Source organism: Podarcis pityusensis (genome assembly GCF_964106645.2).
Source record: "Podarcis pityusensis genome assembly, chromosome: 2".
Taxonomy (NCBI): domain Eukaryota; kingdom Metazoa; phylum Chordata; class Lepidosauria; order Squamata; family Lacertidae; genus Podarcis; species Podarcis pityusensis.
This window is the reverse complement of record NC_138029.1, coordinates 89,216,492-89,360,670: the sequence shown is the minus strand read 5'-3', so window position 1 is coordinate 89,360,670 and position 144,179 is coordinate 89,216,492. Positions and strand designations below refer to the sequence as shown.

The 144,179-nt window shown below is 42.9% G+C and overlaps 2 protein-coding genes and 2 long non-coding RNA genes across 18 annotated transcripts; 1 reads left to right on the top strand and 3 right to left on the bottom strand.

The window, feature by feature from the left end:
* Positions 1-38,465: 38,465 nt before the first annotated feature.
* LOC308470753 lies at positions 38,466-41,479 on the bottom strand. The gene is made up of 3 exons (XR_013982628.1): positions 41,353-41,479; positions 40,959-41,076; positions 38,466-38,568 (listed from the first exon to the last, which is right to left on the bottom strand). It is a non-coding gene; the product is annotated as an uncharacterized lncRNA (long non-coding RNA).
* An 8,162-nt stretch (positions 41,480-49,641) lies between these two features.
* LOC308472234 (uncharacterized protein C3orf20 homolog) lies at positions 49,642-104,155 on the bottom strand. 11 transcript variants are annotated; one of them, XM_080996905.1, is made up of 17 exons: positions 103,814-104,115; positions 101,869-101,966; positions 99,758-100,344; positions 98,866-98,976; positions 97,011-97,139; positions 96,324-96,396; positions 94,781-94,972; positions 92,248-92,400; positions 89,628-89,748; positions 88,584-88,715; positions 80,848-80,971; positions 79,038-79,239; positions 75,567-75,759; positions 73,465-73,572; positions 67,468-67,610; positions 53,223-53,270; positions 49,642-49,757 (listed from the first exon to the last, which is right to left on the bottom strand). In XM_080996905.1, the coding sequence occupies exons 3-17, from the start codon at positions 100,296-100,298 to the stop codon at positions 49,661-49,663; spliced, it is 2,367 nt and encodes a 788-aa protein (XP_080853031.1). In that variant the 5' UTR covers positions 100,299-100,344; positions 101,869-101,966; positions 103,814-104,115; the 3' UTR covers positions 49,642-49,660. The 11 variants fall into 11 exon arrangements, with proteins under 11 accessions (XP_080853031.1, XP_080853033.1, XP_080853035.1 ...); XM_080996907.1 differs by having other exon boundaries at positions 75,567-75,888; positions 103,810-104,113; XM_080996909.1 differs by lacking the exon at positions 101,869-101,966 and adding an exon at positions 100,449-100,610 and having other exon boundaries at positions 75,567-75,888; positions 103,810-104,113.
* LOC308472261 lies at positions 77,374-113,522 on the top strand. 4 transcript variants are annotated; one of them, XR_013983374.1, is made up of 9 exons: positions 77,374-77,491; positions 78,643-78,838; positions 80,919-80,976; positions 93,153-93,332; positions 98,878-99,009; positions 106,820-106,902; positions 109,900-109,999; positions 110,202-110,345; positions 112,679-113,522. It is a non-coding gene; the product is annotated as an uncharacterized lncRNA (long non-coding RNA). The 4 variants fall into 4 exon arrangements; XR_013983376.1 differs by lacking the exons at positions 78,643-78,838; positions 93,153-93,332; positions 106,820-106,902 and having other exon boundaries at positions 77,381-77,491; XR_013983377.1 differs by lacking the exons at positions 78,643-78,838; positions 93,153-93,332; positions 109,900-109,999 and having other exon boundaries at positions 77,381-77,491.
* Positions 105,126-118,384, bottom strand: CCDC174 (coiled-coil domain containing 174). Of its 2 annotated transcripts, none has more exons than XM_080996939.1 (11): positions 118,218-118,384; positions 116,029-116,133; positions 115,155-115,255; positions 113,923-113,981; positions 113,533-113,713; positions 111,872-111,967; positions 110,360-110,496; positions 109,436-109,530; positions 108,648-108,771; positions 106,947-107,099; positions 105,126-106,368 (listed from the first exon to the last, which is right to left on the bottom strand). In XM_080996939.1, exons 1-11 carry the CDS (start codon positions 118,257-118,259, stop codon positions 106,043-106,045), a joined length of 1,419 nt encoding a protein of 472 aa, XP_080853065.1. In that variant the 5' UTR covers positions 118,260-118,384; the 3' UTR covers positions 105,126-106,042. The 2 variants fall into 2 exon arrangements, with proteins under 2 accessions (XP_080853065.1, XP_080853066.1); XM_080996940.1 differs by having other exon boundaries at positions 106,947-107,096.
* Positions 118,385-144,179: the final 25,795 nt, after the last annotated feature.

Here is a 144,179-nt window from a genome sequence, read left to right as displayed (position 1 = left end):
CAAGAAAAAGAACAACCAGAAGTTTTCCCCCCCAGAGGGGAACTGTGAAATTGTAACTAATTCCTGGGAACTTGCAGCTGTCACTGATTACAACTGTGGGAAAGGATTTGTGACCTTGTAAGACAATGTCTTCAGAAGCACTGTTGGGTGCTTTCTGTAAAATAAATGCCCTATTGGATCAGTTAAGTCAGAAGACGGATTTCATGACTAATGCAGCCAGAACCTTTGAACAGGTAGTGGGAAACTATATGGAGCCTACCCAGGAATCAAAACAGGAGCGTGCCATGACAGAACAACTAAAAGAAGAGGACCTTGCTGAATCTTGGGCGCCAGAGACGGAGGGAGCTGCGGCCCAGCAGGAATATAAACTTTTGGATTTGATAAATGAACTTGGAAAAAACCAGACTTGGAAAGATAAAATCTGGTTTGGTTTGGAAATGGGGGGTTGGATAGACCCCTCTTTATAGGGAGATTTGGACTTTTCAAGTCTGGAAAGGGGCCGTCAGATGTTTGGAGCTGTGGGGGCTCTCAATTTTGAAGGGAATCTGGAGCATGCTTGTAAATACTACATCGAGCTTATCCTGGACTATGGAAAAGGGACTGTCTTGCTGAAATGGGTCAAAAACACTACCAAGCTGGAGTTCCCACGACTAAAAGGGAAATATAAAGAAGAGTTACGGAAGGGACATGGAAGAGACTAGAGGGCCTCGGATATAAGATTGCCAGGTTAATGTGCTAGATTAATAGGATAAAAAGAACTGACAAAACCCGGGACCAGGAGGAAGGGACATTGGATGAAGACTGGATTGCTTTTTTCTTTTATTTTTATCATTAGGACTGTCTTACAAAATTGATGAATGTTAGGAAAATGTTGAAATGAAACTATTTGGCTCTTATAAAAATGTCTAAAGAATTAGGTAAGAATGTTATGGTTTAGGAGAAGTTGGTAAAAATTAAGATTTAAGTTTTAAACTTTAAGGTTTCCTATAAGATAAGATGAAAATAGATCAAGGTAATGTGATGACAGAATACTATGAATTATGGAAAGGATTTGCTGTGATTATTATAAAATAGGATACAGGAAAAGGGAGGAGGAGGAGGTCAAGGAAAGAAGGTATTGAAAGTGGAGAATTGGAGAATGATGGTTTTATTTTTTTATTTTTTTATTTTTCTGTCTTGTTTTTTCTTTTGTGTAATTTTTAAAAAAACAAAACTCTTTTTTCAATAAATATCATTTAAAAAAAATAAAAAATAAAATAGTACTTCCCTACCTGAAGCACTGGATCCAGTTCTGGGCACCACAGTTTATTGATAAGCTTGAACAAGAAGTTAAAGGATCTGGAAACCAAGCCTTATGAGGAATGTTTGAGGGAGCTGAATATGTTTAGCCTGGAGAAGAGAAGACTGAGAAGTACCTCAACTATCTAAAGGGCTGTCGCATGGAAGATGGAGAAAGCTTGTTTTCTGCTCTAGAAGGTAGGACCCAAACCAATGGATTCAAGTTACAAGAAAGGCGAATCCGACTAAACATTAGGAAGAACTTTCTGGCTATAAGAGCTGTTAGACAGTGGAATGGACTCCCTCAGGAGGTGGTGGAGGTTTCTAAACAGAGTTTGGATAGCCATCTGTAAGGGATTCCTTAGTTGTGCTTCCTGCATTGCCAGGGATTGGTGTAGATGGCTCTTGGGGCACGTTTGAATTTTACAATTCTATGATTCCATTATTCTAATAGACAGGAATAGCAGGAAAAGCTGTAATCAGGAACTTCAGCTGGCTATACCACATTTATCATTAGCCATAGAAGTGTAAGCATTAAACATGAAATCTGATTGCCTTCACGCTACGTGGGCTCAGTAAGTGCTGGGATTCCTGGTCTGGTATTCCACAGTGATCCAGAAATCACAGCAAGGGTTGCACTAACCATTTCATTGAGCCCTATTAGCCCTGTCTTCCCTTTGTGTTGCTAATGTTCCCTCTGCTAGATAGCAGGTTCCTTGCAGTCAGGCAGAAGGAAAGCCAGAGATGGAGACACGAAGGGGAGTTTTATTATCCAAGTGCTGCCCTCCCAAGGCGTTCTGCTAGAATTGTTGGTTGAAGGGGAATAAGGATTGTAACATCATGAAGCTTAAAAAAAACCCCCACAACCCAACACCCTTTTTGTCTGCCTTTGGTCAGTAATATTGATGGAGAAGCCTTTGTGGGGCAGGGATTGGGTACAAATCACTAATTCTTTAGAGCAGAGATTGAGAATCTGTGCCCTTCCAGATGTTGTTGGACTAAAACTTCCATCAAAGCAAAGTCAGTTATTATAGATGATGGAAGTTGGACTACACCAACATCGGAAGGGTCCTAGATTCCCCATCCCTGTTTCTGAATACCAGTTGCTGGAAACCACAGGAGGAGATAATGCTCTTGCACTTAGTAAATATTTCTGAATTATTTGTAAAGAAACACAAAGATGGCTTGCTTAAGCGACATGGTCTAAGCTTGGAGCATCCAGCTGAGACCTCCTTTAGTGGTCGAGTTCACATGGTAGAAGGAGAGAGAAAACAAAGAGTTTGGTACCCCTTGTTCCCAATGTGAGGGTGTGTGACCTAGCTAAGCATGACAGGACAGCTTACTCTATGGTCTTAACCCCTCCCTGCATTAATTAGAATTAAGCATGTTGGTTATATGAGGCTAATTTACCCCACACAGGGTGAGTAAATGCAGCAAGGAAGCTGGCAGGTCTACTCTCCAAATTATGACATTAATTCTTACATACCACCCTCCTCAACCTGGTAGCATCAGACTGTCCAACTAAGAAGCAAACCACCTTCCTGAATTTTGTCAAAATCTTCCTTAGAGAATGAAGTAATAATCTGAAAAGCCATTATTATTATTATTATTATTATTATTATTATTATCCATCATTATTTTAGCCATTGGTTATATTTTAGTTCAGTTCTGCATTTTATATAATTTTAGCAAAATTCATCTTTGAAAAAGTGTGCATCTACAGATGAAAAACATGGAATCCTTGAATATTTCATCCTGGTGTTCTCTGATAATTTCCCCTTATTTGACATACATACCATTCTGAGTTTGTCTTCCTCTGCAGGTGTGAACTGTTATCACTATACATGAGCAAGAGGAAGGTCAGAAGAATGTGAGGGCTCTCTAACGAAGGTAGTAGCTTTGGCAATCAGAGCAAGTAGCAATTTGTTGCATCGGTGCTGACTTCAGTTTTCATAACGCTTGCTTTGATATATGGATGTGTTTATGCTGTGGAGATATAGCTGAATGCCATGAAGGACAGCAGTCAGGGCTTCAGGCATTTGGCCATGAGCCTTGAAATAAGACAAAGAAGCTTTAATGAAAGTACAAGCAAACTTGGGGGGGGGGATGGAAATCACCAGTCCACTCTCTAGGCCATTGGCTTGAATCCAGTGGCGCACTAAATACATTGGCTCTTTGGGGAAGGAGGGAGAGATAAAAATAAGTAAGTAAGTAAGTAAGTAAAGCAGCCATCCCATCAGTGCAAGGATTTTCATTTGTGCAACAGAATTTTGTCTCCCTGTCCTCTCCATATGCACCCTTTAAATCTGTTCTGGGTTTTCCTCAACCCCCTAGAGCAGATTTGGGAAGTGTGTGGGGTATATGCTGAAGGGCAGGGGATGTTGTGTTGTGCAAATGGAAATCCACACACTGACAGAATGGTTGCTTAGCATAGCAGTGTTTAAAAGCTATCGTTATCATTATTTAGTTCACATATAAGGTCCTCTAACTGCTTCAAGAAACTGATTATTTAATTGTTGTTATTTCATTTGGATTTAGGATGCCACACTGTACCTAACCTTTGTAGGTTAGTCTTACCAAAGCCCATCCAGTGAGACGAGCAGGGATTCACATGTTCTTGACCAAATCCAACATTTTGGATTTGGTTTTCCAGTTCTCAGCCTTTCTCCCATCACCTTCAGTTGCTGCTCCTTAACATAATCCAAAGATCGGCTGCACCAGTACTGAATTATTTAACATGGGATACACGAACAGCTCCACCTATGCAGTAGCATGAAACCTGATCATATGCTGGCACTAGAGGCAAATATGCCAGCAAAAATGTTTAGGGTTGAAAATGGAAATTTGTTCTCTGGAGTGTCTCTGGAGAGGCTAAAAACTTTTTAACAAAACCTCTGAGCTATTCTTCTTCCAGCCTCAACATCTTCCAAAAGGATCATTTCATAAAGATGCTTTGCACAGGAGCATCTGTTATGCAGGGTTGCTTCAATAAACTCTGCCATAATTCAGACTGCAAATGTTTTTCATTTACTGGGTAGGCTACTAGTGCACCAGACAGTAGCATAAATCCTGCTATCATTTTGCATAGTGGAGTAAATGAATTCCTCTTGCTTTGCAAATTAGCTTAAAGATGGGAGGTATCAGTAATTGATATTTATTGATACTTATTTATCAAGCCCTCCCAGAATGTTGACTGCATATCACTATGCAAATCTCGCACTTAGGAACAGCAATTATATTTCATAATTATTCTTTTACCTCCTACGTATTCAGAGAAACCTTATCGGATAGAATCCCCCTCCCTTCTTCTAACACAGAGGAAAAACTCACATGGTATTACACCTTACATCTCAATCCCACTGCTCTGCATTATTACATATGAAACTCTGAGAGGAAGAAGAAGTGGTGATTATTGTCCTTCCAGAAATAGAACTCCTTGTGAAGAGTTGTCACAATAGGGGGACAATTAATATTATTTTTGATAGTGAAATGTCAGCGATTTTTTAAACCTCATTAGGAAAATGAGCAAATATCCTAAATTAACCAGGGAGTCTTTCTTGAGACATGAGGCATAGACATCTGGTAATCATCAAGCCCATGGTTCTTTCAAAGCCTTGGAAACGAAATTGATCCTTAGTCTGAAGAGATCCTAATTGTTCTGGAGCTCCCAAAGCTAGATTAAGGGACCCATAGCTTGGTGCACAATTGCCTTTTTAGGTGAGCCCTCAGAATTATAGGTTGGGATATCTGCCTAATTGGCAAAGGGTTCCCTGGTCTTGAAGTGTCTCCACCCACCTAGGCTGGCCATTGGTTCACCTCAACAGGAAAGGCTATAAAAACTTCCTGCCATGGCTTGGACATTGGGCGTCTTTACTGACTCTGGCTTGTTCCAGCCTTTTGCTTGGTCTCTGGCTCTGACCGTTCCTGACTCCACCCCCGGCTCCTGCCATAATTCCTATGGTTCCGTTCTGACACATGAAGAGACAAGCAGCAATGTAAAGGATTGGAAATGTTATTCCAGAATTCTAAGTTGAGGGATGAAGTATTTTACTTGTATCACAAACCTGCCAGTTCCTGTCCACTTGGAGTATTGACAGATCCACTGTTTCTAGTGAAAGCTGTGATTGTACAGAAGGTCTTTATTATGTAGTAAGCATAGGGTTTAAAACCAGAATAGGTACTGTTGCCAGCCGTATCTGCAGAAATAGTAGCTTTATGGTCATGATTTATGCTTTTGCAGAGCTCCTGCTCATTTTAATAGGGCTTGCTCGGGAAAGCATCCTGCTGGATTGTACCCTTAGGTTGTAAACAGCCCACTTTGCTCACTATATAGCTAGTAAACACAGTGCCTATTTTTATTTCTGCTGGAAATTGTACCCATACAATGTTCAGTATCCAAATACAACCTTGTTCAAATACAGCCTTGAAGGAATTTGAGTGCTCTGTTAAAGAGTTATACAGAAATAGATGATTGCTGGAATGGGAAATGCAGTTTCTTAGAAGAATGCTGAAGAAAACTTAAGCATTTATATCCCAGCTTGTCACTGGGATATAAGGAGCCAGCCAACCTCAGCTAAAAGCCAGGCATTTGGAGTCACCTGCCCCATGCAGTGTGCAATGCTCTTCCAGCAGAGATTCAGCAGGTGTTCTTGCTTTTGACTTTCATCACCATAGTCTATTTCCACAACATTGCAGTGCTCATGGAAGGACAATTGCATTGCTACACTATTCAAGAACTATCCCATAAGTATCCAGGTTGGGAGTGGTTTCTTAAGGGATTGCTTTGAGAGATGTACTAAAGTGCAGATACCCATGCATAAAAAGCATATGCTGCCCATCTACTATGTATTTATGAATTTAGGATACACTCCCCTTTAAATACTATTGTTATGGGATGGTGTAACACAATTGAGGCATTATAAAAACATTCATTACTCCCAAAGTAATGCTTTTTGAAAAAGAAGAAGCCTTTGGCATACTTGATGAAATCGATGAGACTTAAGTGCACACTTAAGTTCTTCAGATTTTATCGATTTCTATGGAACCTTGGCAAACCTTTTATCTTCTGGATTATTGTGCTCAAGCTTTGGGTTACATTAAAAGTTTAAGTCCTATTGGGCTTACTGAACTTCTAATCAGTATTTAAAAATGACAGTACTTTGAACAGCAATTTGATCCTACCTTTCTCCGCTCTGGGTTTAAGGTGGCTAACAATACTAAAGTTAAGGGCATCTTCTTCACACAGGTTGACCACCAGCCTTTAAAAGTTCACCAAGGGTACCCTGTCAGGTTCCCCAAAGCCACAGGGAATTCTAGCCCCCACCTGCCTCAGAGTGCAAAGTCTATTATTGACTTTCTTCCATGTGAAATCTGACACTGATGACAAAAGCTCCAGTAGAGCGTTTACAGTTGATCTTTCACACATCACTAAAGCCATTTCCCAGCAACCTTACTTCTTTGCCTAGGTGGATTTATGACATGCTGCAAGCTATGTTTGCCTGCATCATAAGTGCTACATTTGGATGATGAAAAGCTAAAGCGGGTGGAGTGTCATTAATTGGTCTGAGCAAGTTGTTTACATGGATATGGAACCATGTCCATAATCATCTCGGACAGACAGCATTCAATTCATTGTTAAATATTGACCCAGGGATGTATCCTTGCAGATAAAGGGTGAGTGGGGAAGGGATGCTGAGTACTATCAAAGGGGGGGGGGGGGAGGTCGTACCTTGGTGGCCACAATTCTCAGGCAGGAAAGGCTAAGGCAGGGGTGAAGAACCTAGGTCATTCTAGATCAGGGCTGGGGAACCTTCAGCCCTCCAGATGTTGTGGAACCGCAACTTGTGGAATATTCAAAGGGCAGTCAAACCAACATTCCATGTTTGCTAGATTGGCACATGATAGAAGCTGAAGCTTCACACAGGTTGACCACCAGCCTTTAAAAGTTCACCAAGGGTACCCTGTCAGGTTCCCCAAAGCCACAGGGAATTCCAGCCCCTACCAAGATTCCTAGAGAGCCACTCCCACTGTGCCCTGACAGAGGGAGGGTGTAGCCACATATAATCTCCTCACCTGTCTGGGCACTTCCTCTCTGCTCTCTGCTCTTTTGCCTCTTCATCTCATCACGAAGACAGAAATATGAAGAACAATCTGTTCCATCTGAGCTCCAGTGCTCAGACTCTATCTTAAGCTAGCATGTCTTTGTAACTGAATTATGATTTTAAGCCCGCCTGAACAAAGCTGCTGTATCTGATATTCTGCAACAGAAATGCTGAGTGAGTAAATGTTATTTTTACCTTTTACAAGACTGTGTGTGATTGTTGATTTAAGGGGAAGAATCGGGGAAAATACCAGGAGAATCCAGTCTGCCTTCAAGAATTCTAAATTAATTAAACTAAAAAGGTTAAAACTAGCATATCTAAGCTTCCATTTACGGTAAGCTGCAAAAGGATGCCCTCTGCTGAACTCACAAACACAAGGAAGAAAGGATAATATCTAACAAATATATCCTTTCTTAGCATCTATACACATCCCTACACAACTCTCATTAGTCCCAGCCAGGGCAGCCAATGATGGGAGTTGTGGCTCAGAAATATCTGGAGGGCCAACATTTCCCCAGCCCTGATCTAGAGGTTGCTGGGCCACAGCTTCCATCTTCCCTGACCATTGGCCATGTTGACTGGGGCTGATGGAAGGTGGAAGTCTAACATCATCTGGGAGGGACACAGATTCCCCTTGTTAAGTCAAGATGGAGGAATCCAATGAATGTGGGATGATGTTTCCAGCTTTTTCTTATAATTCTCTTCCACACGGGCTGTGTCACAAAGCATAAAAAATTCAAAGGCTGAATAGTAAATTCCCTTCTGAGCTGTCCCTAGAAAGGTCATTCGTTGCATAAATGCTTACCACTCCAGATCTGCCAGTCCGTCACCAGTCCCCCCATCCCCCCATCCCCGCATCTAACTCACATTGACCAGATGCTGTTTCCAGCCAAAGCACATAAAGCCTCCTATGAAATTTTAATGAGCATGGATCACTGAGGAGAAGACGACGAGGAGGAAGAAAAAGGAATAAACTTGATGAATGTGTCCCTTTCCAGCTGATGCAGTTTAAAGTGGAAAAGGTTTGTATGTTTTCATGCTGGAGTGCTACTGGAGATCTCCTCCACACCTCGGTGTTCATCATAGCAAGCACAGGCAGAGGCAAGGCAAACACAGCTACTGTGAATGAGCCCTCGGGCACAGGGAGATTGCTTGTCCCTTGCTTGTAGCCAGCAAATGACCTCAGATGGAGCAGCTATTGGAAAGTTCTCCTGTGTGTGTTTTGTCACTGAATCTGATGTGAAAACCTCAGGCATTCTAAGAGCAGACGTGAGGACCTCATCAAAGAGGTACTGGCCATTGTGCTGCAGAGAGGGATAGGGGTGAAATTCAATTCACATTCAGTTCACACTTACGGGCAAACCTACGTGATTTCTGAAACAATATGGGAACCACGCAGATGTTGCACTTCTCCAAATGTCTGCGATGCAGTTTCTCCAGCCAAGAAACGGGTACCCATGTGTAATGAGTATGAGTTACTCGTGCGTAAACTGGTGCCTCTCTAGGCTGATTTGCCTTGTTAAACCTTTCTGACTGCACAGCCCCTTCTGATCATGACTGTCTCAGTCACTAGCAGAATCCGTCAGTGGGCGTTTCTTGAATCTCTTCCAACATAAGAGTTGTTTGACACCCAATCTTCTCCGCCTCTCACTGCGCGGGAGCCTTCTGCGCAGGGTGGGCGTGGGTAGCGGGGGACCTGTCCCCTCCTCACTGAGTTCCAGTGAAGAGTCCGTGAGCCCTCTCTCCGATTTTCCCATCTGCTCACTTTTGTTCCTGGTGTTGCGCTTAAATGCTTCCCCCTCCACTGAGTCGCCTCTCCCCCTGCTGCTGGGTCCTTCTCCAGCATCATCCAGGAGCCTCCCCTTCGCCTCCCGCTCTGATGTCAGTTCCCTGACATCCACCTCCCCCCCAGAATCCCCTCCACCCCTGGGCCGACCTGTGGGACCAACTTCGTCCCCTTCGTCGGCCGAGGAGGCGGGGAAACCCCGGAAGGAACTGTCACCATCTTCCGTGGGTTCGAAACCCGCTTCCCAATCGCTCTTCCACCTACCAACGGGGTGGTCTTCCCCGTCTGATGCTTCTTCCTCCGAAACCTCTCCTCCCTCCTCGGAGTCAGAAAATCCCTCAAAAACCTCTTCCTCATCTGTGGTTCCAAATTGCTCCTCCCAGAATCTCTCCAGGGGTTTGGGTTTGTCCGGGAACCGGTGGTGGAATACCTCCACCAGATACCTGTCCTCGACGGCTTCCGTGGGGACCCACGTGTTTTCGGACCTGGGTTCCCCTTCCCACGCTACCAAATACTCCACCTGGCGCCCTTGCCACCTTGAGTCCAGTATTTCCGTGGCCCTGTGGTGGTGTTCCCTTTCTTCTACCTGCGGGTGTGTGGTGACTTCTCCCTCTTGCCCCTGGAATTCCCTCCCTTCCCTATGCGGTGAAAGCAGGGAGCTATGGAAAACCGGGTGTATTTTCATGCTATCAGGCAACCTGAGCTTAAATGCCACGGGATTAACTTGCTGTGTTACCTCAAAAGGTCCCAGCCATCTGGGCTGCAACTTCTTGCACCCCCCTTTGAAAGGTAGCCCTTGGGTGGACAACCACACCCGGTCCCCCACCCGTATGGTCTCCCCTTCCCTGCGGTGCTTGTCTGCCTGCCTCTTGTGAGTTTCCTTGGCCCGCTCCAAGTTCATCTTAAGTTGCTGGTGTAGGGCCTCCATTTCTTCCACAAACTGCTCTGCGGCGGGTACGCTCCAGCTTTCCTCCCCACTCCTCGGGAAGGCCCTGGGATGACACCCATGGTTGGCCATGAATGGGCTCATTCCCGTGGACACGTGTTCCGCGTTGTTGTACGCGAATTCAGCCAGCGCTAGTTTTTCTACCCAATCGTTCTGCCTCTCGCTGACATAGCAGCGTAGGTATTGCTGGAGTATACTGTTCGCTCTTTCTGCTTGCCCGTTGGTCTCTGGGTGTCTCGCCATCGAGAAACCCACCTCCACCTGCAGTAAGCTCATGAGTTTCCTCCAGAACCGGGAAGTAAATTGTTTTCCGCGGTCGGAGATAACCCTCAAGGGGGCGCCATGCAGCCGGAATATGTGCTCCACAAACAACCGGGCTGTTTCCTCTGCCGTTACAGCATGTGAGCAAGCTATAAAATGGCACATTTTTGTCAGTAGGTCGACCACTACCATGACTGCTGTCTTTCCCCGGGACTTGGGCAAATCTGTCATAAAATCAATGGATACCACCTCCCAGGGTTTCCCCGGCGTGGGTAAGGGTTCCAGCAATCCTGTGGGGGGCAGCCCGCTCCCCCTTTGCCCTTTGGCAGCGGTCGCACCCCCGTACATATTCCCGTACATCCTCCCTCACCCTGGGCCACCAGAACTGCCTGGTCACAAGCATCATGGTTTTGTGCTGTCCAAAGTGCCCTGCTGTGGGGTTGTCGTGGAGTTGTTTGAGTACCTTTCCCCTCAGGGTCTCCCCCGGTACGTACAGCGCTCCCCTATAGTACAGTACCCCTTCCTTCTCCTCAAACCCTTCTTGGGTCCCTCTTCCGTCTCGTAGTTCCCGGATTTTAGTTTGCGCGAACACGTCGTTTCTGGTTAGCCCGGCTAGTTCTCGTTTCCCCACCAAAGTTCCCCCACACACCCATCGGTCCTCGGGGATCACGTGTCGTTTCTCCGGCGGCCCCTCTCCTTCCAGGTACTCCGGTTTACGCGAGAGAGCGCCTGCTCTTACGTTTTCTTCTCCGGGCACGTAGCGGATTTCAAAGAAAAACTTGGAGAACTCCTGTGCCCATCGAATCTGTCTCTGGTTGAGTACTCGTGCGGTTCTCCAGTACTCCAAGTTCTTGTGATCTGTGCAAACCTGGATCTGTTGTTGCGCCCCTATCAGTAGATGACGCCAACGACGAAAGGCCGCGTAGATTGCCAGCAGTTCGCGGTCATACACTGTATAGTTTTGCTCCGACTTGCTCAGTTTTCTGGGGAAAAAGGCACACGGTTTCCATTCCTGCTTTCCCTTCCCTGGCTGCAAAAGGACCGCCCCCACGGCTCTGTCGGACGCGTCGGTCTCTAGCCTCAGGGGTTTCTCCAGATCTACGTGCAGGAGTTGCTCTTCCGATGCGAACGCCTTCTTCAGTTTTTCGAAGGATTGCTGGGCCTCTTCTGTCCACACAAACTTCTTTTTGCTACTGAGACAATCCGTGATTGGCGCTGTCAAGTGGGCGAAGTTCTTGATGAACTTCCTGTAGAAGTTGCTGAACCCTAGGAACCTCTGTACGTCCTTCCGTGTTTTGGGAGCCTTCCACTCCAGCACTGCCTGCACCTTGCTTGGGTCCATCGCTAAGCCTTTGTCAGACAACTTGTACCCCAGAAACTCGACTTCTCTGGCGTGAAACTGACATTTTTCCAGCTTGACCCACAACTGGTGCTTCTGCAGTCGTTGTAACACTTCCCTGACGTCTCTAACATGTTGTTCCTCATTGTCCGAATAAATTAAGACGTCGTCCAAGAAGGCTACGCAGTTCTTGTACAGCAGAGACCCCAACACGTGGTGCATGAAAGCTTGAAAACAGGCGGAGCCCGACTGTAATCCAAATGGCATAACTAAGTACTCAAAGGCACCTAGGGGTGTGAACATTGTGGTCTTCCATTCGTCCCCCTCCCTCATCCTGATCAAATTGTATGCGCCCCTGAGGTCCAGCTTGGTAAAAATTTTGCCTTTCCTCACTCGCGTTAAAATGTCGTCAATCCTGGGCATTGGGAAGGTCACGGGTTCTGACACCAAATTGACAGCTCTATAGTCCACTACGAGCCTGGGTTTATTTGTGTCCTTTTTGTCCACAAAGAACACCGGACTGCCCCCTACTGCCTTTGATTCTCTTATGAAGCCTCTTTTCAGGTTCTTGTCGATAAATTCTCGCAACTCCTTCATCTCCCTGTCTGACATGGCGTACAGCTTACCCACTGGCAGCTGAGCCCCCGGAAGCAAGTTGATCTGGCAGTCAAAGGGCCTATGGGGTGGCAGTCTATCTGCCTCCTTTTCGCTGAAGACCTCCCGCAGATCTGCGTATTGTGGCGGCACCTCCCCTTTCCGCTCCACCGCCATCCCAGCCACCCTGGCCACGTTCATTCTTGGGGCTTCCCCCCCTAGACAGTGTTCCAGGCAGTAAGCTGACCCAAAGGTGACTGTCCTCTGATGCCACGCCACCACTGGATCATGTTGTGCTAGCCAGCTCATCCCTAATATTATTGGGGGTCCTGCTAGCGAGGCGACGTGAAAGGCGATGGTTTCCGAGTGCCTGGACACCCTCATTCTCATTGGCGGGGTTTGGTGTGTCACTTCCCCTCCTAGAAGCTCCCTGCCATCAATGGTGGTCACTTGCAAGGGAAAATCCAAAGGCAGTAAGTGGAGCTGGTGCTCTAATGCAAAGTCCTTGCTGAAGAAATTACATGAGCTGCCTGAATCCAGCATGCCTTTCACCTTGACTGGGTGCCCGTTCGGGAGTTCTAGCACCACTTCGATGGCTATTGCTGCCTTGGGGGGGGTCTGGTTGGGGCACTTTTACTGGTGGTTGGCTTGGCTGTTGTGCCCCTTGATTGGCAGCCAAGCGTTCTCGTTTCCCTGTTCCTGTTCCTTTACCACCTCCTCCTCACCCCCTGCGGTTCCCACCATTCCTTGCCAAGCCTTTCTTTGAGGGCAGGCTCTGGCAAAATGGCCTGGCCACTGGCAAAGGTAACACCTTTTGGAGGTTTTCCAATCCTTTCCCTCCTTCTTGCGCCCTTCGCTGGTGCTTGAAACTTCCCGCGCGCGCGCCCCATCTATTTCCATTGGCTCTGCTGGCGGGGAGGGCTGCCTTGGTATTTCAGGAATGCGGTAGTCATGGCAACGTTGCTCTCTCCCTTCCCGCCTCTCCTGGGCCCGCGCTTCCTGGCGCACGCCAATCGCAAGCACAGCCTTGGTCAGCTGATCCATCCCCTGTGAGCGGGGTGCGCGGGAAAGTTCATCCTTAACCGTTGGGACAACCCCTCCTCGAATAACATCTGTATGGGTTCAGAGCCCAGTTCCCACCCGAGGCGATGAACTATCATGGCAAAGCGCGACCAGTAGTCCCTGACTGACTGGCTCCCCTGTTTACAGTTCATCAATTCCTGCTTAGTCACACTTTTTTGAACATCAGTGGAAAACATCGCGTCCATCGCTTGGAAGAATTTCCTCAGGTCCTGCATGGCGGAATTCTGCGTCGCCATAAGGGGTCTGACCCATTCTCTGGCCCCGTCCTGCAGGTGACCCACAACATATGCCACCCACGCCGCGTCGTCTTCAAAATCGTTATGCTACAATTCCAATGCGTACTCTATTTCCGTTCTAAACGCACTGTATTCTTGCGGCTTCCCCCCAAACTTGTGCACCAGTCCCGGTACCTTCCTTGCTATGGGGGTGGGTCTGACCTGTGCATCTTGAGACCGCCTTTCGTCCAGCCGTGCCGTCAGAATGGCCACATGCTGCTCCAAATCTCGGTTCCTCTCCTCCAGCGTTTGCCCTCCAGCTGCTCCCCCTTGGGTGCCTGCTTCTCCGGGCTTGCTCATGATGCTGCCTGCCTGCTGCTGCGCACGAGCAACTTTTCAGGGACTGACGGATTGCTGTAATGAGTATGAGTTACTCGTGCGTAAACTGGTGCCTCTCTAGGCTGATTTGCCTTGTTAAACCTTTCTGACTGCACAGCCCCTTCTGATCATGACTGTCTCAGTCACTAGCAGAATCCGTCAGTGGGCGTTTCTTGAATCTCTTCCAACATAAGAGTTGTTTGACACCCAATCTTCTCCGCCTCTCACTGCGCGGGAGCCTTCTGCGCAGGGTGGGCGTGGGTAGCGGGGGACCTGTCCCCTCCTCACTGAGTTCCAGTGAAGAGTCCGTGAGCCCTCTCTCCGATTTTCCCATCTGCTCACTTTTGTTCCTGGTGTTGCGCTTAAATGCTTCCCCCTCCACTGAGTCGCCTCTCCCCCTGCTGCTGGGTCCTTCTCCAGCATCATCCAGGAGCCTCCCCTTCGCCTCCCGCTCTGATGTCAGTTCCCTGACACCATGTTTATATAGTAGGGCAAAGTGTGTGTAAAAATGCACATTGGTGGAAATAACATACAACAATGCCTTCAAGGAAATGGCTTTGCAAAAATGTGGAAAAGTTGGGCAAAATCACATAGAAAAATGCTTATATTAGGAGAACTCTGCCCTGAAGTGCTGATGGATTCTCATGAGGCAAATTAAACAGAACGGCAAACTGATGCGGAAATGTGGAGAATGGAAGTGCTCAGATCCTGCTTGCGGTTTCCCCACAGGCATATGGTTGGCCATACTGAGAACAGGATGCTGGACTAAATGGGCCATTGGCCTGATCCAGCAGGCTCTTCTTATGTTCTGAAGACAAACTACATTTGACAGATTTGCCCAGAGCTGTGGTTCATCCTGTATTACTCAACCCCCACACCGCACTGCTTCTCAAACTTCTGATATCGAAGATCACACATTCCCCTGAATTAAAACTGGAGGTCCTATCACATGGCAAAAATTTTGCTTTTGGAGTCCAAAAGACAGGTGGTGGTATCTCCTTCCTTGGAGGGTTTTAAGCAAAGGTTGGGTGGCCATCTGTCAGGCATGATTTAGTTGAATCTTCTGCATTGCAGGGGGTTGGCCCTAGACAACTCTCAGGGTCCCTTCCAACTCTACCATTCTATGATACTATAGGAAGTTGTTTTATACCCAATATGACCACTTGACCCATCTTCCACGGTATTGTCTACACTAGCAGTAGCACTCCAAGATTTCAGATGGTGGACATCCCCAGCCCTACCTGGAGATGCCAAAGATTGAACCCAGGACCTAATGCATGCAAAGCTCCACCACTGAGCTATGGTCCTTCCTTCTAAAAGAGGTCCCATCTCCTCTCTCTGCATAGGTCTCTGATCTGGGCATACTTTTCCATTTTAATTTAGGGAGGCAATCTCCACTGATTGTTAGGGGCCTCAGGAAGTGACAGAGGTGGGGGAGCCCCAGGTCTTTTGCACCATTTTCTGGATCTCCTGCCCCTCTCGCTCTCTTTTTAAAAACTTAACAAAAATATATGTTTTTTAATTCTTTGCTTACAGGGCAGCTGGGCATACTGCAGAAGCACATCTTTATCTGCCCAGAGGCATATCTCTCTATCATCCATCTATCTATCTATCTATCTATCTATCTATCTATCTATCATCTATCCAGCTATCTATCTATCTATCATCTATTATCTATCATCTATCTATCTATCTATCTATCTATCTATCTATCTATCATCTATCTATCTATCTATCTATCTATCTATCATCATCTATCTATCTATCTATCTATCTATCTATCTATCTTCTAATATAGCATATGAATACTGCATGCACATTTGCATCATGGCCCTGTGGTTAGGTACACGATATCATCATCATCATCATCATCATCATCATCATCATCATCTATTTTCACCTGTTGTTTTGATGACCAAAGTTGTGGGCCAGCAGCTGCAAAAAGCTGCAAGCTATAGAAAATCACAAAGAGCAGGAAGGGCAAAACGACCAGTAAGAAAAAGTGAAGGGGCAGAACTGACTTTGAAACATCAAAGAACTCATGAACAACTTGACCCAGCACTTTTCTGCTGCTAAATATGCTTGGCGCTGCTCATACACTCCGTGCAGAATCCTATTCCTCGTCAACACTGGCCTCCCAAGTGAGATGAAGACAGTTGCCCTTTGGGGGCCTGGCATTATAATGCACTTGTAATTAAAACATGAGTCGAATGATAATGTGGCTAACGTGGCCCACTGATCGAAAAATTGTGGGGTTTTTTGGAGTAATATGCCAAAAGTGCATTTTCCTTGCCCTCTTCACCCTGGTTCAACCTATTTCTAGGCAATTGCCATTTGTATTTCAGAGAGAAGGAAGAGAGATCTCAGATCAATAGGTCTGCAATCTCTGCCAAATTATGGATGATGAATATGGAAAAATGCAAAACGAAACACCCCAAGCTGTTGATGCATAAGGTAGTGTGTTTATTGAGCTGCTACTGTGAGTGATACTAGCAGTTCTTTAGGGTTTCCAGAGGGGTGGCTGCGTCAGTCCATTTCACTGCAAAAACATCGAAGGGTTGTATCCAACTAAATTCTGCTCAGAGCACACCCACTGAAATTGATGGAGGTAAGCTGGTTATGCCCCTTATTTTCAATACAACCCAAAGAGTCTCAGAGTATCCTAAAAACTTCTACATTTGTTATAGTATAAGATTTTGTGGACCCTATGCATCACAAGCCTAATTTTACATTAAGTGCCATATAAATTAATAAACACTAAACTATGGCTTTGGAGGTTGGGGGGCAGAGAATATTGGGAGGACTATGCCCTACTTTGCCCAACAGAAAAGCAGGTAACCCGGGCCAGGGCAATGAAATCTCCATTTGCTCCCTGGCTGTTCCTGCAGTTGCAAGGGAGCCTTCATTCATTCTCAATGAGACTACATTCACACCATACATTTAAAGCACTATGATATGACTTTAAAGAGTCATGCCTTCCCCCAAAGAATTCTGGGAGCTGTAGTTTGTTAACTGAGAGCTGCTAGGAGGCCATGTTCCCTTCACAGAGCTACAATTTACAGAATGGTTTAACAGCCAATCCCTCTTCCCAGGGAACTCCATACCTTCTAACATGACATGGCCCCAATCCACGATGCCATCATCTGGGTCCACACTCCTAAGCGAGCCACATGACTCATGTGAGATCGTGCCCCCCCCAAAAAAAACCTTTTATGGGCATAGTGCTCCAAAACACATGTTTTGGGGCACCATGCCCTAAAGAAGTGAGAGCTGAAATCGTGCAATATCATGGCAGCCATTTTGGCTCTTGTCCTCTTGTGAGAAAAAACCCGGTATCCCCTTTTTCCCCAGGGAAGTTGATGGGTATGAAACTCTGGGAACCATGGTTCTTTGAGGGGAATAAGGGCTCTCAGAATTATTTGGGGGAAACCATGACTCTTTAAAGCAGCATCCTAGTACTTTAAATGTGTGGTGTGAATATGGCCTGAGGCAATCAGCCTGCTGCCTCTCATTTCACCACATGGCAATGTGCTGCTTGTCTCCTTCATGCTCTTGACTATTGGGCCTGATTGTGCCTCTTCTTGCTCCACGGTCATGCACACTGTCTTTCTTTCATCATGGCTCTCCTACCCACCCCACATTTCTGCCTCTTGCCACCCCTCTTGCCACCCCCAGGCTGACAGATGTGCTCTTTGTGGTGAGGCTTCACTGCCACAGGCGCAGTACGATAGCAGAGTTTCAACTCGTTCACTTGATTTGTCATAGATCATCAAGCACGCCCGTTTCAGGATTTTGTTCATTTCCTCACAATGAGGGAAATGGAAGAGATCTGTCCACGCATGCTATCAAACTCTTGTTGCCTGAAAAGCAATTTGAGAGACCTGGATGGGAAAAGACAGTATATAAACAAGCTTCTTTTATGTTGGCATTAAAATAAACAAACCTGGCGAAAAGGCCTATGCTGGGCTTGAGCAGCATTTAAGAAAGGTGAGTGACTAGGTTAGCATATTGCATAACTTTAAGTGAAACAAGCATTTGCCGCTTCAGCCTCTCAAAACACATCCTAGCTCACTCCCATGGCATTCAGGGACACACACACAAAGCATTGAGAAGCACACGCAGTGGCTCGAGGTAAAGGAATATTCAGCCACAGAGACAACCTTAGCTGAGTGTAGTGCCTTAAATATTTCACTGCTCACTTGGTATTATGCATTCAGCTCACATTGCAGAAGAGGGCAGGATCGGTTGCAGCCAGCAACTTCTGGCTCGTTTTCTGGTGCCTTTCTTTTCTGATTTCATATTCATGAGCGGGCTAATGCGATGCAATGGGCTCACCTAGAGAAGGTGAATTGTGCTGAGAATGTATAAAGGTGCTTGCGGGGCAAGCGGGGGCATTGAGCATGGGAAAACCCGGGGCCTGGTGTTTGTGTGTTTTAAACATGTGATTTAAAATTCAACTGGGAAAAGGGAGGAAGAGACCTTTAACTAGGAACGAGAAAATCTGTTAATTTTGGTCTCTTCCAGTTTCACAATTTTCCAGACTTAAATTCAGTTCTGTACATTTCTGCAGCAATTTGCATTATTATTATTATTATTATTATTATTATTATTATTACTACAGTGGTACCTCCGGTTGTGAAAGGGATCTGTTCCAGAGGTCTGGCTGCATCCTGAGGAATTCACAACCGGAGGACCGTTTCTGTGCATGTGCGTGGTGTGATTTAGCACTTCTGTGCATGCGCATGGCACATAGAGCATTTCTGCGGATGTGCACGCAACGAAACCCGGAAAAATACTTCTGGCTTTGCCGCGTTTACATCCCAAAGTTTACGTATCCAGAGGGATACGTAAGCAGAGGTACGATTGTATTATTATTATTATTATTATTCCTCGCCATAGCTGTCAAGTGTCCCTTATTTGAAGGGACAGTCCCCTATTCCAGCGCTGCTGTCCCTTATTGATGGATGTCCCTTAAATGTCCCTTAAATGATGTCCCTTAAATTTCAAAGGAAGCAGCTCCTCTCCCTCCCTCCTTGCCGGCCAGGGAGGAGGGAGGCACCAACTGTGTTGCTTGGCTGCGTTGCTCACCCAATAAGAAGTCTAAGAACGACTGGGGGGTGGAGCTTGCATGCCTTGTGCTGATCAAATCGGCTGTGTTCCCTGGGGACTCACCTTTGCTAAGCGCTTCCCAGCGGAGAGGTGACGGTGGTTTTCCTTGAGGCTTCGTTTGGCTGCTGGCTGGGCTTTCTGCCTTTGGTTCAGAGGGGCTCAGAAGTTGAACATACCTGTGCTGAGTGCTCGGATCGGAATCGGATGGATACGTCATCGAAGGCTCACTCACCCTTGCCGGTGAAAAGGTCTGTCTGGAGCGGGGGCACATGGTGGGGGGAAAGGAAAGGAGATCTCGTGGGAGGGGGGGAGGCTGTGTGTGTGTGTGGCTAGTTAATGCAAGCTGAGGGGGATTTTGAATGCTGGACGCCATTTTGTTGCACGTGCTGCTGCAAACTTTGCAGTGCAAAGCCAGGCCGGGGAGCCATCTTAAGTTGAGGCTGCATAGGCCTTGTGGTGCATGTGATTCAGATTCTATTCAGTTGAACCTCTGGTTACAAAGTTGGTTGGACAGTGTTCTTGAAGCTACCAGCATCAGTTTGACCAGACTGCAGGACGACAGGAAGACTGGAGTGCCTGGAAAAAGTGAGGCTGCAGGTCCCTTATTTTGGCTGCTGGTCCCTTATTTTCAAGGCTGCTGGTCCCTTATTTTCAAATCTGTAACTTGACAGCTATGTTCCTCGCAGTTTCAACAAATACATACATTTTTCAAAGCAGTTTCCCCAACTATGTGCACTTTCTGCACGTTAGTTTCTCTAATGTTTTTGTCCACGTTGTTTGGCAAAGTCCATCGCAAAATTCGGAGAAGAGTTAATTTCAGAGCATACCTGGGTTTCCATTTGCCTACTTCTGTTTCCCATAGGTGTCTGGGTGGCCACTATGAGAACAGGATGCTGGACTAGATGGGTCATGGGCCTGATCCAGCAGACTCGTGTAATGTTCTTGCTGGTTTGAGAAGTGCAAATTAGGTAATTTCTCATTAAAATGCAAACAAAATTGAATTTTCCCCTCATCCCTAGCCTTCCATACATGGGTGTCATTTCAGATTTTAAAGGGGCAGAGGAGCTGCATTTTAGCAGAGAGGCAAGAGTTAGCAAGGTCTTGTGATCTGCTATATTTAAGGCTAGATTGGAGAAGCCATGTATTTTAAAAGAATTTGTTATCGCTTTCTTTGACATAGTTCATGATAACTCTAGAGCAATGAACAACATGGGACAATAACCCTTAGTTTATATGCAGAAGTATTTCTGAGTTTGATAATCATACCTAAAACCTAGCACCATCTATAGCACAGTGCTGTTCATGTCTATGCAGAAGTAAGTCCCAGTGAGTTCAGTGGAGCTTAAAAGGTAAAGGGTAAAGGGTGCCCTGACCATTAGGTCCAGTCGTGACTGACTCTGGGGTTGCAGCACTCATCTTGCTTTATTGGCCAAGGGAGCCGGCATACAGCTTCCAGGTCATGTGGCCAACATGACTAAGCCGCTTCTGGCGAACCAGAGCAGTGCACGGAAATGCCGTTTACCTTCCTGCTGGAACGGTACCTACTTGCACTTTGACGTGCTTTCGAAGTGGTAGGTGGGCAGGAGCTGGGACTGAGCAACGGGAGCTCACCCCGTCGCGGGGATTTGAACCGCCGACCTTTTGATTGGCAAGTCCTAGGCTCTGTGGTTTTAACCCACAGCGCCACCCACGTCCCTTCAGTGGAGCTTACTCCCAGGTCATTGTGCATATTATTATTATTAGTAGTAGTAGTAGTAGTAATACCTCTCTTCATCCATAGATCTCAGGGTGGTACACAGCCAAGAACTTAAGGATACATATTTGTGCAGATCGAACTATGCTAGCCATTGTGAAACCAAATCCATGGTATTATATGATACAGTTAATCATGATTATGAAAATGATCTATTGGAATTTAGTAAGTATCCAATTAGGAGAGCATTGGCACTTCTTTCCACAGATGCTGTCTGCTGCTTTAGATAGACATTCAGCCTGAGACATTGTATGACTGGCGAAGGTGTAATGGATGATAGTCTTTCATTTTCATTTCATTTCATTTTTGTTGTTGTAATGATTAGTCTACAAGGAGATTAGACACAAATCTACTAACTATTGTTTTTGTTTGTTTGATTTAGTACTGAATCATGGTCTATGCAGCAGAAAATATAGAGCTTTTTCTAAGGAATATTACCCCAAAGGTTGCTTTTTATGTTTTGTGTCATTGAAATTTTTATACTATGGATGGAGTAGATTGCTTCAGTGATAAGTATTTGCATATTTTATGACACATATTTTATGTGCTCTTATACCGTAAGCAGCCCTGTGATCCTTGGATGATGATGATGATATAATAATAATAATAATAATAATAATAATAATTTTATGGTTCATGGCAGGTACCTAAAGTGGTGTTATAGCTTAACAGGCTCAACAGATAAAGGTATTCATTTATTTGTTCAAGGAGTGCAGGGGTTATTTCCCCCCAGTTTTTAAATTCAAGAACACATGTGATTTTTTTCCAGCATGGTGTCTTATTTTAAAAAGGGGGAGAGAAGAAACATAGCCATTGTAGAACGAAAGAATGACGGGTTAGAAGTCATTAAAATTCACAGACACCTCACATCCAATTTCAGAAGGCTTCTGTCATTATTATATATACCCACATATACTGCTGTTGTTGGGACTGTTTCATTTCCTACTGCTTTGATCTACTGGGAGATGCAGTGATTATCCACAGATACAGGAACATGCTGACACCTTGCTTGTTTTAAATGCTGTTGTGTGCAGCCCAGACTGAGAATTTTAACCCTTATGGAGGCAGGAGCACTTGGCATAAAAATGTGGCTATGGGCGAAAATGCAGTAAAGTGTGATGGTGGTATTGGGGTGACTAAAAGATCAAATTGGGTGTTACATCATAATTTCACTAATTTGATCTTTTAGTCACCCCAATACCCATCACACTTTACTGCATTTTCGCCCATAGCCACAGCTTATCCACAGCAATACCTGGCAGAGAGATGCCAATATGGTTCAGTGCAAGCAATTTGTGCCACATCCTATAGAAGAGAACGCTGACCAGTGTCTACAGAGGGCAGATTTCCTGTAACGATTTTGTAGAAGAGAGAACTTTAGCAGATTCATCTTATATTACAGGGATAATAAAATCTTCCCCTCCTAAAATATCCTCTTCTATGCACAGCTTTTAAAAGATACAGGAACTCCATCTTCCTTTGTATCTGATCACTCTGGCAATATGATATAGGAAAAGGCCCTCCCCTACTCTAAATTGCGTCCGTCTTGTTTGTTAGTCCATCACTTGACTTCATCTATTTCCATTTTTCCAGTCCTTTTCCATAATAACTCCTTAGTTTGCACCTCCTCTGTCTACATTTGCATTTGCATTCTAACATTCTTCATATCTTTGCATATGCAAATAGAAGTGAGGGGAGATGGAAAGCTTTTAAAATGCAACCACCACATCACAGACATTGAATTCCTTGTGGGCAAAGGAGCTCTGACTGGCAGAGTGAATTTCCCTAAACTCAAGGGGTTTCTCCTTTATACACGAAGAGATGCATATTAGCCATGCCCCTCCACTGAAGTAAATAAGAAGGAGGCATGTTATGTGCATTCGTGGAGCTCTGAACTGGCTGTGAAATAGCTAGTTGCCTTAAAAGCTTTTGCAGATGACCTGGTTTTGACCTTGCAGGAGCCAGAGTCTAGTACGAAAAGAGTATTACAACTGATTAATGATTTTGGTCGGGTGGCTGGATTTAAATTGAATAAACAGAAAACTAAAGTTTTGGGGAAAAACTTAACAGATACAGAGTCAGAACGGTTTCAGAAAGAGACAGAACTTAATGTGGTTAAAAAAGTAAAATACCTAGGGGTAAACATAACATCAAAAAATCTAAGTCTATTTAAGGATAACTATGAAAAATGCTGGGCAGAAATTAAGAGAGACTTAGATAGTTGGTCAAAATTGAAACTTTCTTTGTTAGGCCGAATTGCTGCTATTAAGATGAATGTATTGCCAAAGATGTTGTTTTTGTTTCAAACACTTCAGGTTTTGGACAAGACGGAGTGCTTTCAGAAGTGGCAAAGAGATATTTCTAAGTTTGTCTGGCAGGGCAAAAAGCCCAGAATTAAGTTTAAGATATTAACCGATGCGAAAGAAAGAGGGGGCTTTGCCCTGCCAGATCTAAAGTTGTATTATGAGGCCGCAGCGTTCTGCTGGCTAAAAGACTGGCTACTTCTTGAAGACACTGACGTGTTGGATTTGGAAGGGTTTAACAATGCTTTTGGATGGCATGCATACTTATGGTATGACAAGGTTAAAGCAAATAAGGCCTTTAAGAACCATATTGTCAGAAAATCACTGTTTAATGTCTGGACAAAATATAAAGACTTGCTGGAAAATAAAACTCCAAGGTGGCTTTCACCTTTGGAAGCTAAGGCCCGAAAAAGACCCAATATGGAGGCTAATTGGCCTAAATATTGGGAAATATTAGAAAAAGATGGAGACAATTGGAAATTGCAGAGTTTGGAGAAAATGAAGGATAAAGTGCGAGACTGGTTACACTACGCTCAGATTAAAGAAGTTTTTAAAAACGACAAGAAACTAGGGTTCCAGGTGGAGAAATCGAAACTAGAAACAGAATTGTTAGAACCAAAGACTAAGGTACTTTCAAGGATGTATAACTTGCTGTTAAAATGGAATACACAAGATGAAATGGTCAAATCGGCTATGATAAGGTGGGCACAGGACATTGGGTATAATATTATGTTTGAGGACTGGGAAAGGTTGTGGAGTACTGGATTGAAATTTACTGCATGTAATGCTTTGAAAGAAAATGTAATGAAAATGATATATAGATGGTACATGACCCCAGTCAAACTTGCAAAAATTTATCACCTGTCTGATAATAAGTGTTGGAAATGTAAAGAGACCGAAGGAACATTCTTCCACCTCTGGTGGACTTGCCCTAAAGTGAAGGCGTTCTGGGAAATGATTTATAATGAACTGAAAAAGGTATTTAAGTATACCTTCACTAAGAAACCAGAGGCCTTTCTTTTGGGTATTGTCGGCCAAGGGGTGGCAAAGAAGGATTGGACATTTTTTATGTATGCAACAACAGCGGCAAGGATACTTCTCGCAAAGTACTGGAAAACTCAAGATCTACCCACACTGGAAGAATGGCAGATGCAACTGATAGACTATATGGAACTAGCTGAGATGACTGGCAGAATCCGTGACCTGGGAGAAGAGAGGATGGAGGAGGATTGGAAGAAATTTAAGAACTATTTACAAAAACATTGTAACTTGAGTGAATGCTAAGCAGGATGCTAGATCATAAATAAATTGAGCACCACTAACTTAGATGATTTAAGAAAATAAGAGAGATTAAGAAAATATAACTCTTTTTTTTTGAGAACTAGAAGACTATGAAATATAGAAGGGATATAAGAATGCAAATAAGATAACAAATTGCTGCTAAAAAGTTATAATGATGAAAGTGGGAGCGGGAGATGTGAGGAAGTCCAAAAAAAATGTGAAACTATGTTAAGACATTTGCTATATTGTCTGTTACATGTATTCTTATTGTAAACTCCAATAAATATTATATATATAAAAAAAGAAATAGCTAGTTGCCTTGTGTGTATACAAGCAGATTGGCTGCAGTTGCCCATGCAGCCTCAGCTCTACCCCATGGCTAAGTGGAATAGTCAGAGCACACAGCTCTCTGGTGGACTCTCCTTCCTTGGAAGTTTTTAAGCAGAAGTTGGATAGCCATCTTTGATGGATTGTTTTGCTGTGATTCCTGCACTGTGTGGAATATGACTATGATTAGATGACCCTTGGGGTCCCTTCCAACTTTACAAGTCTATGATTCCATGAAAGTGATGAGAACTTCCAGTGACAGTCCTATCTGGGTTTGGTTTCCTTTCAAAGGGAGGTCACAGGAGGCTCATGGCTTCTGTAACAGTTCGTTGCTCTTGTTTGCAAATACAGTGGTACCTCGGGTTAAGAACTTAATTCGTTCTAGAAGTCTGCTCTTAACCTGAAACTGTTCTTAACCTGAGGTACCACTTTAGCTAATGGGGCCTCCCACTGCCGCCACGGCACAATTTCTGTTCTCATCCTGAAGCAAAGTTCTTAACCCGAGATACTATTTCTGGGTTAGCGGAGTCTGTAACCTGAAGCATCTGTAACCTGAAGCGTCTGTAACCTGAGGTACCACTGTATACCACTAACAAAAATTGGAGGCAAGCAGCATTCACACTCCTGTCAAATCCACATCATATCCCTGGAGAGAGGTATTAGCCCACCAAGTGCCTTCAGGTCACAACTCAGAATTTGCCTTTTCCTCTTTCTGTGTTTTGTAGACTGCTTCATAGTGTTGGAAGGTACTATAGATGCCATCTAGTCCAACCTCTCACCAACACAGGAAATCTACTGCTAGAGCATCCAGCTTTTGCTGAAAAGGATCAGCAATAGAAAGTCCATCACCTCCCAAGGCAATCAGAAATCCAAGGCACTCTGCTCTATTGTCTCCACATGTGCACCACCATAACCATCACGCAATCATGGGGGCTATCCCCTTCTCAAGTGGATTACTTTCTCTTTTCAGTGAGATTTCTGCAGTAGGAAACCATGCTCTAACAATCTGTTCCCATTCAGAGATATTCCCCTCATCATTCGCTGTCACTGTGAAAGCAACAACCACCCATCCCTAGCCATTCATTTCCTTTGTCCCAGCTAGTGATTCAGCATTGCTTCGGGGCAAACCCAAGTGATAATTCCACTCAAAGGGGAGAAGGGACTCAACTCTACCTGCCCCACCTTCCTGCTACAGAAGGGAAGAAGAACTCTGTGTTAACTATGCAGTTGTTGTTTGCATCTGTCTGTCTTGAGAGACAATGCACCTCCAGGGGTGAATCATAGATTCGTAGAGTTGGAAGGAACCCCAAGGCTAATCTAGTCCAACCCCCTGAAATGCAGGAATCTCAGCTAAAGCATCTATGACAGATTACAGATGGCGAAGTCAAACCGCTGGAGAATCCAGCATGAGAACTGAATTTCAGACTTTTTCCTTTTTAAGCAGACTAACTGTTCCATCTTACCACTAAACTTCACTTGGCTTTAACTCTGCGGTGATTGCAAAAGGTCACTGTGGAGTGAGAAAATTTGTTTTCTGAATCCACCTATCAGAAACACCATGGAGCATCAGTCTGTGATTAATAGGTCACGCGTACATCTTAAAAAACAACAACACGTTGCACCACATTGAATATCTAATGAAGAACTTTATCCTCCCTTGTTGGCAGTTGAGAACAGTTACTATGATCTAGGAGGCCTTTTTGATCTCTGATATCTCTTATCTGGCAATTTTCTTGGAAAGGGTTGGATGGCTTCTGAGTAGAAGCCATTACATGCTGCCTATGAGGCCAGCAATAACCAGGAGTTTATTCATGACAGAGCAGGGGAAATCACCAAAGTAATAGCTGTGACTTTGAAGTATGCCAGATGATGCTCTGTATGGAAGCATCAGGTAGGAACAAACTGCAGGGTTTGAATTTGCCTTGAATTCCAATGCAATTTTCATTATTAACATTATAAACAAGTTCATGAAAAACCCAGAGAAACACCTTTCCCACAAGCATGATAGGTTTTGATGTCTGTTGTTGTTGTTCTTTAGTCGTTTAGTCGTGTCCGACTCTTAGTGCCCCCATGGACCAGAGCACACCAGGCACTCCTGTCTTCCACTGCCTCCTGCAGTTTGGTCAAACTCATGCTGGTAGCTTTGAGAACACTATCCAACCATCTCGTCCTCTGTCATTCCCTTCTTCTTGTGCCCTCAATCTTTCCCAACATCAGGGTCTTTTCCAGAGAGTCTTCTCTTCTCATGAGGTGGCCAAAGTATTGGAGCCTCAGCTTCACAATCTGTCCTTCCACCCCCAATTCCATTTCCAGTGGAGCATGATCAGAAAGTGATAATAACATGGGAATAAAAGGTGACAGCAAGCGATCAAACCAACAGCAATTATGTACAAAAGGCTAGATGCTTTGCTTCTTCACTGTGGTTTGATCTCACAACAACCCTACGTAGCAGGGCATGCTCTCATCCCCATTGTACAGATGGAGATCTGAGGCAGGGCTACCTTATAAGGCAGAAAATAGGCTCTGTTTGGCAACCAAGGGACATGGTTCAGGGAGAAGTGCTACAGCATGATCCAAAAGCCCATTTAAATGGGGTGTGCTACAGATTGTGTTTATAACTGCAGCCTTAGTTAAGAGTTGTCATGAGCCCTTTTTTTACAGAGCACAGTTCTCTATTTGACGGTGTCCTCTGTTTGAAAGCACCATACGAAGGGAGAGCAGAGACCTTGAAGTTGCAACTCAACCATAGCTGTCAACTTTTCCCTTTTCTTGCAAGGAATCCTATTCAGAATAAGGGAATTTCCCTTAAAAAAGGGGGAAACGTTGACAGCTATGAACTCAACTGTTGCCCATCAGTTTTTAGCGCATGATCTACACATTGCTGTAACCAGTGCCCAATGATTCTGTCTGCATCAGCTCGCCCTGCAATTCTCTGCAACCAAGATCCTCCATACACCTGATGGTGCATGAAAGTTTGCATGGAAAGAGTTGCAGAAAACCAAGAGGCTTTCCTCGAATGCATTATACTGACCTCAAACAGAAGCGAGGTCATTGAGAAGATAATTTTTCACCATCATCCTACAAGCCATTTCCTCCCATATAAATTAGGCAGCTTGTTGGCAGCCTGACTCCTGGCTATTGTCCAACACATCAAATTAGAATGCAGTGATTTGTAAAACAGAATGCTTTCTAGTCATACAAATGGAAAGCCACACTAGCCTGTGGTGTTCACTCTGCGTGGGCCGGGTGCCTTGCTTATTGACAGGGCAGAGGGCAAGCAAATAAATATACTTTATTGCTCTGGATGGATGCAACATGCATCATTAACTCAGGACTTGCCAACTTAATTAGCAAGCGGTAATGACCGCACAAGGACAGATATCTGCCACGTCCATGGAAAATGCCCTTCATATTTCCTTGAAGCATCCCAAGTTTCACACAAAGAAATACTTGCAAACTAGTTTATTATTATGGTTATGGTCATAGCTGTCAAGTGTCCCTTATTTGAAGGGACAGTCCCCTATTCCAGCGCCATGTCCCGCTGCTGTCCCTTATTGATGGATGTCCCTTAAATGATGTCCCTTAAATTTCAAAGGAAGCAGCTCCTCTCCCTCCCTCCTTGCCGGCCAGGGAGGAGGGAGGCACCAACTGTTTTGCTTGGCTGCGTTGCTCACCCAATAAGAAGTCTAAGAACGACTGGGGGGTGGAGCTTGCATGCCTTGTGCTGATCAAATCGGCTGCGTTCCCTGGGGACTTGCCTTTGCTAAGCGCTTCCCAGCGGAGAGGTGACGGTGGTTTTCCTTGAGGCTTCGTTTGGCTGCTGGCTGGGCTTTCTGCCTTTGGCTCGGAGGGGCTCAGAAGTTGAACATACCTGTGCTGAGTGCTCGGATCGGAATTGGATGGATACGTCATCAAAGGCCCACTCACCCTTGCCGGTGAAAAGGTCTGTCTGGAGCGGGGGCACATGGTGGGGGGAAAGGAAAGGAGATCTCGTGGGAGGGGGGGAGGCTGTGTGCGTGTGGCTAGTTAATGCAAACTGTGGGGTTTTTTGAATGCTGGACGCCATTTTGTTGCACGTGCTGCTGCAAACTTTGCAGTGCAAAGCCAGGCCGGGGAGCCATCTTAAGTTGAGGCTGCATAGGCCTTGTGGTGCATGTGATTCAGATTCTATTCAGTTGAACCTCTGGTTACAAAGTTGGTTGGACAGTGTTCTCGAAGCTACCAGCATGAGTTTGACCAGACTGCAGGACGACAGGAAGACTGGAGTGCCTGGAACAGGTGAGGCTGCAGGTCCCTTATTTTGGCTGCTGGTCCCTTATTTTCAAGGCTGCTGGTCCCTTATTTTCAAATCTGTAACTCGACAGCTATGGTTATGGTTGTTATTATTAGGAATCCACAAGATAGATTTATTGTGGGCTTGGTGCTGCTCATGCCAGCAGGTTTGGCACAGGGGCCACACAATGTCATCCTCATCAGAACACCGACCAATATTATTATTTTTGCCATTCAACCCTTTCCGTGGAAAAATCCGAGGAGTGAAAAAGAAAACGTGGGGAAATTGGAAGGTGGTGGAGATATCGGATGGGAATTTGATGATGATGTCTCATGTGGATGCTGCAATTTTTTTTTAAAAAATATGCATTTTAACCTGTTGTAACTGTTATGTATACCAGTGACTGCTATGTTTCTGTGCAATGTTTTTGGACCTCTTGAGCTCCAGTAGTTTGCATACCAAAGAGCTCCAGGGTACAGTTTCATTTCCAGTCTTGTTTTGTAGCAGCAGGAGGACTGTTGTGTTTGAGAGGCCTGCTTCCTCCTGATAGGTTTTCCTTCTATCCCAAGACAACCATAAACCATTCTGGGACCTTAGGGCAGGTAACAAATCGAAAGAATAAGAATAAGAATAATAAGCACCAAATCCACGGAAAACTGGAAGAGCACACCCAGTCCAAACTGAAGCAATATTAAAACTTATGGTTGCACATGACCACCTTTTTCAGCAGTGTTGCTTTATGGCAAAACATTTCAATTCACTTAGAGGAGTATATTCGAGTTTTGCATGAGAAAGTTGCTGCATAATTTCCTAAAGGATACATGAGCCCAAGAGGTAGAAGACAAATTGAGGAAAAACAGACAAAAATACACTTTGTGTTTATTGTACAAGTGTAAAAAATTTCCTGGCTCCTTCTAGAAAGTTTTTGTAAGTATAGCTGCAATCCTACACACAATTTCTTGGTAGTATTAGCACAATAGAATGCAATGAGACTTAGGCCCTGTCTGCACTACACATTTAAATCTGCATCATACCATATTCCCCTAACAATTTAACAGTCAATCGCTGTTCCCGAGGAACTCTCTGAATTGTAGTTCTGTGAGGGCAATAGGGTTCTCCGAACAACACTTAACAAGCAACAGTTCCCAGGATCCTCTGGGGGAAGCCATGACTGTTTAAAGTGGTATGCTACTGTTTTAAATGTACAGTGCAGACGGGGCCTTTGTGTAGAGTGAACATGCATAGGGTTGTACTGCAAATGAATTGTTCAGGATTAAGCATAAGCAACTATTCTACACCTGGGATGGCATCACTGAGGACGCTGAGTAGCTTGAAACCACCCACCTCACTTCATTTGTAGCAGGGCCTCTGAAGAGGATCTCAGCTGGATGATTTTCCAGTTTACTATTGAAAGAATACTGCCTGCATGTGAACATATTCAAAGGAATGATGGGAGGTGGAGAGGGCCAAAAAATCTGATTGTCAGGGGAAGGATGGGAGGGAGAACCATATCCTGTAGACTGCTGTAATGAGAAGATGCTGTGGGTTAAAATTTTGAGAAGAGTTAGAATGAACAGATTCTGCTCTTTGCTCATTGGCTATGTAGCAATCTGGCCAACCAGAGTTTTGCCTCTGCAGAGGACAGCATCTTGAGGGAAAGATATTCATCGTGAGAGAAAAAAAAAGGAAGAGGGAGCGGAGAAACAGGAGCAAGAGATGATATCAGTCTTTATTCTCTTATATGAAGATGAGCTCCAAGCTTCTTTCCCTTCAGAAAGACACCATCAAAACATTGGGGGGGGGGGAGGGGAGAAGGGGGGGGGAGAGATGCTCCAATTTCAGATCAAAAGATTTAAGTGAGGAAATTATTTCCTGCAGAGCAATCAGATATCGAGCCTTTTACCCAGATGGTTATGAATATTAACCACTGCTTTTGTCACATTTGAGCTATGCGAGCTTAGCTTCACATTCCCTGTACAACCTAAGGAATCGCAGCAAGTCATAAACCAATGGCACATGCCGCTGATTAATTCCCCTCCTTACAGTTCACACTGCCTGCATTCTTTTCTTTCTTTACATTTGCTGTAAGATGTCACCAAGAATAAAACATGTCTGACACTCAAGAAGATCCCATGTCCTTCATTGTGGCACCTGTGAGAGAAGGAGGGGGGGATGGCAGCTTTGATGTGATTATCGTTATGGAGGCAGAGCAATTAATTGTTTCATCTGTCAGCTCTGCCTCAAAATTAAATAACCTGACCATCTTTGTGACAGATTTTCTGATGGATTTTAGTGTGTGTTGTTCATAATGGTGCAATCATAGTAAATATTATACATATTAATAAGATCAGCAGCACTGGCGTACCCATAATGTTTTTTTCATTACTATAGGCAGCATTCAAATTGCATTACCGGGGAGCGGGGGACTCCACTTGGCTTTCTGGTCTTTGTTGCCCATAGAAATCAAGCCACGTTTTGTATCTAATTTATATCTTGCATCTGGAAATATAATCAGCCAGAAAGAGTTCTGCCAGTATATCTTGTTAAAGCATTATTGTGAATGGGCCGATCACTATGATTTTTTTTAAAAAAATGATCTGTACCTTGATTGTAGACAAAAGATTTTTAAACAGTCCTTAATGCTGGAAGTCTCTTTCTAGCCTTTGAAGTGTCAGATTCTTTAGCTATTTGGAGAAGCAGAGAAACAATTTCATTCCACTTTAAATTTTAGTGGAGAATGAGTCAGACAGTGAGCATGGAGTTTAGCTCAAGTTAGCTAAACCTGAAGCAGCTTTGTAGCTAATGCTTTTGTTCTTTAAGAATCAAATACAGTGGTACCTTGGGTTACATACGCTTCAGGTTACATACACTTCAGTTTACAGACTCTGCTAACCCAGAAATAGTGCTTCAGGTTAAGAACTTTGCTTCAGTATGAGAACAGAAATCGTGGTCTGGTGGTGCAGCAGCAGCAGGAGGCCCCATTAGCTAAAGTGGTGCTTCAGGTTAAGAACAATTTCAGGTTAAGTACGGACCTCCGGAACGAATTAAGTACTTAACCTGAGGTACCACTGTACTCAATAAGCAGTTATTCTGCCTGATTAAGGAGTTTGCAAACTTCCAATTTGCTTTGCCTGAATATTTGTGAATATAAACAGATATTATTCATTATTCCATATTATCGTGTTATTTTAGGGGTGAAGCTTAATTTATGCAAATTTCTTCAGGGAAGGGTATTAAAGATATGTTTCTGGGTATGAGGAATTCCAGTCTGTTGTTGTTTTTGTGATTGGACAGCATTTAGCTTGGTGAATGTACGTTTGATGAAGAAGTACATAAACAGATTTTGGAAAAGCAAATAATTTTAATTTTACGTTCAGGTAATGCCAAATAATAATAAATAAAAATAATGTTGCTATATAATATAACTCAAGGTACTTGGCAATCATTTTTAATGATTTCTGTGCAGTTTTACACACATTTAACTTAGCAAGCAAAACTAAATTATATTAATTTAACTAAAATTAATTGGCTCCAAGTACGTTTCCGAGCACAATTCAAAGTGTTGGTGTTGACCTTTAAAGCCCTAAACGGCCTTGGCCCAGTATACCTGAAGGAGCACCCCCATCGTTCTGCCTGGACGCTGAGGTCCAGCGCCGAGGGCCTTCTGGCGATTCCCTCAACGCGAGAAGCAAAGCTACAAGGAACCAGGCAGAGGGCCTTCTCGGTAGTGGCACCCGCCCTGTGGAACGCCCTCCCATTAGATGTCAAAGAGATAAACAACTACCTGACATTCAGAAGACATCTTAAAGCAGCCCTGTTCAGGGAAGTTTTTAATGTGTGACATCTTAGTGTATTTTTGGTCTGTGTGGAAGCCGCCCAGAGTGGCTGGGGAAACCCAGCCAGATGGGCGGGGTACAAATAAATTATTATTATTATTATTATTATTATTATTATTATTATTATTAAAATACCTTTTGAATTCCCAGGTCTTGTTGCAACTTTTTAGCACCCCTCATTTTTGAAATTTGAAAAATTCAACATGTCCTATTAAGTATTCTGTGTGGTCTCCCATTACTAGAAAAAAGATCCTGTATAGAGTGCATTTCAGAACATCCTTCTTGATGAAATGGAGTGAGCCTATGCATAACAATATACATTTCTAGTTTTGATGAAGTAGGATAGCATCTGTGGAGGTTCATGCCTCAGTTAATCAGTCTAGTCTCTGAGGTGCTACACCACTTTTTGTCTCATTTATTTTACTGCAGTCCTAATTGCCATAAAAAAACAACATATAATAAATTGCGATTTTAATGTATGTGATTATTTCTGCTGCTATCTTCAAACTGTAGAACATATAAAGTATTCCCTGCAAGATTCCTTGGAGCCTGGAAGAGAATGTCCAACTGTCATTCACTAGAAATAACAGACTTGCCTGTTGTAAGATTCTTATATAAATTAGCTGGTTTTGATCTAAAGAAGAGATTATCTGTCAGGGGCCCCATGCCAACTCTGGGCAGAACAGATCTTTCTGCCGTGCATCTCTCTCTCTCTCTCTCTCTCTCTCCCTCTGTGCTAGAAGAGAGACAAATTGTTGTTGCCCGAGATCTAAACTGATCACTATCAGAAGGCTTCAGAATTGGGCAAAGGGCTGCAAGATTGCAGTTGGAAGTGCGGAACTGGGGTGGATTTCTGGTTCTAGTGCATAGGTATGTGGAACATAAAGGAAGACAGACCCAAACAATTAGACTCTAATAATCAGAATCTAATATAAGTGTGGGGAATCTTCATATCTCCAAATTGGCCATGCTTGTTGGGGCTGATGGGAGTTGTAGTTCAGCAATATCTGGACCAAAGGTTCCCCACACCTCATCTAATGTAGCAGAAATCATGTTCAGAAACATGACCCATTGCATGGAGCAATGCATATCCCAGTATCTATTTGTCTCTCACTAGCACACCCTTGCATGTTGTCGAACATACACAAATTCCATACAGATGACCAATAAGAGGTCTTATCCCAGGCCATCTTGGTCACCTTCTAGCAAACATATTACGGCACTCTGCACCATCCTACCTAGTGGCAAGGAGAACCTTATCACAAATCAGGTGCTGATGTGCACTCCATGTGTGGCAGAACAGCAGTCTTCATAGACTCATGCACAATTTGGTTTCTGCAACTAACCTACACAGGTTAATTATCCTCAAATCACATGGGAAGTTCAATTGGCTCTAAAAATAAAATGCAAGGGAATGTGTTTAAGGTTCCCTTACTGTTGCTTGTACAGAGTGCGGCACGATAGTGCATTGTAATGTGGAATGCATTGATTTGCTGTTAAAAAGACTTACAAGAAACTTTTGAATGAAGTGTAAGCTTAATGAACTGAAGCTGGTTTAATGGTGGACACAGAACCGTGAGCAGACTGCATTCAGAAAGAGTATTGCAAGTTTCGTGTTCACAGGATCAATAGATCATAATGGGGAATGGGGGAATGGGGAGAAAGTTCCACAGAGTATTAATATAGTTAATTAAAGATGGCTGTCAAACCTAAACATTTATGTAATGAGGAACCATCTCCAGTACAGATACGAAAAGTTTTAAATTGTATTTATATATAGTTAATACTTCAGGTTCTGTCTTATGAATGGTGAACCATATATATTTTCAGTGGATATAGAGGTGTCGTTTAATGAGGATGGTACCATCTTTGCCTCTGAATGAGGGAGAAAATTCATTCAGTTCATATTTTGAAGTGAATGTTCCTCATTCACAATTTTCAAAGTGATATGAAACATGAGCATCCTTCAAAATTTTTCACCCATCCCAATTTTGCAATGCCATGTGCTACTCCTGCTAAGTAATGTGTAGAAAAAGCATATGCTACTTAAAATATAGGGATGCGGGTGGCGCTGTGGGTTAAACCACTGTGCCGCTTGGGCTTGCCGATCGAAAGGTCCGCGGTTCGACTCCCCATGACATGGTGAACTCCCATTGTTCGGTCCCAGCTCCTGCCAACCTAGCAGTTCGAAAGCATGCCAGTGCAAGTAGATAAATAGGTACCGCTCCAGCGGGAAGGTAAACGGCGTTTCCGTGCGCTGCTCTGGTTCTCCAGAAGCAGCTTAGTCATGCAGGTCCCTTTACCTTACTTAAAATATGCATAAAATGCATATGTTGTTGTTGTTTAGTCGTTTAGTCGTGTCTGACTCTTCGTGACCCCATAGACCAGAGCACGCCAGGCACTCCTGTCTTCCACTGCCTCCCGCAGTTTGGTCAGACTCATGTTGGTAGCTTCGAGAACACTCTCCAACCATCTCGTCCTCTGTCATCCCCTTCTCCTTGTGCCCTCAATCTTTCCCAACATCGGGGTCTTTTCCAGGGAGTCTTCTCTTCTCATGAGGTGGCCAAAGTATTGGAGTCTCAGCTTCACGATCTGTCCTTCCAGTGAGCACTCAGGGCTGATTTCCTTAAGAATGCATATATTAGTAAAAATAAATACACAAAATAATATATAAAAATGTAATATATTCAGGGAAATTGAATATTAGGCAAAAAGTGTATTAAAATGTGTATCTTGGGTGATATTTGTACTAAAATGCAAATGAGGAATTTTTTTGAAAAATCACAAACTGATTTGGATGTAATTTGCCAAATTAGCTCACACTGGGTTTAGGGGGAAACTTCAGGCCTTAAGTGGGATTATGAGAGCAAAGGAAAGGAAGTTTGGGGATTTAGTAGTTTATAGTCAGGTTTTGGAAGTCACTGAGTTGAAATCTGAGCCATCCCTAGTTATAAATAGTTTCAAATGAAGCAGCATGGGAGGGCGAGTGAAATTGTCCATTTGGGTCTCTTTCAGGTTCCATACCTCCCCCTCCCATCTTAAATTCAGTTCTCATTAGTTTGCAATGTTCAGCTTACCAACCCCACACCCCAGCCTCAATTTACTTCAGGCAGCGTTTCCCTTCCTGGGACAACATTGTCACCCCTCTTCCTGCCTCAGTTTACCCCCAGGACCACAACTTCTCCCTGCCTCAGTTTCTCTCTCTCAGAGTTTCCTTCTCCAGGACTGCAATACCTTCTGTCTCCATGCCTTAGTTCCCCTTCCCAAAACTATGATGCATTTATTCCTCAGCTTTCCCACCCCCATGTTAACCCTCTTTCCTACCCACAGCTTCTCCCTCAAAGAGCAACAATATCTCCTCCTGTCACCACTCTACTTCTTTCTTTCTTTCTTTCTTTCTTTCTTTCTTTCTTTCTTTCTTTCTTTCTTTCTTTCTTTCCTTCCTTCCTTCCTTCCTTCCTTCCTTCCTTCCTTCCTTCCTTCCTTCCTTCCTTCCTTCCTTTCTCTCTATCTCTATCACCCACAGACAGACACACCCATGCCACAGTGCCTTCATTGTGAGTGTGGGGACATGGTCACAGAGCGAGCAAAGTGTGTATAGACCGGCCAGCCACAGTTTGGATTCTCTCTCCCCTTAGCTGCTGTGGCAGCCAGAAAAACAACAACAAAGCACCCTGCATCACAAAACCCTTTGCCTGACCAACATCAGGTAGTTGGAATTACAGAGGTGGCTTTTTCCTTTTTTGCAAAGTAGGCAGAGACGATACACAGATGCAACCATTCCTCCTTGCTTTGTTGCTGCTACTGTTGTTGTTGTTGTTCAAGTTATCTTTGCTTGCTGGTACAAATATTGATAAGGGGAAAAGAACGGAAAGCCTGCTGAATCTGCTAAGCAGCTCCCTGAATCCTGCAGACCTCAACACCTTGCAAGCACTTAATCTCACCCCATCAACAACAGCAAAGAAAAAACCACCTTCAGCAGAGGATTCATTGCTGCAATTTCCCAGCAACTTGGATAAAGGGGACTCAGCTTTCTTATCAAGGTGACACAAACTGACCACAGTGGAATAGTTAGATGTGCTCCCTGCCCATCACGCCTTTACAATGCGCATAAGCTGCCATCTGCCAGGTTGAGCCCTTAGCGGCAGATTGCATAGCAGGGAATGCGCTGTGCTTGCCTCCCCCTGCTCACCTCCTACTGAGACATTATTTCTGATGGTCTCCCCTTTCCCCCACCCTCACCACCTCTGCGAATGTCACTGAGGTTGGGATTGTGCATAGGAAACGGCGCAGCTCAAGGAGCAGTAAATAACCACGGGGATATTTGCCTAACTGGAGCAGAAACATGTTGTGGCAACAGGGGCGGCAGGAATCATGAGAGAAGCAATGACCGGCTTCACTCCCCCCCCCCATCATGATTGTTTATGTAGCGCACTCACACGTGGCGATTTGCGATTTATTGCCATGTTGAATATTATGAAACGGTTACCATGATGTGGACTTCAAACCAATTTCAGATGATGTACAGTGGTACCTCTGGATGCGAACGGGATCTGTTCTGGAGCCCCGTTCACATCCTGAAGCGAACGCAATCCATGCCTGCGCATGCACGGGTTGTGATTCACCACTTCTGCGCATGCGCATGACATCATTTTGAGCGTCTGTGCATGCGCAAGCGGCAAAACCCGGAAGTAACGTGTTCCGTGGAGCATAACCTGAAAACGCTCAAACTGAAACATATTTAACCCGAGGTATGACTGTATTAGGGACGCGGGTGGCGCTGTGGGTTAAACCACTGAGCCTCTTGGGCTTGCCAATCAGAAGGTCGGTGGTTCGAATCCCGGTGATGGAGTGAGCTCCCGTTGCTCGGTCCCTGCTCCTGCCAACCTAGCAGTTCGAAAGCACGTCAAAGTGCAAGTAGACAAATAGGTACAGCTCCTGCGGGAAGGTAAACGGCGTTTCCGTGCGCTGCTCTGGTTTGCCAGAAGTGGCTTAGTCATGCTGGCCACATGACCCGGAAGCTGTACGCCAGCTCCCTCAGCCAATAAAGCGAGATGAGCAAAGCAACCCCAGAGTCGGTCACAACTGGACCTAATGGTCGGGGTCCCTTTACCTTTACCTTATGACTGTATTGATACATCGCTCAGACCTAGTGCCATGGTAAGAGCATATGAAAAACCTGCTAGGTCAAGGCCCCTCTAGTCCAGCATCCTGTTCTCACAATGGCCAACCAGATGCCTGTGGGAAAGCAGAATCTGAACACAAGAGCACTCTCCCGCCCTGTGGTTTCCAGCACCTGATATTCAGAAGTATTAATGCCTCCATCTGTGGAAATGGAGCTTAGTCTTCATGGCTAGTAGCCATCAATAGCCCTCTCCTCATTTAACGAACAGTGGTTGAGAATGCCTGAAGACAGCTGACATTTGTCCATTATTTCCAGCAACTCCCCAGCTATGTAGCACCCCATAAAAGAGCCACGATGTCTCCTAAGTGTCCCTTTTTCATTGAAAAGTTTGATCCGGCAGTTCTGTCTGGGGCTGTTAGGTTTTGTGGCTATTAGTAATAGAACATATAACCAATTGACTCCACTTTTGTGATGCCAGCCGCACAAATCCTGGGCTCCTCCCCAGAGCTGCCACGGTGTTTGCGTGGAACATTCCTCTCGTTTTTTCTCTCCCCTCATATGTGTGCAGATGAAGTGAGCCCTATAATAAAAATAAAGATTTATTAGCCTTTCCCCTGTGTCCCCAAGGCTCAAGAGAGAGGAGATTATTGGAGCTACCACATCAGACAGTCAATGTTCTTGCAACAGTCATAAAACTTCCATTAGATGCTGAGAGGAGGAGGGAGGATGGGGAAAGATATTTACTCCTGCAACCGCTGCAAAAGCCCGGAGTCAAATCCAGAGATATTGGCTCACTTCACAGTGCTTTGATTCGACAGTGTATGAAATAAATAATGTAGAATTAAAGTGAATCCCAATAAAAAAACACACGATGCCCAGGATATTGACGATCCTATTTCTCAAATGGCAGGTTATTGAACGTACAGGGTCTGCTACACACACAAAGAAGAACTCGCTGTCGACGTTTTCCCCCTCCTTTTTAATTTGGTCTATTTGCACAGAGCGGATGTTTTCAGGCGGAGATGAATTTAATATGTTATTTATATGGTTTATTATCTAAACAGCTGGGTCTTTTGCAATGATGCTCATCTTTGTAATCATCTCATGCACTTACTAAACGCCCCATCTGACTCCCCACCCGGCGAGGGCTACGTTGCTGATTTAAAAGATGCAGGATCAGTTCTTTAATCAGAATCAGGGCTCATATTCAGAATTGTTGGAAGTGAAGGTTGAAGAACATAGAAGTACGCAAAGCGATTAGCATGAATATGAACAAATCCACCTGTTGTGTCCTATTATGGCAAGAGAACAGCAAAAATCATGTAGAGTGGTAAGGATTTTCTTTGCCTTATACTTTGTGTAACCATATATTACAGACTTCGTTTTTTAAAAAGTGGAATAGGCATTCACTAGAGAGCCCCAGACTTTTTCACCAAGCAACAAAGATTTATGTAACGCCCCCATCCAGCACTCACTCTTATGCACTATACCAGCCCTACCCAACATGGTGTCCTCTAGATGTTTTGGACTACAATTCCTATCAGCGTGGCCAATGGTCAGGAATTATGGGAACTGTAGTGTAATTTATCTGGTGGGCACCACAATGGTTAAGACTGTGCTATATCACCAAACAAGTGTCTTCTCATTTTGGGGAGACACTGTTTTGGGGCCACTGAAGCAGGCATCCCAGGCACACTTAAGGGGCCATTAAACACTGTAGGCATTACTTTGCATTAAACATGCATAGGACTGGGCTGTATTGATCGATACTCAGCCATTCAATAGGAGCAGAAGGTGACAGTGGCTTATGCACTTGCAATTGGGACCATATCGGCCTTCTCAATCTCTCCACCAACCACTGGCTCCCTGAAGGGCGGATTCGGACAGCAGGACTAAGCCAGGCTGACCAGAAAGGAAACTTCCTGATGATCTGCACCTGCTATATTTCAGTGCTGGCTCTATTGGGCTACGCAGTTGCCTTCCTCCAAAGAAACATCCAACATCTATTTTGCTTCAAACCTCCATACTCAATCCGATTAATCTGATCATCATCCCCCATGGGGATGGCTGAATTGGGGATGGCTGAATTGGTAGAAGCACACCAGACCAAGAAAGCTGGTCAAGACAGAAGAACAGAGTCATTAAAAATGGTTATACTGTGCGATTCAGGGGCAGATTCATTATAGGTTGACGACTGTTTTGTGCTCTTCCCGGGATGCGGCACAGTCATAAACCAGGGTTAACATGCCAATTAAACTGGGATTTCTGATGCTTTACTTTGTCAGCATCACCAGTAGAATGATGTGATGGGGCTCTAGAGTAGAATATGACATGTACCACATAGCCTTAGTGCCGGCTCAAAATGCATTCAATTTCATTAATGAAAGTTGTTGACACTGTGATTAGATATATGGGAGTCTGTTTCTGCTGGACTAGAAGCAAATGCATGCAGTTCATTGAGAGAGAGGGGGAGTCGTTTCTCAGTAGCAATGTTAGCATTTAGAAACCTAATTCCCAATTGATTTTTCAATAGAAATTCGTCACCCTATAGCCAGATTACATTTCATCTGCAGAAGAAGGTCTGTAAGGCATTTTTTTTAAAGGTTACATCAGAACTGGGCAGGTGGTTTTTGCCTCTGGGTAGACTGTTACAAAGGGCTATACAATATGCTGCCCTTCAGATGTTGCTGGATACTAGCTCCCATCAGCCCCTGTCAGGATGACCAAATGCCAAGGACGATGGGAGTTGTAGTCCAACAATATCTGGAAGGACACAGGTTAGCTGCCCCTGCTGCAATCAGTTCTGGGATTGCTGAGGCAAACAAGAAGAGCATATTCTTGAATGTGATGGTGGTTGCTCAGAACTGTAATCCACTTTGAAGACCTCTGGGTGGAAAGGCAACGTATAAATGTTTTTAAAATAAATAAATAAGTTGAACCTGAATGTTTGAGGAATCCTAACGTTCTCACCTTAGGGATGTGGGTGGCGCTGTGGTCTAAACCACTGAGCCTCTTGGGCTTGCCGATCAGAAGGTCGGTGGTTCAAATCCCCGTGACGGGGTGAGCTCCTGTTGCTCGGTCCCAGCTCCTGCCAAAAACACGCCCAAAAGTGCAAGTAGATAAATAGGTACCGCTGCGGCAGGAAGGTAAATGGCATTTCCGGGCACTGCTCTGTTTTGGTGTTCCCTTGCGCCAGAAGTGGCTTAATTATGCTGACCACATGACCCGGAAAAACTGTCTGCGGACAAACACCGGCTCCCTTGGCCTGTAAAGCGAGATGAGCGCCGCAACCCCAGAGTTGTTCACAACTGGAAGTAACTGTCAGGGGTCCTTTACCTTTTTTTAACCTTTTTAACGTTCTCACCTTACATATCCAAAATTCAAACTCCATCAGAGCTGCAACTGAGAAGCAGATAGGAGCAGAAAAATGGTGGTGGATAAGCATCTCTCCATATTTGGTTCCAACTCAGGCACCTAGTATGAATGCATCCTCAATTGATTCAGTTGTCACAGACTGGGAACTCCCCATTATAGGCATGTTGGAAGAACAAACGGAAATGTTTTTTTTCCTCTTGAGAAAGAAAAACAATAGGATTTTGATGTGACAATTATTCTGGTAACACTTTACCCGATATATATATATATATATATATATATATATATATATATAGCTGTTCATTACTGCTGCTGAACACCTTTCATAATTATTGACCTGACCTGAATTAACCTATTGGATTTCCACCACAGATCTGAATTTATTATGTGCATCATTATCATAAACATTAATGGCTGGTTGGAGTGGCTGGGAGAGCAGCCTGCAAAATGGCACCAGCAACCTCCATGCATCTATCATTAAAGGGACAGACCTCTCAGCCATGCACATTTATTCCTGTTTAGAACGCATGACACATGTGTGCTAGACTACCAATGCAGACAGTTAATTCAACACAAAGCTTCATAGGCAATGGTCAGTGACACGGAGAGTTGCCATCCGAAACATGTGGAGAGCAGTAGGTTAGGGAAGGCGGCATTAACACGCAAGCTTTCATTATGAAAACTTACGCATGTGCACTAGTGGAAAAACAAGAAGTGGTAGCCCAGGAAGGAAAGAGAGTAATACTTCCTTGAGCTTTGTTTCCAGTGGAGAAGAAGACTCGAGAATCAAGAAGGTAATATTTCACAAGTCAGCAAAGTCGCAAGTCAGTTGGTCGCAGACCTTGTTGCATTTGCCATAAATGGGACCATGGGAACTGGCCCTAAATGACAAATGAGACAAATAGGCTGTGGGATCCCTGCCTACAATGTCTGCGTAGGCCAGCCATGCCCTGAGCCTTTGTGATCAGTCTGGCTCCTGGCTGAGACATCGAGGAGCAGCGATACACTGGCAGAGGCAGCAGCTGTGACTCGGCTGCCTTTCGGGATGACATTCTAATCTATAAATCCAAATAGATAGCTTCCTCCACAGCTGCTACAGGAACCATGTGTTTGTGATTAATGAATCTTTTTTTAACTGTCCACTATTAATTTTTCCCAGCCTTATTATAGCTAGTAAATCTGTATGGCGTTTTTGTATTCCCCCCTCCCCCACCCCGGTCTCAGTCCAATCTTATTGCATTCAGTAAATCTTTTTACTTTTTTCCTTACCTTGTGGCTGCACAATTCTGCATACACAGATGAGGAGTCATTGTTCACCACATCTTTTTCTATTGGGTTAATGTCTCCAGCTTCACATGGATCATCCATCACTTGGGCATTATTGCCCTTGAACCACAGCGCTTGCTTTCCCTTTCCTTTTTAACATGCACAAATAAAAAGCTTTGGCCTGGTGTCTCCAAGGCACAAGTTCACAACAGATGCCCCAAAGCGCAAAGCCCTCTTGTCCTGCTAGACCCGTCATGTTTTGATTGGGTTTGGGGCTTTGCATTGCAGATGTGTTCCAGATGTACTGCAGCATTGGGGAAAAAAACACAAGATACATACATTCAAAACTCATGGAGAGATTCTGAGACTGAAATACATTTGATATGTAACACCTGAATTTGCCTGCTTCAAAATTCTGCCTGAGGGGGCAGGAATAAGAGGGGGAGGAGATTTTAATTCCAACGGTGAAACTTCACATTTCCATGGTTTACATCAGGCATGGGAACTTTTGGGCCTCCAGATGTTTCTGAACTACACATCCCATCATCCCTGACCATTGACCATGTTTGAAGGAGCAGATGGGAGTCGTAGTTCAGTAATAGCTGGAAGGCCAAAAGGTTCCTCACCCCTGATTTGCACAGATTCACATCAAGTATCTCTGCTGTGGTCTGTGTATGGTGTTTTCCACTGAGAACTCCATAAAGAATGATTTGGATGTGTGCTTCTGTACACACACAGGGATACAGGCTGGAGACAAGATGGGGAGCCACAGTTATCCACAAGCTCACAACATGTTCAGTGATATGCACCATCCCTGCAAACATTTGTTTCCTCTTCACACTTTATGTTGCCTGTTTATTCATCTACTATTTTATTTATTTACTGCACCTGTGTCCCACCTTTTGTGAAGGTGGCATAGGTGCTTGTCCCATCTGTGTTTTATCCTTCCAATAACCCTGTAGGCTAAGAGATGGTGGCTGGCTAAGGGTCACCCACTGAATGTTATGGCTGAGTTTTTGAACCCAGGTTTTCCAGGTCCTACTACCCTACACTTCTTCAGGAGACACTGGTTATACATGCAGCCAATTCACCTATTTCCTGAACTATGAGTTTGTTCTTTGTTAGATGTCAGATAATTGTGAGTTTAAATACAATATGCAGTTTAAAGTCAGTAGATCTGGGGAATGGTTGTCTTCAAGTGACGGCAGAATGCCAATACTGGTGTGGCCTCTCATATTTCAGCAGGGAATGTATTCCACCACTCTGGTTCCACCAGTAAAAAAAAGCCTGCTCCTGCATTGCCACAAGCTGATGATAATCACCAGGCAGTGGCAAAACTAACTGGATTCCGTGTATCTGAAGAAGTGTGCATGCACACGAAAGCTTATACCAAGAACTAACTTAGTTGGTCTTTAAGGTGCTACAGGAAGGAATTTTTTTATTTCGACTATGGCAGACCAACACGGCTACCCATCTGTAACTGGATTCCATTTGTTGATCTTAATGCTCCTACAGACAATGGAGGGGAAAACAACATTTCAGGTAAACTAGTCCAGAGTTGTTCAGTGCTGCATATGTAAGTAGCAGGACCTTAAAAATGGTTTGTTAGTTAATAGGCAGCCAGCTAGTTATAATCAATATACAATCAATAACTAAATTATAGCTCTGAGTAGGCTTGCTGAAATACTGTAGGGCAGTGAATAAACAAATGCAGGAGGAGGAGGATATGAAACATCTGCCTAAATCATGCCCGTGTCTTTTGCAAAATGCTTGGGTTCATGTTTGACTGAATAAACCCTCACTTCCACACTGTCCTTTATATGAATAGGGAACTGATTCCTTGAGAATGTGCATCCTTATGTAGACAAGGCAGCACAATCCACACCCAAAAATGAGGTATCAGCACCAATTCCAATGTGTGCAGAAGTACAAAAAATATTTTTTGGGGAGGGAAACACTAGGGAGGTGGAGCCCACCACAACAGTTTACTGAGGGTTTATTCAGTCAAACATGGACCCAAGCATTTTGCAAAAGACATACCCGTATTTTCCGCTCTATAAGACGCACCAGACCACAAGACGCACCTAGTTTTTGGAGGAGGAAAACAAGAAAAAAAATATTCTGAATCTCAGAAGCCAGAACAGCAAGAGGGATCACTGCGCAGTGAAAGCAGCAATCCCTCTTGCTGTTCTGGCTTCTGCGATAGCTGCGCAGCCTGCATTCGTTCCATAAGACGCACACACATTTCCCCTTACTTTTTAGGAGGGAAAAAGTGAGTCTTATAGAGCAAAAAATACGGTACTTAGTGGGTATGGAATGCTGATTACTTGGACAGCACAGGGATAGAATGGAGTCTCTTGGAGGAAGGCATGGCTGGCTGGCACTTTCAGCCAATGGCCTCCACAACACAACATTTCTGTTGCAGGTCTCATGTACAGAGACTTAGTAAGCACATTTGAGATTCTGGCCCTGTTATGGTAAGTGGCAGGTAAAATTAGTTATACACCAAAGATTTCTCAAGATAAATTAATCTTCTCTTTGTAGAGAACATATGGCCAGGACGGGAACCAGATGGGTTTGAGCTGCTGAGGCGGTAAGTTACATTCTCCCTGCCGGAATTAGGTCCCGTTTACAAGGAGGAGATTACCAGGTAGCACAGATTGCAGGTGTCCCTGTTTGGGAGAGGTGATGTAGCATGCCATGGTCATGGCTGATGTGTTTTCCCACCAGCGCATTGGCACGTGGACATTTTTAATGGTTCCCTCTTGATTCCTCCTTCCAGAGCTCTTTCTGTTCAATTTCAGCTGTTTTAAAGGAAGTTTTTTAATTTTTTTAAATCAGGGATTTTGATTGCTTTTCTTAGCCAGGGCAGTTCAACCAGACAGTCAGGTGAGGCATTACCTAGGGCCACACAGTTCAAGGGGTGACAGATAGCCAGAAGCATCAAAAGACTTTTACCCTTTCACGTGCATACGTTCTACCATGGACAGCTCCCCATTCCATTTTTGCAATATTGTTTGTGCAAGAGAGATTGAGGCACATTGCCTGGTCACTTTCCAGCCCAGCAAAGGTGGTAAATCATCAACATCCTAATAATAGATAACCAATACAAGCCATTCATACTGATCTGGAAAACAAGCAACTTGCAAGGAGAACAAATGTACACATACAAAGGTCTATTTGATGTGAACATAGCGAAGATTGATGGGACCTGTCTGTTCCTGAGTTATGTAATGCACAGGTCAGGCACTCATATTTCCCAGCCAGAGCCATTTCCACAGCAAAGCTTCCCTGGAGCATCCAGATGGCCAGTTATAGGCAGAGAGCCGGTCTAGACTGACGCTTGGTCTAATCCAGCAGGACAGTTCTTAGGCTGGAACCAAGTGTGTCTTTATAGTTTGCTGCATAAAATGTTTTGGATTCAATAGTGACAGGCTCTTAAGAGAAAGGAAACGAGAGCAAAAGAACAACACTTATTCCCATATGACCCAATAAAACCATCACCATCTAGTCTTCTTGCTAATGTTCTTCTTGTACAGAATTCATATGACATGATTTATGTCAAATTCATGCAGTGTCTTCTAGATAATGGGAATGAGTCTGCACGGGAAAGACAGGCAGCAAGCCTAATAAAATGTCACTTTGACTATGGCAATTTTCAAACCCATATTAATTTATTGCAGCCTCTGGGGGACACTTTGTTACAAAGCTATTACATCCAACACTTGCCCACTTTATTGAAAGGTGATGAACCAAAAACAAAAAATCTACAAAGTACACACAAATTTCCAGCCTGGTTAGAGGGATATTAGAACTTTGTTTCACCATCTCAGTAAATTATCCTATACATATCACAAAAATGTATACATAAAGCAGTATATTATAACTATGGTAGAGATGTAATTTTGCTGCATGATAATTTTGCAGACATTGTGATTGTGAGAACCATCATCTTGATTGTAAAACCTGCTTACGGTTAAAAAAAATGCACATAAAAGTACGAAATCCTATATACTTTTAGTCAAATGTAAGTCCCATAGAGTTGAGTGGTGTTTGCGCCAAGGTAACTAAGTTTAGGACTGCAGCTTGGCATATGATGTGGGCTTGTCCAGTATGAAGTTGTTATCTGCAAAAATTTTGTATTGGTGAAATTGATATTTACACGTTTATGCACTTTTAAATTATATTCCTGTAGTATGGGGATTAACAGCAGGACAACTCTTTGGCCACTGTGACAATAGGATGCTGGACTAGACGGGTCATTGGCCTCATCCAGCAGGCTCGTCTTATGTTCTTAGGTACAGTGGCACCTCGGGTTACATATGCTTCAGGTTACATACGCTTCAGGTTACAGACTCCACTAACCCAGAAATAGTACCTCAGGTTAAGAACTTTGCTTCGGGATGAGAACAGTGCGGCGGCAAGCAGGAGGCCCCATTCACTAAAGTGGTGCTTCAGGTTAAGAACAGTTTAAGGTTAAGAACGGACCTCCGGAACGAATTAAGCACTTAACCCGAGGTACCACTGTACTTACAACCAAAGTGAACTTTGATCCTTTGGTTGGATAAAGAGACTTTATTGTTGCTAAAAGCAGTGCTTTTTTCTGGGGATACAGAGGGGTACACGTACCCCTAAACATTTTGTGAATCTTTGTACTTTAGTCCATTTACTGTATTTAATTTTCCCGATTTGAACTATAAAATAGTGATTTTCTTGAGTTAAAATGAGAGTAATTTTATAATTTTTATAAAATAAAAACATGAGCACTCTTCTCTCCCATAGTTTCCAGCAACTAGTATTTGGAAGCATCGTTGCCTCCAACTTTGAAGTCATCATAGCTAGTAGCCTGCCAGGCCTCAGGGAAACCAACCCCCACAGCGGGGTGCCAGGAACGGTTAAGACAAGGAAAAGTCCTTACCATCTGCTTTTATTAAATATTTACAGAGAGAGGCTTGGAAATGCAGCCTCTTGGAATAATGGCGTAAATCTCCAACTTTTTTTCCCCACTTCCTCATTCGCCATCTATTCTACAGGTGGCACTGAGGGCCTTTTGCTTCTGAGCCCTTTTCTCTCCTACTTTTAAGGCTCGCCAGGTTCTGGGGGGGGGGTCTGGAATGCTTTCTAGTGTCAGCCAGCTGTTCCATGGGAAGGCGGTCTCCACCATTCCTCCTCTGTCCAGTCCCTGACATAGCCTTTGATAGCCCTCTCCTCCATAAATTTGTCTAATCCTCTTTTAAAGCCCTCGACGTTGGTGGCCATCACTGCCTCCTGGGAGAACGAGTTCCATAGTCTGACTATGCACTGTGTGAAGAAGGTTTTTAAGTGTCATACATCTTCAAACATTCAGCATCATTGGATATCCATGAGTTCTAGTGTTATGAGGGAGAAAACCTTTCTCTATCCACATTCTTCACACCATGCATAATTTAATAAACTTCTGTTGTGTCACCTCTTACCTTTTCTCTAAACTAAAAAGTCTCAGCCACTGCAACCTTTCTTCATAGGTAATCAGAACTGTACACAGTACTATTTTCAGTTCCTTTCCTAAAGACCCCTAGCCTGTAATGTGACTTTTTCATGGCAGCCACAAGCGACATCAGCATCTTCATTGATCGATCTACCATGACCTCCTGGTCTGTTCCCTCTACTGCAGACCCCATGAATGTGATGTGAAATTAAGATTTTTGATCCAACATGCATCACTTTACACTTGTTTTCATTGAATTGCATTTGCCATTTTACTGCTCATTCACTCAGTCTGGAGAACTGCTACCAGTTATTGGAGGTCTGGTGTAGCCAATACGATTCCAAGATTAGGAAGAGCTTTCTGGTGGTAGGAGTTGTTTGACAGTGGAACAGACTGCATCAGAAGGTGGTGGTCGCTCCTTCATTGGAGGTTTTTAAACAGAGGCTGGATGGCCATCTTTCAGGGATTCTTCAGGTGTGATTAATGCATTTCTGGGGCTGGACTAGATGGACTAGATTTTGGGTCCCTTCCAACTCTACAATTCTATGATTCTATGGTTGCAGCTCCAGGCTGAAAGGCACCTGACCTAGTCTCACTCATGACTCTCAAGGGTTTTCTGAAGCTCTGGCCTCCCAATGATGCTTCCACCCACTTGATAAACATGTTACTTTTAATATAATGCAGGAAAGAGGTTATAGGCAACTAAGAAGTTTACAGACATATGACAATTCTACTCTATGCTGTTGTGTTTCCACAGGAATCCTTCTGTAGTTTCTCGAATGAAGCAGTGTTGGCTCACCTGAGCTTGGTCTAATGTGAAACTGGCACATTTGCCATCCAAGAGCCACATGCATGTGGAATATTCAGAGGAGAATTGAGTGATAATATTTCCCCCTAAATTGTAACATTTTAGGCTGTGACAGGGAAGGTGGTGGAGGGGAGCTCATGTCTGAATGCTTTTGGGGGGGAGGAGAGGGACCCTCATGGCACACCGAAGAATAGCATGTGGGGGAGGATACTAACACTGATATCTTCTTGTGAAAATGAATACCAGACCCTAAATTTCAGCTGGGCCAAGTCCACGCTATTGTAGTTCCTTCTTCCTCACATGTAAATGGAAAACTAAGCAGGTAAATTCACTTCTAGCTAACATTAAAACTGATATCTCATTTTCCTGGTTTTGGCTCATCTTCTCCATTCCCTTGTCATCCTGAGGAACCTGCCCTCCTGTCTTACATATTCCACATTTGGATGATACCACTCTGACTTTGCTTCCATTTCAAAATGTTAGGACTTTGGTACACCGGGAAACCAGACATTTGATGCAAATGATTACTACAAGAACTCTCACTGCATGTTTGGAGAAGTGATTTCCATATGTTTTAGAAAAACAACCTTCTGTATGGAATGAAAGAAACCAAGGCTGTCCATTGTGGGCTCTTTCTTCATAATGAATAAAATATAGTTAGTTGCATCTATATGGGTACATTAAGTGTGTGTGATACTATATATATCTATATACACAATGTCAACAACAACAAAAAATCTTTCCAGTCTCAGTATGCTATTTCTTTGATTTTTTCTTTCCACGTTTTGACTTCTCTGTCTCTTTCTGCTGCTCGCAAACAGGCTCTTCCAGAGGCAAAGGCTCACTATAAAAACTATATATAGGGGAAAAGAAAGGGAGAAGTTTGCAGTGTGAGTTGTATCATAAGGTCAACTGAAAACCACACACAATGGGAATCCTAATCATCTTGCAGGTGGTGTTAGGTGTTAAGCGTCATGTTGCAACATTCCTGATAAGCTTGTGAACTCTGGTTTCTGTTTCAAGGCAATATAATATATCAATCTGGCAGCATGTTCTGAATGCCACTATGGTGAATTCACATGTGCCTCACTGTGTGATCATCCCATCACTGTGCAAAGGTTTTGTCCTAATGCAGCTGTGTTAATGGTAAGAAACTGATAAAAGAGCATTAATACAGCAGACCCAGTGTTTTTTTAGTCAAAAGCTTGTCGCAGCAGCATAACAAACCAGAATCCTGCATATTTATCATGTCTGCCAACACTTCATTCAGGTATGGAATATAGCACATAATTTGGCATCTTGAGAATATCGGGTGGTATGCAATACTAGTCCTACTCAAGAGTAGACACATTGAAGTCTATGGGCACGACTAAGGTCACATTCACACCATACAGCTGAAGCATTATAGGTTCAAAAATTTCAGTGGGTCTACTCTGAGTTGGACTAGCTGACTACAACCAATCAAACTGATCTTTTTAAAAGTAAGTTCCTGGCAGAGAAATAACAGAAAAGTGCAAGCAATGATTGGTGAAGGTTAAAACAATGGAACCTTCGTGGGTTGGATTTCTGTTAACAAGCAAGTAAAATAATAATGCCCTGAAGCCCATAGCTGCACTATTCTGCGGTCGTCGTCCCCCTGCTCTACTCTATAGTCTTCATATTATTCTTTCTTGTTTGCACTCTGACAGCCATCTTGTAAAGAAAAAAGGAAACCTGTCTTGAAAGCAGAATACATTATGCAAAGTATATACAGTATATGTAAATTTAATTTGCATAATTTATTAAGGATGCATAATACGGTTTTTGCTAGGCTGTGGTATATAAGTCTTTAAATAATTCTAGTAAGACATCCAATTCAGAAGAGAGTCTGCAGATTTAGGCTCAGTCCCATAGGTTAACCTGTGACTCCTATGCTCTTATTCCAGAACATCTCACATCCTAACCATGTCTACTCTGAAGTAAGTCCCATTGCAATCAATGGGACTTACTCCCAAGTAAATGTGTGGGGATTGCCGCCTTGGCAGATGTAAGAGAATGTAATGAGCTAACCTATGCTGAATCAAACTCTGTTTATTTAAACCACCAACATCAATTCTGGTGGCAAGTATCACAGGCAGCGTTTCTCAGGCTGAGATCTTTTAACTGGAAATTTCAGGGACTGAATGTGAGCCTGCATATATACAGAGAACGTGCTCTGATATTAAGCTTTCTTCCTCCAAAGGAAGCACAGGAAACCTGCCTCCAGATATTTTTGACCAAAGATCCCTTCAGGCCTGACTGTTGGCAGTATTAGTTGTGGCTGAAGGGAGCTGGAATCCAACAGCTTTTGGGAGGCTGCAAGGTTCCCATTTCTGGTTTAGAGCATCATAATTGCTTTGCATATTAAGCCAAACCCAGCATCCTCTAGTTTTTGAACGTGGCCAGATGGGTACATTCAGCACCAAACACATGTCCTAGTAATGGGAAGTGGCCTTTTAGACTCTCTGCATCAATTTTATTTATGTCAGAGGCAGATTTAGAGGGGTGCCCCGTGCGCCCCAGGGGCACTGCTGGGGACGCCACAGCTATACTTTAGAATAGAGCACGAGAGGGAGAAGGATGCTGAACTTTGGTGTTGAACACGGCACTGCTGAAATTTGAGACCCCAAGATCTGCCACTGTTTATGTGCTACATTTTAATTTCGGTTTCCTCCAATGAGCCCAGGGTGACACATAATGTTCTAACCACCCGAGTTTTAACTAGGAAAAAAAATGCAAAGCAGATTATACTAAGATGGGGCAGGCAGAGCTTTAGATTCTGGGTTTTGTTTTGTTTTTAAAGGTAGATTCCAAAGCCTGTAGAGAGACAGTGACAGGCCCAACTAAACTTCATGCCTGATCGGGGACTTGAATGTGGGTGTCCCCGGTCTAAATGCAACATGGCAGCTGCCACACTATGTGGTCTCTCATTTAATCCTTTTGTACCTTCAAAGGATGCTTTAATTACCTCTAGTGGTTTACAGACATGCCCCAGCGTAAAACGGTTACTGCATCACAGGAAAAAGACACGGGAAAGACTCCATACTCTCACTCCCATTCTGTCATTGAGGATTACTCTTCTGCAGAATCTCAACCAGCCTCACCCTTTACCAGGTAAAGTGAAATGGCTATAGGGGTGGAATTAGCATAGCCTAAACGAAATTAGCATGCTCCTGACAAGATGAGAATTTAAGATGTGTCCTAACGATAAACTGTAAAGCTGTCAAAGCAGCCAGGTACAGTTTAGTCGAGGAAATGAGCCCATTAACTTGGCATCCTTGTTAGCAGTTTGCTTATAAGCATATCCTGGGTTGGTATAACTGTCCCCCCCCCCCCCCAAAAAAAACCCCAGCCAATAATAATCATATAGAGCTATGAGAATCTACAAGCTTAGAAATCTCTCTGACAGTGAGCAATTAACAAGGGATTAGCTCACAAATTATGACATCCACATAGTAATAGTTTCCCACTTCCTGATTCAGGAAGCCATCATGGATTATTGCCCCCTATCATATCAGCCTATCACTCAACAACAGGAACTCTGAGCAAGTTAGCCATTGGCTAAATTGCTCAAAATGTGAATTCACCATAAGTTGGACAAAAACTGGGCACTGAGATATGATGGCAGGAAATCAGTTAGTCAGATGATCACCCTGGGTGCTTCCAAAACAGTGACAAAAGTAACATTGGGGGGGGTTAATGGTATGCTAACACTAGCTTTGTTCTGTGGTTATTGCAGCTTTATCTTGTTTCCATGTGAGAAAGCAGCAAAGAAAGGACCAAAAAGGAAAATGGAAGCTGTCAGATAAGTTATTTGAGCAAAAGTTGTGATTTTACTGGATACTAGGGATGACCAGTAACAGGAAGAGGCTGCTGTAGCCTCCCAGTCTTTCTCTTAGTACCAGGTTTTTAAAAACAAGAAAAGGTGTGCCAGTCTTGAAAGTGGGTGCTTTGTGGGAGGCAGCTGTGTTGGCACAACTTGCTTTTAGGTGCCAGGTGCAGCATGAAGTGGCCACCATCTTCTTTCCCCAAAATGCCTCTGGCTCCCTGTATAGCTTCACAGCCAGCGTAGCTTTGCTGGGACCCAGTGGCACCGAGGGTGGCGGATGGCAGTCATTGCAGCTGTGCCAGGCCTGCCCTTCTCATCTGAGTGCTGAACCCTTGCAACTTGAGAAAACGATTAACAATAAAATAATCCTAGCATCAATCACCCCAGCATTTGCCCCACCATGCCAGGTGCTGATGTTGGGCTTGGTTTTTATTATCATAGCCCCAAATCCCAGCATTTAAAAACACAAACCTTTCCAAGGCAGGGACAGAGACCTTCTTTGGATCTTCAAAAGTGGGACTGGCAGGAGAAATGAAAGAAGTTTGTGTCAATAAACATATGTAGGTACTGTATTCTGCACCACTTCTTATGCACATTTTTAATAGAAAGTTTTAATTTCTTCTCTTTTTTTATCTTAAGCCAATGTTGCAAATGTCTACTCATCTGGTGTCAGTTGTGAATTCCTCCTGGTTAACCAATTACTCACTCCATTGCTTTGAGGCCCTTATATACACACATGTCCGGAGGAGGAAAGTTAAGTTTCTGAGGGCTAATGCATGGTTTATTTACCAAAAAACCCACAAAAAACAGGATTAAGCTATTTTAGACTGTGTATGTATAATACATGCCAAAACCATTTTATGAAATAAATTGGATTTAATGACTCATGATTACTTCTTCATGACAAGTTCCATTTCCCTATTACTTGTTGCAATTATTATTTACTACATTTTTAGTTTTGTTTATTAAATTTATATACTGCCCTTCAGCCAAGATGGTTTACAGTATTAAAAAAAATGCTGCCTTTTGTGTATAACAAACAAACCAACAAACCAATCCCCCCCCCCCCCCGTTTAAAAAGTCATAGATTGTTTACTTAATCAAAGGCCTTGGAGAATAAGACTGTTTTCACTTGGCGTCTGAAGATATGTAATGAAGACACCAGGCAAGCATGTCTGGGGAGAGCATTCCACAAATAGGGAGCCCCTGCAGAAGAGGCCCTGTTTATCCCACCCTTCCCCCATGGAAATCAGGGTGGCATACATTTCCCTGCTTTTTCATCTCAGAAACCCTATATGGTAGCTTAGGCTGAGAGTAGGTGACTAACACAACTTTACTCAATGAGTTTCATGGAGATTTGAATTCTGAGAGTCTAACACTCTCACCACAAAATGACATTGACTCTCTTTTTAAATGGCAGGCATATGCAACTTGCAGACCTATCATGCGTGTCTTAATCAACTCGTTTGGCACCACACCTGGGACTACACAAACTATGGAAGTTGTTAAGCACCTGCAAGACACAAAAGGGAAAGCTGGTGTGTTGTGTTTAGCTTGCTGGGTCTCCAGTTTTACAGGCCTGATTTAATGCTTGCTGCTCTCAGTTGACAAAGTCATTGTCAGGGATATCAAGACATGAGATCAATTTCATCACCTGACCCACCCAGAACTACCCAAGTGTCACAAGTAAAGGGAGAAAGATCAGAAGATCTTCCACTCAAAAGGAAGTGTTGCATAAATCTCATGAATGCAGATGAGTAATAATCTTAAGAGGTTTCTCGTGTTTGGGGGCACAGGAATCCTGTAACTGATTCAGCAAATGTGAGTCAAGTTGATTCCACCAATATTGCAATCCATGCTTCAGACTGGTTTAAGGCACCATTTACAAAGGTAAGAGATACAAAAAGCTAGCCTACAATGAGATACATGTACCTCTGCAAACATCGCCTATTAACTGCCAAGGTCCCTGGAGAAATGGAAGAGCTTTAGAACATGCAAGCTACGGCTTGTTCACTTAATTATTCACTTGTTCACTTAATTATTATTTCTTAATTTGAGAATTCAATCAACACAAGAAGCAGGAAACAGATGCACATACTGTACTGATTAGTTGGTGATGATGGATGGGGAAAAGTCATAGCTATTCCTCCCCCTGGGAGGAGTCAGAAGCTTGTACCTCCCGTTATACATCTTGAGCTTTTCTAAACAGGCCTGCCCAACACTCTGAAACCCCCTGCCCCTAAAATTAGCACTCTGCTACAGTCTGAACCACCATGATAGTGTACATACACCAGCTGCTATTAGACTTGGACCTTCCAAGTTCTTAAGCAGTGTACTGCTTGGCAAAAGTAGTTTCTTTCTAAAGTACAGTACCATATTTTTTCGTGTATAACATGGTCCCATGTATAAGATGCCCCCTATTTTGGGGGACTCCAAATTAAGGAAATGGGGGGAGATTGCCCAGAGTTGCTGAGCTTTGTTTGGGAAGGATTGCCCATGGTTATTGAGCTTTTTTTTAGGGGGGATTGCCGGAAATAGCTCACCCGCCTGACCTACGCTCCTGTTCCCTCACCGGCAGAAGCCACCAATCGCCCAATTGCCGCAGCGACAGGCGATCATCACCAGCCCTTGCCACAGCCACCAATAACATGCTCAATGGCCAGTGATAATCTCTGGCTCATGGCAGCAACCAATCCCATGTCCCCCCCATGCACTATCCATGTATAAGACGACCCACAATTTTTAACATAATTTTTAAATTTAAAAAACCCTTGTCATATACAGAGAAAAGTACGATAGGTTTTATCTTAAACAATTGTAAACACAGTAAAAAAAGAGTTCACTTGTAATATGATATATTACATCAGTGTTTCAGTGCTCATTTCTTCTCCTTCCAAAATAGATTTTATCTTGAACAATTGCAAACACAGTAATAAAGAGTCCACTTGTGATATACCCATGGTACAGTGCTCGGACGTCATTCCGGTAATCAGACATTTTGTCACTAAAGAGCTTAGTCATTGAGCTTTGTGGTAAATAATATACAAGAAAAGACAATATTTAAATGACTTAAAGCAGGGGTTATATCTGTCCGCATCTGCATGTTTCCATCAGGAGGAGCATAGAAAGAGGACAATGTTAAACCTCCTAGGAGGTTTAAGAAACTGAAGGACATCATTTATAGGCTGCCCAGAAGCTTCTGGTTGGCCACTGTGGAAAATGGAATGCTGGTCTAGTTGGACTTTTGGACCAGGCCTATCCCGGAAAAGTAGTGGGTAGGTTCAGTCTATCTGGGGTCATCCTGAAAGGAAGAGACCATAGCTTTGCAGGCAGAATATCATAGGTTCAATCCTCAACATTTCCAGGTAGTCTGGAATAGACTCTCTGGAGCTCTCTAAAGCTCTCTGGAGAAAAGTGACTAGTGGGGTGCCACAGGGTTCTGTCTTGGGCCCAGTCTTATTCAACATCTTATCAATGACTTGGATGGTGGACTCAAGGGCATCCTGATCAAATTTGCAGATGACACCAAACTGGGGGTGGGGTGGGGTGGCTAACACCCCAGAGGACAGGATCACACTTCAGAACGACCTTGACAGATTAGAGAACTGGGCAAAAACAAACAAGATGAATTTTAACAGGGAGAAATGTAAAGTATTGCACTTGGGCAAAAAAAATGAGAGGCACAAATACAAGATGGGTGACACCTGGCTTGAGAGCAGTACATGTGAAAAGGATCTAGGAGTCTTGGTTGACCACAAACTTGACATGAGCCAACAGTGTGACGCGGCAGCTAAAAAAGCCAATGCAATTCTGGGCTGCATCAATAGGAGTATAGCATCTAGATCAAGGGAAGTAATAGTGCCACTGTATTCTGCTCTGGTCAGACCTCACCTGGAGTACTGTGTCCAGTTCTGGGCACCACAGTGCAAGAAGGACACTGACAAACTGGAATGTATCCAGAGGAGGGCAACCAAAATGGTCAAAGGCCTGGAAACGATGCCTTATGAGGAACGGCTAAGGGAGCTGGGCATGTTTAGCCTGGAGAAGAGGAGGTTAAGGGGTGATATGATAGCCATGTTCAAATATATAAAAGGATGTCACATAGAGGAGGGAGAAAGGTTGTTTTCTGCTGCTCCAGAGAAGCGGACACGGAGCAATGGATCCAAACTACAAGAAAGAAGATTCCACCTAAACATTAGGAAGAACTTCCTGACAGTAAGAGCTGTTCGACAGTGGAATTTGCTGCCAAGGAGTGTGGTGGAGTCTCCTTCTTTGGAGGTCTTTAAACAGAGGCTTGACAACCATATGTCAGGAGTGCTCTGATGGTGTTTCCTGCTGGGCAGGGGGTTGGACTCGATGGCCCTTGTGGTCTCTTCCAACTCTATGATTCTATTATTCTAGTAGGCAGTAAGCAGCTAGATGGACCATTGGGCAGCCTCAGTATAAAGCAGCTTCCTGTGTTCCTAATCTCTGCCAAAGCTAAACTGGAAGCAGTAATGGACAGAGATTGCCAGATTCAAAAGGTGACGCCTCTCCTGTATAGCTAAGGAGCCTACACAATGCAAATTTTATTCGGCGCCAGCTACTTCCATCACAGAGCAGTAATGATGGCAGAAGGCATGCTGGTTGACATCCTTCCTTGTATGCAGTTGTGAAGATGGTATTGCCTGCATTTCATCCAGTTAATTTGTATTTAATCTTCCACTGATTCATGGAAGATCTTGAAGCCTCTCATAACTACCTGCACTCTAGGAAAGCTCCTCTTAGACTTTGGTCCTCACAGCTAAAGTCACATACCCAACAGAATCCACACCTTTTAAAGAGAGAAAGATTACAGCAATGACTCTTGTTTTCTTTCGAACTTGTGCTCCTTTGCTTGCAAGTTGTCTACCAAATAAAGGCAAGGGATTGCATCTTGATCGAAAGGGACACCATTAATTTCTTTTTTCTTATCCCTGCACAAAGTCTAAGAAAGATTCCGTTTACAATTGGGTTAGATAAGAACCAGCAGAAATCCCTGGAGGGTCAGCAAAGTAATTCACTCCTGTGACCCATCCTTCTCTGAAGCCTGGGGCCTTGGTGTACAAAAGAAAATGTCTATTGCAAAAGGCTAGTTCTACCGATGTTTAGTTTAAGTGGGGTTATGGGTACAGAGGCAATAATTTATGGCGCTAAAGAGATAGGTCTTTTAATTTTGAGAGAGAAGGTGACACAGAAATATATTTTGGCAAAGATTCATCTTTATGTTACTCTAATATGTTAACTTAGCTCATCACCTTAACAACAGGGCCAGTCTGAAGACCAGTGATAGAGGGACAAAGAAAGCTATTAGCACCAAAATGAATTGGATATTCCAAATTTACCCATTTATTTATTTGTATTGTGACCTGGATCTGTAAGAAGGTAGGGATGCTATAGTTCAATGCTTGCCAGGACGCCACATCTCTAATCTGTTTAATTTAATATATGTCACCACCTTTGTTTTACATTTTTTTCTGGCTTTTCACAAGTTTGTCTTTTATTACAGGGCACCAAATGTGCATCATACACATCTGGATGCCGCACACAGTAGTGAACAACATCTGTTCAAAAATGCAACGTCAGATTTGGCAAGCACCATGGGATGGATTGGTTTGCTAGTGTGACTGGTTGTGAGTGTTAGCAGCTAGATTTTCAGTCACTAAACACCTGTCACAGACTTTGAAGGTGTTTGAACTCAGGATGAAAGGGAGAAATGTGCTAAGAGGAAGGCATGCTTGGCAAACCCTCACCATGATCAACTCCTGCTCGGAAACCTATGTGGAAGGACGTGTGGATCCAGAATTGGCCTCCACAGTCATCTATGGACACACCGTTAAGACCGTGTTCATGGAAGACAAATGAATGATCACCAAAGAAGAAGAAGAAGATCGACTCTTCCATCCAGCATTACTTGTAAGATTTCCCTAGCAATTCTTCTATAATCAGGGACATTCGTTTTCTCCAAGTCACCAATAAAAATTCTCCAACCAATTTTTTAATGCTTGATATGAACAGAATGAATGACACTACTGGTTTGGGATCATCTGATTTAAACAGGAGCCCCATGCTTAATCTAACCTGGTGGATTTGCTCAATATCCCACTGGGAACAAGGTTCCACGATTCATAGTATAAAAGCAGTGGTGACTAAAGTTCCTGGATTCTGAATTTCTGTTGTACTTGTTATAGCTGTACTGGGAAGGAAGTTCCTCCATAGGACAGTATTAGTTGAAAGGTACATTAAAGGGGCAGTGGAAATAAAGCTTATAAAAATAGGACTGCTGGAACAAGTGAGTCAGCCCAGTACCCATGAACCTTAGCAATTTCCCTAACTTCTTTTACAGCTCTTACTTTCTCTTTACACTGCTTCTCACCTCAAGATAAGGCAGTGTGGCTTTACAAGAAAATTAATTTTGAAACGGCAAAAGCAATAGGGGAAAATTCTTTATAGCAAACTGGGGTGATGGCTCTACATAACGAAGTGCTCAGCAGAGCCCATTAAAAGGCCCACCTGCACACAGATCTCTTGCTAAGTCTGAAAGTTGGCTCACAATTCTCTTATATTAGCTCCATCATTTTTCATTCTCAAATATTTTTGGTGGAGAGATACATTTAAACCATAAACCTGACTGCTTGCTCAAGCCCAGCAGATTACAGCTGTAAGGCAGCTACTAGAAAACAGCTAACAGGGATCATATATATCCAAAGTACATCACTGAATAGAGTGATATAGTTGTATTGGCAGCAGAACAGGCTCATATAAATGTGCATCAACCGGTAGCAATTTAATGAGCGAGGGTCCAATCCCAGTTGAGTTGGGTGAAATCTTTGAGGTCTGGAAAGCTGCACGTACACTGCACACACACACACACACACACACACACACACACCACATACACACACTGCTTCTCCATCCCAAATCCACCTCTTGAAGCTGCCTCTTGGACTTTTGTTAGATGTATATTCACACAGTGTGTTCTTCCACCCTGAGATATGATTCTGAAATTGAATTTTGGTATTTCTATAGCTCTCTCTCTTTCTTAAAAAAGAATAAAATCTGATTTTAGTGCAATTGATTTCCCAAGCCCTTGGGAAAAAGTGAGCTAGAAAATCCAGCTAAGTAAATACCATTGCTTGAAAGGTTTAGTGATGGAGTGATAAAGTGTGGCTAAGAAATGAGTGCCATAATGAAAAGATTAACCCTCTCTGGTTTTTTCAAAGGATATTTGAAAAGCCTAGGACCACAGTCCTTTCAGCTTGTTTCAGTGGCAGAAATAATGATGGGCTGCTGATCCTATACTCGGAACCTCTCCTCTGGACCAACTGTGTCACATATACTGCACTGAAAGGACAGGAATAGTCCAGCTCCTCTCCCCACCTACACTAGAGATGCATTCTGACTGCATCATATGTGGGCTGAGACGGGAGCATCAGTGCAACAGCACCAGAGGAAGTCAATACCTGAGGTTGCGGGCTTGAGTCTTAGCACTGGCGCAGGAGGAATAATAAATTGTGCCTTCACAGTGCTGCCAAGATCTTTGTGCAGAATCTTCCACTAGCAACTCAGAGTACAGGTCTCAAGTGCTGCTCTTTATTTCAAAGGGATGGAGGGGGTTCATGCTGGGGAACTCCACAAAAGCAATATATGTCAAGGGCTGTTTGTAAAAACTTCCAAACAGGCAGCAGCAAAGGTTCAAACGCCTTGGGATCTGGACATGATTTACAGGCCATTTCCTTGTTTCTTCCATTACTTGATTTAATTCAAAAATCATTTTAACTATTAGCAAAGTTCCAGTGTGTGTCACCATGCTCAATTATTCACAGCAATGGACAGAGACATTGACCAACTGCACAAGCGTGAATGCAATTTAGGAATGGGGACTTGTGGCTCCCCAATAATTTATTACGGCCGATTATGCAGACCAGGAGAAAGGCAGGGGCTTACTTACAATAAATGTGCAATCCACAATCCATCACAAACTGAAAGACACACTGAATACCCAGGTTCTTTAGCCTCCTCTGGATTTAAGGCCTTATTAGCAAGGCAATTTTGTTCTTGTTACATTCTGCTGTCTGGGATGCTTAAGACAGCCAAATGCATTACACATCTTCCTATTGGACCGTACGGACATACAGCAGGCTGGGCATTAGCAGACCCAGGAGGCACATTCAGCCTCCATTACAACATTTGTTCATAGTCCACAGCTATCAAAGTTAATCTTGAGCAGGTTTCTAACTGTCTCGCTTGCAGAAAACAAAATGTAAGGAAAAAGCAGAGGGGCATCTCATAGGACACTCAAATGCACATTCTCCAAATTGCTACATTTGCAGCGCATTTCTAAAGGGAGTATGCTGCAATGATAGAAGTGGATAAAATTATGCATGGTGTGAAGAAAGTGGTTAGAGAAAGGTTTTTCTCCCTCTCGGGAGCATCCACTGAATATGAATGTTGGAGGATTCAGGACAGACCTTTTCATAATCACACTATGGAACTCGCTCCCAAAGGAAGCAATGATTGCCACCAACATGGATGGCTTCAGAAGAGGATTAGACAAACTCATGGAGGATGAGGCTATCTATAGCTTCTGACTCTGGTGACTATGTTCTACCTCCACTGTTGTGCTCAGGTCCTCTTTGTGGGCTTCACATAGGCCACTATGAGAGGAGGACACTGGAAAAGATTAGTCACTGGCCTGCTCCTCTTATGTTCCTATGATATAGCTGATGCTAAGCCTGGTGACACCAGGCAGCATTGCAGGGCAGCTGCCAACAACCTTGCACCACCTCCCTGCCACTCTCCTCACCTTGCTAGCCATGCCACAGCTTCTGCTTCCTCCACCCATGGCACTGGTTTTGTTACTACAGTTTCCACCCCTTGTCCACTGTGGGTGGGGCTGTCCCGCCCTGCTTGCCTTTCCACCAGTAGCAAACATAGGACAGAGGATGGGAGGGCAAGAGGAGCCAGAGCTGTCCACCTTGAGGGCCCATGCCAACCTGGAGCTGGCCCAGACAAAGACCATATGCCAATCACAGAGCCAAGGCAATGGGTACAGTTTTGTCTCACCATATCAGTCAAGAAAGTAATTAGTCAGGAGGTAGCTGCCCACATCCTGCATGTTGTATTCTTACAGGGAATTAACTGTGCACTGTTCACTTAAGCGCAAACAAAACTTTTCCTTCTTTCACTTCCCTTGGACTAGCAGAAACTTTGCAGAATCAACAGACCTATCAGGGTGCTCTATATAACCCTGTTGTTTAACTTGTATATATAACCTGCATGGAGTCTGAACCAGCAATCAAGGTTCAACATATAACACATCATGCTCCACTTGTCCCAGTCTTACTCCTCTGCCCCTCTTCCAGCTGCTGCCACCAATTCACCACTTGTCTGCTCCAGTTAGTAACTTTTTTAACACTAGAAGATAGGAATGGGGAGAAATTGTGTTCCAGTTCACACATAAAGGGGAAAATCTCCCTAACTCACTTTTCCCCAAACAATATGCAAATCATAATCTACTCTTCTTTGAATTTTGCAGTGGAGTTCTCCAGTCAGTAATGTTTATAAAAGATGAATTCACTAGGGTAAAATGTGCATTAAAATGCATATAAGTGAAAATAACATTAAAATGCATCATGTTAGAGGAAAATGCTTTGAAAGAATATGTGGATTAGGATAAATCCACTGGTGAATTTTCATGAGGGTTTAAAATTGCAAACAGATATGGAAATATGGAGAACTGAATTTAAGGTTGGAAACATGAGAAACAGAGATAAACCAATATTGGCAGGTTTGTCTATCCCTACTAGAAGGGAGAGGGCCATGTGTGCAACCCCCATAGCTCTGCATTTAATGCACAGCAGTACTATGATGACTGCATGAACGAGACTCTCTTGTGTTAAAGAGCAGTTTCTGCACTCTCACTCTTCACTTTGTGGTACTATTCACTATTCATGTCTGGCGCATGAATCATGAGCCAGGTGGAATCCTGAACAGACACAGGAACACTCCCGACTGCAACATTTTGTTGCTGGTCTCACTTGTTTTGCCTGTTTGCCTTTTGATGGAGTGTTTTGTGTGTAACTTCCTCTCGCTCCTATGAACTGCCTTGTTTTAACAAGAAATATATTGATTATTCACTATAAACATTTAGTCATCTGAGCAGAGGACAGAATGTGGTATGTGTGCGTGTTTTTAAAAATGGTGCTCCTTGTAACAAATTCAGCTACCTTCAACTTTTCCTGAAAGCCAGTGCCAGAGTTTTGTCTTGCTGACCTTTGAGCAACAGACTTTCCTTTCTGCTGCTTTCTAGCATTCCTTTGCTATGTCGAATGCATCCTATTTGACAGGCCATCAGCCTGCTTTCCTGCCCCCAACCCCAGGCAGTTCATAGTGGCAGGCACAAAAAGGAACACAGCTGCAATGTTTTCATATATCTGTGAGTCATTGGTTGGACTCAGATCATTGCCCTGCTTAGGGTAAGCTGTACAATAATAAATAGCATCAACTCAACAATATCTGCAAGTTGCTAACTTGTTGGCCTTACTTTCACTCCTCTTAGTTTCCGGACATGATCATTTGACTGTTGTTGGGTTTTTTTTAATGCAACTCCTCTCATTGACTGTTCACACACCTGCAGTTATTTTTGACCCTCAACTCAACAAAAGTGTTAATTGCCAAAATATGTTTGGCAAGAATTAAAGTTAAGTCATGCTCATCATGTGCTATTGCTCCCCCACTGCCAGCTCTTCCACATTAATGCCTATACGAAAGAGGAAAGTGCAGTTGGCCATAGCCTTCTTCATTTTCATATCTTTGCCCAAATGGCCGCCAGTTCTTCCTTATCCATTGATCTTCCTTTCCACTTGTTAATATTTGTGATCCTCTCTAATTTACACCCAGCTAATTGACTTCCTGGACTCCAGTCGATATACATGTCTACTCTCCCTGAAGCTGGTTTCTCATTCCCCCCCCCCCCATGGGTGCTGCATGGGTGGTATCAATGGCACTGGTCTAAAGGGTCACTCAGTAGAGCATGAAACTATTAATCTCAGGGCCATGGGTTCAAGCCCCACATTGGGCGAAAGATTCCTGCATTGCAGGGGTTTGGACTAGGTGATCCTCATATTCCCTTCCAACTATGAGTCTATGAACTCCATCCCTTGTCCAGACATCAGGAGTTCTGAATAAGGCTGCAGAAAGGGCTCATTTCAAGCCGGTAGATGAAATACAGTTACGGCACTTTGCTATGAACAGAGAGCAAGTTTTGCTATACTACTGAGCAAAGTGCAATACAGTAGTAGATTCCCTTAGCACTGGCTATCTTGAGATGGATGAGTTGAGAATTTAGACCTGTAATACAAAGGTTTTTTGGGGGGAGGACTTGGTATGTTACCATTACAGAGTTTCAATAAAAAGAGAGGCTATCGCATGTTTTCTCTATATTACTGAAAGTGCTAGTTCCGATACAATATTGTTTGATGATGGCTCAGGTGGTCTTTAGATACCAGATCTCTTAAAATAAGGAATGTCTATAGCTACCACCTTTTGGAAAATATTGCCAAGACTTGATAGAAAAATGTGTATATGCTATATGAATATATGTGGATCATATGTGGATATATGAATGAGTATAGTCTATATGAATATATTAAATATTACTGTGCTTCTAGAGATAGGATTAGATTCATTGGTCAGTGATTGTAAAAAGCAAACAGGACCCTGGTCCTACAAATGTTCATGGAATGTTCATGGAAGAAGTCATGAAGGAAAACATTGCACTGAAAGCACCAAATCCCACTTCCTTTCTTTCGATATTTCGATTATTTTACAGAGAGAACAGATATTTGCAAACAGGGTGAAAATGCTTCCTGACTTCCCCTCTTATCTTTACTTCATTCTTCAGTGTATGTTAGTTAAGATCACAAGCAAGTTCCAGTGACGCATAAAGGGTTTCCTAATCCCTCCAGTTCACACAGAGGCATCTTGTTATCAGCAGGGAATGGATCAGTTCCTAGACTCCACAGCCACAATCCATCAAAACATTAGTCATCATGACTAAATCCCAGTGAAAGTGAGGATGGGGTGGACATGACTTAACTTGAGTCCCATTTATTTCAACAGGGCTTAACAATGGGTTGTGCCTGCTTTCTTTAAAGACTCTGAGATGCCTGGCACTGTGTGTATGTGTGCTTCGAAGTACTTCAAAGTAGAGGGAACACAACAGTGGTGCCATATATTTAGGATGTGAAATATCTCACCCTTAGAATTCCTACACATAAAGACAATGAGTTTCTAGCAAAGTCAGAGTCCACAGCCCTTGGTCTAGGAATCTGACACTGCGCTATAGTTTAAATTCCAACAGTAGCTAGTTTATGGGGTGGAGGGAGGAACAGAATGAAGTCATGTTGCTCCCAGATATCAGTGTCGCTCCAGTAATAAGACTCTAGCCTTCTTGAACGTGACTGCGGAGAATACCACAGGAATGAACAGCCATTAGTCACCCCTGGCAAATGGTTTAACAGACTGTAGTGGAGCTGATGCTATATCCATCCATTGAGCACATGCTTTGAATGGACTTTCTTCCTCCAGTCTCCTGAGCTGCTAAAAACAGACTGTAAATCTTGCTCGGCACTGGAGTTGCTGCTAAAGGCGCCCACATGACATAAAATAATACGCACCAAAGCACAGGACTGGCAGGTAGGGACAGCCTCACATCGCTGATGGATAATCAAGGCCGCGTCACTAGTTCCAGAATAAATTCCAGGGGTGGGGTGGAGAGGCAGTTCAAAATGAATTAAGCACATTTGGGGAACATGTGTCCATTTGATGCAGTTGTGTCTTTCCTTCAGTTTCCTCAATTTGGGTTGTCCATAGAGTATAGGACACGCAACTGGAATACAGAGTAGGATGGAAAATACGCAGCACCGCAGAGTCATACAAAGATGGGCTGGGAATAATGGAAAGGAAAGGAAACAAGATGGGGGCAGACAGCTCCCCCTCAAACATCAACAACAGACTCTCAAGAGGGCTGCAGAAGCCCCATTCTGCGAACATACGCTATTTCTTTTGTGCAAGGGAAGTTAGGCTCCAAAGCCACATTACGGATGAAAAGGGGATGAGAATGCAGAAGGAGTAGGAAAAGAAAGGGGCTATAATAAAGAATGGATGGAACTTGTGTTGTAATTCAGTCTGTTACATTGACCCCTACAAGTTTAAGAGATATGTAAGGGGTATGGATGGGCAAATCTCAAATTTATTTTTCTCTCTGCTTATTTTCCAAAGGTCCATCAAGTGGCGAACTAGATGCTTTGCAGTGGCAAACTAGATAACTTCAGGAAGCCCACAAGCAGAACCTGAGTGCAATAGAACTCCCCACCACCACCACCTTACGATTCCCAGCACTAGCATTCAAAGGCATAATGCATCCAATTGTGGAGTTATAATGCAGCCATCATGGCCATTGGCAGCATTATCTTACACAAATTTGAATTTGTCTAATCCTCTTTTAAAGCCATCCAAGTTGGTGGCCCCTTACTACAGCCCATGGTAGCACTTTCTCCACACTTAATAATCTTATATTCCTCTACATATACACCTGCTTTGCTTGTTCCATAGGGCTTGCTCATGTTCTTTGCCCCTTTCTGAACCTTTTCCAACTTTACAATATCCTTTTGGAGGTGAGGCAACCAGAACTGTACCCAGTATTCCAAGTATGGTCTCACCACAGATTTGTATAATGGCATTATAACACTGACAGTTTTATTTTCATTTCATTTCCAAGGTCTCATTCCAGGTCAGTCATCACCTGCTTAGGCTCCATTAGTGCACTTGTGAAATAAGGAATTTTTTTGCCCCAGTGTGGTACACATGCGTACACTGAACTGCATTTGGCATTTGGGTAAAAAAGAAAACGATGGTGCCCTTTCCTAAGTGATGCAAGTCTATTAACCCAAAAGTTCATTTCTCTCATTCTTAATGGAAACTTCAACAGGCTAAAAAAATTAAAGATTTGGTAATATGCAGATTTATGTAAACAAAATGCATTGATTACATTGAATAAGCAACAACAAGTATCCAACTGACTTCCAAGTTCTACTGAAAGTAGACTAATTCAAATTAAGAAACCTAAATTATTCATGCCCACTAACTTAATGGGCTAACAAACACCAACTCTGAGAACTAGCTTTGGATACAACTCTAAAAACTTAATCAGTCAACAGGCCTAATGTTAGGAACCTGAAACACAGAAGGAAGAATTTAGCATTCAACCTTTTTTCTTTTTTAAAATTATCCATCTCGTTCATGAGTTGCCAACATGGTACCCCTGGATGTTCTTTAACTACAACTCCCATCATCCCTGACCATTGGCCAAGTTGGCTGAGACTGATGGGAGTTGTAGTCCAAGAACATCCTGTCAGTTGGATTTTTACAATCAAGTGGTGTATAAATGTTATGAAATAAATACATAAATAACATCTGGGTGGTATCCCAGTGGCTACCCCTGCTCTAGTTATCTACTTAGCAGCAAGAACAGCTAACAATGGAGTTTATGGGCACATCATTCTTCTTATAACATCTCATCTCTGGTCACAATGACCAGTTCGTCCAGTTCTTGTTACAAACACAGACCTCTGCATGACACTGCCTCCCCTGTCCCCATTCCCATCTTCCCCTTGCCTTGGACTTCCTGTTTTACCTAAATTTGAAGCTCTGTGGCAGGAAGTGGCCCATCTTGCAGTCAAGGCAAACTTGGTTGATCTGCTTCAGCAGGTCTTTCTTGCTGAAGCTGTATCCGTTGAAAACACAGCCCCCAAAGACTGGCTTCCCTCCAGCATACATCTGTTGACAAACAGGCAGGAAGGAGGGGAACAAAAATGCTTTGCAATAAAATATATATATATAAGCGAGTTGGAAGACTTGGACCAAATGGTTTCCTTTTCCTGTTATGCACAGGAGGCTTAAATGTTTTCATCCAGACATGAAGGGGCTTTGACAGCTCTCTCTCTCTCTCTCTCTCTCTCCACACACACACACACACACACACACACACTTCCTGCACATCACTTAACACTCCTGATGTTGAATGAAACATCATTCACTTTGGGAAAGCAGAAACAGTACAGGTCTTACAGCCTGACCACAGAAAGGCTTACTGCAAACCCTTTTCGGCTGCTGTGTCCCTCACAGGCAGTGCCTGCTGACCACACCCCTATTCCCCACAAATCACAGGAGATTCCCAGCTCCTTTTTGTGTGTGCCAGATATCAAGACAGCAACATATTTTCACATTTCTGTAGGTGTGTGTGGTTGCAGCAAAGTTCAGTGGCTCGCTCTTGGATATATAGAAGATTACCGTAAATTGCCAAAAGTCCTGTATTTTAAAACTATTTGGTGTGTGTTTGTGTGTTTTGGGGGAGCATTATTGCCTAAAAGAACTACAACAATATTGCTACGACAAGGCAAAGAATCCACTTTTCTTTTCTTTTCTTTTTTAAAGGAGGGTTTGTTGTAATTAATTTTAAAATTTGTGGTGGGCATGCCTCCCTACTACCTAGGGCCAGTTAAACTTGTTTTGTTTTTGTAATAGATTCATATACACAAATAAATAATATTTCTATTCAATGTACAGCAATAGCAATATGTAATGTACATATCTGCAGGCAATGTGCTATTGGATAGGGGGCTCTTATTACAAAAGGGTGTCAAAACTATTATGGAACTTGAGCTTTCTGGGCAGCAGGGGAGCACAGAGGAGAAGAGAATTTGTTTGTGCAGCAAAATGTCCTTCGGCCTCCATACTGGAGAGGAGTGTAGCCCTTCAGAGTAAATAAGCTGGCTGTCCTTACTTTACTACTAATGCAGTACAGTAGTTTATTGTTTATTTCTTTAAAAAAGAGTACACTGTAAAGGAAAATTCATTGGGCAAGAATAAGATTACAGAGTATGGACATATCATGCTGGATAGAAAAGGTTCAAAAGCAGGTGAAGGTCAAAGACAGGACACTGCAAGTGCCTTACTGATGTTCATATGGGGAAAATGAATCCATGATAGGGGAGCAGCAAAAGTAGCCAAGTTGCTGTCCTCCAGATGTTATCGGACTACAACACCCATCATCCCTGACCTTGCTTACTGGGATTTATAGGAGCTAAAGTCCAACAACATGTGAAGGGCACCACCTTGACTATCCTTGCTGTTTGCTCAGAAGCATCAGCTTTCCTGAGTTCCAAATGTTCTCTACATCTCTCGCTATATGTATGGGGGCATATCAGTACTGGTTAAAATGAATGCATGTAGGTTAGGATAGAGCAATGATGCTTTTGCCAGCTCCCCACATCCATTCACTTAATGGATTCCAAATAAAATGGATTCCTTTAACCCAAATAAACATGTAAAAGGTAAGTATCCCTAGACTTAAGACAGGACAGGGGGTGGTGTGTGCAAGGCACAACACCACTAGGCAGATAAGTGGAACAGCAAGAGATGGGCAGTGAGGCTAGGTGGAGTGCTCATGGAGAAGAAGGAGGGGGTGCATTGCAGGGGGTTGGACTAGATGGCCCTTGAGTCCCTTTCAACTCTAAGATTCTATGATTCTAAGTCAGAGCAAGAAAGGAAAGTCTCAAAGGGCTGACTGGCCAGGAAGGGGTGAAGAGGGTAAGAGAGGAAAGAGACGTGGGTGGGAGAGAAAGCGTGGCAGACCACAGAAACTGGCACATGAGCCAGGAGAGAAGGCATAATGTGGAGTTGCACAGGAGAACTAGGAGGGGCCACGGAGAGAACAAGGGGTGTGGGTGGAAGGCCTGAGGAGGCAAGGATATGAGATCAGGGAGGTGGGACGGAGGGGCTCGGAAATGGTAAGGGTCCCTATAGGAAATGGGTGGCTGGCAACCACATGCTCGCCCTGTGTGATTTAGCGTTGCTTCCGTGCAAGGAACAAAGCGTTCATTGTGAAGCCAAAGTTCTTTGGCAGCTGTAAGTTGCAGCCTCTTCTCTTCCCAGCTCTGCCCATTCAGAGCATCAGCAGTTCCCTCTAGTGGGCTACTGCTTCAAGTGCCATAGAAAGCACAGTATTACTAAGTTTTAAAAGTCACCTTTACGTAGGAAGTAATGAAGTTTCAGGTGGTATTTACTATTTTCCTTTTTAAAAAAAACAAATACCCAGCGGGACAGATGAGAGTTGTTGCTGTCATTGATATTGTTTTTTATCTTTATTTTAGATTTATGCAGAAATTGTTCAATTTGGTTGTGTACTTTTTGATTAGTTTGGTCATGTGCTTTATTTTTCTGATTATTTTGTTATGTTTGTAATTTTGCAATTTTTTATATGTTGTAAGCCGCCTTGAGCATGATTTTACCTTTGGGAAGTGGCATACAAATAAAATGATTGATTGATTGATTGATTGATTGATTGATTGAACTACAGTTCCCAAGATTCTTTGGGATAAACCGTGACTGCTTTAAATGTATATTACAGATGGGGCCTTAGTCTGCGTATGTAGTCGGCACCAGAATAATTCATTAACACCGTAAATGTCACAGTCATAAGATATCGACAAGGCAGTCTCAAATGCACCTGCTGGGCTTGCCCATTTCTATCTAGAGAAGAAAAATAGTCTCTATGCACTCATTAATTTACCTCTGTATATTATGGCTGACAGTGCATAGATGGTCTATGGCCATGGGTTGCAATTTACAATTTCTTTCAGGTTGGAAGAACAAATCTTAGTGTGTTCAACAAATCTTTCCAGCTGATAAAAACACCCCAAATATTACTGTTCTTCTAAGTCATTTTATAACCCGGTTTTTGCCCCCTGTGTGCAGACTAAGATGGTCAAATAAATATTCTATGCTTGATTCTTCATATGGAGTCAGCCTGCAAGAGTACAAGAACCCTTCTATTCTTGTGCTCTTCAATAGGCAATATTTTGATGCAAAGAAACAATCCTTTTCAGGATAAAGGCATGGATATATTTATTTTTACTTATAAAAATATTTATAGGCCACCCCATCACATAAAACATCAGGGCAGTATACAAGTACAATAAAATGTAACATAAAAAAGATGTTACATAAAAATAGCTGGTTCATCTTGGAATAGTTTGAACAACTGAACAGGCCTGTCAGTATAAAAAGGTCTTGAAGAGATGTCTGAAAATTAGCTGTGAGGATGTGTGCTGAATTTCTGCTGGAAGTAGGGCTGCCATATGTCTGGGTTTTCCCAGATATGTCCAGGAATTGGAGTGTCAAAATGGCATCCAGGTGGATTATTGATGAATCAGCAAATATCTAGGGAAACCCAGACATATGACAACTAGGGCAAAAATGCTTTAAAAATCCCTCTCAAGAAAAGCTCAACAACTCCCCCCGCCCCCAAGGGGAAAAAAGGGTCAACAACTTTGTCCAGATTTCCCCCTTTGGGAATATGGCAAGTCTAGCTAGAAGAGTATTCCTCAGCAATGAACTGGTGAGACTAAATGCCTGACTTCTAGTTGAAGCTTCTTCTGGCTGAAGACCTTTTGGCACCTGAGGTGAACCACAAAATGAGACTCCCTTCCCCACCAGGGAAGAAGAGTTGAGTGAAGATCTGCATCAGGAACAAAGGGCGGGTGAAGATCTACATCAGGATCTGCTGCCCCTGTGGATCCTGCCGCCTGAGGCAGTCACCTCACCCTGCCTCAAGGGTGGGCCAGGTCTGCATGGGGGGGCAGCTAACAGTGCTCCTCTGGATGGTCTCAGTGATTGAGCTAGATTCTAAAGGCTCAGGTGGTCCTTAAGGTACCTGGACCCAACTTGTTCAGGGCTTTGCTTATGAATACAAGAAAGTTGAACCTGGTCTAGTAGCTGACCAGGGTATTTTAGCAGAGAAGCCACATGCTGTTGGCCATCTGCCCCTGCCAGCAGTCTTGTTGCTTCTTGCTGCACTTAACTGGAGCTTCTGGACCAGGCCCAAGGATAGCGCCACACAGAGCACAGAGTAGTATTCCCAAGGTTAGCAATGCATAGACTACAGTGGATGCTACCCACTGGGTTTTTAATTGTATTTCAATGCGGTTTTTAAAATTAATTTGTTATCATTTCATTGCTTTATATGGTAGCTTAGTGTTGTGTTTTATTTAATTTTTTGCTTTGCGAGCCACTCAGAGAAGTCATCACGAGACTGCTATATTAATGCAGTAAATAAATAAAATAATCCAAGGGAATGCTCCGCAGATGCTGCTGCCTGGCACCCATCCATATTCAGCCAGTTATTATGCAGATTATTTGCACATGTCACATGCAAATATTATGGTTGCAATTCTAAACATATTTGCTTGGAAGTAATAGTATTTACTCCCAAGCAGACACGCATAGCATCTAGCTCTTTTAAAAGGATCTTGGTTCTTAAATTTCTGGTGAACTCAGAGCTAACTAAATTAAATTTGGGGTGTAAAGGATAATATCCATCTATGAAAAAGCTGAAAAGAGTAGATTAATTATGTCAGTACTAATTATGATCACAACAATATTGTGGGAGAGGGGAGAAAGTTACCTTACTTTCCCACCATTTCTTTTAACTATTTCTTCCCATGTGGATAATCTTGGGTGCCAGCCTTCTGCTGAGATGAATCAAAGTTCTTACCAGTGACCCACACCCCACCTCTGATTCACTTCCACCCCCATTTTTATGCAGTTAAAATATTCTCTCCTGCTATTAGAATCAATGTTGCCTGTACTTCAAAGTGGTATATAATATGATTAACTGCACTGGGACAGAGCAAGGGTGAAGTCAGCCAATAGATTCTTCTGTGCTGAAGGGAATGAATAATATCCTCCAAACCCTTTGAAACTCTGAACTTGACTACCCAGTGTGTTAGACTTCCATGGCCAGCGGTTTACAAGCATTTAATAGAGCACAGAAAGGCTTTCATTATCTGATTTGGCGCCTCTGTCAATGGGTCTAAATAAAAAACATCTCTCCTTATGTGCTTAAGGCTCCCAAGAAGAGAGCAATATACTGCAGGAATAACTAGAGTGGGAGCCCCAGTCATTCAACACAGTAGCACATTTTCTGCACAAAACATGAGGTTTAGGGGAGTCAACTGAATTCCAAGCTCTATTGCTCACTTGTTATATATAGACAGATATTAAAACAGATCATGATGCTGAGTTCACAGGTCAGATGATGAGATTAAATCAAGTAGAAAGAGTGCTTTTAAATCTTCTGTTGGAAAAGAAACCAAAGAGAGGAGACAGGTATTTTACAGTGTATTTATAGGGATTGTGGATACAGTGCATAATCATTATGTAACTAGGACTACAACCCTAAACATACTAGGGAGTTCTGTGAAAGTCAACCAAGAGTCTCGTCAGCACTGGATATAGTGCACTTCCCCTGCACAGGGCGCTGAGCTAAGGAGCCACATAAGCAGCAGCAGCAGCAGCAACAACAACTATATTTATATGGGTACCTACTGAAAAGATCAACTATACCAAAAGGAATTACTGTGAAAATAAATATTTGGGGGCCCACCAAATTTTGTCCTTATCCAGGGCACCATATTACCAAAATCCGCCCCTGGTCTAGTGGCACCTTAAAGACTAACAAATTTATAATAGCAAAAGCATTAGTGAACTCCTCAAAAGGTTGTGGGGTCTCATTTATTAGAAGTTTGTTTGTATGTGAATTTTTGCTAGAAGAAAAAGACCAGATACTTACCACCACCATTCCAGGAACAACGGCATGCTTCTGCACCAGCAGAGGAGGATTTTTGTTTAGAGGGCACTTAAGATCATATCTCAGGAAGCGGAAGGGATCATGCTTGCACTGGGAATGGAACAAGTGATACTGTCAGTGTATTGGAAAGGTCCTGGGGGTTTCTGTTCTAACCAATCAAATATGTGTAACGTTTCTGATGCTAGGGAGCAGAAACAGTCTAGCACAGGAACTAAATATTGCCAACTCCAGCAGGCAGGCAGATGAAGTGGAGACAGTGAGGGCTCTAGCAGACCTTTCTGTTTTCCTTGCATATGAGTAGGGTGTTTTTCATTCTCTTTTCCCACCCACTGTTTGAAAACCTGACTGAAAGCAGGGAGAACCTGTAGCAGAGACTTATTCCAGCCATTGGCCATATAAACTGCTAAGAGACTATGAGAAAGGCTGAGATTATCAGCTTTACCGTAGAGCCCACTGAACCCACATCTCAGCCAGTGTGGTGTAGTGGTTAAGAGCGGTAGTCTCATAATCTGGGGAACCGGGTTCGCGTCTCCGCTCCTCCACATGCAGCTGCTGGGTGACCTTGGGCTAGTCACACTTCTCTGAAGTCTCTCAGCCCCACTCACCTCACAGAGTGTTTGTTGTGGGGGAGGAAGGGAAAGGAGAATGTTAGCCACTTTGAGACTCCTTAAAGTGAGTGAAAGGCGGGATATCAAATCCAAACTCTTCTTCTTCTCTTCCCCAAGGACTGATTTGCCATACATTGCTTCCTTCATTCCAAAGTCACCAAAGCCAGTTTGAGACTGATATCTATCTACTGCAGGCACCTCAACTGTTGCCGTGCCCTGGTAGCTTAAACTGAGGCGAAGTCCAACAGCAACAGTGCTCTAAAGAGTACCAGGCTTCTGAATCTAGCCTCCATTTTGATTTCTCACAATGTGCTGATGTAGCGTTAATGTGGCACATTGTGGGGAATTAAAATGGCAGCAAGATCCAACCATTGTGTACTGGTCAAACAAACATTTTAAGGCGAGTCCAGGGCAGACATCAGCAATGAGCCCTGCTGAGATGCTGTGGTCCTGGCAACTGCCCATGGATGACAGATACTGGCACAGGCCCTGAAAATGAATGTGTTGAAAAATGATATCACAGCCTGGAGGGATCATTGTGGGGAGGGAAAATGTTGTGGCTGGAGTTCCTGTGCCTGTAACAAAATATAAAGCCCTCTAACCTCTGTGTCCATTTTTCTTGAGGGATACGAGAAATTCACAGAGGATAAATACATAACAGTCACATTGCTAAATTGCTATTCTATATTCAGAAGAAATAAATACCACCAAATACCAAATTCTGAGGACAACTGGTGGGGGATCTGTTTTTCACCTTCTTGCCCTGCCTGTGGGCCACAAGATGGCTGCTGTGGGAAGCAGAATAGTAGACCAGATGGGCCTTGGCAGTCTGTTCTAGCAAGGCATGTTCTCATCAGGCAATATGTGTCTGTGTGCGCATGAGCTGCCTAAATGACAGGGAGCCTGTCCAATACCTTTAGTGAAAAGAAGCCAAGTAAACAGGGCCTCATATCTAAGGTGTGTATATGCTTCACCAAAATCCAGTTTAAGTACCAAAGTAGTCCTATTGTGACAAGGAAAGACTGATAGGGTGTTGTGAATCAAATATGGAAATAAGCAGAAGCTGTTTATTTGTATGACTTTAATTTACAGTGTAATTCTATGGATGTTTTGCAGTTCCATTGTGCCTATTGGGGATTAGAAAGTGGACATAACATTGCAGCTTTATCTATTTTGAGAGGAGTGACAAAGAGCTTTTGGTGCAGAGAATAGAAGGGGTCACCCAACCATTGGAAGGTCTCCTTTTGGCTTCCACCCTCATGTTTCAGAGTTTATCTTATTCTCAGCTTCCATACGCTCCAGAAACATGCTTTTAAACTTAATTAAAATGAACAGGAAGAAGACTTCTGTGTCAGATATCAAATCCTATGCTCACAAAATACAAACACAGATGTACAACCAAAACAACTTGTCTGTGTGTGTGTGTGTGTGTGTGCACGCGTGCACATGCACGCACATGTTTAGCAGCTAGCTTACCTGAATACAAGGTGAGGGACGGCCGTGTTGCATTTGTATGTACAGATTTTCGATGGACCACTCAAAGAAAGGGGAGTAGGAATGATCTTGAGGCGAGATCACACAGATCACAATGACCTGATCAGGGTCTCTTGGGGCAGTAATAAACTTTTCAAATTCCAAGTCTGTAATCAACGGGATCTTCACCACACACCTGCAGCATAAATCATCTCCAACTTTAGACATAATTTTGTGTAGCACGACCGGACAGTCAGCAAGAGAAATTGCCCAAGGTTCTGGTGGACGAACTGAATCCTTAGCTGCAGACACCTCTGCTTTGCTCCTGTGAGAAGCACGTGATGCGGTTGTGAGAGAAAGAGAGGTAATTGTGGGGGTGGGGGGCAGAGAAAGCAAAGTAAAGTTGCGACTTGAACCCTAGTCAGAGGTTGGTTGGTTATTTTAAGCATTTTCATACTGCCCTTCAAACGTATTCATGAGGGTGGCATACTAAAAGCACAAAACCATTAAAACATAAATAAAAAAAAATCTAAAAGACACAGAATTAAAAGAAGTAGCATAAAACAGCCAGCAGCATTTAAACTGCATCTTCCAACATGGGGAAATAAAAAGATATTTCTGCCTGGCACTGAAAGGACAATGAAGTTGGTACATATGGAAACAGGTGGTCCTTGGGATGCTGTCTTGTACTGAGTCAGGCCAACGGTCCACCGAGCTTAGTGGTGTTTACACTGACTGGCAGCAGCTCTCTGGGATTTCGTAGAGGGCTTTCTCCCAACCCTACCTGCAGAGGCTGAGAAGTGAACTTGCAGCCCTTTGCACACAAGGCAGATGCTTTACCATAGAGACGTGTCCTTCTCAAATACAGTCCTGTTATGGTCCATCAAGGGCAAAATGCCAAACATGATAGAAAGCAGGCTACATAGTTGAAGACCTGGTCAGCAACTAGTTAAGGAGATGAAGGAAGGAGTGGTGGGCCACAGCTCCAATCAAGTCTGACATCTTCCAAAGTGGCTTGCCAACAATCTCTCTTTCCATAGCCCTTCTCCCAGAGTATGCCTCTTTAATTTTTGGGCTGGCTAAGGAGGGGCAAGGGAGAAGCTGGGTTTAGTTTTGAACTCCCCAAAACAAAATGTGAACCAAAAGGCAGCAATCTTTTGAAATCTTCAGTTTTCTGAATTTTGCGGTGCAGTTCTCCAGCCCACCCCACCCCCCATGTTTATTAAAGCGTGAACAAAATTGTGAACACACAAAAGTACATTATAGCAGGGAAAACAGCATGCAAGTCCATTAGGATAAATGCACACTAAGATGCTGGTGAATTTTGTGAGGGCTTCTTTTTAGAATAATAAAAATAAATAATTAAATCACAAGCTGGGGTATAGGTGTGGTGAACTAAAGATTGGAAAAAGGAGAAACTGAGAGAAACCAAAACGGACAGATTTGTCCAGGGTTTGTAAAACAGGGACTGGGTTTTCTACAGATTGACGTTTGTCAGCAGTAAAGAGAAGGTTTTGCAGGGGAAAATGGCATGACACAACCACCACCACCACCACCACAACAACAACACTCCAGCCCATGCTGAGAAAGCACAAGCAGAAGTCTGTATGAGGGGTAATTCTCCCTAAAGTTTCTCTCCTGTTTACGTCTTTCGCTGTTTTGGTGCTCCAGGGAACATTTAGCACAGCAGTTGTCAATTTAGTGACCTTCTGATGTTTTGGACTAAGGCTCTGTGATGGATAGAGCTTTGGTCAGCCTCCTGAAGACTTCAGAAGCCAATCAATGAAGAGGGAGTGGAGAGTTCAAAATTTGAACCTGACAGTTAAACTGTCAGATTGGGATGAACTATAAAATAGGAATCAGGCCGGGATGGAAAGGGCTGAGTTAGGGCTGAGATAGAGATAAATTATTTTTAATAGATTTTAAAAGTATGTGATACTGTGTTTTAGTATTAATGTTGTGTTTTTATTGTTGTAAATTGCCCTGGGACCTTAGGGTGAAGGGCAGGAATAAATTGTAGTAGTAACAACAACAACAACAATAATAAACTGTCAGATGGGAATCAGACTGGGATTAAATTAGAGCCTGGAAAGGGGTTAGTTAGGCAGGGCAATCCTGATTATTTCTCTGAGGGGAAGGTAAAGATTTTCCCAAAAGGGCCTGGGTGTGTTTTATTGGCTTAGTAGAACAAAATAGCCATCCTAGGAGGAATCAATTTATTCAGAGACAAGTAAAAGTGAGAGTTTTATGTAAAGTTTTTAACTATCTCTGTAAAGAGCTTTTGACTGAAACGAAGGGTTGTGCCTTATCAAAGTAACCATTACACTATAACCCTCATTGAGAGTGTATAAATGAAATTCCAGTTCAGTTTACAAAGTGCCTCATCGTTACTTTGATCCTCTGGCCACAGGTTTTCGCTTCACATCATTAAAAATCCTTGCTGCTGGATATTAGGAAACACTACCACATACAGATAACATCAGACCTCTCAAATTTTACTGATGACAGGGAGTGTCTAAATTTCAAAGCACCCAAATCTGGTCACGTTACCACACTCGCATCTTTATCAAGGGAGGTTGCCGCAATGCCACAGGCTCCATTCAGCCCCGGAAAGATAGGAGTGGGACTCCAAAACCGTCAGGCGGGCACAGGGCCGGATTTAGGTTTGATGAGGCCCTAAGCTATTGAAGGTAATGGGGCCCTTTATATGTCCAGCTGCCCTTTGTCAACAACAAATTGTCACTGTTTTTGTGTTGAATATATGCTATATGGTAAGTTATGGACCCTAATAGGTATCTAAAGCCACATAACAAATAGGAGCCTACACAACACAAAACACTGTTGCTGTATGTAGGTTTTATTTTATTTGTTTTTTATCTTATATTTTGGAAATGTACATCCAGGTTTTTTCCCCTTTAAATTTTTTGGGGGGCACGCATGAGAGCGAGGCCCTAAGCTACAGCTTGTTTAACTTATACGTAAATCCAGCACTGGGCGGGCACCAGGTTGGCAAAGACTGATTTAGCATCTGTGTTCATGCAAATGCACCCATTATGGCAGCTTCTTTTTTCTACTGCAGGATGATTGCCAATTTGGGCATCCTTTAGCGCACCTGAGACCAAGCATCTCTGCATCCTGCACCTTCTGCATTCATTTCATGCATCTGACGCAATGTGCCATGGCCTAAAAATCAGAAGCAGCCTGCAGGGCAGTGTTGTCCATCCAGTTTCCCAATGTAGAGGTCACTGCTGCCAGCTGAGAGGCAGATTGGCACGGTAAGGGTGCAGTGGAGGGAGCATCAGAATGTCTCTAGTGCTGCACTCACACCACACCTTGCCCCTCTGTCCTACTTACTGCCACCCACTGAAATGCCTGCTTACAAGGATCATATCTGCAGCCTGCTAACCCACATGATTAGTCCTGCTTTTCTATAGAAACTAAGACACTTCCCCCACAAAAGATAGCCTCACTGACCTTGAAGGAGGCCTATATTTCCCCCTGAAAGGCTTATCAAAGGCAAGATTCCGTGTAAGATATGGCTTGACAACTGATCTCCGTTTAGCGGCCAAAGGTCTGGTATCAACTCGATCCCAGGCCAGAAGTACTGGGTCCTTTATCAAAAACTTCACTTGCTTTGAAGGAGCAAGGTCAATTGGATAGTCTACACAACATATCCCTGCCATAGAAACCAGAAGAGAATTGTCAGTTATTTTTGACAAGGCAGGCCCATTGGAGCTACTGGGGCACAACTCTCCCAATGAGAATGTCTAATAATAATAATAATAATAATAATAATAATAATAATAATAATAATTTTTACGCACAAGCACCTGTGCAGATATGGCACTTCAGGTTGCAGGCTTTTCATGTTGCAAATGGGCCTCCGGAATGGATCCCATTCGTAACCAGAGGTACCACTGTACATGAAATTTGAGTATCAAGACTGCCAACTTTTCAGTCCCAGTTGTGACGGTTACCCCTCCCTCTTGTTGTTACAAGGGCAATTCCAGCACCTGTATAAGGCAACAGAGGGCTGACTGAAGAGCAGTCCTTCTTGCCTTCTGAGCATGCTCAGAGCTATTTCTTTGAAGACCCCATCTCCAAACAGTGCAAAGCACATTATTTATACTAGTCAGAAGAATAATGTGGTTGCTAGCTTGAGCTATCTTTTTGACTAAGAGAGTGCAATGGGAGACACAGTGTGAGTCTCTTTTGATAATAAATATCAATAATTCTTATTTAGGTTTTAAAATGCTGTGTGTGTGTGTGTGTGTGAGAGAGAGAGAGAGAGAGAGAGAGAGAGAGAGAGTTTGGTAGGCTACTGCAAGAACAGGATGTTGGTCTTTGGTCTGATCCAACAGGCTATTCTGCTGTGGGGATTCTATTTGTACAAAGGATACACGTTGTAGAATCGCCAAATTAAATACAAAGAGCTTTCTCGCTGGTGCGGCAGGTGCAGTCTGTGCATGCTCATTTAATTTATTTCTGAGTCTCATAGTGCCTAAACAGGTTGTGGTTTGTGGGGCACTAACATCACACTTAGATTGAGTTAGCTATCGTCTGCACACTTTCCTTCTCAGTAAGCCAAAAATGGTAAGAGCCTCATTATCGTTAAAAAACAACAACAAGCACACCCGTTTCTTGATTCTTTCCTTTTTAGGTTATGCTTTCTCTTCTTCATTATTCCAAATGTGGTCCCCTTCACTCAATACAAAATTGGGGCAGGCAAACTGGACAGAGACTGTTTATTTATTATTTATTGGTTTATATCCATTCTATTTTTCCTCTGAGGAGCTCAAGGTGGCATTCATGAGTCTCCTTTTCCCCAAGTTATCCTCACAGCAACCCTGTGGGGTAAGTTAGACCAAGAGACAGATGGGCCAAAGGCCACACAGTGAATTTCATGGCTGATTCTAGCACTGCAGATATGAATATAAGCACAAAATCTAATAATAATAAAAAATCAGGTTCCACATTCTGAATTTTATACTTTTTAATGTTTAGATTTTGAACTTTTAGTGGAACAAGTGAGAATCAAGAATTTGGCCACACCAAAATTCAGTCTTCACTGGATGATAGACCATTTCATTCATTCATGGTGTGTGTGTGTGTGTGTGTGTGTGTGTGTGTGTGTAGCTTGTACAATTATTCATTTGAGTTTTAATTTGTATCATCATGGTGGGTGTGGGTGGGTTTAGGTGTGTAAGAGAGATAGAGAGACCTCATGATGCAAATTAAATTACATGCAATATGAATACCACATGACCAATAAGAATTACTATACCTGAGACCATCAAAATGCCATTTATAAATTGTCTCACTATCTTCTCAAACCTCTTCTTTATCTCTGTTAAGGCTCTGACCCATTGTCCTTCCTGGTCACCACTATCTGTGCTTTTCCCAGTCGGCTGTGGTAAGTAAAGAGAAAAGGAATTATTATTATTATATTTGGGCAAATGGAAATTTATCTATGGGAGAAGTGGCCCTTGCTGCGTTTTGAGCTATTTGGAAATAAGGGAACATCCCCTGCTAAAATCCACAATACCAGCATGCACAGTTCAGCACTTAACCTTCCTCTGAATGCACAAGGCACTGCAGTTACAAACTCTAGCAAATTTTACAAATATGGATTTGAAAATATTTTTGTTTTCCTAACACATACATCAACATCTCAACGAGAAAAGGGAATTTAAAATATACCTACATATCTATAGCTATAGCTATATTTTGTACACACAACACACACACACACACACACTGTATTTAAGAAGTGGAAGCAGTAGGGGGGAATGCCAGCTGGGACAACAATGAATTCTTAATCTAAAGAATGGCCCAATTAACACCAAGTGGCTGAGAAATATGTCATTCAGCCAGCCTATGAAGGCAGCCTGTGGGGTAATAAAGCATTTTAATGCAAAGGCTGTCTTTCCACAAAAGTGCATTCACAAAATAAATATTTAGAAGAAAGACCAGGAAATAGGCTCTTAAAGAAAGAAGGTTGCCTTTAATGCAGGTTTCAATGCCGTTCCTGAGGGCTACTCTTCAAAGGTCAATGGGACTCCAGGGAAGCAATTTGAAAAGAGTCAAATGTGGCATACCTTATTTTTATTATTATTAAGAAAGAGGCAAGCATGGTTTGCTTACTCGCCTTCATAGAAGAGTTAGCTTTTGCTGATAAGCATAAAACCCGGCTACAGGGATGTGTTAGCTAAAGGGCACAGCACTCTAATGTGTGAGGCTTAAGGCAATGTGCTGGAAAACTTAGGCCCAAACAACGCATGAAGCCAAATGTGCTGTTAGGGATCACATTGGTGGAAGAGTATGCACAGTCTGGTCACCTCACCTCAAAAAGACTGATGTAGAGCTAAAAAAGGCTCAAAAACGGGCAACCAAAATGATAGAGGCGGTTACTGCCGAGATCTGTGATACAAGCATGAGGCATCCCTTGTGATGAGACATCGCTAGCAGTACAATGTGCGATAGCGTAACACAAAAATATCACCGCAGATGTGATACTCTGCCTTTTCTTATCCAGAATGGAAACAACCAGACTAAAATGATACTCCTTAAGCTTCCTGTTTCCAGCGGTGAGAAATGTCTGACTCTCACACGATTGGAGTGCTGGTAATTCAGGGTTGATGTGGGGGTAATTAGTGCTGGCAGACACCCCAGGGTGGGGGAGGACTGTCTCGTAGACCTGCAGACCATCCGAGATTGTCAGCTTGCATCAAGGTGCAAGTGGCAGGACGCTGGGTCCCAGAGCACAACACGGCTGGCACTCTCTGAAGTCACTCTCATAAGCCGGAAATATCTGTTTGTTAAATTATTAGATTTGGACAATAAACAGACATAGTCTGGACCAAAGAAAATTGAGAAAAACATGGGGCCACTAGGGGGCGCATTGGAAGATGGCCGACAATACCATCTCTCCGACCCACACGGGGTAATTAAGAGGCTGTTATGGGAGTAGGCAGCCTCCCTTGTTGCCCCAAGGAAATGGGGAACACTGCCCTTGCCTGCTGTGCCCATAAATCACCCCCTAATTCGAAAGAAGGGGGTGAGGGCCCTAGGCAAAATGCCCCTGTGTGGACCTCAGCTCTGCTGGACGCTGTCTCTGATTGCGCACTAGTTGCAGCAATTTGGAATAATTAATTACAAAAGAAGCATATGCACATATTTCAAGAGAAGAAGGGGAGTGAAGTCTGCTAATTTAAGTGCCCTCTGTGAAAGAAGACGACGGGTTGGAGAAACAGGAATATTTTACGATGAAGATACACCAAAGGCTGGGTATGTTGACAACAACGGGACTGAATGGGGGGGGGGAACCTTTTTTACTTTCCTTCTATGTGATTTACAAGAACCCCTCCTCATTAGAATCGTCGGTTGAACTGACCCAAGCAGGATGATTAAGGTCTGTGTGGAGATAAACTTTAACCAAAAGTATGCTTTATGGAGATCGAGAAGCAATAAGAGCTTTTGGGAATGGCGCAGCAATTAATTTGGAGTCGCCATCTTGCCAAAGGATTTATAGCCGGGAGGAAGAACAGACTTGTTTTCAGACTGCATTCCTAGTGAATCTCCTCAGAGGTTTTGAGAAAGGAGGCAGATTGGTGAAGATTAATGACGCTAAGACTGTTTTGATGTATGGAAGTGATATATGGAAAACGTCTGGATATGGCTACTGGATAAAAAAAAAATATCCACGCAGGATTACAAACTGTTCTAACCAGCTTGCGGAGATTATCAGAGGTCACAAAGAGAAAGGAAAAATATATGAAAATAACAACAAGAGATGTGGAAAAACAATAAGAAAGGACTGGATAGTACTGTGAACATCATAAGATTAGATTTGTGGACATTAAAACAGCAGTAAGAAGCAAGAAGTTGATTGGATCCCCTTCGGAACTTGAAATATGGGTACCCCCAACAAAAATTTAAAATTCGGCTGTGTAATTTGGAATTTATGTAATTTGGTTTGATTTGATGTGATTGGTCGGTTAATAAAAAAATATTCTTTAAAAAAAAAGAAAACTGAGGAAAACCTCCAGAACTGTACAGTCCCTGGTGTTTAAGCTCGGACTTCAAAAAGATTCTCTTCATGGCATTTGGATTACGGAGGTGATTGGTATGTCCTTTTTTCTCTTCTCAATATCTACAATTGGTTTTCTATGCCAAGCCTCATCAAGAAACCTAATTTTTTTTAAAAGTACAGATGGACTTCTATTTATAATTAAGTATTTAATTGCACAGCTTTACTTAGACTTGAAAGACTTGATAAAGATAAAAGAAGAAACAAGATGGCACTTGTCAATATGACACAGCACGGAAAAATAAGAATTCCTCCCTTTTTTGAGGGAAGTGGGAAATACTTGCTAGCTGACTTTATAAAGACTTGAGACAACAATTTGGGATAACATACAGTGCATCTGTGTGCAGAATTTCTTCATTATGAGTGAGAGAGAAGGCCAAATGGAGATCTTGCAACCCCCCTTCTAGGGCCCAGAGGGGGGATTGTGTGGTCTCCGGGAAGGCTGATCGATCATCAAATGACTTATATCTGTGGAATACAGTTCAGTTACATTGCAACATTGCAAACAGTATGCTCAACAATTTAACAATTAACCACATGGAAGTTACTGCGTCATTAAATTTCAAATGACAGACTTGGACAACAGCCCGGATTGGAATGATTTAACAACTTGGGAGTTGCTGCATCATGAAACTTCAAATGATAGACTTGGAACCTCAGCCCAGACTGGAAGACTGGAATGAAATCAGGAAAAGCTGCGCTGGCAAATCGACAGTTGAAAAAATATATATACATAAACAAAGCTGAACTCAATGGATGAAAGGATATATAATTTCTGACATGATTGAGAATCGCATAGCCAGGGACGGAGAACTTTAAAGTGTTAAGATCAGAATGTAGAAGATATGAGAACAACAAGAAGAAGGCAGAAACGAAGATATTGTAGACATACTTCAGAGGTCCAGACTATGGGAAGACCAGAAAAAATTAATAATTAGGACTGTAATTTGGTTGTTTTTTATTGGATTATAATTGGATTATGATTTGATGGATATGTTAATTGACTGTTTTTATTGGAAAATTATCAAAAATGTTTTTTTAAAAAATGATACTCCTTCATCCTGTGGATTGTAGTGGTACCTATGCAGTTTGTTTTATGCTTAAATGATTATTCCATTTTTAATGCTTTGTGAGAATTTACTATGTATATGCACAGGGAATGTGCAGGTGACCTTGGAACGGACAGCTCACAGAAGAACCCCGACCAAACATAAGAGGAGGCGTGTAGTGGTGATAGGGGATTCCCTACTGAGGGGAACAGAAGCAGTGATCTGTGGGCCTGACAAGATGTCTCGGGAAGTGTGCTGTCTCCCTGGGGCTAAGATCCAAGATGTAACTGAACGACTGCAAGGAATCATAAAACCCACTGACAAATACCCCTTCCTCTTGGTTCATGTGGGAACCAATGACACTGCAAGCAATAGCCTCCAGAAGATCAAAATAGACTACGAGGCTCTGGGCAGGAAATTGAAGCAATTAAATGCACAAATTGTCATCTCATCTGTCCTCCCAGTTGAACGACGTGGCCCAGGGAGAGAGGGAAAAATAGTGGAAGTGAACAGCTGGCTTCGCAAATGGTGTAAACAGGAACGGTTTGGATTCTTAGATCATGGACTGCAGTTTCTTGAAGATGGACTTCTGGCAAGCGATGGGCTGCACCTCACAATGGTTGGGAGGAATGTTTTTGCCAAAAATCTCAGAAACCTCATCAGGAGGGCTTTAAACTGACTAATGTGGGGGAGGGAGACAGTGCTCCTGAAGGTAGGAGTCTATCAATTGATGAAGATGATCATCCAAATGTCATAGACCAAATGGAGCAAACAGCATGCAGACCTAGTGGTGGGAGGAAAAAATCCTTAAATAAGAGACACAGGGGAATGATTAATGGTCTTCAATGTCTGTACACTAATGCACAAAGCATGGGAAATAAACAAGATGAGCTTGAGCTCTTGGTACAGCAAACTAAATATGACATAATAGGCATCACTGAAACCTGGTGGGATAAGTCCCACGATTGGAATGTAATAATGGGGGGATACAATCTATTTCAGAGAAACAGACCAGACAAGAAAGGAGGAGGAGTGGCGTTATATGTCAGGGATGTGTATACCTGTGAAGAGATCCAAGATTTAGAACCTCAAAGCCAAAGTGAGAGCATTTGGGTCAAAATTAAGGGAGAGAAGAATAACAGTGACCTCATTGTGGGAGTTTACTATAGATCCCCAAGCCAAACAGAGGACATAGATGATGCCTTCCTGGGACAGATGGCCAAGCATGCAAAAGGAAGGGAGATAGTAGTAATGGGGGACTTCAATTACCCGGATATTTGTTGGATGTCAAACTCAGCCAAGAGCATAAGGTCAAACAGATTCCTCACTGGCCTTGCAGACAACTTCATTGTCCAGAAAGTGGGAGAAGCAACAAGAGGAACAGCCATTTTAGATCTGGTCCTAACCAATGTGGATGACCTGGTTAGTGGGGTAGAAGTGGAAGGATCATTAGGCGCGAGTGATCATGCTCTTCTGAAGTTTACTATACAGAGGAAAGGAGCAGCCAAGCATACTAGGACTCAATTTCTTGACTTTAAGAAAGCCGACTTCATAAAACTTAGGGAAGTGCTGGGTGAGATCCCATGGACAGTAATACTAAAAGGAAAGGGAGTTCATGATGGCTGGGAGTTTGTTAAGAGGGAGATAGTAAAAGCACAACGTCAGGCAATACCAATGAGACGGAAACATGGAAGGTGCCTAAAGAAGCCAGGGTGGCTATCATATCACCCCTTAACCTATCATTTAAAAAAGAAAATTATATATTTGAACATGGCTATCAAATCTCTTCCATGTCCCTTCCGCAGCTCTTCTTCATATTCTCCTTTCACTCGTGGGAACTCCAGCTTGGTGATGTTTTTGACCCTTTTCAACAAATCAGCCCCTTTTCCATAGTCCAGACTCAACTCCATGTGGTATTTAAAAACATGTTTCAGAATCCCTCCAAAATTGAGAGCCCCCACAGCTCCAAACATCTCACGGCCCATTGCCAGACTCGGAAAGTCCAAACATCCCTGCGTAGGGATTTCCAAACCAATCCAAACTTTATCTTTCCAAATCTGGCTTTTTCCAAGTTCATTTGTCAAGTCCAAAAGCTCATGCTCCTGCAAGGCCGCAGCTCCCTCCATCTCTGGCGCCCAAGATTCAGCAACATCCTCTTCTCTCATCTGCTCTGTCAGGACGCACTCCTGTTCTAATTCCTGGGTGGGCTCCACATAGTTTCCCACTGCCTGTTCAAAAATTCTGGCCGCATTAGTCATCAAATCCATCTTCTCATTTAACTGTTGCAGTAGGGCACTTGTTTTCCAGAGAGCACACAACAGAGCCTCTGAATACATTGTCCTACAAGGTCACAAGTCCATTCCCACGACTGTAATCTGTGACAGCTGCAAGCTCCCTGGAATTAGTTACAGTTTCACAGTCTCCCTCTAGGGGGAGAACTTCTATTTGTTCTTGCAACAAAGTATCCTTTTTGAGATATTTTGTCAATATTTGTTCCTTAAAATGCGAAAGGAAACAGTGGAATCACTATGTTTCTCTTCCTTTAACTATCTGTCAAAAACGTTTGTCTCTGGTCAATGAGCTTCAAACGTCAGTCCTGACACCCCGCTCCAGGATCAGGACGGTGGAAAGTTACTTTAAACTCACTTCTGCAGGTTTAAACAGTCCGAAAAAGATCCCCCTTCTTCTCCTGCTGTCAAAGGGGGGTTCCACAATTTTAAATGATGAAATCCAATCTTTTAGAGGCGATTTTCTGAGCTCTAGTTTACGTTGTCTTTGCTTTATTCTGTCTACAAATAAACGGAAGGCTGACTTCCTGTTTAGACCTTCCCGTTTCAGTACCAAATTGAAGTAAATTTTAAGTCCAATTCCTTTCTGCACGCAAGTCCTTATTTAAAGTCCGATTGTTCAAATTTTAAGTACTCACGGGTGCTTATTTTAGAAGCCAAATTGTCCCAGGAAAAAGGCAGCGCTCTCCGGCAACGGCTATGCGGCTTCGCTCCATGGAAATAGCAGTTGACTCACAGCACCGCGCCACTTCCCCCTCTTCACTTCGGAGCCCGTTAGTAGGTTCCTTTGCAGGTTGGGGGGGCGCTAAGGGTGCCCGCCAAGTCCCATGGTCACAGGCTTCACCCGCCTGTGATTTTTAGCAGGGTCCCCGCTTCGCCGTAGCGGAAAAGACCCGTTTCACGCAGAGCTAGTCCCTCCAGTTCAGAGGGAGTCCGCCATTGCCGATGGCGCCACCCTGGAAGTCTCACCATGTTCAAATATATAAAAGGATGTCACACAGAGGAGGGAGAAAGGTTGTTTTCTGCTGCTCCAGAGAAGTGGACACGGAGCAATGGATCCAAACTACAAGAAAGAAGATTCCACCTAAACATTAGGAAGAACTTCCTGACAGTAAGAGCTGTTCGACAGTGGAATTTGCTGCCAAGGAGTGTAGTGGAGTCTCCTTCTTTGGAGGTCTTTAAGCAGAGGCTTGACAACCATATGTCAGGAGTGCTCTGATGGTGTTTCCTGCTTGGCAGGGGGTTGGACTCGATGGGCCTTGTGGTCTCTTCCAACTCTATGATTCTATGATTCTATGATTCTATGTGATTTGTATGTTAGCTGCCTTAGGAACTTACGTTGAGGAACGATTAGATAGATAGATAGATAGATGATAGATGATAGATAGATAGATAGATAGATAGATAGATAGATAGAGTCTATCACAATCTACAGTGTACGGAGGTAAGACTTTTGTATCCCAAAAAGAGAGATAACAGAAGAGGGATTGCTGCATTAGAGAAAATTAGACCTAAGACAAGTTTTCAAACGTTACTTCTAGAAATTTCCCTCAGGGTTATGAAAAAGTCAATGGTCCATGCTGTGACTTCTTACCTGCCTATCAGATTTGGATCTATGTGTGCATCCCTCTCTTACCAAAGACAAGGTGATGCTTTCACTTTGTTCGGTGAAAGTAATTGTCATTGAATTTTGATTAAGAACCTTGAGTTTTAGCTGTTCATTTATCTAAGGAATAAAAGAAGATAATGAAAGTCTTAGGGGCTGATTCACACAATTGGCATTTGCTACTGTCATCATGCTTACAGGATTGTATCCAGGGTCAGTCCTACTCAGAGCAGTCCCGTTAGTGGACATGACGGACTTCATTTCAATGAGTCTTACCTGAGTATAATTTAGTTGGGTGCAATGCAAAGTGTAAAAGCCTTCTTTCCCACATCTAAAAGTTCCCTCAACTAGCAGTGAATTTGTGGGGAAATGTTGCCCAAATTTGGGGTGCAGGCTCCACATTGTTTAGGCTTTATGTTCCTGTGATTCACACTACTGTGATTCTGATGGGGAGTTCATTATAGTACTTTATGTCCACAGCAAACTCAAGTCTTGGACAAATGGGGCATTTGAGTTCCAAGCTAGATGACATTAGTTGTGTGAGTGCACCCAACACACCATGAGCTAAGCCATGGCCTGGCTAAATGTGTTATCCAAACCTAACCTCATGGATTCTCATCCAGACAACTCACAAACAAATCTTGATTACAGCTCATGATTTATCTGGAGCAAGACAAACCACAAACCAGGGTTGAGATGACATGCTAAGCCAAACCATGTATTAGCCCCCAGCAGCACAGCAGAGGGAGGACCAAGGGAGAAGTTCAGCAGCTGTGATCTCGTCTCTGGGAACCCTCACACAAGTGAGTTTGTGGCAACTAGCCCAGTGCCTGCTGGCAGTTCTGGGATTTTTAAAATGTGCCTCTGGAAACCAGCAGGAACAAAGCATAATCTGGAATCTCTGCCTAGAATTTCTTTCAGCTAGAAGAGCACACTTTTAGAGATCTTTGTAGAATTCTAGAGACCAGCCACAGAGACAGCTATTCCAAAAATGTGAGGTGTTAGTGGATTATTGAGAGTTTCATTTGATACCTGATAGTCTAACGACTGCAGAATCTGGTTTTTGGAATACCAGCTCCAGTGCTGGGTTAAATAGCCATCCTTGTCTCTAATGCTCCCTCCTTCATTATTCATCATCAGTGCTATTGAACAGCTGGGTGAGAGAAAAACAGTTAAACTATGCAATTTAATACTAAGGGAGAAGTTGACGGGAATACATACATAATAAAGATCCTGACTGTAGCAATTGCAGTAATATTGGGAAATTCATAACAAGGAACTCAGTGGCCCAATTTTTTAATATCCTGAACTGATGTGATTGAACCATGATATTCATAGCCCACAATAGATGTTATAATACTGTTGCACACCTCCCCAGTCTCCAAGCGGTGTGAGATTCCAGAGGTTCCAGGCACTTACCCAGGGTTCATGTTTCTTTGGGAATGAGGCACAGTGGAGACTGTGGTACCTTTATGATAGAGGGTTTATTTACACACACATATACCCTGAGCCTGTGATGGAGGGGTTCACAGCATCAACACCCTCAAGGGTCTTGTTTCTCCCATAGCCAGAGCTTTAGATTCAAACAAAAGCTTGCTGCTTTACTTCTAAGTCACATCACTGCCAACTCTCAACCCTCACATTTGTCTTTTTTCTAACTACCAGCCAGCTGGGCCACTACTTTTCTCTGGTGTGGAACCTAAATCCTTGCAAGCTTTCAGAAATTATTAAAACTGACTAGTTGCATGCATTTACATCATTGCATGATTTCTTCTCCTGATGATAAGTCAGGTGGTCAGTCTAATGATCCTTTTCCTCATTCCCACAGGCACACCAGTCAGTCCCCCCCTTTTTAGGGGTCCCTACTTTCCTATGGACAAAAGAGCCTGCCAGATCAGACTAGTTAGCCCATCTAGTCCAGCACCCTGCTCTCACAGAGGCCTCCCAGAGGCCTGTGCAAAATCCTCAAGCAGCACCCAAGCACCAGAACACTCTCCCCTCCTGTGGTTTTCAGCAACTGGTATTCAAATGCATTGCTGCCTCCAGCCATGGCCTCTTTAACCCTGGCCTCTCAGTTTCCTCAGATCTCTCTATAGCTGCTGTGCTTTTGTTCTGGTTGCTCTTTACTCCACAGGAAATACGTGTAACTGTTTCTGGCCTGCCCCTGTCTGGCTGCAGAAATATGTTAGTCCCCCCCCCCTCCAATCCCCTTTCCAAATCCTCATCACTCCAATGACCTTTTTCTCCCTGAGCAGTGCCATGTAGCGTAACCATTAGTTACACCCAGTGGGGTTATGCTTTTAACATCTGCCATTAGCAGCTTCCTATATCACACGCTTTAAAGACTGAGAAGTGAGATAATTAATTAATCCTCCCATATAAAAGGAATGATGGATGCAAATCATGACAATAAATGACCAGTAACAGATCTACACTACTTGGTTTTAAAAGTCTACCATGAACGATAAGGCACATTTGATTTAGTTGGGGTTATGGCCCTTGGCTTTTCCATCCATGTCACTGGCTAGTTATGTGACCTTGAGCTTTCCCTGTGTTTCTTGTTTATTCATCTGTAAAATTGAGATAATGCCTCTCTCACATGATACCTAAGAGGTCCAGGAAATGAAGGCATTTCTATAAGCACTCATTAATATCTTTATAATCCTGAAGTTACTACCACCACCCAGTCAGCAGAGGTGAATGTTCTGAGCCTATGAGACATGTGCAGGTAAAGCTATCAATATAAACAGCTTGCTCTAGATGAGCCTGGCTTGGGTCAGGATTACGGTACCCATGTGTGCTACTTTACAGAGGACAGTCCTCTCTTTGAAGGGCTTTCACAGGATGACGGTCCTCAACTAAAAGTAGTCTTCTGTTTGGGCCGTTTGGTTCAAGTCCAGTTTAAAGAAAAGCAAGCCATAAGAAGGGAGAGCAGCAGCCTTGAAACTACCCATCAGCAGTGAGGCCCTGAATAGCAGTCTGAGCAGGCACCCAGGTGAGCTGGCCACAGCCTCGCCCACTATGGTGAGATGGATTGTGGCTAACATGTGCACCTCCAGATGTTGTTATACTACAACCTCCACCATCCCTGATCATTGGCCATGGAGACTGGAGCCAGTTAGCGCTGGAGTCCAACAATGTCTGGAGGACTGATTATAGTAAATTATAGTAAAGAGTTCTAAATTCACATCTATAAATGTGTAAATTATATGCACATTTGCGACCTTTCTGGTGGTGCCCATCCTTTTTGGCCTAAGCAGTGATGCCCATGTGGTGGAGCAGTAGTGACGTCGAGGCATGCATGTGCACCAGTGAGAGTGCCAGATCAGCAGTGTCAGCCCCACCCATTCACCCGCACAGCCTCAAGACTTTTCTAGGTAAGCAGAAGCAATGCCAGTGCCAGTTGTAAACAACTGAGCCAAGGTCAGTATAATTCAATGTGGGTTGTTGGTTTTTTAAAAAAGTAATCTCTCAGTATGCTTTCACCACTGTTTTGAAGGTGCTGCTCCCTTCTTGTTTAGACATTTGGAAATAAGGAGAGTCCTACTGGATCAGGCCAATGGCCCATCTAACATCAGTACCCAGAATCCACTGGGTACTCAGCTGTTGCACTTTTTCCCGCACCAACCCCTGACCAATAAGTGACACTCACCTGGCCTTGAAGCAATAGCGTATCCACGAATGGCCCTGAGACGTAATTGTACCTAGAAGCGTTTGACTAGGAGCATCCTGAAACAGAAGGGTGATGGTTTTTCCTACACAGCATATGGGAAACTGGTAGACGGCAACACTTCCTGATGGGTAACTTTGACATGGGTCAAGTAATATCACACTTTTTTAGAAAGAAAAAGAAAAGAAATGCATTTATCTAGTTATCCGTTGTGGGAACTTGTATTATTACAAGTTCACTCAGCTGGATCTTTGATGAGGGCTGTTTTCAGTGTTACAACTAAGACAAACTTGAGCAACAAACTGTAGGAACTGCCTTAAGGCAAGTCCTCAAATTACCAGCTTCTTAATACTAAGGTCATATCCAGTGCTTTTAAAATAAAATAAAATAAAATAAAATAAAATAAAATAAAATAAAATAAAATAAAATAAAATAATAAATAAATAAGGTGTTGGCACTCACCATGAAGTTGTTACAGTAACTGCACACTTTTAACGTTGGGGGGGGGGATAGTACTACGTGCCCTTGAGCACTCCTAGAAAAAAAACCACACTGGGCATATCTCTGAATTATAAGGTCTATGGTTCTGATTTACTCTTGCGTCCTGACTACTGGCTTCCTCCTCTAACCAGCTCCTTGTTTCCTGCAACTGATTCACCCTAGCCTTTTGCCCATGGCCTGGTAGTGGGGGGGGGGAGGGCACGGGGCGGGCGGGGAGGAATCACTTTAAAGTCCCTGCAAGTGCAAAACTAACACAATTAATTAGCCTCTTCTGATGCACTAGCTTTCCCCATGAAGGGAGATTAGCAAGTGCGTACTCTATATCTGAAATCATTGTCCTCATCATTCTAGGGCTTTTTGCCTTCTTGTATCATTTTCATATGCAGATCCTTGCCAAACTGCCAGTAGTGAAGTTTTATTCAAGGCTTCTGAGTGTCTGATGGAGCATAAGGTGCCTCTGTCTGTGAAGCAATCTGCCTCAGAGGAGTTATTTCCCTGACATGTTCATAAGCACCGCAGCAAGGAAAAGAATCTATTAGCCAAAGTGATCGGCTAGAAAAAAGGGGGTATGTAAAGGTCTCAAAATGAGGCTTTTGTGTTTAACGCACTGTGTTAGAAAACGGAGACTGACAAATGGAGTCAATTGAACTACAGAACTGATCTGAAAGCCTGCACTGTCAGAGTCTTTCATTCTTAATTCCCAGTTTGGTGGAAAGATCAAATGGAGCATGTGCTTCTGTGAAACAACTCCAAATGAACTGCAGCCAAGGGGCTGTCAAGGAAGTTTGGGGAGGGAGGGAGAGAAGAGAAAGCAAGAGTGCAAAGGATTTGAAATAGCTTAGCTCTATGCTCTTGCAATGCAAGCAGAGAGGCTTCAGCAGCACCAGCTAAGCTAGCAGTACTTGAATTACATCACCCCCTTGATTTTTTGTGCCATTGCTCCCTTAGCTACTGATCTTAGAAGGCTACAGTGCAGCCATTATTTGGCTGGCATTGGGGGGGGGGAGAGATTCTTGGAGTGTGGCTGTAGATCTCATTAAGGCTCTCTCCTCTGACCTCTTTTCCTGCCCTCAAATTTGGGGTACGGTAAAGTGACATCCCACAGAAAGTGAGTCCGTGTCCTCTGCAAGCCCCCACACAACAGGGATGAGGGGATTTCTGATAGTTTCTCATTCTGTGGGTTTGCTCTGTCCTAAATTCTACAGCTCTCAGATGCCAACTTCATTAGGAATCTCAAATTAATTTCAGAACTGGACTGGGACACTTTGCTGCATCTTTTCTTCCACTCACTCATTTGCATCCTTACATCCACAAGTGCAATGAAATCCCCCCTTCCCTCCCCCTTTGTGCAGCCCCCACCGCCAAATCTACTCTGGGTTCCCCCCAAGTGGTACCTGGTGCCTATTGGTGCTGGTAGGGTAGAAGGCAAGGAGACCAACAGCAGGTGGCACTAGAGACAATGACAGGCAGAGCCGCTCCTGACTCATTGATTGTAACAAGGCAAGCAAACAAGGGCAGACTCAGGTTGGTGGGGCACCGCCTCATTGGACCTCATGAAGCAGCCTCCACTGGCTTCCCCCATCACTCTTTGAAGGAAGCCCTGCCCCATTTGTCCTGCGAGGCCAAGCCATGTCCGCCTACCCTGTGCCTGATGTCAAAAACAGTGGTGTCATGTGTGGAGCAGGTTAAGATGTAATGTGCCAAAGCAAGGACTGCTGATCAGCTGGTCAGTGGCCCTTGCAAAGCCCAGTGCATCACGCCCGGTGCAGTTCTTTGCCGCAAGCCCCACAATCAGCTGACCTGTAAATATTCCACTCCAGCACAGGTTTGGCTTACAGAGATAAACTGAACACTCTAGACTCATTAAAAGTCTGAAAAAAACTGCTAATCAAGAAGCCACACTGAATTTTGTAGGTGCACTCAGAAGAAGCCTAATCCCTGTACAGTAGGGATGGAAAAGAACAACCACCAATCCTATTTCCCAAACTCGTTCCCCATACATTCCTAAGGATACAACATCAGGGATGTTCCATCAGGAAAGGAAAAGAAGAACTTCTTCCCTTTCATACGACGGACCTCGGTAGCTATTAGGGACACTGAAGCCCTTTTCAAGGCCTGAGATGGTGATCTGTGGATTGTCATGTAATTTCTCAGGATTAGGGGCCTCGTATGGCCTTTTGTTATGGCTGCATTCCTCTCTTCCGCTCTAAAAGGAACAGAAACAACAGCAGTGTCTCTTATTAGACACCTGTGTGTCAGCAGAGTTGGAACTTCAGTAGCTTTTTTTAGTTAGTTAGTTAGTTAGTTAGTTAGTTTACCACCTTTCATCCAAAGATCACGGGGCGAGGGGGGGGGGATAAAAATACAAAATGAAATCACAAAATACATAATAAAACAAAAACAAATTGATGTCATTCTCAGGATAATTTTTTTCAATAGCTCTCATGTTCGGGCTGCCAGCAACTTTACAGAGTAAAATAAATGAAAGGGGCTGAAACTTAGAATTAATTCACACATACGTAAGTGCCACTTGGGAGAGGGAGTCTGAAAGGAATGAGCAGGAGGGGGCCCCAACACAGCAGGGCTGGCTGGCTACATTTTCAAGAAAAGGCAACATCCACACAATACATTTAAAGCACTATCATACCACTTTATCACTCATGACTCCCCACAAAGAATCCTGGAAAATGTAGTTTGTTAAGGGTGCTGAAGGTGGTTAGGAGACCCTGTTCCCCTCACAGAGTTACAATTCCCAGAAGGGTTTAACAGCCAAAGACTTTTATGAGTGAACTCTGGGAACTGTAGCTCTGTGAGGGAAACGGGTCTCCTAACAACTCTGGGCACCCTTAACAAACTACACTTCCCAATATCCTTTGAGGGAAGGCATGAGGCCTGTGACTGTTTAAGTGGAATGCAAGTGAACATAAGAAGAACCTGCTAGATCAGGCCACGGGCCCATCTAGTCCAGGATACTGTTCTCATAGTGGCCAACCAGATGGCTGTGGGAAACCCTCAAGTAGGAACCCAGCACAAATGCACTCTCGCCTTCTGTGCTGTCCAGCAACTGGTATTCAGATGCATTACTGCACTTGGTAACTAGTGGTGTGGATGGGGCCTAACTGAGTAATACACATTTCCGTCTAAAGATGAGGTAGCCCTAAGACCATTCATTCCAGAGTCAGTAATGGCCGAAATGTTTTGAGCTAAGTTTGAGTTAGGTTTGAGCTACAGTTGGGCTGTGGTGGGTCTAAAAACATTGTTGGCTACCGGTGAAAATCCCCATTTTTGTATGTATAAAACCCACTGATCAATCCCTGTCCTCTTCAAGTAAGTCTCTCATGGTGCAGGGTAAGGAAAGGCCAGTTCCTGAGTCTCTGGAGAGCTACTGCCAACCAGAGAACCAAATACACGCCTAGATGGACTCTATATAAAACATCTGTCTACATATCATCCCACCGCAGATGTGGGGTTGCGTGCTGAGCTTTCGACCTATTAAAATAACCCATGAGATTACCCTATAAAGGTGTGTTGTATCCTAAACATTTGAAGATGCTTACATAGTCCGGCAAATTTCTCGGAGCAACTCCCTAGCTTCAGGACACGGGTCAAGTCTCTCATCATAAGCTTTACCTGGAAAACATACATACATACATACATACATACATACATACATATATATATGTATATATATATATGGAAAGAGCTCTCCTAAAGTCTTCCTGTAAATCCGTCAAATATTAAATTTTATTCAATACAGCCTACTGGATACTTTTGACATTTCCACATGGTGTTTTTGTAAGTTGCAAATAGCCTTTTGTACATTATACTTCACATCACTTTATCAAAACTGGAAGTCAGAATTCATTATTAAATTCTTTGCACTCACCAGTAAATCTCTCTCTCTCTCTCTCTCTCTCACACACACACACACACACACTCTCTCTCTCTCTCTCACACACACACACAACCTCTCTGTTTGTTTATAGGTAAATAGCCACGTGGATAGCCCTACTGTACCAGCTCAATAGCCCAGTTACACTAATGACTGCTACACCATGGTTATGTTGGCATATTATAGTCATGATCCTGTGCTCCTCCAGCAGTAAAGTCAAATGCAAAATGCTACCAGTATCTACATGGGCTAACACAGCAACAGCATTGCAACATGGGCTCCCATAGCATCTGTGGAAACTCTGCCCTACGGAGCATTTAGTATTCTCTGATTTTCTAGAAATTGTATCTACCTGTGCTCTTTTGCTGCTTGGTGTCTTTCATAGACAATTGAAAGCAAAGACAGTTCATTGACATTTGCTGTATAAGCTGGGTGGTGGAAGAAATAGGAATCGCTGGAAGTATTGGTGCCATACCACGTCCTGCAGCAATAAAACACGAACTGATGAGTTAAGAATTCCTTTCAATTTCAGATTGTTTTAAAAATGAAAACACTCTGGAGAGCAGGAAGTAAAATACCTCAGAGGTACCACATCTGTGAAGAAAACCTGAAATGGCAACCAAAATGGGCAGCCTGATGGAGCAGCTGCTTCAGGAGGAAAGCTTACAATGTTTGGGGCTTTTTAGTTCAGAGCAGAGACATGATAGAAATTATGTATGTACAGAAAATGGAAAGAGAAAGGTTCTTCTCCCTCTCCTAACATACGAACTCAGGGGCGTTCAGTAACGCTGAATGTTGGAAGATTCAACTCACACAAAACAAAGTACATCTTCACACACTGCAAAATAAAACTGTTAAGGGTGCAGAAAGTTATTAGGAGATCCTCATTCTCCTCACAGAGCTACAATTCTCAGAGTGGTTTAACAATCCAGTTAGATCGTGGAATTGTTCTATCACGCATTTCAATTGTGAGTGGATATTTTATAATTGATTTTGTTCTTGTAGGCTGCTTAGGAAGCCATTTGGGCATGTAAGTAGTATATATATATAAATTACCGTATTTTTCGCTCTATAACACGCACCCGACCATAACACGCACATAGATTTTAGAGGAGGAAAACAAGAAAAAAAATATTCTAAACGAAACAGTGGATGTATGATTTTTGTGGTTCATGCTGTGGCCACAGACATGTGATCTGACGGTGAGTTTGAGGTAGCCCAATGGAAAAATCCTGAGGATCCATGTGGATCCATGCTTTGTAACCACGTTTTTGCACCACTGCGGCCCCAGGCAACAGTGGGTGCGTGATTTTTGGGGTGCAAGCTGTAGCCATGGACATGCTATGTGATCTGATGGTGAATTTGGGGTGACCTAGTGCAAAAATCCTGAGGATCCATGTGGATCCGTGCTTTGTAACCACGTTTTAAGTGGGGAGGGAAGGAAAAGCACTCAAGGGACAAGGAACACGCGTGGGGTGGGTGGAGAAGGATGCTGTTAATAATGCAGAAGAGGGGTATAAGAGGAGAAGCAAGCAGGCTCTGCTTCTCTCCCTCCTCCCCGGCTCACTGAAAAACTTTGCTGCTATTTAGCCAGCTGAGTGGGGAGGAGAGAGGGACAGAGAGCCTGCTTGCTTTAAAGGAGCCAACCGGACAGGAGCCGCTTACACGTGTAAGCGGCTCCTCTCCTCTCCCGCTTTGCTCCTTTAAAGCAAGCAGGCTCTCTGTTCCTCTCTCCTCCCCACTCAGTGGCTCTTCTCCCACTTTGCTGTTTCAAAGCGAGCCACGGAGGAGGGAAGGAAGGGGAACCATGGATCCTCTGCTCACGACTGCAGCAGGTCCCCCCACCATCCGTAGGCATTCGCTCCATAACACGCACAGACATTTCCCCTTACTTTCTAGGAGAAAAAAAGTGAGTGTTATGGAGCAAAAAATACGGTAATAAATAAGAATAAAATAACGTAAGAATAAAATATGCTGGCCTGGACTCTGCCACCTCATTCACATCTTGTTCTGGTGCATGAATACACCAAGGCCTCAGCCCAAGTGTTCTTGCTACCATACCCACTCGTTGGCCCATCTTCTTGGCACACGCAAAACTCCTGAGAACAAAAGCATTTCCAGCTGCAAAGGAGACTAGAGTATAAACAGTTAAAGGAGTGGTGCTATCACAGGGTCCAAACACCTGACAACACTGTTTCTTCCCCAACCTCTCCTCCTAGGTTCTTTGGGTGTGAATTCAGCTGCATCTTCACGTGTTTTCGGGATCAGATTTTGGCCACCTTCCAAAAACCTCCTTGCAATCTCCTCAACACTGGGGCCTGGGAAGGAGACATGATGGTTAGAAATTAAAGGTAATATTTGAACAATTGGGGTGTACATTTAGATAGATATAGATATTAAAGCAGCTACCATGCATAAAATAAGAAAAGTGTGTGTTCATAGCGGCAGCGGAATGTAATTTCCCATTAACCAGTGTGATTAACTGCAGATAAAAAATGCTGCTGAGTGAAACCATTGGTCCCACTACCTTGGTGTTGTTTAATTGGAAGCAGTTTCCCAAGGTTTCTGTTATTATTACCAAGCACTTGTTATTATTAGTGGGAGAAGCCAGAGATTGAACCTAGAACCTCAAAGCAAGAATGAAAGCACTAGCCCAAACAAATCTGGCCTCTTTACAGTCCCATGTCAAAAAATTGCATATAATTCATGAATGCTAACTCAGCCTCTGAGTGCTAGCTCAGCCCAACTCAGATCTTACAGATTTCATCCTGTATACTCAAATATAAGGCAAAAGGTGACAGGGTCTGCCCATGCAACACACATGTTCAGATATTTGCAATGTGCCTACATTCACACAAGGGTACATGAGAAGGCAATAATCCACATCACCAGGAACCCTGGTTTTTGGTGTTTCCAACTGCAGGGACCATAGCATGTACTGGTAAGCACATGACAGATATGTGCTGCCTTCCACAACACTCAGTTTCATCCTGGAGGATGGTGCCTACTTGTCTGATAACGTTCAGGATTTCCAAAGAGATTACTAAATTCTGTGTGTAAATTGAAGCTGGCAGGAACACTTAGTTTAGATGATCTCACCAGCAGCTGCTTCAATCATTAGTTTCATCTTCATCTTCAAGAGTTCAGTGAGGAGATGGACAGACCGTTTTTGGAATTTGAGAAGCATCTGTTGGTCTTCAGATGAAGGGGTCACATAATTCGCTTTTAACCTTGAGGGTGTTGGACCCACCTTCTGAGCTCTTGAAGTAGGAGTGGAGGAAATATCAGCGTCCTCCGTGGAAGCAAACTTGACCACAGGACAATATAAACCAGCAAATGATTTTCTCGGTGGTGTCACCAGGAGCTCATCCCATGTAAACTCAAAGATATTCTTGACCCCTCGTGGCACATGGAAGCCCATTTTCCGCCAAAGGATAAGCATTTGTACCATGTCTGCCAGAACTCTTGGTGCCTTGGCTTTGATTTGTGCATAGTCTACACTTTTCACTGGGGAGGCCCTTGGGCTGGGCTTCTGGTCAGCCTTTTGGTCACCCTTGTGATCAGTCTTTTGGTCTCCTTTGGAGCTACCCTTTGAGTCGCCTCTTTGGTCAGTCTTTGTGTCTGGTTTTGGGTCATTCATATCACCACTTCACCTATTCCATGGGCTAGAGTTGATGTGAGGAGATCTTTAAAAAAATGTGGTGGAGAAGAATGTGTTATTGTGTTATGAATGCCTTCTACAGCTAGCACTAACACTACTTCACTCATATTTATTTCATTTATATCCCACCTTCCTTCCAGAGAGCTCAGGGAAGCATGCCTAGGGTTCCCAGATGGTATTCTATTCACATCAGCCAGATTTGCTTCCACAAGATTTCTGCATCTTTCAGAGCACACCCTGGGACCCACATGGAACTTGGTCCTTTTCCAGAGGACCTGCACTCTACAATAGCTAAACAAAAAAATGTGGTGTACAAGAAGAGGTTAGGGTTTGCCAAATGGATATTAGGGACAGGACAGGGAAGATTCAGGTGACAGAAGGGGCATAAACTAGATTTGGATCATCAAGAAATGGTTTGCTAGAGGAGGAAAGTATGTTGATTGACAAAGAGAAGTGCATTCTAGACAGATAAACAAATATAAATGTTTTGATTAGGGGTGTCTGTTATTTGAGATTTTATTTAGCTTGGGTCAAACCAACCTAGATTGTAATCTTTACAGGACTCTTACAAAGTGGAAGCCTTTCCGAATCATTTGCTTTTTGACCCTGGGAAGACTATGCAACTATCCCCAGCCCAACCAGGTTATTTGTCAATACTGCGGACTCATTTCTAGAAAATGCCTTTTTCCCCAAGGCTTTTGAATCACCATATTCACCACTCTGAGTTCCTTGGAGGATGAGCAGGAAGCACACGTATAGGAAACAGCTAGATAAAATGTGTGTGTGAGGGGGGTGGGAGCTCAAATTTGGCCATCTCTCCTAGAGTCAAGCTGGGACGTGGATGGCGCTGTGGGTTAAACCACAGAGCCTAGGACTTGCCGATCAGAAGGTCGGCAGTTCGAATCCCCGCGACGGGGTGAGCTCCTGTTGCTCGGTCCCTGCTCCTGCCAACCTAGCGGTTCGAAAGCATGTCAAAGTGCATGTAGATAAATAGGTACCACTCCGGCGGGAAGGTAAACGGCGTTTCCATGCGCTGCTCTGGTTCGCCAGAAGCAGCTTAGTCATGCTGGCCACATGACCCGGAAGCTGTATGCCGGCTCCCTTGGCCAATAAAGCAAGATGAGCACCGCAACCCCAGAGTCGTCCGCGACTGGACCTAATGGTCAGGGGTCCCTTTACCTTTTACCTAGAGTCAAGCTACCCATCTGCAGCAAGGCTTCCACCATATGGAGGTAGGAATGCTGCTTTAGAAGGTCCCAAGCACAAATGCCTCATGCTTAAAGAAAGCCTGCTGTGATAGCTCAGATGGTAGAGCATGAGACTCTTAATCTCAGGGTCCTGGGTTCAAACCCCATGTTTGGCAATAGATAGCTGCATTGCAGGGGGTTGGACTAAAATGATCCGCATGGTCCCTTAAGAGTCTATGATTCTGTGCATGGTGAAAACAATTCACAGGCTTTGGTCGTTTGGTTCCATCTACAGCCCTCATACCAGTCATACGCTTTTTGGTGCAACCGAGAGATTAACCAGTAGATTAAGCACACACAACCTTTTCTGTTTCACTTAGCTCTTTCTTCAGCAGTCAACAGGTATATTAAAGCTCAGCTCCAGGTTACAGTTTGAAGACTGTGACATGAAATGAACCAGCTGTAACGAAGGAGAACAGGATGTGCATCTCTTCTGCTTTCTTAAAATTTAATCTAGAGATATGTATAAACTGTGGGTCCAATTCAGTCAAGCCACACTTAGAACCACTTTGTTCCGGTACTCTTAGAAATACATCTTAAAAGAAACTGACTGCAGTGGCCTAAAGACAGAAGCTGGCACAGCAGGCTTGAAGGACAAAAAATGAACTGAGTTATCATGTATAATTGAAAAGGCTATGAGAATTAAAACATGGAATTCAAGAGAGATTAAAACTTCCCAGCATAAGCAGGCAGCCATGCTTGTTTTTATTGCCCCTATGTTCACCAATGAGAAGTCCAAAAATAGTCCCAGGCATTTCAAGTGTGACAGATAAATTACCCTTGATTTAATTAGAAAATGCATCTGAAGCACTTTCTTAATTACAAAGTAAACTTTCAGCTGGAACTAATAAACTGTCAGTCTAAGTTTTATGGAAGTTGAGGTTTCTACGGCTAGCTAGAGGCTAATACCCTCTGCAGAGGAATGGCTAATTAAGTTCAGCCTCCTTCTCACACAAGCCAGCTCGGTAGAGACTTCTTTGCGCTCATTTAGGGGTTGCTTTGCGATCTCAAATGGAAAGAAGCAACCAACATATTAGACGGGCTGTCCAGTCTACCCACCTGAACCACAAGAAGACAACATGGTTCCCTCCAGATGCTGTGGACTACAACCATAATAATTTTATTATTTGTACCCCGCCCATCCGACTGCGTTGCCCCAGCCACTTTGGGCAGCTTCCAACTGATATAAAATCACAATAAAACATCCCTTTACAGGTGTCTTCTAAAAGTTGTGTAGTTATTTATCTACTCTGCTTCTTATGTACAACTCTCATCATCCCTGGTCAGCATGAAGAAAGTCTTCTCAGTGGTGGGTCTTCACCATTGGAATGCAGTCTCTAGGGAGGCCCACCTGGTACCCTCACTTCTACCATTCAGACACCAGGCAAAAACAGGGGAGGCTGGTCCATTAGGGGAATGGGTTGCTGTCCCAACCTCCATCTGCCCTTAGCCCAACCCCACCTGCTTTCCTACTAATGAGTCCAGGTGGTGTCACTGTCATCTTCTTCCTACTTAGCCTCAGTGTTGCTGTTGTAGAACTCAAGAGGGAGATGGCAGCAGCCAAAACTGGAATTAGCTAGCTATCCTTGTGAGTGGCTCAGGCTCCATCTACTGTTGGTCTCCCTGCTTTCTCTCCCCCCCCCAACAGCCCTAATTTACCATCTCTGATTGGACAGTTGCTGTGTCAACCCAGGGATCATAAATTTATGGTGAAGGTGTGGGATGGAAATGTTGTAAACAAGCTAATAAATGCTATTGTCCTTTAAAAAACACACAAAATATTGCCCCTCCTCCATACCTGATAAGCACAATTACTGCATTTTGAAGAGTGTGCCGTCTGCCCAGTCTCTACAGTTAGACTGGGAAGAACCAGATGGTCAGTTCTACTTCTGACTAGGGATAAGCATGCAGGAAGCCAGCATAATTTTTATTTTATTTTTAAAATGCATTTGTATCCCACCCTTCCTCTAAAGGAGGTCAAAGTGGCGTATATAGTTCTCCTTCTCCCCCATTTTATCCATGCAGCAACCCTGTGAGGCAGGCTAGGCTGAGAGACAGCGATTGGCCCAAGTTGAGCTTTGCAGCTGAGTGGGGATTTGAACCCTGGTCTCTCAGGTCTTATTCTGATGGGCCCTAGATGGTTTGGAATGCGTGTGAGATAGATAGATAGATAGATAGATAGATAGATAGATAGATAGATAAACAATGAACTTCAATGCTTTCAGTGAAATGCTTTGGATTACCTACTGTTAGCCGCAGATGTTCCAAGAGTCGCAGCAGCACAGTTGAAAGTTGTTGGTGATGCTGCACATTCCATATGACATGCCCATTCTTGCATCATAATAGGAGAGAGCACTGTTATGTAGATTCTCACAGTGAGGTTCAGGCCACTTACGCAAGGCCACTCTGGGCAAGAATGAGCTGCAGAAGCTCAACTTGTTGTTTCTAGAACACAATGGACACTCACCCTTTCCAGGTGGGTGGTGGTTACGGCCTCTTGCTCTGTTGCCATTCTGTCAGACAGTTCTCACATGGTTGCTGGCCATTTGAGAATTCCACCGGCTGGCGTGATCTCAGGGCGGGACTTCCTGACTGAACGCCAGCTTCAAACGGGCCAATCAGAGGCTCCACCTGATGTGCAGTACCTTGCTGGCAGGCCAGGCATTGGCTGCTGCCTGCTGCCATGCCCGGTCAGGCAGCAACACTTTAAAAGGCCGACTGCTCTTACCTTCCACAGTGCTGTTGGCTGAAGTGCTTTTATATTGAAAATGTCAGAAGTGAAAATGAGAAGCATCATGAGATGGGGAAGGGCCAGAGCTCAGTGGCAGAGCATGTGATGATATGCATGAAAAAAACCCCACATCTTGTGCTTGCCATCTTCATGCTGGCTGGGAAGGGCTTCTGCCTAAAACCCTAGAGAGAGCAGCAAGCCTGTGTAGACATAACTGAGCAGCACCCCACATACAACTATGCTAGAAACTGAAGTCTGCAAACCATTAGCAATGCTATAAGCCACAGGGTGCCAGCTGCTGGAGTCAACCCAGATATTCCAGGGTTTCTAAAGAGATTTGTCTTTAGATTGATCTATGTTTTTCTAACACCCCTTCAAATTATTAAAGCTCCTCTTAAGTACTAGAAATCAACAGTTGATTAAAACTTTTGGGTACATAAAACAGTTGTCTGACCCTTGTGCATAGCTTGTCAATATTTTAGTAGTCTGTTGCCATCTAGTGGGCTGTAGCTTTGTTAAGTCTCAGGAATGCTTTGGAGGATAGAAGTTGCCACCGTTCATTGGGCTTACTTCTTGAAGAGAAATGTGATCTTGAGACACATGGAATTGCTGTTCCCTTCCACCAACACACACACATTTGCACCCACCCACCCCGCTTGTTGGCTCCATCCAATGCAACACTGTTGTTCCTGTTTACATCACTGAGATAAGTAAATCAGGAAAGGGACTACACGAGTGTTGCCTTATTTTTTAAAGCAATTGCAAAGCTATGAGCCCCCCAGATCCTTCATCAACTTTATAGCTCAAACTAAAATAGACACTGGAGAATTGGAAAACGCATCCAGTTTTATTTTGCTGCCAGTTGTCATCCTAATCACTCTGCATCAGTGAAAGGGACAGCTTTAAATATTTAAGTAACACAAAACAACTGTTCGGGTTAGGGAGATGGGTAGAAAAACCCCCGCTGAATCTTTCCATTATATTAAAATAGCAGCTTCTGGTAACACTCACCCACATGAACTGCTTGCTTTGTCAGCACTGTCAGAAATCCAATGATTAATGGGATAGCAGAACCAGCACCATACTAATCTTAAGAGGCTTCCATTCAACGCACTATTTTGCTTGGGATGTGAAGAAATGCCAGCTGCCATGGGGTGGACATGGTTTATAATTTAAAAGACCTTTCATGGAATGCTGTTTACTATACCCTACAAGTTGGCACTAAATTACTCTAATGCTGGGATGCAAAAGCCTGGACAACTAATTCTGCATGCCAAAAGTAGGCATGTGCTGTGTTTCTCAAATAATAGCCTGTCATGTTAAATAATAAACTATATTTCAAAAACTAAGGGGATTTTCAAAAGCAGTTCACAAAATAGCATGGTGGCCTCTTTCTGGGTATGCATACCTTTTTTTTTTTTTAAATCATCACTCCCACTGGTCAGGTCCAAGGCCTTAGATGTGCCTAAAGGAGGCCCTTGGATCTTAGTCATCGTATTTATGGTGATGCAAACAGCAGTGGAAATGGCAGCGAATACAGAATACTATAGCAATAATCTTTAAAAGCAGAAACCTTTAATGCTAGTGGTGACAGAAGTAGCACAAGGGCTGCAGTAAGATGCATACATGACAAAAGGCATGTGATACCTATCCTACCAAGACACCTTTTCTCTTGAGCTTTAAAACAAAATGAAAAGTGAGAATCCCAAACACTGTTTTCTGATTAATCTCAAAACATCTAAAGCTCATGTTACTTGTTTATAGTATGACAGCATGTCATCTAAAGTTTGGTAAGCCGGCTGTTGATTTTGCAGTTCACTGTCATGTTCCTGAGTAGGGGGGAACTGATTGCTCTGTGAGCTGCTACTGAAAGGCTCAGTTGATGGGGATGGCAGGTTTCTTGTCAGGGTTTCTGTTTTTTCATATGCGGTTCCAGGCTTGTTCCAATTCTGGCTTCTAAAGTCATGCGTTCTCTTTTGACCCATAAAATAAGCAGAGGGAGGTGCAAATTCCGGGTCTCGTTCATTTCTGAGATCTTCCTGCTTCTTTGACCACAGTCCAAAAGTGAATTCTATTAACGGGAAGAAGGAAAAAAGAGCAAGCTCAATTTTATTTTATTTTTTACATACTATGCTTAACCATCAAACTCCTCCATTAACTCAATCTTGGTCACACTGTCGCATAGCCACAATAAACTAGAGAGGCAGAACTAACGAAGAAAACACACATTTTAATGCTATGAATGTGTCAACATTCCTCTTGCATGGTGTGCCCTCTAGTGGTTTTGGTAGGGAATAAATATTTTGAGAACAAAGTCGCCGGTTGAAATAAGTTCTTATTTCAGGTGATAATTTTTCACTAAAAAGTCCTCAAGGGAATCAAGGAGCACAACAGAGAGAACGTAAGGCTGAAATGTTTTCCATTTTTGCCTAATGAATAAAGAGGTAGCATAGCCTTCTCCCCAAACACCTTAGATTTGAATCCACAGGAAATGTTATGCCTTCTTTCCCCCCCCTATGCAGGACTATTACAACATGAAATTCCTTCACCAGCTCACCGAAGCAGAGATTATACTGACACAGTATGAGCAGCTCACCATTCAAAGGTTTTTTATACCATGCTAAGCTGATGCACATTTCAAGTCTTTACCTTTGCCTCTATCCCACTCTCGGACATAGGGCACGCCAGGCTTTGTATCTTTCCTTTCCTGAATGATCACTTCCACTTTTCTATTTTCCGCGGAAACCCTTGACACTTCAATGGGCTTGGATTCAGCTGCTGCTGGCATAGCAACTTCTTCTTCTGTTTTCGTGGAGAATAAAGATTATTAAAACAAATGTTACTTTGAGCCAGGAGATAATTCAACAAGCTACTGCCATGCTACAAGTTGACACTCTGACGCATTACCTAATGGGGGGGTGGGGGTGGAAGCATCTCACTGGGATGTTCACTCCCCACCCTGCAAAGAAAACTGCTGTAGATAAAATCACGACAAAGCAAGAAATTGAAGAAAAAATAAATTAAAGCCCTAGTATTTCAATAGATAGCTCAAATGTTGCTTAGCAAAGTATCTTTTAAAAGCTGCATTGGAATAACAAGGGAGGGGGAACTAATCAAGACTGAAAATATTTCACTGTTGTTTCCTAGACTTCAGATAACTTTTGGCCCTGCAGATGTTGCTGAACTACAGCTTCTAACAGCCATAGCAAGCATGGCTAATGGCCAGGGAGTTGTAGTTCAGCAGCATCTGCTGGGTCAAAGGTTCCTTCTACTTACCCCAATTGTTTTATATCACAGGTGGCGAACTTCCAGTCCATGGGCCCTTCTTGGCCTGCCATGCCCTCTCCCCATAACTACGCCCACCCATCAGAATGACAGTGTTGAATCCTGAATAAGTTCCACTGCCCTGTTCCCAGCTGCAAGCAGCATCATGCAGCAGGATGTAATATGCTGATGAGCAGAGATTAAAGCCCTTTCCTTTCTCCTTCAAGCAGGGAGCGAAGGGGCCTTACTGCTACTGCCCGCCCACTTAAAGGAGAAGTAGAACAAAGCACCACATGAAGCAGGAGAGGAGAGTCTGATTCAAACAGCACTTTGAAAAACTGCAGAGGGGATTTTGATGAGTGGCCAGTTTTGTGTACCTGTCAAATTTTACTCACAAGGCTGATACTGATAAAAATCTGGACCATGGAGTCAAAAAGGTTCTCCACCTGTTTCTATATTGAGCATGCATCATGACCTTCACTTTTGCCAGGCTTCACCAGTCCTACAGAAGCCAATTAACATTGGCAACAGAAAGTGCCTTGAAGTAGATGGAAATAATCCTAATAATTTTAATGAAGACTAACAAAGGCTTCTGAATATCTGACAAATGAGAAAGTTTGGAGACTAGGCACAGATGGCATATATGAGCTCTGAATTGAAATAATAATAATAAAGTTTAGCCGTATCAGTACGTCCCACAATCCTCTGATTCCCAACTACTCCCCCCCCTCTAACATGCATTCTCTAAGTGAACATCTTTCTCTACTCTTCTCAAAAGCTGCAACATCATATTGGACTCAAGGTTTTATCTGAGCAAGCCATACTCTGAGAAGTCCCAATGAAATCATGGCTAACTTAAGTCAATTTATTTCAATGGGTCTTCTCGCGAGTGTTTCTTAGTCAGATATAACCCTCAGAAAATGGATTCTGAATACCATCTGGGGAAAAAATGCAATACAATAGAGATGAAATATTGGTCTTATGATCAGCGTTTAACGAGGTCCTCATTAACAGTTCAACTTTATGAATACAGATGTGGCTCCTTTGTTCTCTGCATTTAAGGAAAGTAATTTATAGAGAAAGTACCTCCATTTTCCTTTGTGTCACCTTCTTTCAATCGCTTTTTCGCTCGAAGCTTGGACAGCCTGGCTTCCAAAACAGCCTTACGTTTCTCTGCTAAATGTTCACGTTTTGCTCTCTGGTCTGTAGTCTTAGAACAGTCAATGACAATTGATTTATGTAGTCAGTAGCAAGTGATTTACGTTGCTATTTCCAATAATTCACTGCTTACAATCACACACTAACACTACTTAACAGCCATGTAGTTTATTTCAACCCATCTCTCCCCCCCATATTTTTCAAATCCAAACTCTGATATTGCAAACACTTCTGTAGGCGGCCAAATAATTACTAAGGCGTGATAATAAAACCTTGGTATGATCAAATCTTATTTCAGAGACAGTCTTAAAACAAACAGTAGGACGTACAAGTTTTTCATTGCAGCCACACAACTAAAAGTATTGGGTTTAGAAAGAAATGAGTATTTTAAATCGAAGTCACACTAAGAAATCTATTTGGGAAACTTCTGTGTAATTTTCTGCACCCTAAAGAATAAACTGCAACCCAATTTGAAGTTTTAATCTCCCTACATTTGCACACATGGAGATTCATTACCCACAGATGTCACAATAATAATTCGGACACATATTGGCAGTTCTTGATTCAGCTACGATTACTACACGTCTTTCAAAAGGCTGACACTGGACATTTTAGGTTACTGCTCATATGCACCAACCATACAATACCCAAGGAAAAGCTCCACAGTGGAACATATATTTTCCCCCAGCACAATTGTGAACACTTAAACTTCATACCTGCTCTCTTAGCATTTCTAAGGTTTCCATTTGCTTTCTCCTCAAAGCTTGATCACGGGCAAAGGCAAAGTAACCAACACCAAGCTGTCTGGCCTCTGAAAGGAAGATTTTTTTGTACAGTGTTATGAATTCATCCTACATTAAACTACAGAGATATTGGGACACAGAGTTGCCTCTTAGGATGATATTCAACACTAGTCACAGGAACACAGAAGAGTACTGAATCCATCTAGCTCTGTTTTACCTAGAGTGATCTGCAGTTCTCCAGGGCTGCATACAGGAGTCTTTCCTATCCCTACCTGGAGATGCCAGGGAATTAAGCAGGGATCTTTTGAAAAAAGAAAGCATGTGTTCTACCACTGACCTACAGCCCTCCCCTAGGCAAAGGAAGACAGTGCTTGCTTAAGTCAGTTTTTAATGAAGCGGAATAGTAACCTGTTTATTACACCTCTAAATACACACAGATTACTCACATCACAACAATCTTAACCATCTTTTTTCAATGGATTTTCCCCACTTTCAACGGATGAAGGATGGGGACAGAGAATTTCTGCTCTTCCGACAGTAATCACTCTGGATCGAGTTTAAACTTTTAATGATTTTATTGTATGACTTTATGTTTTTATATATTGTTGTAAACTGCTGTGATATATTTTATGATACAGCAGTATATAAACATTTTAATCACTAATTAGGTAAAGATGTGTGATGTATTATTATTATATGTGGTATAAGTTTACGGGACTTCCCCCACATTTAATTACAGCATCCTGTGAATTCTGCACGCTGATGATCACCTTGCTAAAAAAATCAGGATATGGCCTTGATCGAGAAGATATACTGAACTGAATCTATTTATGCAATGGAAGTAGAAGCGCATCTCATTTCTCAAGGCAGATCTGCACACACAGTTAGAATACACACCATTTTCTCTAATGTCCTCATAATGCATTGGTCCCATAGGTTTCTTTAGGGCTTCTTCTTCTTCCCTTTCCCACTGCTGACGCTGAAGCTCCTTTCTCATATCTTCAGACAACAAAGTCTTCTCTTCTGTCATTTGCCTAAGGGGGGAAGGGAAGCATCCCTTAAGAGTTTGTGAGTGAGAAATGGTTGTAAACCTACCAATCCCAAAACCAATTAAGTATATCTCATCTAAAAGCACAATACCATATAACAGGAGCTAAGAGCCTTAGAGCACCTCTGGGTAGGTATTCTGCTGAACTGCCAAGACACTTGCAGAGCAGCCATCAAAAAGCATTTCTCTACATGTCCTTTGAGTTGTACGTTCTACAATATAAAGGGATTGTAATTACTCGATGCTGTAAATTGTTACATAGCTTTCAGAAACTATTTCGAGGGAGCAATGTGCTGCTGACACAGTACTGTAAAGTCCTGCCTTAAAAAGCATTTCATTCGTTATCTAAAAAAAAAAAAAAATGTTAAGAGAAAAAAACTGAAAAATTCCTTAAAATATATGAAATAGCTCTTCCCACTGCCAAGTGATCACATTTCTCTGCAGAAGGCATTCTCTTGATGGGAAACAAAGACAGAATAAAAAGAAGATGAAGCAATTGGCAAGCTACCCTCATCAGATCAACAGAGTTACATTTCAAGATCTTTTTATTTTTCCTACTTAGCTATGGAAAAAAATGAATGAGCCAATTACTTAATAACTCATGCGATTAGTTTCCCTAAAATGCCCATTTTGCCCGGTTATCATAAGACTTAATAGTGGAAAAACAAATCAAGTTCTGCTTAATAGAACATTATGTCCTTGACTTGATCAAAAAGCTTTGAAATGCATTTATCCAAGAACAGAAAATGCCAGACTCCTCTAGGTTTCATTAGGACACATTAAAATTCAGTTTTATTGCCTGCGGACTGTCTCACCAGAGTGGTGCATGCTCTGGTTATCTCCCGCTTGGACTACTGCAATGTGCTCTACATGGGGCTACCTACTCCAGAATGTGGCAGCTGGACTGGTGACTGGGAGTGGCTGCAGAGACCATATGACACTGGTCCTGAAAGACCTACATTGGCTCCCAGTACATTTCCGGTGAAAAAATTAGTCACCCCTGATTTCTCCAAGCTGATCCTCGACAAGAAGCATTATAATATTGCTAACTTGGCTGCAAACACAGATTTGACCAGAATGCACAGACAAATTTGCCAACTTGCTCATCTCCTAGAAGCTTTTTCATGTATTTATGTAGAATTTGTTCTCTACAAAAAAAATCAAGTGTCCTCTTAGCTCAAACGAAACAAGATTCTTCAGCAACCTGTGCCGGGCTTAGGACATGGGGTAAAGAAGCAGCTGGATGTACGCTTCTGTGAACACGGAACATTTTCATCTGAGTCCAACTGGCCAAGTACCCGTACCCCACCATTCCATATGTGAAAGAAAACAACAGCTATTTAATTTAGCACAAGCCTCACCTCTTCCCCTGAAGCTCTTTATCCATTTGAAGCAGATGTGGCAAATCTTTCTTCATACAGCGTCTAGAACGGCCCAAGGAATCCACATAATCTACCCTAGAATTAAATAGGAAAACAGCTTTATACAGAAGTTAACAGTCTGATTTATAACTTAGAAAATAAGGAAACAAATACATACATGCAATATGCATGCTTTGCATAGAACAATCCTTTAGTTATCTCACCATAAATGTTAGCAGTCACAAGTTTAACAGAGCATCATTTCCTTTTTTTTCAACATTCCCAACATTTATGAGAGTCACCATTTCAAAAACTCACTGTAATTCAGCTGCTAGCTTTTGTGATAAGGTAGTTAAGAGAACCATTAGAAATGTACAATAGCATGCATCTAAACTGGCACACTGTGCCTGCTCCCTGTGGCGAAAATAATGATGCAGCATTGACTTCCCACACAAGTATTAAATTTGAAACAATATTTTTCAAGACTCATTTAATGATCGCTTCTGCATTTGTTCCACTATTTTAATGAAAGCTGAACACAAATGCAAAGCAGAAGGTCTGTCAATGTTCTTTTTATGTAAAATGGTTTCTCAGTCACTTCTCTTATCGAAAACTGTTCAAGATCCAGACAAATACAGTAGCAGTAAATGCTGCCCATTAAGAGTGGCAGTAATATTTGGTGTTTAATGCTCCAAATTATTTAGAGTGCACAGACACATAGTTGTCCAAAGTGCTGATGGGCCCAGCATGCAGTGCTAATTATTAGCTATCAGTGAGTTATGCTTTCATTATGTTGCTTTTTCCAAGAATGCCAAGGACCCAGGAGTAGATCTCTCTATCTCTACCCACCCCCCAGGAGACCTACTGGTAGGTATCCAATTTATGTTTCTCCGAGTTTTTTCCAACTCTGGGGGCCGATTTGGGGGCAGGGGGGCAGGGAGAGAAACCTTGCAGCATCTCAACACTTTTCTTACACGTTCACTGACTGTCCAGAAAACAATTTATGAGTTGTTTGTAGTACTAAGATGACTGTTTGCAAGATGCATGCTTTTACATCTAAAGTAAATTTAAATATCTAGAAATTTAACTTCCGTAACACAAGCTTAAATACAGCAGCTCCAGGCAAGCCAGGAAAATAGCAGTTGTGATCTTATGGGCCAACAAGTTCACAGAAGTCTTAAGAGAGACTGACAAATATCAATGCTTTTAAAAAGTATGCACTTCTGTTTTATGAAAATATTGCTACAAAAAAGGGAAAAGTGGCTGTTTATCTAAGAGATGTGTATACATCGGATAGGAGAGCAGTGAACAGAATTTCAGCTGGTTGATTTAATGGCTTCTGCATATGAATCAAACTTAAAAATGCTGTTCAAAAAAATATTATGACTGAACTCTATTTTAAATGGAGGAGAGGGTGAAATTCATGCAACATCTAACCAAGGAAAACGTACAACTGAATCACCCTTAATATGAAAAAGCATAGTATACTGGAAATTCTTTTGCAAGAAAAACTCATGGAATACTGTTTCCTTATAGGTAAGAAAGTTAACTACAGATTAGTAGTATCCTTCACTTAAGAGATGCTCTCTGTGTGGGAGGTGGTATGGGAATGATGGTAGTAATTGCAGAGAAATAATAGAAAACAAGATTGAACCACAAACCATTCTTCAGTGGGGTCCTGAGGAGGTGGCATTTCTGCTTCAGAAAGTCTCTCTTCCTCCCTGTTTGCCTTCTCTGCTGCCTTTCTAGCAGCTTCATTTGCACACAGCTCCTGTACTTCTCTCCGTTTGTCTATAATCTTCTGGGTGAAATCCACAAGGTACAAATCCTCAGTTTCTTCATCTAAAACAGAAAAATCAATCTGTAAATGACAGATATCAAAAGGACCCAGCCGAGAGAGGAGTCAATATAAAATTGCAGCAATCAGCTCTACCGCTGCCAACAATGCCCTTGACTACGCTACATGACAATGTGCAGAAAACAGAGTCTAACAAGCAATCCTAGGGAGATAGTTGCCAATTCTGCTGTACATAAAGAAGGCTTTCACTCACCTGGAAAATCTCCTTTTGTCATCTTCTCATAGAGCTGTGCTTTCTCTTCTAGTTTCTGCCTACAAAACACAGGAACACATCCCTTTCAGTTAATCATGAGAAAGCAAGAAGTCTTTTGCCATTACAGATATGGGAGAAAGATTTCATTTCTTACATCATTGCCTGCAGTCAAGGCTGCTTCCTCTTAAGGCAGCCTATGCGACCTAAACCAGCAGCAATTGGGGCATTTTTGAATCCCAAGCGTGGAATGGTGATAACACTGGGTCACTACTGATGTAACTGTGGACAGAACAGCAACATCCTCCACACAATCATGGGCATGCATATATACAAGGACCTCTCAGGAGGAAACACACGGAGGCAATTTTACTTTTTTAAAAAAGAGGCTACAGTGCTTTCCTAGAGGCCCAGAAGGCAATAATCAAAGCCATGGGCACTATCAAAACATAGCAATGCTAGGGAGAAACTTTTTTCGTATTAATAAAGCAACTTATTTTGGTAGAAACAACAGGAGCCCTAGCTGCAAGCACAATTCTCTCTTCTCTGTGCACATTACTTCCTTCCTTGTTCCTTCCTTTTCTGTAATGCCACAGTTTTTAATGAATTTGCCTGTGCGTTCCAAGCCATTTGTTCCTTAGCGCCCTCAGGAACAAGGAGATGGGAAAAGAGGGATACTACTAGTTCCAGTTGGAAAGACACCAAACCTCCAAGAATGTGATGCTGTACATAATTGTCAAAATGCAAAGAGTGTTACACTCCCCACACACAGAGAATGAAGGACATTACTTATTCTTCTTATTTGCAGATAGACTTCAATCCTGAGCACTTCCTAGGGACGAATGACCCACTGAAGTGAACTGAGACTTCTGAGCAAAAATGCTGATGAGCGTCCTACAAAGTTGGGGATGTATTTCAAAGGAGCATATGCCTGAATCTGAACTCTCTCATGTGCAAACTGTCTGATAAATCACACCCTTAGAAATGGACTTCAGATGCATTTTAACAGGCAACCTGTGGCATCAGATGCACAAATGGTTACACACTTGGTGTCAGAGAAATTATTGTCTATAGCACAGGCATTCAAGCCTAGGGCTGCAAAAGTTCAGAACTAATTTCAGAAGCAGAAACTGAGCATCAGCTCTGAAGCACACAGTCCTATTTTACATTTGTTCAGTGTATAATATGTAACCAGACTAATGAAATTTTATGTCTTCCCTTCTCAGAAGTATTACCTTGATTTGTCCAATGTTTGTTGCTCTTCTATCTTTTGTTCAGCATCTTTCTCAGATCGATCTGAAACACCTTTATTCTGTTTAGTCCAAATGCTTGGCTTCTGTAACATTAAGTTTTCAAAACGAAACATAAATACTATACCAGAGTTCAGTTATCACAAATAGTCGTAGACATCCAGCACCTCCATTGTCAGAGGCAGCATGCTTTTGAACACAAGTTGCTGAAAACTGCAAGAGGGGAGTGTGATGTTCCACTCAGATTCTACTTGTGTGCTTCCCAAAGGCATCCGGCTGGCTACTGTGAGAATAGGATGCTGGACTAGATGGACTTTTCACCTGATCCAGCAGGCTTTTATTTTTTTGTTTTTTTAAAAAAAGATAGATCTTTCCATCATCTAGGCTCCAGTACTGGCCAGTTCTAAATACATTAGAGCTCAGGTGTGTGACATAAGGCCCCTAGCCTATATCCAGCGCACCAAAGCTTTCCATCCCTACAAAACTCTTCCTAAATGTAATAAATGGTTTGCAAGTAAGTTGCCTAACAATAGCATGGGGTTCTACAGGCTCTCCTTCTTAAAACAAGAAGGTCTATTCTGTAATATAGAGAACTACAAAATTATTGAATGTCAGTTTACACAATTTTTCAAATTGCATCTTTTTAGCTCATTAGCCTTGAGCCTGTTACATTTCTGGAAACTACTGTTCAGAATTTCAGGCAGCTGTTCAAGGAGAAGATCACTCTTGAATTAGAGCCCCACTGAATTCAACAAGGTTATTAAGTTGTAGGCTGCAATCCTATGTACAATTCCCATTGAATTCAGCAAACTTATTTCTGAGCAGATAGTTATAGGATTGAATGGTAAACAAACTCTACCTTGTTTGTTGCTTTGGGTTTTACAGGGACTCCAGCATCTTTCAGAAGTTTTTCTTTTTTGAATTCTTCCTGTTTTCGGAAAAGTTCAGCTTTCAAGTCTATGAGCTGCATCAAGCAAAGTGAAAAAGAAAGACAACTTTCCATTTAGCAAGACAATAAAGAACTTTAAATGAGTCTCGGAGGAAAAGAACATAAATTTGCAACTACTGTATAGTCCAGCAATTGAAATACTTACAACCTTGAAAAATTAAAATACTGGTAAGGTGACCAGCGCAAATAAAGTGAGGGTTGACAAAACTTTACCCCATGCGATGTTTGGTTAGAAATATACCCAATATAATATAGGAGTAATAAGCAGTTCTAGATTCAGATGTTCTTTAATCTATAGCCTTACAAAAAGTCAAGGACTGGTATTTGATTACCTCAGATAAAACTTGATTATTTTGAAAACTCAGTTGATATGCCACACTTGCATTGACTGGGATCATTCTTGGCAGCAAAGGAAAAATGGGTCACCTGATGTTATTTCCCTCCTATCACAGTGGTTCTTGGGGGGAGGTGAGGATGTAAGAAAAACAACTTACCAAGCTGAAAAGGTTTCCAACCTCCAATTTAAAACACTAAATTGCAACACAGTTTATTTTATGGAACATTATAGTGTACACTGTCATTTTTAATCAGTCATTTTAAAAAAGATTTGCAGAGGGGATTGATGAGATTGTCAGTCCCAGCTCACTCTCCCAATCAATATACTTGATCAAGCAGAATATTTATATTCCTAAGAGAATACCCATCATCATCTTATCAGACATTGAACATTCCTACCCAAGTGTTTCTTTTATGCAACCCCCCCCCCCAAAAATGTGAATAAAAATTTACCCGAGAATTCTGCAACACAGCAGTGGGATAGCTCAGGTGTCTGACCGACTGCTCAGAATTTTCATGTATAATAATAATAATAATAATAATATTTACACCTTGCCCGTCTGACTGAGTTTCCCCAGCCACTCTGGCCAACTTCCAGAAAAATATTAAAATATAATAATTCATCAAATATTAAAAGCTTCCCTAAACAGGGCTGCCTTCAGATGTCTTCTGAAAGTCAGATAGTTGTTTATTTCTTTGAAATCTGATGGGAGGGCATTCCACAGGGTGGGCGCCACTACTGAGAAGGCCCTCTGCCTGGTTCCCTGTAACTTCGCTTCTCGCAGCGAGGGAACTGCCAGAAGGCCCTCGGCGCTGGACGTCAGTGTTCGGGCATAATAATGGGGGTGGAGACGCTCCTTCAGGTATACTGGGCCGAGGCCGTTTAGGGCTTTAAAGGTCAGCACCAACACTTTGGATTGTGCCCAGAAACGTACTGGGAGCCAATGATGGCATCACTTCTAAAAACACTGGTCTGTACTTCACTTAAGAGTAGTACATTCTGGTTGGCTTGAATGAACAGGTCTGATAGCTGTCTACATCAACAGCATAAAAATCTTATTGTACTCTGGATGGCTAAAATATTTTTAAATGAAGAAGTGAGCTAGACCTAAAAATGATCCTAAAACCTAATTGGGTTTCCACTCCCCTTAACAACGCTTTCTGAAATATTTGAATTATCAGGACACGGAAAGAGCTGGAAAATTACATTCTCATCAGGACCTCTTCGCATTTAAAGAGCCCAGGAACTGTCAAGATGGTCTTGACAATCTGAAAGGTTCACCATCAAGGGAGGCCCTTGGGATTAGCAGAAAAGTTGAGGTGTATGAGAAAAGGGTCTTAATTTATACCTGGCGCTCAACCCTAATGTCGAAAGGTAGATATTCTTACTACACGCCCCCCCCCCCCGCTTCAACCCTAAGGTCCCGAGGCAGGTTACAGCATTAAAACCACAATATTAACAACAATCTAAAGCAACTTATAACCATAAAAAAATAAAAAGACAAGTAAATTAGAGCTTAAGGGCGCATGTAAAGTGGCACAAAGAAAACATTTGTTTCCCACAGCTTAGCCTGGGCTGCTCACAATCTGTGCAAGGGCGGCAACTTCTTCTGTCATGCCAAAGGTAGTAATGCTGGGTTTTCCAAGTACCCCCGAGCATGTGCAGAGCGCCCCCTTCCAGCAGAGGCTGGGCCTTCCAGCTCAGCCCCCTTTGCAGGGGAAGAAGGGCACCCTATGGGCTCCCTCCCCGTTTCGCCACTCACCGAGGAAACCGTAACATCCAGCGGCTTCTTCTTCTTGTCCATATTGCCGCCGCCGCCGGCCGCCCCAGCGACAGCCGAGAACAAGCGACGAGGAGACGGTAAACACAACGAAACGAAACCCCGTCTCCGGATACTTCCGGTTTCAGGCGCGACGTAAAGCGCGAACCCGGCTTCCGGGATGGAGACGGCTGCTTTATTACCGCCGCTTACGACAGTGTCGTAATGGGGCAGAAAGGCTTTGCGGCGCGAGCTGTCGAACGTTGCGAGAGGTGTGCTAAGGGAGTAGCGCGGAGCAGAGAGGTTGGGTGGGCAGGGGAGGAAAAATAAGGCTTGTTAACATAAGAAGTAGCTCTGGTGGGTTCATTCAAAGGAATGTCCAGCTCAGCATCCCCCTGACTATAATCAGTTGCCTCTGCAGAGTCCAAAAGCCTGGCATGGAGGCAACAGCCCTGTTGTACCTCTTGTTGCTTCCAGCAGGTGGTACTTGCAGGTTACACTGCCGCTGAACCTGGTAGTAGCGTATAGCGTAGAAGGCAGATGGGGGCGCTCTTGGACAGATTGCGGGGTGATTTGCAGTACGTCGAGGCTTTCTTCTGGCTCCTAATTATTTAACAATAACTGCAACGGAGAGTGCACGGTAATTAAACCATAGGAAACTCACCTTGTTCGTAGCATACACAGAAACAATAACGGGACTTGATGTTCAGAGGACGAGGATAATTGCTTCCGGAGCTAAAAGGGCACCCCTCGCATACAAGGGAGAGATAATCAGCAGGCTTGGGGAAGCATCGTATGAAAAAAAATATTTAAAGGGGAAAAGGTCTTAAGCGGAAGGGGACATGGTTCCCTGAAAAAAAGTCCAAAGGAGCGAGTGTGCTCAGTAGTCATAGTATACTTACTTACTATTAGGGGAGAAAGGCAAGGAATAGCCCTGTTCAGATATTCTTAAATTTGTATGTGTGCAGGGGGTGCATGGATATGTGTGCTGGCACACACCCCTGTCCTCCTAGTACCGAGAGGAAAGGTCTGAAGGCAGACTCTTAAGTGTGTTTGGCTGAAATGACAGTCTTCCTCATGCTCCAAATTCCTGATCATGAGAGGATAGTAATCATGTAGGGAGGGTATGGTGAGGGAGTCATGCTCCCCTGCACATCACCTCCATGTTGCAGAATTTAAGAATGGCTAAATAGAGAAAGTAAGACTTCCCTTCTCTACAAAGATCCTCATGATTCCCTATTATAAGAAAAGTAGAATGTCTTTGGTAAATCTTCCAGCTTCTAATTTCCCATAATTAGAGTTACTCTGAGTTTACATTCATTTGTTAGTAGGGTTTGAGGTTTGATCAAATGAGCCCTTGATGGACTTGTTAATAAACTGAGCTAGAGTGGCGTAGTGGCTAAGAGCCTGAACCATGAGCCAGGGAGTACCTTGTCCATATATTATGCCTACCTTGAATGTATTGCATAGCTGTAGCCTCTCATTCCACCCTCCCCAAGGCTGACTGCAGCACGGTGCTTCTAACTCTAAACTGCCCAATGTGGAGGAAAACAGAGACGCCAATTTGAATGGAAGTTCCGACTTATCCTATGAGGTTAGAATTAATTGGCGTAATAGACTGTTACTTAAGCTCTGATTTGGCTGGGAAGCCACACTGGCTCAGGCTCACGCTTCCATTCTCTCAGATGTGTATGAGTCATTTTAATAAAGGAGAAATGCGCCTTGGTTTGACATGTTTGAAATGTGGTGTGTAACCAGTCAGTCAGTTTCACACTGTGATATTGCATAATTTATGGGCTCAAGCCACGAGCGTAACCTTTCGCTGGCATTCCCTTCCTCAATTAAGAGAAAGAGAGCAACAGGCAGTAATGAATACCTGTTCAACTGATGAGCACGCGGGGGCTATGGAAATCAGACTCAGCCCCTCACCCCACCCCTGCTCCTTGATCTGCTATTGGCGTGTGATTCACTGCTCTGAAGAGTGGCCCAGACAGATAGTTTCAAAGGCTTTCCATTCATATCAGTCCAGTACTGTCTAAGGGGTGGCAAGCTTTTAACGTACGGTTCCATCAAGGAGGGCTGTGCCTAACACAAGTACTGCAGGTTTGCTTCGCTTTGTAAAAGCACCATGCAATTGATCAAAGTATTTTAATGATCAGAGGTACAGAGTTCTGGAAAAGCCTCTCTGGAACATGCCTAGCCTACTAAAATTGGAAAGGTACACACTCCTCTAGCATAGAGTGTTGGATTTCCCTTGCCTGTTCTAGCACAGGGGTGGAAAACCTATGTAGCTGGACTACAGTTCCCATCGTGCCTGACCATTGGCCATGCTGGTTTGGGATGATGGGAGTTGGAGTCCAACAACAATAAATGGAGGGCTACAGGCTGTGGAACTCCTGTTCATTATCCTAGCTTACATTATAAAGTGGATATTATAATAGACCTGACCAGGCTCTTTACTTAACAAAGAAACTGGATCGAACTTTTTAGTGGTCTGTTTTTCTGTAAAATCCAACTTTAGCAATATAAAAGCAAAGGATTGGAGGGGTTTCTAAAAACTCATTAAGTTCAATCTCATTACATTCATTCACACAGAAAGTTGGCCTCAGTGAATGGATTTTACTGACAGGGTTTATTGGGCAAAAATTTTCTGCCACCTTATGTTTGCTAGATAACCTTGAAGGTTTCTGCCTTCTGCTACTGGGTATGGCTTGATTGTTTGTACTTTAGACCACATTGAAAGCAACCCCCCCCCCCCAAAAAAAAACCAATTCAGGGCACTATAGTTTGTTAAGGGTTGCTGTGAATTCTAACTCTAGAATCTGAGGGGTAATCTATACTACCCAGAATTCTTGAAGGGAAGGAACATCCTAACCGTGTGCTTTAAGGGTTCAATGTGTATGCAAGCCTTTCTTGAAACACCTGGGAGCATTTGCTCGGTAGTAACCTTTTATATAGTGCACATGAATTTCAGATGATGCTCTGCTGCAGTCCGTAGATTTGACTGACCTTAAAAGAGTAATATTGATTGATCTGATGAGTGGATGGCCCTGCTTATGAGGAATCAGTTGACTAAATGACCTTAGCCCCCCAAGATTCTACCTGCCCATTAGGGTAATGAGCCTAAAATAAGAAGCACTCTTGCTTGATCAGAACATAGGCCACATTCTCCAGCATATTTTATGCCTGGCAGCAGACAAGCAGGTATCAGTTGGACTGCAGAAGCAAGGCAGCAAGGTATGTCCTCAGGAATTGGTAGTTAATCAGAGGCACACTGTTCTGAGCAAATATGGTACTGTCTAATCAGATGGATAATCTTTTTCCTTCTGAAGGCCATCCCCATGCTGACAGTGGACAGGGCCACAGCCAGTGGTGGGCAGGGCCAAAGTGGGTAGGGATGCCCTTTCTCTTTTTGCCACTCCTTTCTCTCCACCACCCTTGTCCCCTACTGAGCAGGCTGCTTGGGAAGGGATATCTTGCCAGAGATCTGATCATTTGCAGAGAACTCCTCTCTGCTTCTTTCCATCACTCCATCCATTTTGTCCATTTCTCCCCTTCCTCCTCTCCCTCTGGGCTCCCCTGTCACATGCATTTAATTAGGCTGAGCCCTCTGGCTGCAGGCTTCTCACCCTTGATGCAAATCACAATCTGATGAACCAGTATAAATTAAAAAGAAAGGAAAACAATGTTATTAACTTTTCAGCTTGCATATAGCTGTCATTAAGTGTGTGTAATATACTTTATTAGAGATCTGTGAATGCTAAGTAAGCCATTGTGTTTCTAATCTAATGTCGTTGATAACTCAGGAATAATTGATTCCGTACTTCTCACTAATATGCTCTAGGTTTTAGCACAAAATTGCCTGGATAAAACACACACACACACACACACACACACACTTATCACCCAACATTTATTAAAGGAAATAAGTTAAGGAAATTGTCCCCAAGATTAGGAGGTATTAGGTTCCTATCATCTGATAGACCTGAAATATCACAAATATCTCATTATGAGGCAATTTCTCAAGATGAGATATGTGGAAAATCACAGACATATATCATAAGCCCCTGCTTCCAAAAAAAAAAAAAAAAAAAAAGGAGGGAAAACATTGCCTTGGAACAGGTGACTTTAAAGAAATAATTTTAGCAAACTAATTTGATGGACTTGCTATTTTGAGAATAATTCTTGTGTTGTTTGTAATAAAAAAGCCTAAAAATAGAGCCTCGCAGTCTTTTAGTGTGACATTGCTTCAGGGAGAGAGAGAGAGAAAAGAAGAAGAAGAAGAAGAAGAAGAACATGCAAGCCTACAAGCAGATGTTTCAGCCTTGTGGACTGATAAAACAAACTCTTGGAACAAATATCACAGGAAGGGAAGAATTATGCTTCAGAAAATTCATCTACCCCTTTTAAGCATTTGCCTTAAAGATGCCCACAATAAGTACTATATCCCTAACAAACAGCAACTGCTTGCATGTTAATAGTTTCAGATTGCCTTCGGCATATAAATTTATTTGCAGTGCAAAGGAACGATGTATCTGATTAGTACAAGGTGCAGGAATATGAATGTAGCAGATGCAAAGCATTTGAATTTTCTACAGCTCTGAGCTTGCAGGGCAGCAGCTGAGGAAGGAGCAAAAAGGGTTTTCTTGTGTGTGTGTTTCTTTGTGGCTGATTAGCTGCTCTCCCTGTGCAAAGGTCAGAGGGGGCAGGGTTTCTGTTGAGGCAGGTGATTAGCTGTGGGAGGAGCTTATCAGAACTTGCAGGGCAGCCTAGCGGCGCGCACAGTTTAATCCATCTTTTAGATTTAGGGGAGCTAGTCTCAAATGTTTGTTGGGGGAGACCTAGGTTTTTTGGGGGGGGGAGTTATTTCTCCTGTCTTCACGCTTTTTATGATGGAGGACCGCTGTAGCCACCCCCAACGACACGTTCTCAAGATGGAGGGGGAGGGAACAGCTGCAGTCGCCTGCGGTTCCTGTGCAATGTTTGCCATCTTGCCAAAGGTTGCAGGCAGCTTTACCTGCAGCAATTGCATGTTGATTGCCCTCTTAGAAGACAAAGTCCAGCAACTGGAGGAACGTGTAGCTACGCTCCAAAGAATTAGAGAGCTGGAGCTCTTCTTGGAAGCAACAGAGCACACCGTCTCCACCAAGGAGGAGACAGGGGACTCCCCTGAGAAGGAGGCTAGTTCACCAACACAGGAGCCAAATATATGGAGAAACGTGACTCAAAGAAGTAGGAGGCCCAGGGTTCGCTCTGATTGTTTAGAAATACACAATCGCTTTGAGGTCCTCTCCCCTAGCATGGAAGACGAAGAGCAGACTCCATTTGAGGATCTCTCCCTCATTACAGTCGATCAGGTATATGAAGATGAGCAGCAAAGTCAGTCCTCAGGGAATGTGCAGGCGACCTTGGAACGGACAGCTCACGGAAGAACCCCGACCAAACCTAAGAGGAGGCGTGTAGTGGTGATATGGATTCCCTACTGAGGGGAACAGAAGCAGTGATCTGTGGGCCTGACAAGATGTCTCGGAAAGTGTGCTGTCTCCCCGGGGCTAAGATCCAAGAACCAATGACACTGCAAGCAATAGCCTCCAGAAGATCAAAATAGACTACGAGGCTCTGGGCAGGAAATTGAAGCAATTAAATGCACAAATTGTCATCTCATCTGTCCTCCCAGTTGAACGACGTGGCCCAGGGAGAGAGGGAAAAATAGTGGAAGTGAACAGCTGGCTTCGCAAATGGTGTAAACAGGAACGGTTTGGATTCTTAGATCACGGACTGCAGTTTCTTGAAGATGGACTTCTGGCAAGCTATGGGCTGCACCTCACAACGGTTGGGAGGAATGTTTTTGCCAAAAATCTCAGAAACCTCATCAGGAGGGCTTTAAACTGACTAATGTGGGGGAGGGAGACAGCTCCTGAAGGTAGGAGTCTATCAATTGATGAAGATGATCATCCAAATGTCATAGACCAAATGGAGCAAACAGCACGCAGACCTAGTGGTGGGAGGAACAAATCCTTAAATAAGAGACACGGGGGAATGATTAATGGACTTCAATGTCTGTACACTAATGCGCAAAGCATGGGAAATAAACAAGATGAGCTTGAGCTCTTGGTACAGCAAACTAAATATGACATAATAGGCATCACTGAAACCTGGTGGGATAAGTCCCACGATTGGAATGTAATAATGGAGGGATACAATCTATTTCAGAGAAACAGACCAGACAAGAAAGGAGGAGGAGTGGCGTTATATGTCAGGGATGTGTATACCAGTGAAGAGATCCAAGATTTAGAACCTCAAAACCAAAGTGAGAGCATTTGGGTCAAAATTAAGGGAGAGAAGAATAACAGTGACCTCTTTGTGGGAGTTTACTATAGATCCCCAAGCCAAACGGAGGACATAGATGATGCCTTCCTGGAACAGATGGCCAAGCATGCAAAAGGAAGGGAGATAGTAGTAATGGGGGACTTCAATTACCCGGATATTTGTTGGATGTCAAACTCAGCCAAGAGCATAAGGTCAAACAAATTCCTCACTGGCCTTGCAGACAACTTCATTGTCCAGAAAGTGGGAGAAGCAACAAGAGGAACAGCCATTTTAGATCTGGTCCTAACCAATGTGGATGACCTGGTTAGTGGGGTAGAAGTGGAAGGATCATTAGGCACGAGTGATCATGCTCTTCTGAAGTTTACTATACAGCGGAAAGGAGCAGCCAAGCATACTAGGACTCAATTTCTTGACTTTAAGAAAGCCGACTTCATAAAACTTAGGGAAGTGCTGGGTGAGATCCCATGGACAGTAATACTAAAAGGAAAGGGAGTTCATGATGGCTGGGAGTTTGTTAAGAGGGAGATAGTAAAAGCACAACTTCAGGCAATACCAATGAGACGGAAACATGGAAGGTGCCTAAAGAAGCCAGGGTGGCTATCTAAAGAACTTTTAACTGAGTTAAGATTAAAAAAGGATGTGTACAAAAAATGGAAAAGGGGGGAAACCACCAAAGAGGAATTCAAACAAATAGCCAGCATGTGTAGACACAAAGCCAGAAAAGCTAAAGCACAGAATGAACTCAGGCTTGCTAGAGAGGTTAAAAGCAACAAAAAAGGCTTTTATGGGTATGTTTGTAGCAAAAGGAAGAACAAAAAAACAGTGGGGTCACTCAGAGGAGAAGATGGTGAAATGCAAACAGGGGACACAGAAAGGGCTGAACTCCTCAATGCCTTCTTTGCCTCAGTCTTCTCCGATAAAGAAAACAATGCCCGACCTGAAGAATTTGGAGCAAATGATTCAGCAGAGGAAACACAGCCCAGAATAACTAAGGAGATAGTACAAGAATACTTGGCTAGTTTAGATGTATTCAAGTCTCCAGGGCCAGATGAACTGCATCCAAGAGTATTAAAAGAACTGGCAGATGTGATCTCAGAACCACTGGCAGTCATCTTTGAGAATTCCTGGAGAACAGGCGAAGTCCCGGCAGACTGGAGGAGGGCAAATGTTGTCCCTATTTTCAAAAGGGGGGAAAGAGAGGACCCAAATAATTACCGCCCAGTCAGTCTGACATCAACACCAGGGAAGATTCTGGAGCAGATCATTAAGCAAACAGTCTGTGAGCACCTAGAAAGGAATGCTGTGATCACCAATAGTCAGCATGGATTTCTGAAAAATAAGTCATGTCAGACTAACCTGATCTCGTTTTTTGACAGAATTACAAGCCTGGTAGATGAAGAGAACGCAGTGGATGTAGCCTACCTTGATTTCAGCAAGGCATTTGACAAGGTGCCCCATGATATTCTTGTAAAGAAGCTGGTAAAATGCGGTCTTGACTATGCTACCACTCAGTGGATTTGTAACTGGCTGACTGACCGAACCCAAAGGGTGCTCATCAATGGTTCCTCTTCATCCTGGAGAAGAGTGACTAGTGGGGTGCCACAGGGTTCTGTCTTGGGCCCAGTCTTATTCAACATCTTTATCAATGACTTGGATGATGGACTCAAGGGCATCCTGATCAAATTTGCAGATGACACCAAACTGGGAAGGGTGGCTAACACCCCAGAGGACAGGATCACACTTCAAAACGACCTTTACAGATTAGAGAACTGGGCAAAAACAAACAAGATGAATTTTAACAGGGAGAAATGTAAAGTATTGCACTTGGGCAAAAAAAAGGAGAGGCACAAATACAAGATGGGTGACACCTGGCTTGAGAGCAGTACATGTGAAAAGGATCTAGGAGTCTTGGTTGACCACAAACTTGACATGAACCAACAGTGTGACGCGGCAGCTAAAAAAGCCAATGCAATTCTGGGCTGCATCAATAGGAGTATAGCATCTAGATCAAGGGAAGTAATAGTGCCACTGTATTCTGCTCTGGTCAGACCTCACCTGGAGTACTGTGTCCAGTTCTGGGCACCACAGTTCAAGAAGGACACTGACAAACTGGAACGTGTCCAGAGGAGGGCAACCAAAATGGTCAAAGGCCTGGAAACGATGCCTTATGAGGAACGGCTAAGGGAACTGGGCATGTTTAGCCTGGAGAAGAGGAGGTTAAGGGGTGATATGATAGCCATGTTCAAATATATAAAAGGATGTCACATAGAGGAGGGAGAAAGGTTGTTTTCTGTTGCTCCAGAGAAGGCCCAGATGGATTGTCAGCCAAGTATTATAAAGTCCTAGAAGAACTTATTACACCAGTGCTATGTGAAGTAATGAATGAGATTTTAAGAGAAGGAAGAACACCAGCGTCATGGAAAGAGGCATACATTACGCTGATACCGAAATCTGACTCGGATAGGCTGAATATTAAGAATTACAGACCGATTTCACTATTGAATAATGATTATAAGATCTATGCAGATATAATGGCGACTCGACTTAAAAAATGCCTAGTTAATCTTATCCATACCGACCAGGCTGGTTTTTTACCCAATAGGCAAATAAAAGACAACATAAGACATACAATAAATATCATTGAGTACTTAGAATGCAAAAACGAAATCCCTGCAGCTTTACTGTTTATTGATGCCGAAAAGGCATTCGATAACGTACCCTGGCGTTTTCTTATAAAATGTTTGGAAATGACAGGGATAGAGGGCACATTCCTGGAAGGAATAAAAGCAATTTACTCACAGCAAAGTGCTAAACTAATTATTAATAATAACTTAACAGAACCCTTTGAAATGTCGAAGGGTGCTAGGCAGGGGTGCCCTCTGTCACCTCTTCTGTTTATTGTGATGTTAGAGATAATTACAAATAAGATAAGAAAAACTTCAGAGATACGCGGAATAAAAATAGGAGTGAAAGAATACAAATTGAAAGCTTATGCTGACGACCTTATGTTGTCTTTGGAGGATCCAGAAGAGAGTGTCAGTAAGGTGTTAGATCTGTTAGAAGAATTCGGAAAACTATCCAGTTTTAAATTAAACAGAACAAAAACTAAAATATTGATTAAAAATGTAGAAGAGAAGGTAAAAAACCACCTTGAATCTCAGACTGGAATTAAAGTAACCAAAAAAGTAAAATACCTTGGAATCTGGTTAACGACAAAGAACATTAATTTGATGGAAGATAATTATACAACCGCATGGAAAGAAATAAGGAAGGACTTAGATACCTGGAATAGAATAAAGCTATCCTGGTCGGGGAGAATGGCGGCAATAAAAATGAGTCTATTACCGAAACTGCTATTCTTATTTCAGAATATACCAATAATCAGGGGAACATCAATATTCAAGGGCTGGCAGAAAATACTTTCTAAATTCATCTGGCAAGGAAAAAGGCCGAGAATTAGATTCAAATTACTCACAGACCAAAGAGATAGAGGAGGATTCGCAGTCCCAAATTTAAAGTTATATTATGAAGCCTCATGCCTCTGTTGGGTCAAGGATTGGATTATTATAAAAAATAAAGATCTGCTAGATTTAGAAGGATTTGATTTAAGATTCGGTTGGCACGCTTACTTATGGCGTAATAAGGGAAAGATCCATAAAGGATTTTCTAACCATATCTTCAGAGGGCCATTACTGGAGGTGTGGGAAAGAAATAAAAAATTATTGGAACAGAATACCCCTTGGTGGCTTTCGCCAATCGATATCCTGACAATAAAAAAAACAAATATCGAAGGAGAAAGATGGACCTACAAAGATTTATTAGTAAAAACAGAGACCGGTTGGAGGATTAGGCCATATGAAGAAATAAAGAACAAATTGACAGGTTGGATCCAATTTCATCAAATCAACTCTATCTGGACCGAGGATAAAAAAAATGGGATAAGTGAGAAAATATCTAGATTCCAGATTGAAATATTAGAAAGTAAAACAAAACTCCTATCGAAAATGTATAGCCTGTTGCTCGAATGGGACACCAAAGATGAAGAAGTAAAGGAGGTAATGGTGAGATGGGCAATGGACTTTGGGTATAACATAGAGTTTGATAAATGGCAGGCACTATGGAATAAAGGTATGAGATTCTCGGCATGCACAACACTCAGGGAAAATATGTACAAAATAATGTACAGGTGGTACGTAACGCCCGTAAAACTGGAAAAAATATATAAAACTGGTGATAAATTATGCTGGAAGTGCAAGATTAAGGAGGGCGATTTTTATCATATGTGGTGGTTGTGCGAGCCTATTAGAAAATTTTGGGAATCTATTTACAATGAACTAAAAAAAATCTTTAAATATACCTTTATAAAAAGACCTGAAGCCTTTTTGCTGGGGATAATTGGAGAGGAAATCAAAAAGGAAGATCAAACACTCTTTCAGTATGCGACAGTGGCCGCCAGAACTCTAATAGCGCAGAATTGGAAGACACCAAGAATCCCAACCATAAATGAATGGCAATCGAAACTACTCGACTACCTAGAATTGGCAAAAATGACACAGAAAATAAGAAATCAAAAAGACACAAAGTTTAATAAAGATTGGAATAAATTCATGGCATACATGGAAACAGAGGTAAAAAAAACTAAAAAACACAGCAGGTGCGATATAACACTTGTGATGTAAACAATTTTTTTTTGAGGAAAACAAATTGCAGATAGAAAAATTTTATAACACATTCCGAAACCGAGATGACGGGAAGTCAGTCAGTGTTGTGTGTTATGTAGTTAATGTAGTTAATTTTTTGTTGTCTTATGTCAGGAGTATATATATATATATTATATATATATTTTTTTCTTTATTTAGTTTTTTTTTGGTGTGAATGTGTTGTGTTTGTCTTTTTTGTTTGTATGGTGTTATAAAATAAAATTTATATTTAAAAAAAAAAAATGATAGCCATGTTCAAATATATAAAAGGATGTCACATAGAGGAGGGAGAAAGTTTGTTTTCTGCTGCTCCAGAGAAGCGGACACGGAGCAATGGATCCAAACTACAAGAAAGAAGATTCCACCTAAACATTAGGAAGAACTTCCTGACAGTAAGAGCTGTTCAACAGTGGAATTTGCTGCCAAGGAGTGTGGTGGAGTCTCCTTCTTTGGAGGTCTTTAAGCAGAGGCTTGACAACCATATGTCAGGAGTGCTCTGATGGTGTTTCCTGCTTGGCAGGGGGTTGGACTCGATGGCCCTTGTGGTCTCTTCCAACTCTATGACTCTATGAAAGACCTAGTAATAGCCTGGTTCGATCAGTCCAAATACCTATAAAGTCGAGCCTTCTGTTCCCTGCAGTTGCCGCATGCAGACACGAGCGCAATAGCCCCTCTTCAGTATCGGAGGCCGTTTGCTGATAAACATTAGTTGCTGGGGAACAGGAGCAAGACAGTGCTATTGTGAGACTTGTGGGCTTCCTTATAGGCATCTGTTTAAAAAGGTAAAGGGACCCCTGAGCATTAGATCCAGTCGTGACCGACTCTGGGGTTTTGGCGCTCATCTCACTTTATTGGCCGAGGGAGCCAGCGTACAGCTTCCGGGTCATGTGGCCAGTATGACGAAGCCGCTTCTGGCGAACCGGAGCAGCGCACGGAAATGCCGTTTACCTTCCTGCCAGAGCGGTACCTATTTATCTACTTGCACTTTGAGGTGCTTTCGAACTGCTAGGTTGGCAGGAGCAGGGACCGAGCAATGGGAGCTCACCCCGTCGCGGGGATTCTTTTTTTTTTATGATATTTATTAAAATTTCAGAAACAAAAAATTACATAGTTAAAGAGAAAAGAAACAAGGGAAAATATAAAAGAAAAAGAGAAAAAACATACAAAATACAAAGTACAGAAAAAAAATAAAAAAACACTTAAAAACAAATTAATCCTTCCGTATCTTACATTTCATTTCCTTACTTCCCTGACCTCCTCTCACCTCCCTTTTTTGTATTCTAGTTCAATTGGTTAATTCAGCAATTCCTTTCCCTCTTTGTTTTTATCTTAGTCCTTTAACTTAATATATTATAGCTTCAGATTCTCACCTATTAACCATCCATTTTTACATACACCTTTATGACATTGCTGCTAGAACCACTTAACTTCATTCTGACATCATTCTAACATTCATTAATTTTACAATATTTCTGTAAATAGTCTTTAAATTTCTTCCAATCTTCTTCCACCGACTCTTCTCCCTGGTCTCGGATTCTGCCAGTCATTTCCGCCAATTCCATGTAGTCCATCACCTTCATCTGCCATTCTTCCAGAGTGGGTAGATCTTGTGTCTTCCAATACTTTGCAATAAGTATTCTTGCTGCTGTTGTGGCATACATAAAGAAAGTTCTATCCTTCTTTAACACCAATTGGCCGACTATGCCCAGGAGAAAGGCCTCTGGTTTCTTCAAGAAGGTATATTTAAATACCTTTTTCAATTCATTATAGATCATCTCCCAGAAAGCCTTAATCCTTGGGCACGTCCACCAAAGGTGAAAGAATGTACCTTCAGTTTCTTTACATTTCCAACATTTATTATTGGGCAAATGATAGATTTTTGCAAGCTTGACTGGTGTCATGTACCACCTGTATATCATTTTCATAATATTCTCTCTTAAGGCATTGCACGCCGTAAACTTCATACCTGTGGTCCATAACTGTTCCCAGTCAGCCATCATTATGTTATGTCCAACGTCTTGTGCCCATTTAATCATAGCAGATTTCACCGTTTCATCCTGAGTATTCCATTTCAACAGCAAGTTATACATCTTTGACAAAGTCTTAGTTTTGGGTTCTAACAGTTCTGTTTCTAATTTTGATTTTTCCACCTGGAAGCCAATTTTCTTGTCCGAATTATATGCCTCCATTATCTGATAGTAATGAAGCCAATCTCGCACTTTGTTTTTTAGTTTCTCAAAACTCTGCAGTTTCAATCTGTCTCCCTCTTGTTCCAGAATTTCCCGTCGCGGGGATTCGAACCGCTGACCTTCTGATCGGCAGGTTCTAGGCTCTGTGGTTTAACCCACAGCACCACCCGCGTCCCTAGGCATCTGTTTAACCACTGTGAAAAACAGGATGCTAGAACAGATGAGACTTTGGCGCAATCCAGCACAGCATGTCTTATTTTCTTGCCTTTTAAAAACTATGCACTGTCATTTTGAACCAAAGGAACCTAATAAAGACCATATTAAGCTGCAGTTTTCAACAGCAAAAATAATTGCAGCATGTAACTGGAAGTCTGGCAAGCAAACCTCTAAACTATTTTGAGGTGTGTGAGAGACAGCTGTGTGTGAATCTTTCCCTCAAGATTAACTGTACCACAAACCCACCCATTATGCACTAAGTGCTGCAATCATTTCCCTTTTCTTTTTTTTCTTTTAATTAGTGGTTATATTGTATTTTTATTTGATGTTCTTGCTTTTGTTCGATTTTTTAGTTTATTCCAAAATAAAAAGAACTCAAGTCTTTTCCTTTTAAGGGCCTCATACTAGCTCCATTAAGCTTGATGGTGCTTCAGTTGCAATCAAAAATAAGTTTGATCATGAAGCCAGAGGAGACACAATTAGAAAGTTATGTGTATGTGTGTGTATTTTCACGCTTATGAGGTGAGAAGTATTGGATTAGTAAGTGGTTCATGTAGTTGATGGGCCAGAAAAAAATCTTATCTTTTGTTGATCACAGAGAACCAGAAGTTAATACTTTTCGTTTTAATTTGGCAAGGATGACTTGTGAGAAATCTTTTTGAGTAAATCAGTGAAATATTATCCTACACATGGGGCTTACAGAAGAATAAATGGTTGGCTTGTTTGGTAAAGGCTAGGATTACAAACTGGAGAAGGGGAAATCCCAACTGAGGGGTGGGTGAAGCAGAGGAAAGGTTTAAATCTATTATGCAAGCCTCTGTTTACTCCCTGATTCTGGGCAGAAAGACAAAAAATCTCTTTCAAAATGGCACATGGGAATTGATTGTCTAATATCTATTTCGGGGTTTATCAAATCTCTTCCCCTGAGGGTTGATACCCCATCTGTACACACACACACACACACACACACTCTTTCAGAATTTAAATAGGGCTGAAAAGGAAGTACATTTGTGAAAACAGAACTTGCCACTTAGGACTCAGGGGCAACATAGTCCATCGCACCCTCTCTTCTAACCCTCCCCCCCCCAATAACTAGTTTCTAGTCAGTTGACAGGAAATGTTTGCCTTGACTATCAATCCTAATGTCCATTTTCTGTGAAATTTTATCGCCCCCCTTCCCCGCCCCCAATTCACTGTACAGTGGTGCCCCGCAAGACGAATGCCTCGCAAGACGGAAAACCCGCTAGACGAAAGTGTTTTCCGTTTTGGAGGTGCTTCGCAAAACGAATTTCCTATGGGCTTGCTTCGCAAGACGAAAATGTCTTGCGAGTTCCTGTGGGGTTTTTTTCCTTTCCCCCCCTTTTTCCCAAGCCGCTAAGCCACTTATCAGCTGATCCGCTAAGCCGCTAAGCCGCTTAACAGCTGATCGCTAAGCCGCTTATCAGCTGATCCGCTAAGCCGCTTAACAGCTGATCCGTTAAGCCACTAAGCCGCTTATCAGCTGATCAGCTAAGCCGCTTAACAGCTGATCCGTTAAGCCACTAAGCCGCTTATCAGCTGAACCGCTAAGCCGCTAATAGCGCTAATCCGCTAAACCGCTAATGGGCTTGCTTCGCAAGACAAAAAAACTGCAAGACGAAGAGACTCGCGGAACGGATTCTTTTCGTCTTGCGAGGCACCACTGTAGCTGATCTTAAAAAATAAAAGGTGCATGTTACTTTTTCGCAACCTGAGTAGTGAGGAATTGAAAGGAGATGTTTTAGCCCTGAGAGATTCCATTTTATTAGGAACTACTTCATTACTGAGAACTTACTTTGCAGAATGTTGTAGTGCACTCTGTTAGCGTAAGCACCAGGCATCAGTAAGAAGATGTTCTGCCATATTTTCACTTTGTGAAGATTTTATCAAGAAGATCTTTGGAGCACGTTGTAAACTGCCCACACATTAAGATGTCTATTGCGGAATTCAGCTACAACCAAAAAGCACTTTAAAACTGCACTGCACAACAGTTTTGACAACGATTATTATTATTTTAAAAAATCATATTTGATACACATCGATAGAATTTCTATCAAAACTGAAGAACACTAAAGCAGATTCCATGAAATATTGCGTTGTTTGTTGGGTATAATAGGAGGGGAAATATTAAAAGCTGACCAGAAATAGTTTATGTATGCCACTACGGCAGCTAGAACTTTATTAGTCCAAAAGTGGAAACAGAAAAAATTACCAGTGGTGGAAGAATGGCAGACGAAGATGCTGGACTATGTGGAATTAGCAAAGCTGACGGGGAAAATCTGAAACCAGAGCGACCAAGTGTTCCAGAGAGAGTGGAGTAAATTTTTCAATATATAGACAATTATTGTAAACATATAAAAACACTAGCAGGACTGTGATAAATCCTGCAATGTTTATTAGAAGGAAATTTCTACATCATCATCATCATCATCATCATCATCAATTTTATTTATATCCCGCCCTCCCCAGCCGAAGCCGGGCTCAGGGTGGCTAATAACAATAAAAGAGTACAAAAGTACAAGACAAACAACACTCTAAAATCATTCATTATAAAATTAATTCAAATCAAGCCACTGGCAGCCATTGGGCCAGGGCTCCACGAAGATTGCCGAGGGAGGGAGTCAGGCTGTGCCCTGGCCAAAGGCCTGGTGGAACAGCTCTGTCTTGCAGGCCCTGCGGAAAGATGTCAAGTCCCGCAGGGCCCTGGTCTATTGTGACAGAGCGTTCCACCAGATCGGAGCCACAGCCGAAAAAGCCCTGGCTCTAGTTGAGGCCAGCCTAACCTCTCTGTGGCATGGGACCTTCAAGATGTTTTTATTTGAAGACCATAAGTTTCTCTGTGGGACATACCAGGAGAGGCGGTATGTGCTTAAAGTTTAAAAGAACATTAAGAAAAAATGTAGAATTGTGAAGGTATAAATGTGTGGATCGCCGAAGAATTGATGCTTTTGAATTATAGTGCTGGAGGAGACTCTTGAGAGTCCCATGGACTGCAAGAAGATCAAACCAATCCATTCTTAAGGAAATCAGCCCTGAGTGGTCACTGGAAGGACAGATCCTGAAGCTGAGGCTCCAATACTTTGGCCACCTCATGAGAAGAGAAGACTCCCTGGAAAAGACCCTGATGCTGGGAAAGATTGAGGGCACAAGGAGAAGAGGACGACAGAGAATGAGAAGGTTGGACAGTGTTCTCGAAGCTACTAACATGAATTTGACCAAGCTGTGGGAGGCGTTGGAAGACAGGAGTGCCTGGCGTGCTCTGGTCCAGGGGGTCATAAAGAGTCGGACACAACTAAACGACTAAACAACAACACAAATGTGTGGAATTATGATGTAGTTATTTTTAAAAAAACCAGACAACGTGATGGAGGGAAGTCAAGTGGCTCAGTAGAGCTAAAAATATGTAAAAGGAAATAAGAGGTTATATTAATGTTAAAAATGGAAAAGTAATAAAAAAATTTTTAAAAAAATATATGAAATATTGTGTTGTGTGTATTCAGTGATGACGTCTTGAATCTACATCTGGCTCCTAAATATTTTTAAAATACAACTATAAAATTTTATGCTCCTCTACTCAGAAGTAAGATTTATTATGTTCAATAGGATTTAATCCCGGTTCAGAACATAAGAAGCACCTGCAAGATTAGCTCAATGGCCTATCCAGTCCACCATCCTGTTCTCACAGTGGCCAACGAGATGCCTGTGGAAAGCTTGCAAGCAGGACAGCGCTCCTGCGATTCCCACCAACTGGCTTTCTTAGGCATACAGGCGGCGACCATTTTGTGTGGGGATTCTGTTCCCAGCCCCTGTGCCTGTGGCGGAGCACACATGCCCTGCCCTGTTATGGTCCTGTTAAAACCTCTTTTGGGTCCAAAAGGACCCTTGCATCTGCAATCACACATCAATTGGAGGCGCCTAAAATGTCTGCTGCCTGTACCGTCTCCGACAGTGGAGGCTGAGCATAGCCATTGTGGCTGTTAGCAGTTGATCGCTTTATCCTCCATTAATTAATCTTCAGGTTGGTAAGGCTGCATAGACGTGCAACATGCATCTCAGTTACATGCTCAGTAACATGAAAGAAATTTATTTCATGTGCTTGTAGCCCTTGTTGGAGTTGAAGACATGGGCCACTTGTTTCAAGTGCCATTCAAGTTTAGCAACTAAAGGAAAACTTATGTTTGTGACATGCAGGACAATTTTTTTATTCATGTATTTAAATTTATACTGCATCCAACGCCACAGGCTCAGAGTGGCCTACATTTTGCGTATTTGTGTGAATGCTTCTCTTGTCTTTCTTGCATCTTTCCCCCACTCTCCGTAAACCTGATGACATGTGCTGGGTTTTTATGTTTTATTTGTTTTGAAACATCATTTCATGTGCACTTCCTCCTCTGTGTGTGATAAAATGCAGGGCAAAAAAGCAAAAAACAAAAAAAACCCCTGTGATTTTCCTATAAAATAAATAGAACTTGGCCAAGTTGAACGTTTTCCAAAAGTGACTTGAATATAGTAAATACTAAAGTGACAAGAATGTATTATTAAGGCTATGTGGTATACATTATTGTGTATAATGCATCCTGCAAATGTAAGCCAGTTGGCAAGTACATTATTATCATGTATCTCTCTGCAGTAGAAATTACCGAAAGGTAAGCCAGCTCTTTAAGGAACAGCATGGAAGAGCCTTGCAATTTGCCCTTCCACCTCTTCAAACCTTCCCTTCCACTCCCAGCCATCTGTTTCTTTTTGCTGTGAGCATGTGAGATTGCTCTATCCTGACAGCAAAATTAGGTCCTGACTGATGCTTTGCAACGAGGTTTTCACATAGTGTAAACCAGAGTTGTGGATTTTTCTCCCCGTCTTAGGGACCATTTATGGAGCTGCCTCAAGTGTCTAGATAGAACTGTCAATCCATAGAAACCAAGGTGGATTACAATTTCTACTGCGCATATACAGACCCCTCCAAGAGGCCGACAACTTGCAGTTTCTTTGTCTCTCTCCAGCGCCAGAATGCCATGTTGGAAGAATAGTCTTGCTTTTTGTCTGCAGGGATTGCAGGATAGAGGTAAGGCTGGAGGCATATATCATATGGGAGCGGTAGATTAAAAATACTTGACGGCAATGGAGGTAAAATCGGACTCTGTCCTTCCAGATTTCCTCCCGTATTCATTGCTAGAGAAAAGGGTATACAACCCATTTTTTTAAAAAAATGTATAAATGTGGTACAACCTAACACCTGACAGAGGAAAGTAAGAATATTCATTGTTTCATCCCCATTAATGGGAATGGGGCTTATAGAATGGCAGTGTGCAGGTCAAATGTGTGAATCACTTCCACAAAGCCTGTTGGCACAAACTCGGCAAAGATTTGCCAAAATAGTCAATGAAGGGGTCAACAGCTGGTAACCCCCAGACTAAAGCTGGCTTCTGGAATGGTGCAGGCTAGCTTTCACCCCAGGTGAAAGTGAGATGTGGTAGGAACAGTGGCTGAAAAAAGAATGGGTAAGGCACTTGGCCCATCAATGTCCACCTTCAGAGAATGGGACACCCAGCAAAAAGTCATTGGCTACAGGGTACTCAAAAATTCCCAACCACCGAATGTAGTTGCATATCATATCCTAAACCATATCAGATAGTATTGTGCCAGCCAAAATAGGTATGTTTAGAAGGAAAGCTGTGGTATTCACTACATGCTCAGAAACCACAAGCCAGCAGTCTGTATACATAGTGAAATAATAGCTTTGGTGTTAAATTCCTATTATGCATAAATTAAATAGGTACAGTTGGAAGGTAAGATTGAGTAGTCTCACTGCCACTATTCAGATCTCTATTTATTCAGACTTTAAATGCCTACTGATTTCCACCCCCTTCCCTCATGTTTTTCTCCAATGGAATTGTACCTAAAGGGTTTACTTTTGATCTTAGCAAAGAGGTTATTTCCTTGTCTCAAAACATTTCAGCTCAGCTCTTTGTGTTCCTTCAGAGTCAGTTGATGTCACAAAACTGTACATGTCTCTAGCACTGTTTGCAAAATTATTCTGTTTGCATCCCACTGTGTTTGAGATGAATTATTTTTAAACCTGCCAGCTGATAGCAGCTGGCACGAGAGCTCAAAGCACCCGTTCAAAATGGCGGAAACATTTGTTCCCGCACAGATTGAAAATGGTGTACAAGCTAAAACATGATAAATGTGGGAAATATGGGAATAAAGGAAGTAACTTGGTCCAAATTTGAAGGCATTTTACACAATTGTATTGCTTTACAACATTGACGCTGTTAAGAAAACTGCTAGATAGGATATTCCATTAGACCCTGTATTTTTCTAGTTTCCCTGGGAAGAAAGGGAAAGATAAAAATACAATATGGAATTTATTTCTAATCTATTATTTGTGCCAAAGTTGTCTGCTGAGGGTAACGGAAATACAGTGCTTCACCAGATTGTTTTCACTGAAACCCGATTTAGAATATAGTGACCGTAACAGAACTGACTGAATTTTCAGTCCTAAGCATATTTACTTGCAAGCAAATCCCATTTAAATAAATTGGGGTAACTTCCAGGTAAATATGTTTACCACTGAGCTGTAATTTTGTACAAGTGAAAGAAGGCAGACAAATACTGAATAAATTTACAGAGAATTGGGTATTATTTGTTCAGTAATTGAATATGGAATGCAATTATCTCAAACTATTTACAGTGTTTTCCTCCTATCTGATTTTCAGTCAGTTACTCTCAAGATGGGGCCTGCTTGTTAATGAGTGTTAATGTGTTAGTACCTCTTGCTTAATTGTGATCCTGTTTGTTAAAATAATTGCTAGGATAAGATGAATAAAATGTTTTATTAAAAAAAATAGGTGGGAAAGAGGGACATGGGTTTGATTCCTAACTGATCCACTATGAATGGAAGGGCTGCTTCTGTTACTGGAAGGGACTGGAACCCAGTAGAGCTTCCACTGGAGTGCTGGCATGGGGTGGTGTATTTTTGCTTATCTCTCATTCCCCCTTAAGCCCCCTGTCCTGCCTCTCATGCTGCTCCAGAGGGTCCCCCAACCCTCCACAGCAGATTTTAGAGGGGCAAATGGGCTACAAGAGGAAAGGGACATTGGGGGGAAAATGCTGCCACACTTCCACTGGTGAGAACATCCTATTGGTAGAGGCAGTTGAAGGAAGGAATGCTGCTGAATACCAGATACTGGAAGCCACAGGAGGGGAGAATACTCTTGTGCTCAGGTCCTGCTAGCCAGATTCCCACAGACACCTGACTAGCCACGGTGAGAACAGGATAATGGACTGGATAGGCCATTGGCCTCATCCAGTAGGGCTGTTTTTTATGTCCATATAAAATGCCACTCACTGAACGCTCCCAAGAGCATCACTTAGGTTAGAAACAAAGCCATTATCTGTTTTATGCGCCATTTCAGCAATATTCCTTCCTGTAAGCTCCTATCTTGTCGTTGTTTCCTGAAGCACTAGGTTTAAGTTTTGTTTTGTTATTTAATCGTATTGCTTTTCCTACTTCAATGGTGGGATAGACATTTAATAAAATCAATTAACTGGAAACCAATACTTGCTTCCATGGATGTTCATGCCAAGAAAACAATGGAGCAGCGCTGCTGCTAAGGATGCTGTTTTTATTGAGCAGTAGCTAATCAAGTCACATGTGGAGCCCTTGCCTGAGTAATTATGCCAGCCCACCTCCTGTTCACTGAACTGCAACAATCTGTAAGAAACAAAAAATAATGGGCAGAATACATAGGTGTTTGTACTGTCTAGGCATGGATTGCTTCAGGGATAGGTGATGTCACTGACATGCTTGCACTTACTGTTTACTTTTTATTTGCATGTGACCCTTCAGTAGAACTATCCCTAGGTAGAGAAGCCAAAGTAAATAACCTGTCAGTACAGGGCTGAGAGTAGGTTTATTTTATTTTATTTACATATATTAAGATCAAAAGGATCAGAAAATAATAATGTCAAGCATTTTCACCAGAAATAATTGCTGCTGTTGTTTGTAGTTGTTATTTTGAATGCCCCATGTTTGCATTTTGAGGTCATATCTTGCCCGCATTGCACATGCCCAGACATTTACTCACTTTATCTCCTATATTTAGTGTGGGATAATTCATGCCCCCAGAAGAAAAGCGTGGATTTCTGAAAATTATGGCAGGTTGCCAAACTATACCGGTATGTGGGGTTCTCAAGTGTTTTTACTGGCCTTGCTCCTGTCTTGTTGACGGAAGCTTGTTGTTTAGTTGTTGTTGTTGTTTAGTTGTTTAGTTATGTCCGACTCTTCATGACCCCATGGACCAGAGCACCCCAAGCACTCCTGTCTTCCACTGCCTCCCACAGTTTGGTCAAACTCATGTTAGTAGCTTTGAGAACACTGTCCAACCATCTCATCCTCTGTCGTCCTCTTCTCCTTGTGCCCTCAATCTTTCCCAGCATCAGGATCTTTTCCAGGGAGTCTTCTCTTCTCATGAGGTGGCCAAAGAAGCTTAGCATGCAACAATTATGCAGATGATGCTGTTCATAGCTTGCAGATAAATGGATGAGGAAAGCTTCATGGGTTTTGTTTCTGTGGTTAAAGGCCCCCAGGCAGAGAGCCATCAGCAGTGTTGGCAAACCTAGCAGGGAGAATAGGAATGATTTTGCAGAATGGAAGGGTATACTTCTTCAGGAGGGTGTGAAAGTTCTTCTTGAATAGGGATGGGCAAATCTGTTAATTTCAGTTTCTCAGTTTTTTTTACCCTTAATTTCATATTATGTATTTTCATATCAGTTTGTGAATGTGTGCTTTTGTGAATGTGTTTTTTGAAAGACCCTCATGAAAATTCAGCAACACTTTACTGCAAATTTTTCCCAATATGCACATTTTTGCATGCAATCTTGCCTAATTACACAAATTCACAAAGCAATTTCCCGTAATATAATGCCTTTTTGGGGTATATTATTTTCACCGATGTATGCATTTTATGTACATTTTACCCGGCCTAGTGTATTCATTTCTGTACACATTACATGGCTGATGAACTGCTTTGCAAAATTCAGAGATGTGTGAATTTTGAAGGATAGCTATGCTTCAGTTCATATATTATTTCAGAAAGTGAGAATTAGGTTAAGTTTGCCTTTAAGGGTTAACTGAATCAAATCCCCCCCCCCTCCATCCCTATTCTTGAATGACCCCAAATGGCAGCAAATATTTCCTGCTACCCTATTCACTCCTCTAGGTTTTACTATATTAAGGCACCATATAGTGTAAGTACAGGGTGAATCTTTTAAAAGAGGCCCCGTGGAACATGTGTACTCTGTATCCATGGGGCCTCTTTTAAAGGGCTCACCCTGTATAATCTTGCCATAAACTAGATTTTATGGAATCTGTGTGGCCTACAGTAGCCCCCGTCAATAAGGGCTGAGTGAGCATGCTGGGGCTATGGGAACTGCTAATACTGACCTCCTCCCCATTCTTGGGAATTCTGTCATAAGAATGTGGAGAGGGTGTGTTCTTCTGGTTTCCTTCTAGCCCTGTAATAATACGGCATTCACCTTTCCTACTTGGAATTGGTACTTTCTCAGTAGATGGCAGTAAAAGACTGTCGCTGGAGATCCACAGTTCAGATGGCTCAGCAGGGTGGCAATCGTTTAGCAAAACATGCAGCTTATTAATGAGAACATCTTTCTACCCCTGTAGCCCTATCCTCTCTTTAAATTGCTATACTGTATTGTGAGAATTAAATTGGTTTTTGCAGTTTTATTTTCAGAGTGCCGGAGGCATAGTTTCACCTCGCATTTAACAAAGAGAGCCACCTACTCCTGCCACAATGGAAGGGATGAAAGGCAAGAATTGCCAGTCTCACAGGGGCTGTCTTCTGGCCCTAGCTGCGAGTTCAAATCCATGCTCAGGGATGGGGTCGAGGAGAGAGGTGAACATATCACATTCTGGTCCTTCTGTTCCTGAACTGATGCAACTGACCAGAAGACATTACAAATAATACATGAAATCAGCAGCAGTGGATGCACAGTTACCATTGACTTATTCAGGAAAGGCACTCTTAGCAGTGAGGTGAACTGTGTGTTTGGAATGAAAACTTCCCCCTCTTTGAGGAAGCCCATTGAATAAAAGTAAACAATATAGTTGGGCGCAGCTTATTGTTCTGCTGCCTCAGCCATTCCTACATTTGGGTGCGTCTCTGATTTCAGTCATTTTTGGTTTTCCAGATCTCATGGCTGAGAAGGTTCCTGGGTCTTTTAAGTATTGCACATCACATCACTTTAGCATCTCCTATCACTGCAGATCAAGGCTGGCCCAAGACATTTTGTCACCTGAGGTGAATCAGAAAATGGAGGCCCCTCCAGGAATGGTAGTTTCTTTATTCCTTTTTTAAGAATACAGGAGGTGGGACTGAACTGGGGGCCGAGCATATGGACCCGTCCCCCACCAAAATGAGCCAAGCATTGGCTACAGCAGAAAGAAAGCAGCCTTAGCCACTCAATGAGGTGACTCCCAACTCGCCTGGTTCCTCTACCCAGCCCTTCAAACAGAAGACTCCCTTCAAATAGAAGACTACCCTCAGTAAAATAGGACACATTGCGCTACCCTAGTCTTCTACTACCTCTGTATATGCAGACCAGGCCTATGTGATACTCTCTTTGTGTAGAACATGCCCCAGAAAGTTGGTGTTTCTCACATAGCGGAGAGGCACCACAGCTGGGAGTGTTAATTGGCCTAACTGATGAGGAGAAAAATGTAATGCTAAAAGCAATACTGAAGCTACCATGAAGATCAAAAACACTTGACTGGGGGTCCCATGTGGTAATACGGCAAGAGAATGGAATCAAGAATCATAACTGTCAGAATACTAGAATTTTAGGCATATACCAGGCTTCCTCAACCTCGGCCCTCCAGATGTTTTGAGACTACAATTCCCATCATCCCTGACCACGGGTCCTGCTAGCTAGGGATCATGGGGGTTGTAGGCCAAAAACATCTGGAGGGCCGAGTTTGAAGAAGCTTGGCATATAGAAAAGGCTGGACAGGGTTAAAAATGTATTTGATAAATTATTTTTCCTGGATTAAGGACCAGAAAAAGACACATTATCTGATTAACAAAAGGTAAATAACAATTTTGCAATTAAGAAATGTATGGAGTTTTCTTTTCATACTGAGGATTATACAGCAGCACACAATTCCTTGTGAAGTCAATAGCAAACTTGGCAAGGTACAGAATGCACTTAACACACACGCCACTGGGTTTTAATGAAGTCCCCAGAGCAAGCCTGTATACACACAAAGCATGGAAGGATTTGCTTACATTACACACCAAGTTTGCAGATCAGCCCCAGATGTCATTGTATTGAAATGCCACCAAGATTTAGGCAACTGCTGAAAACACCTGCACTTGATAAAGCAACAGTATACACCAGAGATGTGCAATAAATGATGTATGTTAGTCACAGGTTAGCAGCACAGACAAGGGGGGGGGGGGACACCAGCCATGACTGCCCAGAAAACTTGACTTGAAATAGAAAATTAGTTGGTGGGTTGAAAGAAAGAAAGAAAGAAAGAAAGAAAGAAAGAAAGAAAGAAAGAAAGAAAGAAAGGCACCTTAAATTTTCTGGGAGGTTTTTCTCATTTTTTGCACGTGAGGACTCTGTGCAATTTAATTGCCCTCTCCATCTAGTGCTCCCAAGCGATAAAACAAATAAACAACTTGAGGTCCAGGTTTAATTTCAAAGAAAAAACAATGGAAATTGCTCGTGCCATGTATGTATGTGAAATATATTTCCTGTACTGGAAACTTGCATGGGATATATGTATGTCACATCCAAGGAATCTGTATTTGAAATTTCGATTGTATCCTATGTTAGTCCTCCTCAGGGTAGACCCATTGAAATTAATGGGCATGGCTAACTTAGGTTAGTAATTTCCTTGGGTCTACTTTTGAGTAAGACTACCATTTAATTCCCATGTGAAGTTTAACATGGAACTGAAGTTTTTGGGGGGGGCAGGTGGGAAGAAAGATGAACAAATTGGGTCTTGTCGTGAGCTTCATTAGCTGTATTTGTTCAAGAAAATTAGGAGACCAAAATGTATGGGGTTCTTGGTGGAAATATGCAGAGGAGCAAATTTACTCAAACAATCTGAAAGATGGTAAAAATGTTTCCAGTTGCCCCACAAAGGGCTCTGCTGAATAAATCTGAGCTAAATTAGCCGTGGAAGACATTGCATCACATCTGCGGCGTACCCACGACTGAGATGCCAACTGCCAAGATTTTGGAACTCAAAATTGATCCAGTCGGAATGAAAGGCGGAACAGCTGTTGTCTCCTGCGTTACACAATTACAAGCGCAAGTTAATAGCATGAAGCAATTGTGGAAAAGGAGCTCATGCTCCTTTGCTGACAACTTGGAATAGGAGACTATGCAGGGTCGCATGGTAACGTGGTCAGTTGTACCAGTAGATTGAATTACGAGCCGAAGATTCCATCAGCGGATCAGAAATCGATACGCGGCAGCGGCTG

What these genes read in the sequence shown, in the direction of transcription:
- CCDC174 (XM_080996939.1), bottom strand. Translation starts at nt 118,259, where the DNA reads ATGGACAAGAAGAAGAAGCCGCTGGATGTTACGGTTTCCTCG. An exon ending in CAGGACCCCACTGAAGAATG is followed by an intron (nt 111,968 to 113,532) that starts GTTTGTGGTTCA and finishes ATTTAATTCTAG; the next exon opens with GGTAGATTATGTGGATTCCT. An exon ending in AAAGAGCTTCAGGGGAAGAG is followed by an intron (nt 110,497 to 111,871) that starts GTGAGGCTTGTG and finishes TTCCCCCCTTAG; the next exon opens with GCAAATGACAGAAGAGAAGA.
- LOC308472234 (XM_080996914.1), bottom strand. Translation starts at nt 100,298, where the DNA reads ATGAATGACCCAAAACCAGACACAAAGACTGACCAAAGAGGCGACTCA. An exon ending in CAAGCAGCAAAAGAGCACAG is followed by an intron (nt 96,397 to 97,010) that starts GTAGATACAATT and finishes TATGTTTTCCAG; the next exon opens with GTAAAGCTTATGATGAGAGA. An exon ending in TGCAGTCGTTAGACTATCAG is followed by an intron (nt 88,716 to 89,627) that starts GTATCAAATGAA and finishes TTTATTCCTTAG; the next exon opens with ATAAATGAACAGCTAAAACT.